The sequence below is a fragment of the Cavia porcellus genome, unplaced genomic scaffold, assembly GCF_034190915.1.
Source record: "Cavia porcellus strain 051 isolate PalLab524CR breed Dunkin Hartley unplaced genomic scaffold, mCavPor4.1 scaffold_1, whole genome shotgun sequence".
Classification (NCBI taxonomy): Eukaryota; Metazoa; Chordata; class Mammalia; order Rodentia; family Caviidae; genus Cavia; species Cavia porcellus.
The window spans coordinates 28,588,921-28,733,099 of record NW_026947484.1 but is presented as its reverse complement, the minus strand read 5'-3'; the positions used below and the strand labels follow the sequence as shown (position 1 = coordinate 28,733,099).

Genomic DNA, 144,179 nt, shown 5'->3' with positions numbered 1-144,179 from the left:
TTTTCTTCAGAATAACTGTTCATACCATCATACATACTAAAATCAAACAAAACAGAGTAAAACTATTCCAACTAATGAATGAAAACATTATAAGGCTTCCAAGCAATGTAAATGGGGTATCATGATTACCATAAAATCTTACGTACTCTTACCATTTCTTACAGTAGGGAGACTATATGGTATTTACACATGTGAGTTTGATTTATTTTGCTTATGAGTATGGTCACAAGTTGCATCCATTTATTTATAAATATCTCAATGTGATCATACTTTATAGCTGAGTAGTACTCCATTGTATAAAAATACTACAACTTTGTTATCCATTCCTCAGTTGATGGACACTTAGGTTGTTTCCAAGATCTAGCTAGTACAAATTGTGTTGCTATAAACATGGGTGCACATATATCACTATGGTATGATGTTGTCAGTACTTCTGGGAATACGCCTAGAAATGGAATAGCTGGGTCAAATGGGACTTCCAATCCCAGCTTTTTGAGGAATCTTCAGACTTACCTCCACAATGGTTGCACCAGTCTACACTCCCACCAACAGTGCAGGAGAGTTCCTTTTACCCAACAGCCTCTCCAGCATTTGTTGTTGGTAGTTTTCTTGATCCTGGCCATTCTTTCTGGAGTGAGAAGGAATCTCAGTGTGGTTGTAATTTGCATTTCTCTAATGACTAATGATGGTGAACATTTTTTCATGTATTTATTTGCCATTTGTATTTCTTCATCTGAGAACTGTGTATTCATCTCATTTTTGGGTTGGGTCTTTGAATTTCAGGGGTCTGATTTTTTTTAATTCTTTGTATGTTTTAGACAAAAGTCCTTTGTCTGAGGGGCAGTTCACTAAGATTTTTTCCCAGTTTGTGGATTTTCTTTTCACTATGTTGGAGATTTCTTTTGACATGCAGAAACTTTTTAATAAAACATGATCCCAGTTATTGATTCTAGGAAGTATTTCCTGTGCGGTTTGATTCCTGTTCATGAATTCTCTACCTACCCCTCTGTCTTCAAGAGTTTTACCTAATTTGTCTTCCCACAGATTTAGTGTTTCTGTTTTAATATTCAGATCTGTGATCTATTTAGATTTTAGTTTAGTACATGGTGATAGGCATGGGTCTAGTTTAGTTTTCGGCATATGGAGAGCCAGTTTTCCAGCACTATTTATTAAAGAGGTTATCATTCTTCCAGTGAAAATATTTGGCCCTTTTATCAAAAGACAAGGTGGTTGAGTGTGATTGTAGTTACGGTTGTATCTTCTAATCTATTCCATTGATCTTCAGATCTATTTTAATTTCAGTACCATGTTGATTTTATTACAGTAGCTTTGTAGTATAACTTCAAGTCAGGGATTGTGATGCCTTCTGCTTTGCCATTGCTGCTTAGAATTGCCTTTGTTATTTTAGGTTTCTTCTGGTTTCAGATGAATTTTAGGAGTGATTTCTCTATGTCTATGAGGTATGTTGATAGTATTTTCATTGGGATTGCATTGAATCTGTGTAACAGTTTTGGGAGAATGGCCATTTTCACAATATTTATTCTTCCTATCCATGAACAAGGAATGTCTTTCCATTTTCTAGATCCTCTTCAATTTCTTTTTTCAGTGTATTATAATTTTCCCTGTATAGATCTTTTACTTCTGTCATGAGATTAATTCCTAAGTATTTAATTTTTTTGGATGCTAGTGTAAAGAATGTGGCTTCTCTTATTTCTCTCTCAGTGATTTTGTTGTTAGTATAGGAATGCTATTGATTTTTGAGTATTGACTTTATATCCAGCTACAATGCTGAATTTATTTATTATATCCAGGAGTCTTTTGATGCAGTTTTGGAGGTCTTCTATGTAGAGTATCATGTCATCTGCAAATAATGATAATTTAACTTCCTCTTTTCCTATTTTTACTCCTTTTATTTCTGTTTCTTGTGTAATTGCACTGGCTAGTATTTCCAGTACTATGTTGAATAGGAGCAGTGATAAGGGACATCCTTGTCTTGTGCCTGATTTTTTGGTAAAGGCTTTCAGTTTTTAGCCATTTAATATGATGTGGCTGTTTGTTTGTCATAGTGGCCTTTATCATATTGAGGTAAAGACTATCTATTCCAATTTTCTGTAAGGTTCTTATCATGAATGAATGTTGGATCTTATCAAAAGCTTTTTCTGCATCTATAGAAATGTTCATGTGATTCTACTTTTGGCTCGATTGAAATGGTGGATTAAATTTATTGATTTACATATGTTGAATCATCCCTGCATGCCTGGGATGAAACCCACTTGGTCATGGTGTATAATCTTCTTAATGATTTGCTGCATCCTGTTTGCCAATATGTTATTGAGGAGTTTTGCATCTGTGTTCATTAGGGAGATTGGCCTATAGTTCTCTTTTTTAGTTGGGTCTTTCTCAGGTTTTGGTACTAGAGTAATATTTGCTTCCAGGAGTGACTTAGAAAAAATTGCTTCCCTTTCAATTTCATTGAAGAGTTTGAGGAGTGCGGGCATTAAGTCTTCTTTGTATTTCTTGTAGAATCCACAGTGAATCTGTCTGGGCCTACGCTCTTCTTTGTAGGTAAGGACTTAATTACGTTTTCAATTTCATTAATAGAAATTGGGTTTTTCAGCAGTTTTACACCTTCTTGCCCAGCTTTGGTATTTCATATGTTTCTAGGAATCTGTCCATTTCTTCTGTGTTATTGAACCTATGAGAGTAGGTTTTTGAAGTAGGTGTTAATGATCTGTATTTCCACAGTGTCTGCAGTGATTTTACCTTTTTCATTCCTTATTGCATGAATTTGAGCTTTTTCTTTCCTTTTTAATTAAGGTTGGCTAAGGGCTTATCAATTTTATTTATTCTTTCAAAGAACCAACTCTTCAATTCATTGGATTGTTTTCTTAGTCTCTATTGCATTAATTTCTGCTCTGAATTTTATAATTTCCTCCGTTCTTTGGCTTTGGGCTTGACTTGCTCTTCTTTTTCTAGATGTTTGAGGTGTAGTATCAGGTTGTTTATTTGTGTTCATTTTGTTTTCCTGATGTGGGAACTCAGTGCAATAACCTTTCCTCTAAGGACCACTTTCATTGCATCCCACAGATTCTGGTAAGTTGTATTTGTATTTTTGTTTGCTTGTAGGTTTGTTTAATGTCTTCTTTAACTTCCCCTGTGACCCACTGATTACTCAAGTGTATTATTCAATTTCCATGTTTTTGTGGGGTTTTTGCAATTTCTTTTATCATTAATTTCTAGTTTCGTGGTGCTATGCTCTGATAACATGCATGGGATAATTTCAACTCTTTTGCATTTATTTAAATATGTTCTGTGAGCTAATATATGGTCTGTTTTAAAGAATGACCCATGTACTGCTAAGAAGAATGTATATTCTGATGTTGGATGGAACACTCTGTACATGTCTATCAAGTCCATTTGTTCCCAGGTGTGATTCAGCTCAGTTATTTCTTTGCTGATTTTCTGTCTGGTTGATCTGTCCCTTAGTGTCAATGGTGTTTTAAGGTCTCCTATTATAATTGTGTTATTGCTCATTTGATTTTTCATTTGTTTGATTTTTCATTTCTGTTAATACTTGCTTTGTATAGCCGAGTCCTCTGAAATTTGGTGCATATATGTTTAAGATTGTTATCTCTTCCCCTTGAAATTTTCTCCTAACTGGTATGTAGTGACCTCCTTATCTCTTCAGATCATTCTTGGTTGAAGTTCACACTGTCTGCAATCAGAATAGCTACCCCCACTTTTGTGGGGGGGAGGGTCCTGTTGCATGAAGTACTGTTTTCCATCCTTTAACTTTCAATCTATGAGTTTTTCCCTTTGGGTTAGATGGGTTTCTTGTAGACAGCATATGGTTGGATGTTGTTTCTTTGATCCATTCTTCCAGTCTGTTTCTTTTAATTGGTGAATTGAGACCATTTACATTAATGGTTATAACTGTTGTACACTAGTTTATTGTTGACATGTTATCTTGCTGCTGTTGCATCTTTACCTTTCCATTCTGTTTAATTGTCTGCCTTGCTTAGTGGTTTTTTCCTATGTGTATCTAGAATATCTTTCAGTATTCTTTGCAGAGTTGGCTTGGTGACCATGAAGTTCTTCAGCTGTTCTTTGTCATGGAAGTATCTTACTTCTCCATCCATTTTGAAGGACAGTTTTTCAGGGTACATCAGTCAAGGTTGGAAGTCATTTTCCTTTAGGATCTGAAATACTTCACTCTGTGCTCATTTTGACTTCATTTTTTTGTGTTGAGAAGTCTGTTGTGATCCTGATAGGTATTCCTTTATAGGTGATCTGTCTTTTGTCTCTAACAGCTTTTAATATTCTATTCTTATGTTGGATTTCTGGGATGGTGATTATTATATGTCTGGATGTAGTTTTATTTTGGTTATGGCTATTTGGAGTTCTATATGCTTCACTAATCCTAATGTCAGTTTCTATTCTCACGTTTGGGAAATTTTTAGCTATTACTTCTGTAAGTAGCCTCTTGATATCATTTGTGTTGTCTCTTTTTCATTTATCCCTATCAATCTTATGTTGTTTTTCTTTGCATCATCTTGCAGCTGCTGAATTGTTATTTCCTGATTCCTTGTTATTTTTAAGAGATCTTTCCTTTCTTGTTCACTAGCTGCAATTTTGTCTTCAAGGTCTGAAATTCTATCTTCACTTTCATTGAGGTCATTTTGACAACTTTCAATGGAATTTTTGATTTCCTGTGTATCTCTTTGAATCTGCTTCATGTATTCTGTTTGTTTCTTATATTGTTCATCAAGGGATTCTATCTTTTTGCACTGTTCCTCTAATTTTTTAACTGTGTCTTCTTTAGATGTGTTCAGCATTTCTTTCATTTCTTTTATCATTTCTTCTTTTACCTAGGAGATTATTTCTAATTTGAATTCCTTTAAAGCTTCCCAGAGTTGCTTCTTTATTTCAGTTGCTATTATTTCAGGTGTATGGCATATATTTTCTTCTATGTATATGGCTCCTAAGCTTTCTTGAGATGGAGGTTTGAGATTGTATTTTGGTCTTTTGTCCTGTCATTTTCCTATATTTCTGTATTTCAAGTGATGTTCCAAAACTTCCCCTGGGCATGTTGGAAATAGCCTCCTATGCCCTCGACTCCTGGGACTGAATGGAGGTTGCTGAGCGTGGTCCAGTCTGGTCTGCAGGACCTCCCTTGCCACCTCTGGTGTTCCAGGAAGCTGGGTTGGCTCCTAACCACTGTGTGTGATGGTCCAAAGCTCTCCCCAGGCTAGCACAAATGCACTGGAACTCACCTCATGTTCCCTCAGCTCCCCTGATTGAAGAAGGTCACTGGGCATGATCTAGTCAGGCCCGTGAAACCTGCAGAGCCCAGTCTAGTGTGGCTGTAAGCTGGGCAGATCCTTAAATTCTGAGAATGATGATCTTAAACTGTCCCTGGGCCTGCACCAGTATGCTGGAACTCACCTCACACACCCCCAGTTCCCCGAATTCTACATGTTATCTTTAAAGTAGTTGCTCAGGGTAAATAGATATGGGCATAAAAATTTCTCCTATTGTTATTAGCACAAATTTTCCTTTTTAATGAACTATGAGACACTAATAGTAAAACTGACTTGCATTTTTCCCTTTTCCCTACTGTCCTTTCTCCTTTCACTGATAAAATAAAATATATTTTAAAAAAGAAAGTATAGCTAAAGTAGCAAGTTGGAAGTAACTATCTTTGAGAAAAGGGTACCATTCTCCATAATATAGTGTAAGTAAGTATTGAATCTATCTGGTGCTGTGTTCCAACAGTAAGAATTCACAAGTTTAGTTTGAGAACCAAGAGGTTAAAAACAGGACTGGAGTCTCTTACCATGACTCTTAATGAGCCATTTGGGGTCTTTGTCTTTTCAATTCTTGTTACCATGAGTTCTGTATGTTTAGAGGCATCTGTTAACACATTTTTATTTTTTATATTAAGGTTAAAAGTAAATTATGGCCAGGTGTGGTGGTTTACACCTATAATCCCAGCACTTGGGAGGCAGAGGCAGGAGGATTATTGCAAGTTTTAGATCAGCCTGGGCTACAAAATGAGCTCAAGGCCAGTCTGAACAGCATAGTGAGACTCTGTCTCACACACACACACACACAGGAAATTATTTACACCATTATAGTGTTACATAAATCTTGTATTCTACATATTTATATTCACAGTGAGATTTACAATTTCATGTTTTTGCTTTGTATGTTTTCATTTCAATCTGAAAAACTTCTAGTAGCATGTCTTGTAAGGCAGTCTAGTGGAAACAAACTTAGTTTTTACTGTTTAAGGAGGATTGAATCTCTTTCCATAGACTTGAACTCACTGTGTAGCTCAGGCTGGCCTTGAACTCACAGTGAGTTGCCTCAGCCTTCTGAGTTCTGGGCTTACACATATGCACTACCATACCTAGCAGTGTCTTCTTTCTTAAAAGAATAATCTTGCCAAATATAGTGTTCAGGATGGCAGGGATTTTTCTCTTAGCACTTTGAATATAACATCCCACTTTCTCCTGTAAGGTTTCTGTTGAGAATTCTGCTGTTATAAACATTGTAGAAATTCTTTAATATGTGGCAAGTTGCTTATTTCTTGCTGCTTTTAAAATTCTTGGTCTTTGATCTTAATTTGATTATAATGTGTCTTGGTAAAGATCTCATGATGTTTAGCCTATTTATGTTGTGGGTATCATGGACCTGAATCTTCATTTCCTTCCCCCTTTTGGATAGATTTCTCCATTATTTCTTTAATTAAGCTTTCTATTTTCCTTCTGGAACTTTCAGAAGATTTGATGTTATTCAGGCTACTTGGATTTTTCTTCATTTTTTTGTATCTTTGGCTATATAATTTTAAGTCATCTGTCTTCAAGTTCACTGACTTTTTCTTCTGTTTTACAGTCTGTGCTGTTTACACTCTATTGAGTTTTGCAGTTCAGTCATTATGTTCTACAACTCGAGTTCTACCTCTTTCCTGAACTTCTCATTTTTTTTATACATTGTTTTCCTGGTTTTGTTCAGTTTTCTGCATTCTCTTATAAGTCAGTAAGCTTCTATAAAATAACTGTTTCAATTTTTTTAGGTGACTTATAGATCTCCATTTCTTTAAAGTCAATACATTATTGTATTCCTTTTGTGGCATAATAGTCCTTTATTTTTCATGTTTCTTGTTGCTTTGCACAGATGTTTGCAAAATGAGGAAGTGATCTCTTGTAAATGTCATGGACTGTTTAGGTGGAAAAAAACTTTTACCTGTGAGAGGGTACAAGGGCATCAGTTTAGTGGGATGTGGTAATTGCAGCTCTAGGGAAGGCACAGTATTATAGTCTCCTACAGCTTCATTTAGTAATGTCAGCATTAGCTAAGTCTACAAATGTCCTTAACAATACCAAGAATTCTTGGCATACTCCTGTTCTTCTTATCCTTCATGGTTGAAGGAGGAGTTATGGCCAAAAAGATCCCTGTTAACATTAGATCTAGCATCTGGCACTCAGACATGCCTATAGTAACTGTGGCCCTGGAATCAAGGGCATGGGTGTGTCCACTGGAATTGTAGCAACCACGTGTGGCACAGTCACTTGTACAACAGGCCTGGAACCAGAGTATAGAGCACAGGCTTACTCACAGAAGTACTGTGCTGGTTTGGAGGACATGGGTATTCATGGAGCAGCTATAGAAGTATGAAGGGTAGGCACATGCAAAGCAATATAGCTCCAGGATCCAGAAGTGTACATGATTGCTAGTGAAAAGGTTGCAGCTCAATCCTGAGTGGTAAAATTATGTCTCTTTCTCTAGGGATCAGAAAAAACTGTGATGCATACTAGGATTCTCAGTGGTGAGAGATACTGGTATCCTCTGTAAAGCAAGCCATGGTAGCACCTACCTTGTAGCTAATACTGGTATATCCCATCCTTTTTTTGTTCCTAAACATCTTCAGATTTCTCAACTATGCAAATCTTTTTAGTAAGGTGGGTTAAGTAAAACCAAAGGAGTTTCTTTGAGCACACCTCAAAAGGCTAAGGAAGCTAGTCGCTTACCCTGCTTCCTTTTCTCTAAAAACGGAACTTACAAGTCAGAGAGTTCTGTCTTGGCTACTGTCACTTCTTAATTGGACTCCTAGGCTATCTTAGAGATATTTTCATTGACAATATGGTGCTTCTGTTGAGTGACAAAAGTTAGGATCTAGTTCACCATTCCATCATCTTTCTGGCATCATCCTTCTACTCCTTATCAGTAAATCTCTGGCAGTTCTAATTTTATTTTGGCATCTGTCCCTGGATGATCTGACACCAGAGATTAGGAACCCAACTTTAGATATAACTTTGAAGTCTTTTAGACATCTAAGTGGAGCTATCAAATTAGATGTATAACTATATACACTTAAGAAGTGAAGTATAAGCCAGGTAGAGTCATGTACTCCTTTAGTCTCAACTACTCAGAAAACCAAGGTGAAGGGCCTGTTAGCTCAAGCTGACCTAGGAGTTTGAGGTCAGCTTGAGCAACACAGTGAGAACCCTTTTTATAAAAAAAATGAACTTTGGGCTTGACATATAAATTAATTAATATAAATTTAGGACCTATTAACATTTAGGTAGTATTAGAAGCCATAAGACCAGATGAGATCACACAGGATGTAGATTTTTAAAACTTTCTTGGATTGAGTACCAACTACAACAACTTAAGAGTCCAAGGAAAACAAGAAGAATCAGCAATGGTTACCCAAAAGAGTGACCAATGAGCAAAAAGAATAATGTGGCATCCTGGAAACCAAATGAAGAAAGTATATCAAGGAAAAGGGAGGAAGCCACCACATAAAATGTAGCTGATGGGTCAAAGTAGGTAGCAAATAAGAACTGTCATTATGTTTAACAAATTAGAGGTGACCTGTGATCTTGGCAAGAGCAATCTTCATGATACGTGTAGTGGAAAAGATAAAAAACTGAAGGTAGATTATTAAAGAACATAGGAAGAGGAATTACAGGCCACTGAGTCTAGATAGCTTTTCCAAAGAATTTTGGTGTAAACAGGGTAAAAGGTTATTTGACTGAAAAAACAATCTTTCAAGATGAGAGACAATTTTGGATTCTGATGGAAATGCCCTAGTAGAGGAGAAAACTGATAATGTAGGGAGGAGAGAAGAATTTCTGCAGTCATGTGCTTGACTAAGAGAGGTATTATAATCCAGCAATGAAATTGAGAAAATGACTTTTAATAGGAAAATGGACAGCTTCTCTGTAATAATATGAAGGAATACAGAATTCATCGGTACAGATGGTGATCAATGCATGATGGAGAGTATATTTCTGTGACCAACCTTACTGACTGCTTCAATGCTTTCAATGAAATAAGAAACCATGTCAAGAACTGAAAATAAGAATGAAAAGGACAAAGCCAGCAGTCTGACAAATGATATGAATGATCATATTATCAAGAATATATGACATATACTAATCTCAGCACTGGGGAGGCCAAGACCGGAAGATCACTATACGTTCAAGGCCAGCATTGTTACATAGTGAGCTAAAGGCCTGCCTGAACTATGTAGCAAGCCCTTGTTTAAAAAAAAATAATTGGAGGAAATGGTGGAACAGTAAGCAGCAGAGTAAACAGTCTCTCTGGGAGAAACAGTCCAGATGCTGGAATATAGCACTGTGGGAAAGACAAGAAGGAAGAAAGTGGGTCCCCTTGACCCAGGAAGAACTTAAAGTGAGAACTGAAGCCCACAGAGAGAATTTAAAAACAGAAAAATCTTAAACACAAGAAGGTGGTACCTAGTGGTGCTTTCACCCAGAGCTGGAACCATCATGCAAGAAAAGCTGCTGAAATCTGAGGATGCACAGTCACAGTGAAGGTGGTGTGGTGGCTGGCAAGCCCAAAGACCTCTGTGGGAAGACATGGTGGTTGAGGGGTGCTGCAGACTGGAAAACTGCACTGGCTGGCAGTGAGTGTGGGGGACTCAGTCTTCCCATGGGAGTGGACAATTGGCCAGGAACCATTTTGGAGTTAGGCAAGATAAGCCTGGTGCCAGAACTGCAGCTGGCTTCATTTAGCCACTCTAGCACGGAGCAGACTGGTGGAAATGATATTCAGATATATGAGGCATACAGAACTCCAGCCAGCTGTAACCAAAATAAATCAATACCCAGACATATAATAATCAATATCCCAGAAATTCAACACAAGAACAGAAAAAGTAAAAGCTGCCAGAGAAAGGAACAGATCACCAAAGAAGGAAACTCCATCAGAATCATGACAGACTTGTCAACACAAACCATCAAATCAAGAAGAGCTTGGAGTGAAGTATTCAAAGTCCTGAAAGAAAATAAACTCTAACCCAGATTGATGTACCCTGAAAAACTATCTTTCAAAATTGATGGAGAAACAAGATACTTCTATGACAAAGAATAAGTGAAGGAATTCATGACCACCAAACCAACCCTAGAAAAAATACTGAAGGACATTCTAGAGAGAAAAAAAAAGTCCAAGGGTTCAGGAACAGCAGCAGAGGGGGCTCACTGAATGGGGCAGACAGTGGAATGAAGGGGAAAAGTAGGCAACCAACTTAGAAAAATAGCATGGCAGAGAAGGTTGGCCATAATCACTAAAATGGGTGGCCTCGATACACCAATAAAAAAGAAACACAGGCAGAGTGAATCAGGAGATAAGATCCATCAGTATGCTTTGTATAAGAAATACATTTAACCCAAAAGGGGGTTTATAGACTAAAAGTCAAAGATCAGAAAATAATGCTCTATGTGACAGGAAACCAGAAAAAAGTGGAGGTAGCTTGACCATCAACTGAAGATTGGTTGGAAAGCCATGACACTTTTATACAATGGAAAACTACTCACCTATAAAGAAAGATAATCTTGAGACTCTTGTAGGTAAATGGATACAACTTGAGATCATGTTCAGGGGAAAAAAGATTCAGAGTCACTTAGGTAAATAGTAGGTTGTATCCCTAATATAAAAACTAAAGGAGTTAGTGAAATCCAAAATGTACAATACATCCTGTGAAAGTGAAATGGGAGGAATTGTCTAAAAAGGGAAGGAAGTGGCCATTGTTAATTGATTATCATGATTTGAAACCCAACATGTTTTCATTGTTCTGTTTAGTTTGATTTTATTCTGTTTCAGTTTGTCTACTTGTATTAGATTTGACAGCATGGACAGCTATTCCAAAGACAGCAGGATATATTATGGTAACCATTTTTGATATCCTATTAGCTTGATTTGAAGCCTTGTATTGCTTTCATTGTTTTATTTTGACTGATTTTATTCTATTCTGTTTTGTTTGATAGTATCAAGTCTGATGGTACAGGCAACTATTTTGAAGACATTAAGATGTACTACAATACCCACTGCAGTTTGACTATTATCTTCTTTTGAAGTCCTTTAGTATCTCCATTGTTTTCCTTTTATTGGTTTTGTTCTGTACTGTTTTATTCAATTTTATTATCCCTGATGATATGGGCAATTCTTTTGAAGATTACAAGAGGCATTATGTTAGCCATTATTGATCTCCTTGTATTTTGTTTTTAAGTCATGTAACATGTTCATCCTTTTCATTGATTCTATTTGGGGTTTTTTTGTTCTCTTCAAAGTAGAAAAAGAAAAATGAGATAAATAATAGATAATATCCAAAGTTCTCTTAGTTTCCTCTGCATATAAAGCTCTCTTGCCTATGAGAAACTATTTCATTTGAATATTCAGGGAGACTAGATTATTCATGTAATAACTTCTGAGGCCCCATCCCATGGAATTTAATAAAGGCAACCCTAGAAACTACTTGATTTAGCCCAATTAAATGCTTCTGGAAGAAGACTTTAGTAAGAGACTTAAACATGGCTGCTGCCAGAAGGCTTCTCTTTCCTGCCCTTCTCCTGCATTATTAAATCTTCTTACAACATCATGTTAGTAACAATGATACTGTTTGATATATGATCTTCAGAAGCCCTGAAAGTAGAAATATGTGTGGATGAATGTATGTAAACATCCATACATGTACACGTGTGTGTCTGTGTCTGCATGTGTTTGTATCAATGCCAATTATAATAAAGCCTGTCATATCCCACTCTTACATTTGACCTAGTTCACTAGTATGTTATCTAATACATGTCTGTGAAGGTACTTAAGGTTACAATGCTTTCTTTCAAGGAATAGAAAAGGGAGTTAAGGAGAAATAAAACATTCATAATCTTTAACATAAATCTCCATATATTTGATTTTTGGTTGTGACTCTAGTATAGCTCCAGTGTTAACTATCTATGGCACCACACAGAAATAATTGAATAAGCCCCAGCCAAACACTATCAGTTTTATCTTTTTCATCCTCCAAATGATGTGTCCATTTTCTTGCTCTACTTCAACTCTTCGATCCCAGGCTAGCAATATGTGCTAATTAGAGTTCCTCATTCCTGTCTTACCTTCTTGGATTCAAGACAAAGGCAAATATTACCAAAGATATTATCAACTATGCTTCCATAATTCATGATTGGACAATGTGTACAATGTAGAAATTACATATTTTGTTTCCTTGTACATCTGGTTCCACCACTACTTTATGTTTAGAACATGAAAAAGGTTATCCCCTGACTCACATGTACACTGCTTATAAAACTGTCAAACTCCTTAAACTGCCTTCTTCAAGGGATGTTACTTGTAAAAGTCTCAGTTTAGTGAGACATTTAAAAAAAAGAAATAAAAACACTTGCTGCTAGAGGCCCACTTCTCTCTTTTCCATTTGCTAGATATGAGTGACACTTCCTCTTCTTAGGAAACAAAGGAAGAAACACAGCATTTATAAATATCTGAGAGCAGACATTTAAAATAATAGATACTTTTGTAATGAATGGAATGTTAGAAGTCATGTTCTTAATCCTCAGAAGCTAAAGTGAAAGGTTAGTTTTTCTGCAGTGAATTAGAAAGTAAGCAGACACTTCTTGCTTGTCATAAGACAAAGACAGCATTCTGTACACAAATTCCTCCACCTGTAACACAGTACTTGTAATATTTTGTCTTGGTAAGGAGCTGAGATAACTGACTTTTTGAGACATGGAAGAAATCAAAGAGTTTAATTTCACTGTCTCACAAAACCAAGAAGGAATAAAAATGTAGGTCTTGGGTATCTTTTCACCTTTTTTAAAAGTGAATTTTGCACAGATAAGGTCCAGAATATGCATATTCCATAAAATCAATCCTTATAGAAAATTCATAGTCAATAAAATTGTAATAGTCACTAGGATTTGAAAATATATCCAATCCAAAAGCATTCCTGTATTAGAATAAGTTTAATATCCAAATAGAGTTTGATTTGTACCAACCTACAGTTCAAAAGAGAAGGGATGGGATTTTTAAAAAGATACATCAGTTAAAACCTGAGAAGTCTAATTAGCACTTAAAATGCCAGTTACTCGGCATCAGGTACATTCAATTGTTTAGTCAAAATCACGACAGTCTGAAACAGATAGTTGTTGACTTTTAAGACTTTGTTTTTCTTTTGATAGTACTGGGATTGAACCCAGGCCCCTAACCCTAAGCTACATCCCTTGCCCTTTGTTATATTTAATTTTGAGACAGAGTCTCACTAAGTTGCTAAATTGCCCAGGCTGGGCTTGAACACTTGATCCTCTTTAATCAGCCTCCAAAAATACTAGGATGACAGGCATGCTTCAGCAATCAGCTTACCATTTTTGATTTTAAGGTCCTTCGTGAGGTTTCAATTTCCTGAGATGAGAAGGGAGAAGAGTTTAGGACAACCCTCCCATCTCTCCTAACCAACAACCAAATCCCAGTGACAATTTTATTTGGGCAGCCAAGAAAGTTTTTAATTTTGATCTTTTGTTTAAAAAAAAAAGTTATAAAAAACAGTTGAGACTATGTTCAAGACAACAAAAAGGAAGGGTGGGAATAAAGTCTACGAGATGATGACTGCCTCTGTACTGGCAGGCAGGTCTATTTTGCTGCCTCCTGCTTGCCTACATTGGCCTTGGGTAAATTACTGAGCTACTGTTTTCTGAGAATATATTCATTTATCGTGTCTCTGTCATGTTACTTACTACTTCTTCAAGGGTCTTTACCAGTGACAGATGACCCTGAGCTAAAGAGTAGGACACTGTTACCTTTCTAGAACCCTTTCTTTACAGGTCTAAATTAACTCCTTCCTTCTCTCAGTGGTAGACATGAAGGATCATAGTGAGCCTGAACTGTCAGAAACAGGTAGCTGAGTTTGGGTGTTCTGAGAAAAGCTGCTTTCGCTGGAGCAAATTATTAGACCAGTCAGATGGTATAATAATTTCAAATATAGGTCAGGAAGCTAGAGCTAGGTCAGTTCTCAGCTCTACTACGTTCTACCTGTGTAATTCAGCAAGTTTTAAATCTCTATAACCTATTCTTTCCTTATCTGAAAAATATGCCTATCTCATAAGGAAAATACAATAAAACATATGAAGTATTTGGCACATAGTAAGTGACTAATATCTATGTTACCCTTACCAAAAGAACAATAGATTGAGAAAAATAGAGACAGGAAAATTATTCCTGCTGAGCAACTGTTTCTCAGATTTTAACATAAAGATATGATTTATCCATTTTTCTTAACAGATATTTGAAATGCAAGTGAGATGACAGAATTGAACCCCATTGGGAAAGAAATACAATATGCTATCATAACAGAAGGCTAGGACATGAGAAAATTGGGACCTGACCTTGGTTGAAATCTGTCCACTTTCTAATTCTTCTATTGCATAGGAAAATTCACATTTTCAGTTGCTTTTGAGTTACATACTAAGATTTTAAGATGTAGGTGATATTGAATTTTATAGCTCTTTAAGGCGAGAAAACTTTTAAGAAAAGGAAAAATCCTAATAACGAAAAAATGAAGCCTCCATATGACAAGACTCCTGAGTTAACAGGCAAAGTGTGGCAAACTTCTGTCTGGTTACCATCAATAAAAGACACTTTAAATTGACTTAGTCTTATCGGATTTAAGACCACTTTCTCCTCCAGAAAAGAAAAAATAATTTTTCTTACCAAAGCACTGATTCAAAGCTAACAACTTTACAGTATTACTTTTGTTGAAAAAAGTCTATAGTTTATGGCCTTTCCTTGAAAATAATACACGCAAAATCTGAATATTTACCAGATGATACAGATTTGTCAGGGTTTTCATTCAAGTTCCAAAAGTTTAATGAAATCATTTCTTGGACATATTTCTAACAATCTGGCCCAGGAAATTAACTGGAGAGGATTTTTCCCTACCTTTTTCACATGGCCTTTAGGTCAGAATCTCTGTGTGTGTCCATAAGAAACCCACGTCTTCAATCATGCATATCTTGCATAGTTAGAATCTGTTGTTACTGATAGTAATGTAAAAAGTTTACTTTGGGGGAACATGAAGACACCATGTGCTCTGGCCTCAGTACAAACTTATTTTCCCAGCCTCCATCTACTCAGAACAGAACTATTTGTCCTCTTAACTAGATAGCTTTTAAAAGTAAATTTCAACTGAGGTCTTATACATTGACATTTTCAATTCAAGTTTCATGAAAGCAACCACTAAATTTACCTGAATCAGAGCAGCTTTACTTTTTTTTCTTTATAATTTTACTTGAATTAAGGTTTTAAAATATGTGAAAATATCACACTCTTCTGTAATTATACTCCTTAATTAAAAAGTCAGTCTCATGACTTCAGTTCCTAGAATTTTATTAAGTAATCATAGGTTTGAAAAGTGCTGTATTCCCATTTTAATATCTTTCAAAAGTATTGCATATCTCTGAGAAATTTCAAGAAACACACAGAGGCTGGGCCACCACTTCCTGTCCCAGTTGCCTTAAGGATCTTTTGGCTGCCAAAAATCTTAAGTCTTCCTCTTGGGAGTTCCACATACACATCCAGCCAGGAAGGTCATATTCTTTCCAGAACTCGAGATGAAGAAAATTATCCAAATGGGGCATGAAACCAGGCCAAGCATTTACTACAGACAAAAATTCATCTATAAAGCAGTGACCCAGTTAGTGAAGAAACATTATCCTCATTCTACCACACTATTATTTTTGTGTTTCTATGTGGGTCACAGCATAGAAAAATCCATGGAGAACTTCCAGGGAAAATATGGAAGTTACAAATGAGAATTGTTGAACCCACTTTTCTGCTCAATTTGTCACATGAAAGGAAAGGTGACACTGCAAGGAGAAACCAGCTGCCCAAACTGTAGGATTTCATAGGTGGAAATATATTTTTTAATTGGGAAACTAGTTTACAGTCACTTTTTCTTTTGCCAACCAAATATATGTTTTACTGATAAATTTTAACTGTCAGTACCATCTTGTAAAAGGACAATTTAAGGGGCTGGAGGTTTAGCTCAGCGGCATAAGCACCTGCATTGGAAGCAGGCAGTCATGAGTTTGATCCCCCGTAGCGATAAAAAAGAAAAAGACAAAAAAAAGAAAAGGACAATTTAACACTATAAAATAGTGAAGCCATAATCTCAGGGGAAATAAATGGATATTCCTTTTCTCACTGGGTCAGTTGGCCCTCTTATACTAACATCATACTTGAAGGTAGCCACTGTGTCCTCTATTTTGAATTCAATGTTTCATTTTCATTTTTGTTTTGTTTTTACTTTAAATCAGTGAAAAGTAATTAAGGACAATCGCAGTCAACATATTGGATATCATGAGGCAGAGGATGATATGAAGCAGGATGGGCCATGGGCCTGACGTGGGGAAGCATGCTCAGCAGGTTAGTGAGGAATCCCTGTGGGATAACTGCAGATCCAATAGAAAATCATGGCATTTCCTGAATATCGTTATACTCTGTCTAGCGTGGGAAAGGGACTGAGGGACCAAGACTACATAGCCTCCTCTGCTTTGCTTATCTGCTTTCTAAGCTTAGTGATTGTCTTCCAGCAGGTGGCAGAACACACACATAGAAAACTCCAAAATCACCCAAGGTTTTTGGCTGAGTTGGTATTATTTTGAAAGTTGGCCACAACTTGAAGGGTCTGAGTTAGTAGTAGAGTATGTGATTAACATGCACAAGACAAGGCCCTAGGTTCAATGTCCAGCACAAAAAAAAAAAAAAAAAAAAAAAAAACCAACCATGTGTAGAAAAAAATTATTTGCAAATTTAAGACCCCACCCACATTCTATCTTGGAATACTCTTTGTGTAATATTTTGCTCTTTGACAGAGAGGCAGAAATTCTACAAGAAGAAGAGCCACAAAGTAAAAAAAAATAAAAATAAAAAATAAAAAAGCCAATAAACTGAAAAGACCAGAATTGACATCTTCTTACTGTTAGAGAACCTCAATGCCTTCACCAATCTTCATCATGTGCAACCGTAAGGGTATGGCTCTCAATTAAGTTTTCTAAAAAAGCCCACAGACTTTACATTACCACTTCCCAAGGAAAGAAGTCACTCAGTATCCAAGATTACACAGTGGGTCAAGAGAACAACCGAAAATATCACTTGGCTGTCTCCCTGTTAGAGTATGTATTCACAAAAGCAAACTTATATGTTTCAAGCTGAAAATATATTTCCTAAAATATACTCTAATTGAATATTTCAAGTACAATACTAAGTAGGTCACTTGCTTTCTAGGATTCAAAGAATATCAGCCTACTGTGCTCTGTTTCTGGCTGAACAGAAAAGTTAAAGGTCAAACACTCCAAATAACCAGGAAGTCAGTCTTCATCCCCCACCCCAGTTCTTCAAACAATAGCTATAGGTTTGGGGTCAGATCTACAACTGTAAGCTTTGTAGATAATTTTGAAAACTAAATTGACCTACAAAAGTAAAACTAATTGTTTCCCCCAAAATTTTGCAACAACCACATTCATGCTACCACCCTCCCTCCTAGGCAATTTCTTGTCAGAAATTGAATCCAGGAATAAATGCCCTAGAAACATTTTTAAACAGCCTAAACTGGATTGTAAAATCATCCTCTTCCTTCATGTTCCCCTTCTTTTTTTTCCAGTGTCCAATCCAGTTCTACCTCTACCCAAATAATTATCTAGGTATTATGCTCTGCACTTTCTTGAATTGTACCTGCCATATGATAGAAACTTGACAGAAATTGGCATCAATGTTTTACAGATGAGGAAAACTTGGTGCTAAGAAACAAGCTCTCCAAAATCAGAGCTTGCTACTCCTGATGCTGTAATTCCATCCCTTTCTGTTCCTATCACTGTAGGTCAGATTATTCATTTTCACTAGACATAAGTGTATGGCCATAATAATTGGATCCATCAGTACTGCCCTCACCAAAAACTTTTTTCTTTAATAAACAAAGTACTTTAATTTAGCAATTTCAGGGAAGACTGGATGAGGGGAAAACACAATTTTGAAAATGGGATACTTTCTATATCCTCAAATCACATTCTACCTATGAATAACGCAGACTTTTAAATATGCAAACATCAAGGTCTGAACTATGGTGATCTATTCCTTGGAAACTGTAAGAAATGTAAGCTCTATGAAGGTAGGGACAGTTAATCTTTATTTGCATCCTTCCTCTTTTCTCTGTAGTCCATGTACACCAACTTTTAGTTCCTCTTTATTTTTCAGGCCTAATTCCTTTCATTGAAACCCTATTATCAAGTAAGTATCAGGGGTTTGTGTGTGTGTGTGTGTGTGTGTGTGTGTGTGTGCGTGCATGTGTGGTTGTTAAGACAATATAGACAAGGGGCTGGGGATTTAGCTCAGCGGCATAAGCACCTGCCTTGCAAGCAGGCAGTCGTGAGTTCGATTCCCGGTACCAATAAAAAGGAAAAAGACAAAAAAAAAAAAAAAAGACAATATAGACAATATTTTTGAGACAAATATAGACAATATTTTGAGACACTATATAGTCCAGGCCACTATTGGCCTCAAACTCACAGACATCCGCCTGCCTCAGCCTTTAGAGCGATGGGATTATAGGTGGATGCTACCACATCCATTTCTATGAATCATTTAACTTCAGTAGTCTTTAAGTCACTATGTGGAGGATGTAAAATTTCAGTTTTATTTCTTAAAAAAAAGACTTTGGTCTCCATTGCAAGATTCCAGTCTCAGTCAGCAATGGAAGACTTTTGCAACCAGGCTCTATCCTTCTTACTTTCTTTAAAACTATCCATGCTTTCAGTTGTTTGAAAGAATGGCAAATCGCCCATAGGAACAACTAACTGACTTCCTCAGTGATCTCCTGATTTTATTCCACAGCTGTTCTTAGCTTTCACACCTTTGTAAAGTAATCTAAATCCCTATTTTACTACTGTCTTTCTTTATTTCCCAGCTACCAAATTCAAAAAGACATTCCTGCTGTTATGTACTTAGACTCAGCGATACAGTTTAATAAATGCCAAAGCACCTGTTTACCACACCCAACACTTTGAAAAAAGAACTTCACCTTAATGAATTAACCAGGATCCCCTTCTTGCTCTGTAACACGCTAGGGGGTGCTATTGTCATATCCAGATCTGATGAGCTTGGAAATAGACAAAAGAGAAGCAAGGGTGTCTTTGGGGTTCTGAGAGACATTTCCAGCTGGCGCCTGTCTTTTTATATAAGCCCTCTACACAATCCTCAGCATCAAAGGACATTACACTTCACCATGCCACACAATTACAGGATGAAGTCCACAAGCAGTGCAATATAAAAAGAGGGCTAAAACTCTCCAGGCTAAAAGTTTACTTGTGAAACTCATTTAGGTATGTGGGCAAACTCAATCATCATTATGATGACTGCTGGATGTGAATAATTAATCTTCACTTGCCACCAGAGAAGAAAGTTATTTCTAGCTAACTAGGCAGAGTTACACATAGTATATGCAACAAGAACAGCCAGGAAATACTTGAGCTTGTCTCTGCTTTTCACAATCATCTTTCTTGTTACATGATGTGTATAACTTTGAGAATGAAAGCTATGTACACAAACGAATGAATATCAGTCTCTATCAGCACCCAACTTGGCTACTACACAAAGCTCACAGGCTGCCAGAGAAGCCTTTCCCGGCTTCAGTTAACTCTTTGCTTGAAACGTGGATGAACCAGCAACACCAGGAAAGCTCCATCACATCAAAAGACTTTTTCAAATATCTAAGTCATCATAACAAAGAAAATATTTTGTTGGGTTTATGAATTTTTAAGCTTTTTAAATTTTCTTCTAAAAAATTCAGTGAATGAGACATTTACCTATGTGAACACTTACACAAGGGGACTTCATCTGTAGCAACAGAAATAATTCTGGTATTAATCCAAGGAACAATCACACACACACACACACACACACACACACACCACAGATAAAGTAGGGTTTTATTTTCTTTTTTGATATGATTTGGATACTCTTCATCAGTACTAATGAGCAACAACTCACTAATACTAATGATTACACTTTCCATGGCTCCAAAAAGATTTCAGTCATGCCAAAAATTTAAATCCCCAAGGGGCTCAAGAGGGCCTTGGTTGTAGGTGCCATGGTAGGGATAAGCTTACACAGAATAGTTTTCCTTTTGTCCTGAACTCTACCTGTGAGGACAGTCCCAACTGTAGCTGCATCATAATTTCAGATGGAACATAAAAAATTACCAGTTTCCAATTTTTGCAACTCTTTGCTGGCATTTCCACAAAAAGAACGAATATACTATACTTAATGAGTATACTACACTTAATAAGATATTAAGAGAACTTTTAAGAAAGTGGCTTTCAGTATAATTTCTGTACTCACATTCCCAGATATAAATTGGATCTAGGGAATAGATCAGAATGAGTCTAATAGCCTTATGTTCACTAGTGTGAATAAGGACCTGTCTTGACTTGGACATGGCCCCAAAATTACAGATCCCAGAAAAAAAACACACGTTTGAAATCACAGAGCTTTCTTTTGTTTTGTGTTGTTTTGTTTTGTTTTGCTTTGCTTTGCTTTTTTGGTTTTGGTTTTGGGATTTTGGGATTGTGTGTGTGTGTGTGTGTGTGTGTGTGTGTGTGTGTGTGTGTTGTTTTTAATTTTTTGTTTTGGCTTTTTTTCTCTTTTTTCTTTCTTCCTTTCTCCTTTCTTCTGCACTGGTTTATTGGATTTAGAAATCCAATTTTATTGGATTTCTAAACCAATAAAATTGGAGCATAGAAAATTTTTTGGTTTATTGGCGCATAGAAAATTTTCCTTTGTCCTTTTTCTTTACTTTTTATCTTTTTTTCTGACTCCTTATTTTCTTTATTTTTTCCTCTTCACTCTTTAAATTTTTACTTTTTCTAAAAATATAGATGTATTGAGGTACAGTTTGTGCCTTCATCTAAGTGCACAAATATTTTCAATAAATTTATACAATTATACGATGACCCTTTAATTTTTTTGCCCTTTCATTTTTTCTCTTATTTTTACTACTTATATAATTTCTTTTTTTCTCCTCTTTTTCTATCTCCTGTCATCATTTTTTTTCTTTCATCTTTACCTAACTCTATAAACATCCTTCTACTATCCAGTGGGATCCTCTGTACCACTTCTGTCTCCTCCTCATATCACATAGTTTAAATTCTCACATTTTCCTTTGCATTCCCAAATCCTTTATTTTTAATAATATAACCATTTTGATGGTTAACTCTGTAAAATTAATGTTGAATTCTTTTCTACCATTAGTGGAGATATAGCTGTTGCATTTAGTACATATTATCTGTAAGTCAAAACATGAACAATATGTTTACACTAAAACTGTGCATTTTTTCCCTAGAGTTAAGGGTGAAATGTAATGGATTTCTATGGTATGTTTATCCAATTTATCTTACTTAATGCTACTGTAGCTAATTTGCTTGATGTTGCCAGGGTCACAAGATTATCACTATTTCTCTACAAACTGTCAGATTACCTTTGTGACATTAGAAATACTAAAATAAAATCTCAGAGAACTCAGTTGTTGGGCTACTTACACTGAATTCTCCCTCCCAAATTAATCAAGGTGGTTGGATCCTGAGGCTGAGATAAAGGACTATAATTACCCATAATCAAAGTACATCACTGAAAAGCAACAAAAGAGATCTTTATATTAGCAACAAAGTGTTTATACTGTAAGTGTCCACAAACCTCAGCACAAAACAAAACAAAAAGCAACAGAACCATGAGAAGAAAGTCAACAAGATGCCTCCCAAAACTCTCAACTCAGCCAGATGTAGTGGAGTAAGCCTGTAATCCCAGAACTCAGGAGACTGAGGCAGAAGGATCACTTCAAGTTTGAGGCTAGCCTGGGCTATAAAGTGAGTTCAAGCCCAGCCTGAACTGCATAGTAAAACTCTGTCTCAAAAAGACCAAAAATAATGGCACTGAATCAAGGCGGGCAGTTTTCTGAAGCTGTTGCTTTAAAGCGGGCACCTAATGTTGGCATCTTTCTATAGTTTGTTGGCCATTTCAGAACTTTAGAAATAAAACAGTCAATTCATTAGAAAGAAACAACTCTCTCCATGGCAAGACGGCTACCCTGGGCTCAAAGGAGAAGAGGCCACACATCATCCTCCCTCATTAGCCAGCCACCACTGGCCAGGAGGAAAGGAAGCCACCTCCTTCAGTGAGCCCACTGCCTAACCTGGAGAAAGGGAGGCCACACCCACCAGTGAGCCCATCATCACAGCCTGGAGGAGAGGAAGCCATCTGGGGTTCCACCATCATCAGGGGAATATCAATGAGCAGTAACCCCACATCTCTTCACTGCCCCAGGAACCTCAGATCTGAGGCACCCAGGTACCCAGCCCAATTCCCTACACCGCAAGACAGGCACCCAATGCAGAAAACACCCAGGACTCAGCAACCAACTATTCGGAGGCACACAGCCATGCCACGCAGTGAGCCCACCAACGTGGGCCTGAAGAAGAAGAAGCCATGCCCCTGGGGTTCTGCAAACATCAGGGAAACATGGATGAGCAGCTGCCCTGCACCTCTCAGCCACCACGGGACCTCAGATTGGAGGAACCCAGGTGCCTAGCCCAGTCCTCTGCAGCCAATGCAGGAAACTCCCAGGACTCAACAACTGGCTGATTCAGAGGAACACGGGATAATGTAAAGACAAAGGAGAAGGATGCACTCTCAGATTGTAGCCCATCCAAAATAAATCCGGAAGATATGGACAAAAAAGAAATTAAAAGCCACATACCTGAAATTTCTGAAATGACAGCAACTGAAATAGATAACTTAGTATGTATATTGTTTGATTAATTCTACATGCTTATATCTCAGCCAGAACAAGTCCAGGAGACATAGACATAGAAGAAATTAGAAAGTACTCACCTGAAATTTCTGAGATGACGACAATTGAGTAAGGAAACAACTTAGAGCTTGTGCTGTTTGTTTAACTTTGCATGCCTGTATCTGGTAGTCTGTGAATCTATTTAGAGGGTAACAAATGCATTACAATAACTATGATTATTTCCTATTGTCTTGTTTTTGAAATCCAGTATTGTTCCCACTGTTTTGCTTTATTTCATTTTATTGTTTTATTTTATTCTTTTTAAAATAAATATTAAAAAAATAAATTCCCAACTCCTTTTAAGCCTATCCTGGAAATACCAAGGGGCAGAAAAGCATAAGCCACGCACCTGAATTACTGAAAAGAATACAGAACAGAAGAGTCTAGAAAACAGATCAAAGAGATACTCTGTGGGTCACAGAAAATACAAATTTTAAAAAATGGAAACAATAACCAATATGATGCAAGGGCTTTCAGAAGATACTAATAAAAAACTGGGTGAGCTAAACAAAACTATGCAAAATATGAATAATCAAAAAATTAAAGTCCATGAAAGGTTTCAGTCATTCAGGAGATTAAAAGTTATACTGAAAATATGGGCCATGGAAGCAACCAAGGTGAGGACAGAATTTCAAAACTAGAAGAAAATGCATTTCAAGGTCCTTGGAAAACAAGAAGAATGCAAACCCAAAGTTAGTACAAAGAGGAAAGTTAAAACGATCAGAGCAGAAATTAATGAAGTTGAGACCAAATAATAAAACAATAAAAATCAATGGGTTAAAGAATTGGTTCTTTAGAAGAACAAACAAAATAAACCCTTAGAGATTCTTACCAAAATAAGGAAAGACTCAAATTCATGCAATCAGAAATGAAAAATATTAAATCACAACGGACTCTGCCAAAATCCAAAGATTACTCGTACCTACTTTAAAAACTTATACTCTAGAGAACCGTATCTTCCTGTTGGGCACCACCACTGGAAGGTGCACAGTGCAGGCAGACAGAGCCAGACAGATCCACCTTTGCCTGCTAGGTGCCACCACTGGAAGACCCTTTCCTGAGGCACCAAGCGTAGGCAGAGAGAACCAGCAGATCTGCTGCCACTTGCAGGGAGCTGCCACCAGAAGGCACTTTCCCGCAGATAGCCACCAGGAGCAGGGACACACAGCCAGGTAAGTCCTATGCACCTGTAGGCCACCATTAGAGGCCCTTGGTTCCTTCAGGCAGCCATCACTCAACAGTGAAATCAGACAAATATACTACTGTGTGTCTGTCACCATCGTGGGAGTCCCAGTGTAGACACACAGGCTGAGAGAAGCAGCCCCAGTCTTCATGCACCAGTGGTCATCAGGGAAGCCCCAGTGTAGCTGCATAGGTCTAGAGAAGCCTGCTCCACACCCTGCTACCATCCTGTAAATCTGGGGTTAGAGGAACCCAGGTGCCTGTTCCATCCCCTTATGTCATGGAGAAGCAGCCAACGTGGGAAATTGTGAGCCTCACAATCAGCTTGTTGGGAGGAACCCAAGAGAATGTCAAGATGAAGGAGAAAAAGGCAATCTCAGACCTCTAGCCCACATAGAACAAGTCTGGGAGACACAGTCATGGAAGAAAATGGAAGTCACACACCTGAAATCTCTGAGAGGATAGCAGCTGAAGGAAAGAAACAACCTCTTGAGATTGTAAAAGTAGTCCAACCAGAAATAACATCTCAGGTAAAAGATAAAATCACAAACATACTGAAAGAATTGTTCAGCGGGTCTAAAGAAGACATAGACAAAAAAGACAAGCATAGGAAAATGACAGAAACCTTGAATGAATATAGAAAAGAATTACAATGCATGAAACAGATTCAAAGAGAGATCCAGGAAATTAAAAATTCAATGGAAAGCTGGCAAAATCACCTGAAAGAGTCTGAAGATAGACTTTCAAACATTGAAGATAGGATTACAGCTAGTGATCATGAAAGGAAAAATCTTTTAAAAACAGTACAGAATCAGCAAATAACAACTCAATGGCTGCAAGATGATGCAAAGAACCATAATTTAAGAGTGATAGGTATTACTGAAGAAGCAGGAGTCAACACAAATGAAATTAAAAGCCTATTTACAGAAGTAATAGAAAAAAACTTCCCAAACATAGGAAGTGGATCTGGCATGCAGATAAGTGAGGCTTTATAGGACTCCAACTAGCCATTACCAAAGTAAATCTACACCCAGACATATAATAACCAAGATTCCATAAATTCAGCACAAGAATAGAATATTAAAAAGCTATTGGAGAAAAGAAACAGATCACCTATAAAGGAAAATTAATCAGAATTACAGCAGACTTATCAACACAAATCATCAAGTCAAGAAGAGTTTGAAGTGTTGCAAGCTCTGAAAGAAAACAACTTCCAACCCAGATTGATCTACCCAGAAAAACTACCTTTCAAAATTGATGGAAAAATCAGATACTTCCATGATAAAGAACAACTGAAGGAATTCATGACTTTCAAACCCACCCTACAGAGAGTGCTAACGGATAGTCTAAAGAGAGATAAAGATGAGCATGGCCCCAGGAACAGCAGCACAGGAAGATCAACAAACAAGACGGGCAACTGAATGAAGAGAAAAAGTGAAGAGCCAACAACAGGAGGATAGCACAGCAAAGACAAACCAATGTATGCTGGTTATAACCATTAATGTAGATGTCTTCAGGTCAGCAATAAAAGGAAACACAGGAGAGTGGATAAGAAACATGATTCATTGATATGCTGTTTACAAGAAACACATTTAAATGGAAAGGAAAAATCAAAGAAGAGAAAAAAAAACAATTGTTCCAAATGACAGGAGACCAGAATTTTAAAAAGCAAGAGTAATTTGCCCATCAACCACAGAATAGATAAAAAAAGATATGGTATTTTCATGGAGTGGAAAACTACCCAGCTATAAAGTAGAATAATAATAATAATAATAATAATAATCTTGAGGCTTCTGTAGGTAAATAGACCCACCTGGAGATCATGTTTATGGGTGAAACAGTTTGAACTCATAACATGTGAATCCTAGCATAAGAAACAGAAGGAGTTAATGGGATCCAAAATCAAAACAGTTATTGTAAGAGTGCTAGGGGAGGAAACACCTGGGACGAGAAGGTGGGAACCACTGTTAATTTCTTATTGTCTTATCTTGAACTCTTGTATTATTTTCACAATTTTGTTGGTTTGGCTTTGTTCTGTCTTGTTTTATTAGATTTTACTCTGATGATAGGGACAGCTATTTTGAATATAATAGGATATATTATGGTAATCTTGGTTTTCTATTATATTGCTTTGAAGTCTTACAATGCTTTCATTTATTTGTTTAGTTGGTTTAATTCTATTTTGTTTGATTTTATTATGTGTGATGGTATGAACAACTATTTGGAAGAAAATGAGATATTATAGTAGCCACTGCTGATTTCCTATAATCTTTCTTTGAAGTTCTGTCATGCTTTTGTTCTTCTGTTCTATCCTGCTATGTTCTATCCTACTATGTTTTATTTGACTTTATTATGTGTGATGATATGGACAACTTTTTTGAGGAAAAAGAGATATTATAGTAGCCATCATTCATTTCTTGTTATCTGGTTTTGAAGTCCTATAATGCTTTCATTCTTTTGAATGATTTTCTACTATTTGGTTATGTTTGCTATTATTGTGTGTGAAGGTATGGTCAATTATTTCAAAGAAAATAAGAGACATTATGGTAGCCACTGTTGATGTCCTGTTGTCTTGCTGTGAAGTACTGTGTTGCTTGCATTGTTCTTTCTGATTTGCTTTGTTCTGTTTGTTGTTGTGGTGGTTTGCTTTTGTTTTATTCTCATTAAAATAAAAAAATTTAAATCTATACTCTAATAAAATGGAAAATTCATAAGAAATGGACAGATTTCCACATGCAAATAAACCTCCAAAACTAAACCAACAAGACTGGTCAATGAAATTGAAGAAGTAATAATAAAAAAATTAAAAATCCTACCAACTAAGAAAAGCTCAGTTCCAAAGGATTCATTGCCAAAGTCTACAAGAACGTTAGAGAAGATCTAACACAAATACTTACCAAATTCTTCAATAAAATCAAAATGGAAGCAGTACTTCCAAAATCATTCCGTTTCCAAAAGCAGACTCAACCAAAAAAGAGAACTACAAGTTAATTTCTTTAATGGACTTAAATGCAAAATTTCTCAGTAAGATACTGGAAAATAGAATGCAGCAAATCATCAAAAAGATAATATATCTTGACCAAGTGGGATTCATTACAGGGATCCAAGAATGGATCAACATAAGCAAATCAATAAATGTAATTCATCACATAAATTGAAGCAAGGACCAAAATCATATCATCTTCATAGATATAATAAAAGTATTTGACAAAATCCAATATCCATTCAGATAAAAAAAAACCTTGATAAAAATAAGTACAGCAGATCTTTTTCTCAAAAGGGAAAAGCTGTCTGACAAACCAACAGTCAACATCATATTAAATGAAGAGAAGCTGAAAACTTTCCCTCTAACTTTAGGAGTGAGACAGAGATGTCTACTACCATCAGTCCTATTTAATACAGTTCTTAAAACATTAGCCAGAGCAATTAAACAAGAGAAAAAAATAAGTTATGGGTAGAAAAGAAAGAAGTTAAATTATCATCATGTGGAGATACATGATATTATATATAGAAAACTCCCAAAACTCCCCAAAAAATTCATAGAATTAACAACCAAACTCAGTAACTTAATAGTATACAAAGTCAACACTCAAAAATCAATAATGTTCCTGTACACCAATAATAAACTCATTGAGAGAGAAATTAGAGAAATGAAACTTTTGCAATAGCATTCAAGAACAATGAAACACATAGGAAATAACCTAACTAAGGAAATGAAAAACCTCTAGAATTAAAACTATGGTATTCCAAAAACAAGGAGTTTGAAGAGGACATTAGAAAATGGAAAGACAGGCTGAATCAATATAGTAAAAACAGCTATACATCTAAACTGCTATACAAATTTAATGAATTTCCAATCAAAATACCAATCATATTCCTCACCAAAAAAAGTAGTCCTAAAATTCATATGGAACCAGAAGAGACCTAGAATAGTAGCAAAGTAATTCTGGGCAATAGGGCAACGCAGGAAGCATTACAATCCCAGACTTCAAGTTATACTACAAGGCTACTGTGATTTAAAAAAAATAATAAAAAGCATGATGTTAGGGGAAAAAGTCTTGGGGAATCAGTGGAAAAGAATATGAAATGCAAGAACAATCCCAGGTACAGTTAACTTATCTTTAACTTATAAAGATAACTAACTTATCTTTGACAAAGGGGCCAAATCCTTTCACTGGAAGAAAGATAGCCTCTTTAACAAATGGTGCTGGTAAAATTGGCTATATACATATTTAAGATTGAAACTATACCTATATCTTTCACTAGGCACTAAACTAAAATCAAAATGGATTAGATGTCTGAATATTAAAACAGAAACATTTAATCTGCTGAAGACAAAATAAAACTCTGGAAGATATAGGCATAAGCAAAGACTTTCTGAACAGAAGCCTGCTTGCACAGGAAATAATAATCAACAAACTGAATCATACTAAATTAAAAAGCTACTCCGCAGCAAAAGCAACCAAGAAAAGAGTGAAGAGGCAATCTACAGAAGGGGAAAAATTGTTTTCAAACTAATTTCTCAAATTACTAATATTTATACATTCTAAAAGAACTCAAAAAATAGACCCTCACCAATGTTCCTTAAAGGGCTTCTGAAAATTAATAGATAATTCTCAGATGAATAAGTACAAATGGGCAATAACTTTATGGAAAAAATGTTTAGCATCACTGATCATTAGAGAAAAGCAAATTAAAATCACATGAGATTCCATCTTACTCTAGAAAAAATGGCTGTCACTAAGAAATTAACCAATAGCAAATGCTAGAAAGACTGCATCAGTGTGGGAGAGGGAGAAGCCCTTCTTCATTGCATGAGTGTTAACTAATACAACCGCTATGCAAATCAATATGGAGAGTCCTCAAAAACCTAAAACTAGAAATTCCATTTGGTCCAGCTACTCCTCTCCTATGTATCTTCCTGAAAGAGTTAAAGACATCACAGTGATGTATGTATTTCCATGTTTACCACAGCACAATTTATAATAGTTAAATTTTTGGAAGCAGACTAAATGTTCACCAACAGATGAATGCATAAAGAAAATGTGATATTAACACTCAATGGAGTAGTACTCCACCATAAAGAAGGATAAACAAGTCATTTTTAGGAAAATGAATGCACCTTGATACCATATGTTAAGTGAAGTGAATCAGACACCCAGGCTTGATTATTGCAAGGTTTCCCTTATATAAGAACCTCAATATATAAAGTGCAAAATAAAAGACAAGCAATAGGAAAAATGACAGAGATAAAGTGTTACTGTAATCCAATATGGAGAATGTACCTGAAAGTGTACCTTGATTTAGTAATAAATAAAAGGTTAATTCAGTAAATATTCTCAACCATGTAAACATTAAAATACTCTTGTCTTACATCACCTTAATGGATTGCCACTTAGCTAGCTTGGCAGTAGGTATTAGTATTTTTTTTAAACCCTCTTCAGACATATACACAGGTTGTATAAAACTGAATTGGTGTATCCAGGGTAACCATTTGAACATTACCAAATTCTTTAATGTATGTATGAATTTTATTCCACAAAATGAAGTTAACCTTGGTCCTTTCTACTTACTAAGTAAAGATAAGGCTTTGAGTTAACAAGAAAAGGAAGATATCTTGGCACCTAAAACTAATTTTTGACACTACTAAAAAGAGTCATACAATTTTGATTATATTGTAAGATTATATAGCAAATATTCAGGAAATCTATAATTTTGAGATAGAAATACATTGGAGATCACAAATTCACAATGGCTAATTTTGTATACTTTCCTAAAGGATAAAATGGAGGCTTGGGGTTATCGGTGCCACCCATTTGAAATTTCCATTAACTCTAGCAATGGGCCATCCTCTCCCACCCACTAAGACTAAAATTAAAACCACTAAATCTAAAAAACACTGCAGGGCAAGATTTTTCTTAGTATAAAATCATCTCCGCCCTCTTGAGTCATCCCAAGATTATACTTGCCCACTGAGTCATAGGCCTCTGAATCTTCTGCCAATTTTGAATCTTTCACTAGTCTCGCTTATCAATGTATACACCCATGAAATAGTGGCTGTCTTGGAGTGTTGCTCTCTTGGCCCATCTGGAGACACTGACTTCCCAGTCAATCATCATGTATTACTAAATTTGTCTCTGTTTCTTATTTTATCCTCTTGCCATACCCTTAACACAAGTAATCAGGGCTCTTGGCAGGTCCCCGAAAGAAATATATTAACTCTCTTTACTGAAAAATTAACTGCATTTCAGAATTTAACATCAAACTAGCAAAAAGGATCAGAGAGAAGAAAGGAGAAGAAAAAGCTTGGACTATGAAAAGTCTAAATGATCCAGATGATGATGGAGAAACATTTAAGCCTCCAACCCTACCAGGCACAGTGACACATATGTGTAATCCCAGCAACTCAGAAGGCCGAAATCAGGAGGACCACATGTTGGAGGCTATCCTAGACAATTTAGTGAGGTCTGTCTCAAAAAACAAAAAGAGCTTGGCATATGGCTCAGTGGTTGCCTTGTACAGGTTTAATCCCTACTACCACAAAACAAAACAAAAACCCATTTCCACTGTGCAAACAGAGCGAAGTCACTGGGAAAGATGGGAAGAAACCATAGTTCCAAGACATTTCTATCTCATAGGGTTCTGACTGAGACCATCCCCTCAAATATTCCTGTCCTAAAAAGTGGATAGCAGTTGGCATTTTCAACTTTGAAGCCTCTTCCTTTAGTGCTCCTACTGCAAACAAGATTCCTCTCAGCAGAAAGGCATATTGTGGTTTGCCTTGTCCAAATACAGAGCAGTAGTCTTGAGCCAGTGATCTTACCAGGAAAGGACCTGGCTGAGAGCAAGCTCTCTGATGATGGAACAAGCTCACGGGGATACAGAGAGATAACACTGAAGGATTCCCTAGTCCAGGCTCCTTTGTTAAGAGGATAAAACAAGCCTAAAAACAGTAGTAAGAGGATAAAACTAGCCTAAAGATTCAGTCAAGGCCATAAACTCCTCCACTCTACTTCACATCCTAAAAAATTATGAGCTCCATAAAAGTGCTTTGGCAAGCAGAGATCTGAAATTCCTGTAACAGCTTGGGGAAGAGGTAACCAAGGATCTGCCTTCCCACAGAGTCTGTCTTTAGACTTTAATGCTGCTAAGATTAAAAAGAGCAAATCTGTTTTCTTAGCAAGGTTCACACTTGACTCAAATTTGTGTCCTTAGGAAAAAGGATGCGGATGTCTAAATGTGAATCCGCAACCTGGGGAGTGAAATGTTTTGGGAAAGTGCACCTTTTTAAGACCTTAGGTTCGCTCCCTTCCCACTCAGAGAAAGCAGGTCCTGATGTTATGGCACCCACTTGCATCCTCTTATAGCATGACTTTTACAGCACCCACTGCCTATAACAGGGATGAATATAGTCATCATAATGTTTCTCTGTCACTGCATCCTCAGGTGACCCTATAAACAGTCTTGAAATAGTAGGTTTAATTTCCCAAACAAGAATCTGCTGGTCAAGGAATAAAAGCACTTGGGCACGATGGTACATGCTTATAATCCCAGCTACTTGGGAAGCTGAAGCAGGAGAAATTTCAAGTTCAATTCTAGCATGGGCAACTTAGTGAGATTCCATCTCAAAAGAAAGTTGAGCACAGTGGCACCTACCTGTAATACCAGCAGTCTAAGAGGTTGTGGCAAGAGGATCACAAGTTCAAAATAAAATAGAATTAAAAGGACTAGAGATGTTTCTCAGTGATATAGCAATTGCCTCAGTTCAAGCAACCCATAGTACTGCGAGGAGTAAAACATTACTTCATTATCAAAATGTTTAAAATGCATATCAAGATCATTACTCATCAAACTTACCCTCTGCAAACAGACACTGGTCTTTCTAAGGCTAAAAGAGTATGTGCTGCCTTCCATTAATAGTCACCATAATTCTTCAGTTCCATTTTCACCAATCATTACATTAGAAAACAGCCAAAAGACATAACTTTTTAAAATGTATGTACCTTAATGTGCTCACAGTATTTATAGGTCAATTCCCCTCCTGGCTACTATGCATATAGTTGTACAATGTAGAAAGAGAATTTATTCTCCTTCTCTTTAACATTAAGTAAAATTCCAAGAGGAAACAATTCATATATGTTTACATAAAATAGACCAATGACCTTGAGCTGTTATTCACCCAGTAGTTGTTGGAGATAGTTTTTTTCTTTTTTTCCTTTTTTCCTAACTTAGCACTCATTGATCACAGTAATTTGATTTGGGAACCTAGGAACTGAATATCTTAAATGTAAGGAAGCTAGACAATTTTCCCTTTTTTAAATTCTTTTAGGGACTGGAATGTAGCTCAGCAGCACAGTGCCTGCCTGGCAAGTGCAAGGTCCTGAATGATTCCCGAAAACAAATTAATTAATTAATTAATTAAATTCTCTTCCCCAAGCACACTTCTGTTTTTATTCTATCTCTCCAACTACTCATGATAAGGTTTCTTTACATGTCACTCTTTTGTCATGTCTTTAAATGTTTGCATTTCCCACAACAAACTCATATATTCATTAACATCATAAACTTGCAAATTCACACTTCATTTTATAGCTCTCTTCTGAATTTCAGACCACTGCATCCCACTACCAACTATGTATTCTCTAGGATGCCCCACAAGTTTCTCAAACTCATGATGTGGAAAACTGAACTAATCATTTCTCTCTCCCATTTCTCATACTGTTTTCTCTTTCTATGTGTACTCTCTTTTGTAGCACTAACTTCTATCAAAGCTCAAATAAAAGACCTGAAAATGTAACAATCTGAAAGACTTCAGTGTCATACTCAATCTTTCATTTTTTGCTCCTCCTCATCCAAATTCCCTTACATACAACTGATGTCAAGGACTATTAATTCCTTTTCAAATTCTCCACTCTCATTACCACTACTCTAGTTCAGGCCAAAATCATTTCCCAAAATTGCCATAGCAGCCTCCAATAAGTTCCTCTGTCCCTATTTGAGCTTGAAATTAATTGTTTACAATGGATTTTCTTCTTTGTTTTTGTTAGAAGACCAGAAGTATTAACATTATTAGAATTGCAGAAAGGCATTCCCTCTGAGCAGACAAGTGACAAAAAGTCTCCTATTCCCCCTGACTGAGAGCAAGGGTATACACTTGGCAACTGGGCATAGGCTTTGTACAGAGACACTGCATACCATCTACAAGTGCCCTTATATGACACCTCTTTGCCTATCAAATCCATGGATTCTATTACATACATACACTATCTCAAACTTCTTACTGCCCAGCTCTGAACAAAAGGAGAGTCTACTTTTCAAACAGAGACAGCAGATATAATATATTTTCCCATACTCCAACATGGAAACACATTTGAAGTTCCTTAATGCCTTTTATTTATAATGACTAATCCTCACACCACCATACCTCTAAAAGTGAAACAGAAATGTGTATTACCCTTAAACACAACACAAATGGAAGCCCTGGCAAACACAATTTTATACAGAGGTAGTACTGAAAAATAATCCCTTCCTGACCTGAAGCCCGACAACTAGAACACAGAAAAGCAACATGAAAGTTATTAAATAGGATAAACATCATTCTATACCTGGGTCAAAACACTCAAATCATTAGGAAGAAGATATAGAAAATCAAGTGGTTGTTTTCCTTATGTCTTACTCCTTTTGGTTTTTTAGTCTTTATTGATTATTGTCTAGTCCAACATGAGGCACACACTAACCTAATTTGATTAGGTTAAAATTACAGTTATTCCTTCTAAGGCAGACCAAAGACTGTAGCTTAGCAAGGTGTTAAAATATCTTTCTAGCCACTGCAAACAGGTAGCAAAAAACCATGAACAGAAGAGTAAAAAGACTGGATATGGCACCAAGCACCAAGTTTTAACCGCTTCTGTGAAATACAGATTTCGCATCTAAGGTAGAAACCTTCCCTTTCCATAGGACTACAGATAAGACCACCTTCATATTTTCCACATCTTTCACTCTATCTTATCACTCAAAGGACATTTCAGTGGTAATACTTAAATCATTATTACAGAACATTCCATCAAAGAACCTTTCAATGAGTCTTTCAGTATAGAAGAAGCATCAAATTAGGGAGACTATTGACTTACAGGCCAAAGATACTAAGTTTGGAAACATATATCAATTATCTTCTCTAGAGTGAGGGAGGACTTGAAAGATAATAAAAGACACAAAAACACTCTCCACAAAGAACATTAAAAGAAAGTAAGTAAACATTAGTACAAATAAGTAATAAAAATAAAAGAACAGAGTCTAGGTGTCTGGAATTGTAATTGCTGAAAAAGAACCAAATCTGGAATCTGCTACACCATCAATACCTTTTAAACAGTTATCATTCTTCCAGTATAAAAATTTTCCATACCTATCAGGAAGACAAATTACAGCAAACAGAATTGAGTACCTCAAGAAAGATTGCCTATACTCTTCTGCTATTCCTTGGGTAGAGCACCTGTGGACTATTTTCAAATTGAGTTTGCTCTGATGTGTATGAATGATTTGATTAGAAAAACAGTGAACTAGACAAAAAAATCCCACTGAGGCAAAATCATGATCCATCCACCAGCAGGTATATGGGACACAGACCTACTGACTCTAAGAGACACCATTACAACTGTGTGCCTCGATGTTCTATGAGTATTTTATACCCTGCAGAGACAGTAATTGTGACTCTAGCTATAAGTCTGTGAAACCAACTGTAGATCTCCCAACTCCACTATATTTAAAAAAATAGGAAACTGTTGACAAAAAAAGTGGAGCACTAGAGAATGTTAACTTACAATACCAAAAATACTCAGCCAGATCCGTATCAGCTTGATTGCAATGCTTGATTCCTGACCTGCGTTTGAAAAACATCTAACACAGAAATTTTTTTAAAGTTTGAGAAAAATACAGTTTATGTCATTTGAAGACTAGAAAATGAGAGATATAACCAATGGAATGAGGTGGGACCAAATGTTCAATAAAATTGACTACAGGACCAGATGTTTATTTGATTGAAAGCCAATATATGCAGGGAAAAGACTGAATAAAATCACACTACTCTAACTCATCAAGTTTCAGGGCATACAGTCACCATCATGCAGGCAAGACCACATGAAGCCATATAGATACAAACCCTAATAAAAAGCAACACAACCAGTGACCTGGATTGTGAAAGATGTAAATTGGTCTTTAGTATTATGCAATTCTTAGACAAAGAAGTAACAGTTTATCTGGTACAAAAAAGAAAGTCACCTTTGTGTCCTCAAGGACCAAATACAAGAATGCTTAATAACTGTGTTTTAAATGAGTAAATATATAACCACTTAATTATGTCTATGTAGTCTGTCCATAACGTACAGGTTTAGTTTGTGATCATATATCCAGATTAGCCTGACAGTTCCATAATTGTATCAGTGTAATCAGTAATGATCCCACTTACTTGCAAAGTCTATTTTACTGCAGGTATAGGCTATCACTGAAATGAATGGTTTTCTAATTATTATATTAACACAAATGCACATGAGGCCCTGCGCTTTTCCCACCAAGTTTATTCATCAGTCCTCTCTTGGGCAAGCTTTGAAAAATCATTTTTTCTCTCTGGTCTCCTTTCTATTGTGTCTTTTCCATGTCTCCACTATTGTCTCTGTCTCTCTGTCTGTCTCTATTCCTCCCCACCCCCACCAAATGTGTTGACTCTGGCTTGTCAGAGGAAGAAGATAACAAATCAACTTTTAAGTCCTTCAAAGTATTGGAGGGACACCACTGACAATGTCACCTTTCCTAACGTCACTAAAATTTTCCATATTTCATAGTATGACTTCAATACACTATTGCACTGACCAAGACTTTTTTTCCTGCAATTTACCAAAGTGAATAATGAATAATAATGAAAGGAAAGAAGCAAGTGAAAAAGAAAATGCTATCTTTCTACAAATGAGTAAGTGAACAAACACCTTGGTAAGGTCAGACATTAGGCAAACTGAGAGACTTTTGGCCTTTTAGATTTTTCTTGTTTATCAGAAAGAAAGAACTGAATTATGTGCTTATTTTTATGTGAATACTTGGACCTATTCCTTGGGACTTACACAAATTTCGATTTATTTAGTTTTGAGTTTACATCAGCAGGATTGAAGAACAAATTGTATTTTGTTCAAGACAAATCATCACTCACTGCAGGAAGCCCAAAGCTATCACAAAAATGAAGAGAAGTATGAAAAAAAGGAATGTTAGTAAAAACTGAATCCACTAGTGAGTTGGGATTTTGAATTTTTTTTTTACATTTATATAAATTTTTTCAACTTTTCTCTCAGGTTACAAGTAAAAGTTTATTATGTGGTTGTAAACTTATTGTGACTTTCTGGCATCTTTCATAATAAGGAAATTAATAGTAGATTTATGGTCTCATCCTTCATATCAGGAAGAGATTCATGTGGTCGTATGAGATGCAGGAATAAATTAGGAAACTTAATAAGCAATAAGTTCAGGCCAAGGATATAGTTTAACAGCACAGTATCTGCTTGGCAAGCATGAGGTCCTAAGTTCAATTCCTGGTACCAAAGAAGCCAACCAACCAAACAACAACTACTAACCAATACATTCAACTCCACACAGTAGGCTGTAAAGTTTGACTCTAAAGACATGACCTAGAATTCTACTTTGCTCCTTCCTATGTGACATTGACTTGAAATTTCAATTTCTCATCTGCACAATTAGGGGTTTGATTATTATAGCTCCACACATCAGTGAAGCTCTATAAATCCATGACTTGATCATTTGATCAGGGAGAATGAATTTTTCCCACTAGCCATCAGGAAATATGGTTCTCTTCTATTGCCTATGCTTATATCTCTAGCAGACCTCTCTGGGATCTTAATGCCATCTCATAGCTTTCATCTCTTCCTGAATCTGACGCTTTGGATCATTTAATATCATCATGGTGATTTCTGATAAATGAAAATACCTCTGCTCACAGTACTTGGCTATACTTCAGCTATGAGTTGCCAGCCCAATAAAATAGCTCATATCTAAAGGTCCATTTTAAGCCAGAAAACAATTTGAATATTCAAGTTAACTAAAAAATGTCCCATTTGGGCTCAGCACTAAGAAATGAATTTCTCAGCATTTGATGACTCTTCTGAATCAGTATATGTCCAATGGATTCAATAATTTCAACCTTTGCTCCTTCTTGGTAAGGAATGTTATTTTACAATGCTTGTCTATAAAGATATCAGTATTGACATTCATTGATTCAAATCTGACTCTGAGACATGTTTGTTTATTGAAGCGTCTTAGCAAAGCATGTGTTATTTCCTATAGTGAGAGATCTTACAGGACTTCTAAAGTGACCCTTGTTGACCTGATTTAAAATTATTACAATTTGTTAATATCCTCTTCTTTTAAGATGGAAACACCTGCATATACTTAGGCCCAGGGACTTTAAACACCATATAGTGATTTCTTGAAAAATTCCTTATAATACCACCTCATGGGGCTGCTGAAACTATGAAATCAGGCCATGAGTGTATCCTATGTGAAGCACAGCACATTATATGAACTCTATTTTTTCAAATGGATGGAAAAGATGCTTTAAAGCAGCAGTCTCCAAACTTTTTGACACAAGGGATTGGTTTTGTGTAAGAAAATGGGGGAAGGAGGGTAATGTCAAGATGATTCAAGTGCATCATTTTTATTGTGCACTATATTTCTATTATTACTACACTGTAATATATAATGAAACAATTACATAGCTCACCATCATGCAGAAACAGTGAAAACCCTGAAACTGCAGTTTCCACGTGGGAGTGATGGGAGACAGTGACACTAAATTTGTGTTGTTTATGTCTAGACTACTCCATTATTTCATGTTGGTTGCTATCACTACGAAAACATTGTTTCACAAAGACAATGCTGAAAAAAAAAAAGCAAACTTTTCAGTGCATTTCTGGCGATCTCAGGATATACTACCTTGACTTAAATGTGTGGAGATTCAAGGTTATCTCAAATATATTTTTTAAGGCCACTAAGATTTGCAATTTCTAACAGTTTATCTTCTAGGAGGGATACAATTAATTTAACTGGTTTTTTCACAAGTGATGCATGGTTCCATTCCTTCTCACTTTGAGGGTCTTTTGTGACTGGGGAGTAACGCTGAAACTCTTTTGAAAGCTGAGAGAAGGATCATGCACCAGCTGGGGAAAAAAAGGCCCTGGCTCAGTCCCTCTTGAATTCTCTGCCAATGTTTTAAACACATCAAAAATCCCGCCATCAGTGGAGCTGAACTAAGTATAAATCTTCATTCACAAATCAATGCTGTCAAAGAAATGAATAAAGTACAAAAATCTTCAACTAGTCACATTCTATTCTGAATTATTTAGTGTAATCAAACATGGTCATCTAGAATTTTTAGATTTTTCTTTTTATAGAGGTTATATATTTGGGATGTTTTTAAAAAATAAATATTTAGATCCGCCTCCCCATTCCGGCTGCGCTTGCAGAACTGTGGAGTTTCCAGCAAGCAGGCGGGCACACACTATCCCCGGAGCCCAGGCTATTTGGGACTCTTGCACCTCTGGGTGCAGAGTAAGGGCTGGGTGGATCTGGGGCGCCTGCATCTGCCTCCCCGTGTGTCTGGAGGACTGTGGATTTCTCAGCAAGCAGGCGAGCATCACCAGTTCCAGAGGCCCCGCGGCCTGCGGTAAATGCCCAGTGCACTCTGCCCCAAGCCCAGACCGTTCGGGACCCTCCAGACTTCTGGGTGCAGTAAAATGGCTAAGTGGGTCTGAGGCGCCTACATCCACCTCCCCATTCCAGCTGCACTCAGAGAACTGTGGAGTTTCGAGCAAGCAGGCGGGCGCACAGTGTCCTTGAAGCCCAACTTATCTGGAACTGCAGAGTTCTAAACAGGCAGAAGACGGCCACTGGTTCCAGAGGCCCAGCGGCCTGGGGGAACTGGGTGCCAGAGTCCCCGGAGCTGCGGACATAGAAAGGGATTTCCAACAGACCCTCAGGAAGCTTTCGAATAACACTTGAAACACAGAAATATAGGAAAAGGACAAAACGAAAGACCAAAGTACAACCTCAAACATCCAGCCCATCTCAAGAAACCCTAGGAGCGATGTATATAGAAGAAAATATATACCATACACCTCAAATATCGGACATAATAGCTACTAAAATAAACAAGCAACTCCAGGAAGCTTTAAAGGAATTCAAACTCGAAATAATCTCCCATATAAAAGAAGAAATGATAAAAGAAATGAAAGAGATTCTGAATATATGTAAAGAAAGCACAGTTAAAAAATTGGAAGAACTAAACAAAAAGATAGAATCCCTAGATGAGCAATATAAGAAACAAACAGAATATATAATGCAGATGCACAGAGATATACAAGAAATCAAAAACTCCACTGAAAGCTGTAAAAACCACCTCAATGAAAGTGAAGATAGAATTTCAGACCTTGAAGACAGGATCACAGCTAGTGAACAGGAAAGGAAAGATCTTTTAAAAATAACAAGGAATCAGGAAATAACAATTCAACAACTGCAAGATGATGCAAAGAAAAACAACATAAGATTGATAGGGATTAATGAAAAAGAAGGGGACACCATAAAGGATGTCAAGAGGATATTTAGAGAAGTAATAGCTGAAAATTTCCCAAGCATGAGATCAGAAACGGACATCAGGATCAGTGAAAGCATATAGAACTCCAAATAGTCATAACCAAAACAAAACTACACCCAGACATATAATAATCACCATCCCAGAAATCCAACACAAGAATAGATTATTAAAACCTGTCAGAGAGAAAAGACAGATCACTTATAAAGGAAAACCTATCAGAATTACAGCAGACTTCTCAGCACAAACAATAAAGTCAAGAAGAGCATGGAGTGAAGTATTCCAGATCCTAAAGCAAAATGATTTCCAGACTGATGTACCCTGCAAAACTATCATTCAAAATCAATGGTGAAATATGATACTTCCATGACAAAGAACAGCTGAAGAACTTCATGAACACCAAGCCAACCCTGCAAAAAATATTGAAAGACAGTTTAGATACACAAAGGAAAAAACCACTAAGCAAAGCAGATAATTAAACAGAACAGAAAGATAAAGATGCAACACCAGAGAGATAACATGTCAACAATAAACCAGCATATAACACTTATAACCATTAATGTAAATGGTCTCAATGCACCAATCAAAAGAAACAGACTAGCAGAATGGATCAAGAAACAAAATCCAACCATATGCTGTTTACAGGAAACACATCTAACCCAGAAGGATACTCACAGACTAAAGTCAAAGGATGGAAAACAATACTTCACGCAACAGGAATCCAAAAAAAAGCAGGCATAGCCATTCTGTTTGCAGACAACGTGAACTTCAAACCAACAGTGATCATAAAGGACAAAGAAGGTCACTACATACTCGTTAGGGGAAAACTCCAAGAGGAAGAGATAACTATCTTAAATATATATGCACCAAACTCCAGAGCACCCAGTTATATAAACAACTATTAACAGAAATGAAAACTCATATTATCAGTAACACAATTGTAACAGGAGACTTTAACACACCATTGACACCAAGGAACAGATCAACCAGACAGAAAATGAGCAAAGAAATAACAGAACTGAATCACACCTGTAAACAAATGGACTTGATAAACATATACAGAATGTTCCACCCAACAACATCAGAATACATATTCTTCTCAGCAGTACATGGGTCATTCTCTAAAATAGACCATATATTAGTTCACAGAACATATTTAAACAAATGCAAAAGAGTTGAAGTCATCCCTTGCATGTTATCAGATCATAGTACTTTGAAATTAGAAATTAATGATAAAAGATACTGCAAAAATCCCACAAACACATGGAAACTGAATAACACACAATTGAGTAATCAGTGGGTCACAGAGGAAATTAAAGAAGAAATTAAACAATACCTACAAGAAAATGAAAATACAGATACAACTTAGCAGAATCTGTGAGATGCAATGAAAGCCATCCTTAGAGGAAAATTTATTGCATGAGTTCCCACATCAGGAAAACAGAACGAATACAAATAAATAACCTGATGCTACACCTCAAACAGCTAGAAAAAGAAGAGCAAGTCAAGCCCAAAGCCAAAAGAAGGGAGGAAATTATAAAAAATCAGAGCAGAAATCAATGCAATAGAGACTAAGAAAACAATCCAAAGAATCAATGAATCAAAGAGTTGGTTCTTTGAAAGAATAAATAAAATCGATAAGCCCCTAGCCAACCTTATGAAAAAAAGGGAAGAAAAAGCTCTAATTCATGCAATAAGAAATGAAAAAGGTGAAATCACTACAGACTCTACAGAAATACAGAAGATCATCAACACCTATTTCGAAAACCTCTACTCTCAAAGGTTTGATAACACAGAAGAAATAGACAGATTCCTAGAAACATATGAAGTACCAAAGCGAGATCAAGAGGATGTAAAACTGCTGTTAATGAAATTGAAAACGTAATTAAGTCCTTACCTACAAAGAAGAGTCCAGGCCCAGATGGATTCACTGCAGAATTCTACAAGAAATACAAAGAAGACCTAATGCCGACACTCCTCAAACTATTCAATGAAATTGAAGGGAAGCAATCCTTCCTAAGTCATTCTTGGAAGCAAATATTACTCTAGTACCAAAACCTGAGAAAGACCCAACTGAAAAAGAGAACTATAGACCAATCTCCCTAATGAACACAGATGCAAAAATCCTCAATAAAATATTGGCAAATAGGATGCAGCAAATCATCAAGAAGATTATACACCATGACCAAGTGGGATTCATCCCAGGAATGCAGGGATGGTTCAACATACATAAATCAATAAATGTAATCCACCATATCAATAAAGCGAAAAGTAAGAATCACATGATCATTTCTATAGATGCAGAAAAAGCCTTCGATAAGGTCCAACATTCATTCATGATAAGAACTTTACAGAAAATTGGAATAGATGGTCTTTACTTCAATATAATAAAGACCATTTATGACAAACCAACAGCCTGCATCACACTAAATGGCCAAAAATTGAAAGCCTTTACTTTAAAATCAGGCACAAGACAAGGATGTCCTCTATCACCACTCCTATTTAATATAGTACTGGAAGCACTAGCCAGTGCAATTAGACAAGAGAGAGAAATAAAAGGGGTAAAGACAGGAAAAGAAGAAGTTAAATTATCATTGTTTGCAGATGACATGATACTCTACATACAAGATCCCCTAAAATCCATTGAAAGACTCTTAGATATAATAAATAAATTCAGTAATGTAGCTGGATACAAAATCAATACTTAGAAATCAATAGCATTCCTATACACTAACAATAAAATCACAGAGAGGGAAATAAGAGAAACCACACTCTTCACACTAGTAAGCAAAAAATGAAATATTTAGGAATTACTCTTATGAAAGAAGTGAAAGACCTATACAAGGAAAACTATAATACACTGAAAAAAGAATTTGAAGATGATCTCAGAAAATGGAAAGACATCCCTTGCTCATGGATAGGAAGAATAAACATTGTGAAAATGGCCATTCTCCCAAAACTTTTATACAGATTCAATGCAATCCCAATAAAAATACCATCAACATACCTTATAGATCTAGAGAAATCACTCCTAAAATTCATCTGGAACCAGAAGAGACCTAGAATAGCAAAGGCAGTTCTAAGCAGCAAAGGAAAGGCAGGAGGCATCACAATCCCTGGCTTGAAGTTATACTACAAAGCAACAGTAGTAAAATCAACATGGTACTGGAATCAAAACAGAGCAGAAGATCTCCTTCTGCTGCTCAGACCATTTGTTCCCAGAGTGCCGGTGGCCAGTTTTTGATATCTGATGCTTAGCCATGAGTGTTTGCTCAAGGTGGGCCTTAGTGCACCCCTGCTCTCACATGCTCTTCCTCTAATGAAATAGATTAGAAGATACAGCCACAACTACAAACACACTCAACCACCTTATCTTTGATAAAGGAGCCAAGCAGGCTCACTGGAAGAACGACAGACTCTTTAATAAATGATGTTGGAAAAACTGGCTCTCCATTTGCCGAAAACTAAAGCTAGACCCATGTCTATCACCATGTACTAAATTAAAATCTAAATGGATCAAAGATCTGAATATTAAAACAGAAACACTAAATCTATTGGAAGACAAATTGGGTAGAAACCTTGAAAACATAGGGGTAGGTAGAGGATTCATGAACAGGACTCAAACCGCACAGGAAATACTTCCCAGAATTAATAACTGGGACCACCTCTTATTAAAAAGTTTCTGCATGTCAAAAGAAATCTCCAGCATAGTGAAAAGAAAACCCACAAACTGGGAAAAGATTTTAGTGAACTCCCCCTCAGACAAGGAACTTTTGTCTAAAACATATAAAGAATTAAAAAACTCAGACCCCCAAAATTCAAAGCTCCAATCCAAAAATGGGCATCTAAGATGAATACGCACTTCTCAGATGAAGAAATACAAATGGCAAATAAATACATGAAAAAATGTTCATCATCATTGGTCATTAGAGAAATGCAAATTAAAACACACTGAGATTCCTGCTCACTCCTGAAAGAATGGCCAGGATCAAGAAAACCAACAACAACAAATGCTGGAGAGGCTGTGGGGAAAAAGGAACTCTCCTACACTGTTGGTGGGAGTGTAGACTGGTACAACCTTTGTGGAGGTTAGTCTGGAGATTTCTCAAAAAGCTGGGACTGGAAGTCTGTATTCCCAGAAGAACTGAAAGCATCATACCACAGTGATATATGTGCACCTGTGTTTATGGCAGCACAATTTGTAATCACCCGATCTTGGAAACAACCCAAGTGTCCATCAACTGAGGACTGGATAAAAAAGTTGTGGTATTTCTATATAATGGAGTATTACTCAGCTATAAAGAAGGATCACATTGAGATATTTATCAATAAATGGGCGCAGCTTGAGACCATACTCATAAGTGAAATAAATCAATCTCGCATGTGTGAATACTGAATAGTTTCCCTAATGTAAGTAATGATTCAAATATATAAAAGTATGTGGTAATCATGATTCCCCATTATGTGGCCTTGAAGCCTTATAAAGTTTTCACTTATTAATTGGAATGGTTTTATTCTGGGCTGCTTGATATTATTGCCTGTGATGAAATGAACAGCTATTTGGAAGAAAATAAGTCATCATAATAGCTAGTGCTGATTTACTATCATCTTGTTTTCAAGCCCCACCAAACTATGGCTTTTCTGTCTCCATTGGTTTTATCATGATGTATCTTGCTGGATTTTATTATATGTGATAGTATAAACAAAAATTGTTATAGGCAAAGAGATAATATAGAAACCATTGTTCGCTTTCTGTTAGCTGGTTCTAAATACCCTACAATGCTTTCATCCACTTGAATGATTTTACACTGACTTGATATGTTTGAAACTATAGTATATGAAGTTATATTCAAATATTTCAAGGAATAAGACACTATGGTAACTACTATTAAGTCGGGTTATTTGGTGGTGAAGCACTAAGTTGCTGAAACTGTCATGCTTTGACCTGTATTGTTATGTCGTTATGTCCTCTTTTATCTCAATCTCTTTCTTATTCATTAAAAAAATTATTTAGTTATTTTTTATGATTTTTTTAATTAGGGGGAAAACCAAAAAAATTAGCAGGATATATTATAGTAACTTTTTTGATTTCCTATTAACTTGATTTGAAGTCCTGTAATACTCCCACTATTGTTTTGACTGATTAGACTCTGTTCCATTCTGTATGATATATCAAGTTTGAGGGTATAGGCAACTACTTTGAAGGCAATAAGATTCACTATGATGCCCATCCTGGTTTGACTATTATCTTCTTTGGAAGTCCTGTAATATTTACAAGGTTTAGGTTTTATTGGTCTTGTTTTCTACTGTTTTGTTCAACTTTATAATGCTTAATGAGATAGACAATTCTTTTTAAGGAAGCAAGAGGCATTTTGGTAACCATTGTTGATAACCTTGTACTCTATTTTTACATCATGTGCTATGTCTGTCCTTGGTTTTGACTGACAGCTTTGTTTTGCCATATTTGACTTTATTCTCTTCCAAAAAAAAAAAGTAATAAGAACTAAGGAGTAATAAAACCCCAAATGTGTAAATTTTGTTGTAAAAAAGAAAGGGAAAAAAAGTGCTCTAAAGGATACAACTGCAAGTGTGTTTAGGGGTGTTAAATATATGACCATATTAATGTTTTTGGTTGGATCATTGAACACAACTGTTTGCAGTCTCACTGTTTGAATGTCCATTTTGTATGCTTTGATACTGTGACTTGAGCAACTATCTCTAAGATGATAATGTGTAATCTATTAACTGGTGATTTCTTACTGTTTCTTTTTATATAGTTCTGTATTACTTGTACCCTTACACCACTTTGTTTTGTTCTGTTTTTTCTCTTTTTCCTTTTAAATAAATAAATAAATAAATAAATAAGTAATAAATATTTAAAATTCCACCAATCAACATTTTCTAAATATCATCAATGGAATAAAATGTTTTCAATATCTCTGGAATTACCTTAAATTATATACTTGATGGCCAAGAAACTGTATGTAAGGCTGTTTCCACCTGAAATGCTGTCACAAATACTTAGGGAGATATGTCTTGTACCTGATACTCTTAGAATAATGAATGAAACTTATTTTTATAAACTCTTAGAGTATGTATTTGACATGTAAAAATGTACAGTTTAATATCAGCCATATCTTATCTTACACTATAATATTGTTGTATAATTTCTTTGGTCAGAACATTTGGAGTAAGTAGTACTACTTGATCAGGATTTTCTTTAGTGCCATTTACTTAGCAAAGCAACTATCTTTAATTTATGCAACTAGCAACAGTCTGTACAATACAACAGAATACAGTTTTAACACTGAAATTTCACATGCGGGCCTCTTCTGTTCTAGAACCCAGTCTAATAAAATTAAAGGGAAACTCCCAAGGAGATATAAGAGAAAAAAGCCAACGTTTTCAGGTTAAAAAATTGAATCTACTAAAGATGACAAATAATGTCTGCTAACTCAAGTCTCCAGAGTTTGCTACACTGCGACTATTCTTTGGGCATAATTGTAGTGTAGCTTAATAAAATTGGGCAACTAAGTTTCAGTTCCATGTGCCTCTTAAACAAAAAAAAGAAGTTATTGTAAACTGACTTGCAGACAAAGTAAGAACTGCCCTGCACGTTGTTTTGTAAAGAGATGACATTTTCCAACCAAGCACATGCCATCCAGTGTTCTGTAAGTCACACCACTGTATAAAGCAGAAAAACTAAAAGGGAGAAATGAGGGTTGTAATCACTGAATAGCTTTGCATATACCCGATTGAGATAATTAGTATAAAAATCTTTACTTTTTATATTTGAAAATAAAAATGAGAACATAAAAATGTCAACGTTCATTCCTCAACCTCATAATTCCACTTTGACTTTGAGTGCAACCACTTCATTTGTTGACTTGAACACAGCCATCATTCTTCTCTGAAGTGACAGGCTGAGTGTGTTGTGCAGGTTGCAAGTTTTGCAGCCCACTCTTTGTCACTGATATGTGTGGCCAGTGATGACTGTTTTTCAAAAAGAAATATCTACAGCAGCTTTCATAATGAAAAAATCTCTGCCCAGTCATCTACCTTTAGAAAATCATTTACCTTTAGAAAGTCATCTCACTTATGTGCATTAAGTCGTGTGTGCTTTGTTAGAGTCCATCTTCTCACAAAGTTGCACAAACTGGCATGAGTTAAAGCCATATGCTTTACTGTGGTAGATAATTTTAATCATATCCAGCAAAACATCGTTAAGTTCTGGTGACATTTCTCAAATAGCATTTCTCTATGTATGACACAGTGCATAGACACATTCAGAAACAACTTCTTTGACCAGAATTTTGAAACCAAAAAGCCATTCATTTATGGGAGGCCCTCCATCTATTCATATGCCAACAAAAAATAACCATCAGTTTTCCAGATACATAATCATTCAAAGACTTGAATAATTCTATAGTTGTGATGTTATTTGGCAACAAAGTGCCCACGACAACATATTCTCCTGAAAATGTATGTGTACATCCTCCTGAGAAATATATCACACAAACAGAAGCACGTTTGCCTTTTTGTCAACACTGGTAGATTTGCCAACCTGGGTTGTGTACCACAGTGATGCATTAATCCTCTCTAACAATTGTGCTTCAATACCCTCTACTGTTTCATCAATTTGTCTAGTTACAATGCTAGCCAAAAGAGGAACGTATGCCCCTTTTTGAGCTGTAGTCTCTTCTAAAAGTTCACAAGAAATGTCCATAGCATTCAGGATCAATTTTTCACCAATAATAAAGGGCTTCATAGCCCTTTGGTGATGCACTTAGCTACTAAAAACTATGCCCTACTTGCAGATACATTTCATGAAGTGGTGACCTCCAAATGTTTGGGGTTTTCCTTTTAAAAAGTTTGAAAAGGATGTCTTTTAATGTGAGGTACTTGATCTTAACATGGCAAAGTAGTTTTAAAAGTCTCACAGTTTTGTTGGATAGCTAGTCGTTATACAAAGCAAACTTGAAAAACATGAGTCACATATTATTGTGATCCTGTAATTTAAGACTCTTGTTTTTTTTAATGCACCATTCTTTTTAGCATTCTTAGAATCTTACACTGTTTCATTGTTGAGTCTTTTCCTCTTCTTAAAGAAATTCTCCAATGATGTATATTTTTTATTCATTTTGGCTAGTGTTAGCTTGTGGGCTTGTCAAAATTCTAAGGCAAATGAGTTGTGTGTGGGAAAGAGACAAGGACAAAAGTGGTAAACAAAATAATAGGTAGGCCATGCATGGACTAAAACAAATGTCCAATTCTTACTTAAAGCCTGCCATTAGATACCATTGTATCTGGCAGCTGTACTATTGAAGTAATCTGGTAAATTCCATGATATCAGGGCCCATGCCTATCTTGTTCTCTAGGAATTTCACTTAACATTGCTATTTCTTTATGCCAATTATGGAAGATTTCCAAATACTCTGTTATTACCTGAAAATAGCTTCCCACACAAGAACTCACCTGCTCCAAATATCAATGCTACCTCTCATCCTCACCACTAAACATTCTGTTTTCTCTACTAAATTCTTTCCTAAAAAAAAGCTCATCAAAGCCTCCATAATTCTAAACCCAGGTTTGCTAGACTTACTTCCCCAACCCCACCCCACTTATAAGACAAATTTTTCAAAGTGCCTGAGTCTCATTCTCTGATCCTGGCAAGCTGGCTTCAGGGATGTGGCTGACACACGACATTCATGATTTTAGAATTCCAATTCAAACCACAGCATGAAATTCTTGGAGTGACTGGATTTGTTCCCAGACTCTTTTCCTTAATTTTCTTTTTCTAGTTTTCTCTGTGTTTGTAATTGCTACTTTTTATACTAATTGCAAGTGAATTTTTCCTTTCCTTCTGTCTTCTTCTAAACCTCCCTGAAGAAGTTTTCTGGCAAGTTCTGATAATTATACAAAATAGTAAGGATGCTGAAGATCAATGTAAAACAAGAAAAAAAAATTAAAAGCATGCATTTGGTTCTGGAAATTACATACTTTTATTCAATCTTAGGCACTAGTATAAAGAAGTCCCTTGAGACGGAATCATGTTATAATGTTATTTAATATTTAAAATGCATCCAACTAGGCAAGGTGAATCAATAAAAATAAGTCCCCAACCACAGTGTGTTGTGATATGAAAGTATACTGTAAAAACTGTTAGAAAGAAGACAAATTCCTACAGAGGAATTACAATTAGCTAACAATTAATTTATCACTAGCAATAACGAATGCCAAAAGAATCTGGAGTAGTATCTTCCACATACTAAGAGGGGGGAAATCCTAAATAATTTAAATACACTTTAACAGGAAAAAAATCAAAGACAATGAACATAGAAATTTATAATAGTAGTATATTTAACCCTTAAACATAAAACAACTATTCTGTGGATTTTCTTTAAAAAGTTAAAGTAAAAACCTTAGACTACAATAAGAAAAATGAATAGAGTGTTGGTTTGATGGGAAGGAAAAATCCAAAAATTCTTAAACAAAAGAGAAAAATGTGCTGAATAAACATAGGCTTCACAGAAATTTCAAAAATTAGGCTGGTCCAAGTGCAGCGGTGTTTACAGCTAATTGATCACAATCAGTTACAGATTTCTTTGTTCCTTCTCTATTCCCACTGCTTCACTTGACTAGCTTAAAAAATAAAATAAAATAAATTTTTTAAATTTCAAAAATTAAGTATATATATTAGAATTATAAAGACAACCACTAACACTAGAAAATATATCATGACTATTCCAACCCAAAGGAGAGAATAAGAAAAAAGATCAATCACAAAGGTTTATCTTCTACCACAGTGAGGGACTATTGACAGAAAGTGATTGTCACACCAGCAATTATATCTCCCATCTCCCTGCATGTAGCTGGGACACAGTGACTAGCTCTCATCAATGAAATGTAAACAAAAGTAATATAAATGACTTGTAGGCAGATGTGGCTAAAAAGCAGGTGTGCCTTCTTACTCCTCTTGCCCTTTCAGTGATGATCTTGAAGTGTAATGTTGAGTAGCTAAGCCACTAGGTGGAAGCAGCCTGGGTTGTTGAATGATCTGCAGGAGGTAAACCATCCCCTCTGTGCCACTGGCTGGATTTTATATACTAAAATATACAAGCGTGCACTGCATGACATTAGTTCAAAAACAAACCTCACATCCAATGATGATCCCATAAGAGTATCCCCAGTAACACTGGAGCTATCTTAAGTACATACTATTATGTTTGCACAGACTAAACCACCTAACTACATATCCCTCTTGTTAAGCAACATATAAATACATACTTCTGTTGTGCTGAGCCACTAGAATGTCTGGGTTCATCTGTAACCTGAGCAATACTGCCCTAATTCATATGATAAATAGAAAAGATAAAATAAAATAATAGGAAAAAGTCTAAATACATTATCAATCACAACAATGTGGATTATTGGTGAGTTGGCAAACCAGGACTGGAAGGCCAAATCCAACCATGTTATTTATTTACATATGTTCTGTGGTTATTTCTAAGTAGTTACAACAGAGACTACATGGCTCATAGAATCAAAAATATTTACTACATTGCCCTTTACAGAAAAAAATTCCAACCTCTCAAATCCACACATTTAAAAATTAGGCTAAAATATTGGATTGATTTTTAAGTTCCAAATAGAACTATTTATGAGAAACACACCTTTGAAAAATTACATCAAAGTCTTGGAAATAACGAGACAAAAATATGTCAATCAAATACTACCATAAGAAAACATATTCAGTAATATCAATATTAGATAACACATAATTAAGTACAACAGCATAAATAGGAGAAAGAACTATAAAAGGAAACACCCAAGAAGGTATTACAATCTTAAACTTGTAAGTACCTCATAATATAAAACAAAAGTGATAGAATCTGTTAGGGTTTACACACTGTCTTAACTTGAGAAGTTTAGAAGCTTAATTAAGTGACTCAGCAGCTCTACATCCTGGAGTGTAGAGGACAAGCTGTTTGCTTTCTAACATGAACTTTTCTATGGCTTCTAGAGATACTGAAGGGCAAGAATAAGACAACCAAACACTTGTTTTAATAGTGATCAACAATGCCTCTCAAATTTCTGGATAATCTTTCTATATTTAAGATATATCCACACTTTAGGTTTTTCAAAACAATCTGTATTAAAATTTTGAACATCTAAGTTTTAAGGAAATTTTTCTAGAGAACATATTAAAAGGTGGTCTGTTCCCTTTACAAGTTCAAGGTCAAAGTTTATTGAAAAAGAGAAATCAAACTTAATTTAAGGAAATAACCAAAAAGAAGTTTAACTTTGTAATTAAGTAGAAGAAAAATCTTCCTTTGATTAGTCTATTTGGTTTCTTTTCTAGCCCTTGTCTGTGAGAAGAAATATATAATAATGTAGTCAACACAGAAAACTCCTCCTTGTTAAAGTACATTCTATGTCATTAAAAGACAGATTCCAAAGCACCTCTCAGGCCTACTAAATCAGTTTCCAGTGCAGAGGGCCAGGAACCTGGATCAAATGAACACAGCATTTAGGAATTTAAAAATTATTTTAAAAATATGTTTAAACATGTGACTAATATTTTAATCTTTGGTGAAAAAATATTGTCTCTAGGATGTTTTTCTCAGTTACATTGTTTCTTTTCTGGTAGTATTACTTTTAAATGATCACAGTTTCCAAGATAACAGTTAGGGCCATTGGCTTGTATTCTTAAGAATTGTAAGTACACGCTATTAGGAGATAGTAGAGGTATTTGAAGCAAACATGCAAATGCTCTCCTTAATCGAGCTTTTTAAAAATCCTATTAATACAAACTTTATAGATAAAAAAGTTTCTCAGTACAATAGCAGTTTACACACTTGCTATGTTTTGCAATGCACAAGGCACTTTCCCAAACATTTCTCAGAGATGTTCTCATGGATGATTACTCAACTTTACAAGAGATTGTGAAGCACCAAAACTGAGATTTGAACTCTATTAGACTGAGATATCTTTCTGTGGTTCTCAAAAATACACGATTAGTTCAAAAGAGATATTTTTCCCTTTTAGAAATAAATTCCAGATAAAGATTTAATTAGTAAATGTTTCATTTGTTCTTAACATTACCAAATACTGGAATAGTCTCAGTTTTTCTGATAAAATTGAAACTTCCACATTTCCTGGGAACAAAACTAGCTATGAGACTGAACAGTTGGTGGGGATGTGAAACCACAGGTTAAGGAAATGTGAAATGTACATGCTTTATATACTTGGGGTAGTGGTATTAGAAACTAACTCCTTACGGTCTAGGAATATGTAGAGCCACTCCTAGAAGCAGTAAGACTGGCACACAGAGGTCAACTGATACAAAAAATCCCAAATGGCCTCCTGAGAAAAGAGAAAGATTTATAATGTGGGCTCAAGATGTGAGACCACAAGCCAGATGTTTGTCATTCAGATCCCACTGTTCCGGAATGATTCAGGAACAAATCCTACCTAGCACAGAAGTGGCTAAGATTTTTAAAAAAGAGTTAAAACAATGAATTATCGGACATCTTCCTGAGAACCTTGGATCCCAAAGCAACACTGTTTTATAGTACTGATTGTGCTGAAGAGCAAGAGAAAAGCACATTGAGATGCAGACTTCATTTCTGAAATGGTCCCCACTTGAGCAGAGGCCATGTTTTCATGGGAGAAATGGGGTAGAATTATGGGTAGAGTTACAGATTTACCACTGAGTGGCTACTGCACATTAATTCAGCCAGAAAGAGGCAAGGTCAGACTTCTTTACAGACTTGTAAGTTCTGAGATACAGCCATGTACAAGAAATCTTGCTCTTTGGAAATTTTATTCTAGTGATAAAAACAAAAAGCAAGCAAATAAATGTATATGTTGTAGACACAATTGCCATAGAAAAACTGAAACGGGATAAGGGAATGTGACTTCACATAGCTAAAATTGTGTTTCTACTTTAAATCTGTGTTTTTAAGGATGGGGATTTAGCTCAGCAGCATAAGCACCTGCCTTGCAAGTACACAATTGTGAGTTTGATCCCCAGTACTAAAGAAAGGAAAAAAAAACTGTTTTTAAACCATCAAAATCCATTTTACTAATATTGGTAGTTGTGATTGCTGAGGAACATTTCATTACGATAATGGCTTGGTTCATCAAGAAGATTTAGCAACCTTAAATGTGTATTCATCCAAAAGCTGAGCTTCAAAATACACAAAGCAAGAATGGTCAGAACAAAAGATTAGATCAAGAACCATACAATCATATTTGGACATTTCAACAATCATCTCTCAACAACTAATAGAAATACAGAAAAATTAGTAAGTATATGGATAATTTTAACATTATCAGCTAATCTGAACTATTAATGTTTATACAACTATTCAGCCAACTAAATGTATTTTTTCCTGTGTCCATAGAACATTTACTAAAGTATACCATATCCTGGGCACAAAATGTCTCAATAAATTCAATATAACTGAAATAATACCAAAAGATAATTCAATTAGAAAAAAAACACAAACATGGAAAAATCCCCAAATATTTGAAACTATAAACAAACATCTAAATAACTGATGTGATGAAGAAAACAAAAAGAAGTATTTAAATGACTATAAACATAGAACATCAAAATTTGTGAGAAACAACTAAAATAGTGCTTATAAGCAAAGGTATGGCTTTGCATGTATTTAGAAAAGGTCTAAAATTAACAATCTAAATTTCTATTATAAAAAACTAAAGACAAAACAAATCTAAAGTAGCAGAAAATGCATAGGAATGAACGAGCATTAAAAAAGAAAAAACTAAAAGTTGGGTTTTTAAATATGCAATAAAATTGATAAAATCCAACCAGATAGAGAAACAAAAGAGAAAACAAAACAAAATGAAAAGTGAAATATAAACTACCAGCACTATAAGTGAAAAAAAGAAAATTCTCACTAAAAATACTAGAGAAATTAAAAGAAAATAAAGTAAAAGAAATGTTTCATGCTGCTGCTTTAAGACAAAATTATTTTTACCCTAAAAAATAGAAGTATACAAGCAGCAATATCTCTCTGAAATTATTTTTTCTAAGCCTAATTGTAACCATTTATAATGATCATAACTTTTAAACAAATTTCTATTTTACAGAGAAAATTTGGTGGGTAGAAAAAAGCTGTTATGTCCCAGCATTTTATCAGACTAATAAGAGGTCATAAACACAAGTCAAAAAAAAAAAACTTTCTGCAGTCACTAATATCCCTTATACAACTTTATAAAGCAGCAAAAATGAGCATATTAAAAACATGATCCAAAGATAGTCTATCTACCGCATACAAAAATTAAAAAGCAAAAGTAAATATGCTTAATAATTAATATTCTGTATTATATCAAATGATCTAGATATGCTGTGATTTTCTATAAGTTGGTTCAGTTTAACACTAATGCAAGAAATGATGTCATTTATATGCCCTTGCTATGTGTCTTGCCGCCCTGTTGGATTAATATTAGCTAAAAAGCTCTATTTGTAATCTTGTTAGTTGATTATGGTTTTACCCATCTCTTAATTTTGTACCCAACTCATGATTTTTCCCTATACAAGATTATTGGAGAAGTGATTTCAGTGGCAACTCACTCAGGATGTCTCCTATCTCTCCGGATCTATTGTTATTATCCAATAAACCTTTCCTACTCTTGAAAAAATACTAATCTAAGATTTCAAATTATCTTGGTGCTGAACATTTATCTTCAGTCTGACATACTACTGAACACATTACTAAAATGAAAAATGTCCACCAGAATAAGAATTCAAACTGATCACACACAAATTTAATTTTTTATAAGCAAGTATCAAATAGAAGTAATATTAGTATTTGATTAACAAACCTCTACACGTTTTGGACAAAACATACCCAAGTACAATAAAAACGTACAAACTTGATATTTATACAACACTGATAAACCAGACATAGTATTGTCCTTTGTATTTTATTTAAAAACCCAAAATTTTAAAATCAAATAATAAAAGAATAATAATACATATTACACTGTGTCATTATTTTCAAATTAGAGTGCAAGATATAAACCAAAAGGACTTTTACGAAAATAAACAAACATATAACAACATAAACTTGTCTTTTCAATGAACTAAGATAAACTAGTAGTATAAATGAAATCAATTAGCATATACATTGAAAGATTTGTAAAACAATGGAATTTGTAATTTGGAGAAGTAGTTGAACTTATCCCTACTTTCTATTTATCAGAAGAATGGATAAGTAAAATGTAGAATTTATACATAATGAAATACTTTGCTGCCATAAACATAAACTTGAGGCATTCATAGATAAATGACTACAACTTGAAAACATAGTGGTAAATGCAATGTCATATACACGAGTTCAAATACCTCATGATTTCTTTTATATGGAAACAACATTATAAAGAACAAAATAGAAGAGAGAAAAACAGCTATTTTTACTAAACTAAATTATTCCAATAATCTATTTAGCCAAAACTTTATCTAAATTATGTAAATATGGATTCTTTTTTTTGTAAATATGGATTCTTAAAATGTTCCTGAGTTAGTTGCTTTAAGAATATTTTTTGAATCTAGCCATCCAAATTCCTTGTCTGACAGGAATTATAGGAGTATTATATTTAAATAAGCATATATTTCATAAATGAATCAGAATAGATTCTTAATTTAAAAGATTTTATAATTTAAATTATTTATATTATCTGGACCATTAAACATTCACATGAGAGATAAAGACTTTTCTGAATTTCATTCATATAGAAACAAAGATTATAGCTTTAAGTCTAAAATTTCAGAATAAATACATAAGCCCCAAAATTTACTAATTCAGATGTCAGAGAGCTAGCTCCCTTCTTGATGAGGATAACATTTTGAACTGATTTGAGCACAGACTAGATAAAAGTGATACAAACAAGCTTCTCTGTTATGTCCCACTCAGCACACTAGATCTATATAAGTCAGTCAGTCCATTCATATAATTTACTAAACCCTCAGATAACACCAAATTCCAAATTATTGCTACTAACAGCGGGCACTGACTTAACTGATGACAAATAAAATAAAGATAAATGAAAAAATTGATAAGGAAGAATATTTACATATGAAAAACCAGAGTCAGCAAAGTTGATTGTCATTCAGAAGCCACGAAAAATATTTCTGGGCTCTAAGCCCCCATAAGCTGCACTTCTCTGGTGAAAAATATACCTATTTTTGTTAGGTAAGTCCCAGACAACTCAGTGGAAGACCTCCAAATTTTTATGACACAATTTTTTAAAAAAGGAATTAAAATCCTATCTCTTCATAGGGATTTAAAAAGTAACATGTACTAAAGACTTTAATATATTTCTCAGTGAAAAAACATGGTAGATGTTATAATCAGTTCAAAGGAAAAAATCATAAAAGCATAAATTTATCGAGAATAAAAGTATAAAGAAGCCCGTATGCAAACGGAAGCAAAACTAGCTTCTCTATAAGGATGGAGAGAATCAACTGAACCTGTACTGGTCAGGACACGATTTGCATGTCTGTAAGCAAAAACTATTATGTATTGCTACTAGTTACCTATAATTTATAGAGTAGTAAAACAGCTTCTATAGAACTGGAATCAGACACTAGATTCCAGATGAAGTTTTCCTGGCCACAACTTTTCTCCATAGAAGGGATATCTCTCCTCTGAGACAAGAAGAGAGGGAACAGGGATACATAGGTACATTCAAAGTAATTACAAGAAATTAAGGAAGTACATTCTTGCCAGTCTTTTTTTTTCCCCCTTCAGTGAAACAAAACACCAGATTATCTGCTAAAAATTAAAGGAAGTGGTTAGAGTGAAAGCGTTCCTCACACATAAATATCTTGCACCAGCCTATTGAGAATGACTTTGTTTCATGTAAAGTATCTGTTAAAACACAAATAGGAAAATATTCCACATTATCTTTTGATGACTGGAAAAGGTCAATGCTCTGGAAGCTGTAAGAAGTAAGGTCTGGGAAATATCAGTAGGCAAGTTTGAGAAACACGGTTCTAGCACATTTTAACTTAAAGGGTTGGCTACCAGAGCACAGGCGAAATGAAACCTAGACTGATGAGCTTTTAAAGCTCTTTGTAGTTCTTTCTAGACATTAAAGAGGAGTCCAATCTAGACATTCAGTGCATTCCTGAAGGTGGAACTATGGCCATAAATGGGCAGAGTAGCAAAGGAAAGCACCTGCTGAAGAATTCAAGACAAGTTTCACTCAGTATACAGTGTATCTGAGGGAAAAGAAAAAAAAAAGGAGGAGGGGGGATGGTACAGGGCTGTTGATAAGCCTGAAGCAAATCTTTAAAAGGCTGAACACTCGAAGAGACAAAGATAGAGAAAGAAAAAGGGAGAAAGGAAGAGAAAAAACAGACACCCAAGCTCCATTCAGAATAATTAAATCAGAATCTCCACTGGAGGGTTCGTGCACTAATACTGTATTTTGAAAAGCTCTTGAGGTGATTACAACTTGAAGCCTTGGTCAATCACCTCCATTCCCCAGCTTCAGTTCACCATTCCACTCCAGTTTAAGCTGATGACTGGCGCTATGGTACAGGTGATTCAGATGTTCCCTGCTAAAGATAATGTGAGGCTTTGAACTGTATTTCCTCTCAACAAGAAGAGGAAATGACTTGTGGTTTTTGACTTTCAATTGTTAAACCACAGAATGTTTCTTTTCTGTGAATAAAAAGAGCAAAGTGGATATTCTATTACTGATGTGTGTTGTCCTGTTGTTGACAATCATATCTGAATGCAGAAATGATTGTAAAATGCCAGGCTTATTTTTTCTTTGTACACTCTGAGCGGTGCAGTAGAACAGGCAAAGACTTGGCCTCAGAAGACAGTAATACCAGTGCCAGAAGTGCCCAGCAAAGTCAGTAGATGTAACTCAGCCTCAGTTTTCTTCTCTGAAAAATGAGATACATTTCTTTGGATATAAAATGCTATTGATATTATGATGTACTATCATTTTATAATACACCAAGAAAAGATAATTGGTTTTTTAGAAGTAGTATTACAATGTTAATTGGTATCAGAGTCCAAATGTTCCAGAATAAAAAACTTTTTCTTATTAAAAATTTGATAATGTTGGGCAGGGTACAACATTCCCGTAATCCTAGCTCTTGGGAAGCAAAAACAGGAAGATCACCATGGGTTCAAGGCCAATTTGGGCTATAGTGAATTCAAAGCCAAGGCCAGCCTGATCTACACAGTGAGACCCAGTCTAAAAAAAAAAGCCTGATAGATTGAGAAAAATTCTTTTAATAAATATCTCCTAAAGCAATTTAATAATGCCTATTAAGACTCATCTTTCTTCTCAAATGAGTCAAATCTTAACTAAGCATACAAAAGATTATTTAACCCCACAAATTTTCTATTTGACTTAAGATGTGATAAGGAATACTGTTTCCTCTAAGACAGTAACTGGAAATTTATACATATTTAAAGATTGCTGACAAGAACAATAATTGTTTTCATCAAAACACAAATATAAGATGGGTCTTTTTTTAGTATAGCAAAGGCCATACTTGCAACATAGTTTCATGTTGCAAGTGTGTGAAGACATAAGTATAATAACAAACTGGGTAAATAAGTAATGCATGGAATATAGATGGAGAGAGATGCAGGATGGGGAAGAAAGAGAAAAGAGAAAAAACTATTAGGGAGAGTAAGAGTTTGAAAAAAAGACAACTGTGTAGCAAAAATGAGAGAACACCATAAGGAAATATAAGACATTAAATTTGAAATCCCATCAAGCATTGTCCTACTGACTGAGGCTTCTTACACAAGTACAGCTGACAGAATACAACATACGAAAATATCCAGAAAAGAAACACCAGCTTGTTTTCAAGCCAAGAAGAGTACGGATGGGAAGAGAAACTATTTTTGCCTATCTACTACAGAAAAAAAGCATAACTAAAAAATAGCAGTGTGGGAGAGGTGAGTCCTAGATATCCAGCCTTGAGAGACAGTATTAAGGAGCTCCAGGAGAGCTTCTGAGCAGAGAAGGGACAAATATGTAATTTCAAACTAGCCTAAGTAAAGAAATGGTTAGGTCAAGTAACCATATTATGCAAAGCACTTGGGTACAGTGGCAAATGATACAGAGACTTAATATCAACACTCTATTTTTAATTTCTTCTCCTGGTCTCCTTTTCTGTTTTCTTCCACAGAGCACAGAACTTGGCTATTAGAAGCCTTGAGGCCACACATTCTTATAACTCACAAACCAAAGGTTAAAAATCAACAAACCAACCAATCAACAACTAGATCCTTTACCTGGACAAAGTTCATCACTGTCTTCTAAAATGGTAAAGTGAAAAATTCATGGAAACTTAAATGGAAGGAATAGGTTGCTGACTTCACAGGTTCTCCTAGGCCAGGACTGGGTATTACTCACACCAGGACATTGGTCATCTGTGTTTTCTGCTGAGGAGCAATAGGAGGGACACACCTTTTGAACCTGTGCATGCATACAAATTAATTGAACCAGAATCTAACTAAGCCTTCATATTTAACTATTCATTTCCCAGAAATCTGTGGTTAAACAAATTAAACCACATCATAAGAAATGGGTCAAAAGCCGGGGATATAGCTCAGAAGCATAAGTGCCTGCCCGGCAAGCGTAAATTCCTGTGTTCGATTTCCTGTACCAAAAAATAAAAGGGTCTAATCCGAGAGATTCTACAGCATCCTATCTCCTCCACTAATCAATGGCATGAAGAGAAAAGGAAATGGGGATTGTCAGAGGTCAACAGACACAATGTGAGCCCTGGTCTGGGTCTTATGTCAACTCAACTATAAAATGTCATCTTTGATAAGGAAATTTGAACGTGAATAGATATTAAGAAATTACTTTATTTAGGGCCCGGGATTTAGTTCACCTGGCAAGTACAAGGTCGTCAGTTCGGTCCCTGGTAACACCCCCCCCCCCACACACACACACACATACACAAAGAAATTACTTTATTTTCTCGAAGTGTGAAAATGGTCAGGTAATTCTCTCCTTGGTACCACCACCCCCATTTTTAACATACTTAACATACTTATGAGAAGTTTAAGTGGTGAAACGACAAGCTGAAAAGTTTCCTCTTCCACCTGGACACCTCCGGGGTACCCCAGCCTTAGGGCCAGGCGCCACCTCCTGGCGCGGCCCTGGACCGCCCCGCGCGCAGTCCCGACATGCTCTGCGGAGGCCTGAGAGCCCAACTGCCCAGAGCCTGCATTCAGACAAGGCCCCTTACCCAAAGTGCCCGAGGCGCTTATTTGCTTGTCCCACCCGATAGTAATTCTGGCAGGTCTACCTGCGGAAGATGCCGCCTAGTAGTTAGGGTACCAAATTTGCGAATATCTTGGTTTGGTTCTGCTGCATCAAACTTTCCTAAACGTTCTGAAGTAGTTGGGACAGCACGCGGATCTGTCACCCTAAGCACGAATGAGAGGCTGCTATATCTTATGAACACTACGTGGAAGGCCTGAGAGTGTACCTACACCAAAACTGTTTAAGCTTGACACGCAAATTTGTGAAGCCTTTAATATTTCGTGCACGTTTTAAACGGTCCATTTAACAATCGTGTTGAGGAAAGAGACACAGGAGATTGTAGTCTGTTCAGGGTTTGCATTCTTTGGTGTTGTGGAAATATGCAATGCTATATGTGCCGTCCACCCCCGGCCTACGTCCTTGCTTCTACAAACTGGCATTGCCAACGCTGTTATTACATTTAGATACCTTAGTAATTCTTGTGTCACCCAGCACAGAATCTACCCAATTTACAGAAACATGCATTTCTGAGTACTCCTCAGAGGATACATGAAAAGAGACTTTCGAAAACAGATTTTAGTCTTCTTGATGATTTTAGTTAGAATCCAGTTGGACCTGTAGCTCTAGAAGCAATCCATAGACACCAGCACCGGTCAACAATCTCTGCTTTTGTGCAGCTCTCAGTTTGAATGAAAGAAGTTACACGCACACAGATCTAAAATGACGGCAGATATCACCAACTAGCCACAAGAAGTGAGTGCTAATGTTGCTTCCTTTAGTAATGACTTACCTAATGGTGATTTAGTAAACATCAATAGAGCAATTCATATAGCAGTGAGTTTTTCAACTGGGAAAACAAAGTGCCAAACTCCTTGTGCCCATTGAGTTCACGTTATTGGGAAACACAAGATGTTAACTGTTTTGGATTTTAAGTTCAACGAAGGAGATGTTCATGGATATTTTGTCATTCCCGGGGTAAGTACTAACAACATATCTGTACACAACATTCCACGTGTAACCTGGATCCATTCTCATTCCATAGGTCACCTTCCATAAATATCTTCGCAGTGAAAGGAAAGTTTCACATTCTACTTTAATGGAAGCTTGTCAGCAAATCCTCAAAATTACAAAATATGGAACGCTTCACGAATTTGCGTGTCATCCTTGCGCAGGGGCCATGCTAATCTTCTCTGTATCGTTCCAATTTTAGTATATGTGCTGCCGAAGCGAGCACGACTACACCTCTGCACACAGCCTATATAAGGTACGGAAACTTCTCATCTTTTACAGCTAGGGTAACTGAATTGCCACTTGTCTCAACTATCCTAAAATATTTAGAAAAGTTTGAAGCAACGGGAGCAAACCTCGAAGCTCACTTGTTTGGCACTCTGACTGCCAGGTCATACCTGGTCGCAATAATGTATAGGTTACAACATGCAAATGAGCTCCCGGAGCATGTTGGGTAAAAGGCCTCCCAGGCAGGCTGCATTTGAGAGGTCTCCGGCCGTCGCGGGGCATGCTGGGAGCCTCCCTAAAGTGTCTGGGAACTAAGGGAACTGTTGACCTGCTAGGTCACTAAGACCCTGAATCGAGTACGCGGTGTCACAGAAAAATATGGAACTTATGCCCGATATTTCATCATGACCTAGGGTCCTTGTGCTAGAAAGCTCTGAAGTTAACTGCCTAGAGCTCAGTTATCGACTCCAGTTTTGGAACAGTCTCCGCCATATGCGGATGTCACGGATTCCGCGGGCAGCAACAGGAATGTCACCGATAAGTTTCCATTCCACGCAGGAGCTGGTTGGTGAGGCGCAATCTGATGGACTCTGACAGGGCTGCCTCAGCCTCCTCTCCCACTCCACGGCTGGTTACCCAAGGCCTCGTCCATTCTGCGCAGGCGCCGCAAAGGAACCTGGCCAAGGCGCCACGCCTCTTTTTAGGTATCTCAGCCATCTCTACTTGGTACCTGGCAAAGAAACACAGAAATACTCCCACCTATTTGGCCTAAGAGGAAGATTTGAGGAATCAAAGAGTTCGTTTAGGATTGAACTTTAGAATTATTCTTGTACTCTCTTACACCTCACTGCACCCTATCCCTACCCCTGTTAATGATGAACAAATGAACAGGTTAGCATCTTGGAAGAAAGATCCCATTAGTGTTAAATACCTGAATTTAACTACGGCAAAAATAATACTGTTCCAGTCCTAGCCTTGTTCGTTGTGAAATGAGAACCAATGACCAAAGCCTCTGGTATTGATGTGGTAACAGTATTCCACATACTGAAATAAATGAAGGGCAATGTTTTGCCTGCATTGTGTAAAAAGAGCACCATTAATAAGGTACAGTATATGCCATTTACAAAATAACTGGTTTTTCATTCTGTCCCTAATTTTTCCCCAACTGTTGACAGTGTTTTGAAGTAAAAACCTGCTAAATACCAAGACTTTGGGGAAATTCTTAAATTACTACTTAATTCTCTGAAGTACAAAAAAAGAAACTATAGTCATATAAGGATTTCTGATACTGCTGAAAAACAGAAACAGAGAGGGAAATAGAAAACTCACAGGAACTGTTGCTAAACCTATCTTTCTGTGTGTTTATGGTTGTAATGATTTTCCTTTACAGCTTTTAAAAAATAACAGAATATATTCTTTCCATCCACCCCAAATTAGGCAAAAATGACATTCTTACTGAGTTAATTGGCCCAATTACAAATAAAATGAGCTTAGATACATTTCTTCTAATGGCCTGCCTTTCCAATAAGCTAATCCTGACTTCAAAGCTGTTAAGAAACAGTAAAATGATGTTCAGTTGTATAATTTGAAGACATATATAAAAACTTTTATGCTCTCATTCTCTTAAAAACTTTACAACTAAACAGTTTATTAAAGGATACATGGTAGGAAAAATCTAGAGTTGGAAGGATCATTAGAATTACAGTCATGAACTTGATAGTCCTACAAATTGTAAATTCCTTCAGAGTCAGAATACAATCCCAGATGATTACTTAAACACATTTTAAATTCTGAAAAAAAGGTTAGCGGAAGATCAAATTTATTGGAAAGGAGCTTTATAAATAGTTTCAAAATAACAGCTCTGTACAGAAACTGCAAGAAAACTTTAGAATCATGACCATTAGGAACAATGTAATATTAAAAGAAATAATACAAATTTTGTCTCAGTTGTTTATATGACCTTTTAAAGCAAGAAATTCTTTCTAGATTTCTAGTATTACTCAAATGACTTTACTGTTATATGAGTGTATTTGAATAGAAAAATAGGTATATTCTTGTAGCTGTTATACAATTTTAAAACCAAAACAGATTTACAAATTAAACACAGAACCACAAATTAAATTAAAATTAACTTTTTGTAGGAGATGATGTGTTTGACTGAAATTAAATCACCACTATTGGATTTGCTAGTGGAGAGATGCAGCCTCAGGACACAGTATGTGGTAATAGCATCTGAGAGGCTGTGAAATAAAATTTTAAAAATCAAGACTTCTATTTACCTTTGCTGGTATGGAATCACTGAATGTCAGTATATTACTTGATAACTCCTTAAACCTATATTATTTAATTCAACATGGATTAATACAACAATCGAATTGAAATCAGCACTAAGTATATGTCCACTGGAATGTTGCTGAAAGTCAGAATAGAAAAGGTCACCTAAATTAGTTTTAAACAATTTAGTATTTTGTTTGGTTTTGTTTTTGGCTAGGGACTGAACCCAGGTCCTTTGCTGGAGCTACATCTCCAGTGTCCCCTCCCCTTTTTGAGACCTTTCCTCACTAAGTTGCTAAATTGCTCAGGATGGACTTGAACTTTTTATCCTTCAGTCTCAGCCTTCCAAGTACCTGGAATTACAGGCATGCCCCACCTCACCCAGCCGAATTCTTAGAAATTTGTTTTAAAGTATGGAGTCCACCAAAAAATATACACATACTTCAACAGTTTACCATACTAATAAACATCTGAAAGCTAATGGCTACCACTTTCAGCACCTTATGTAATTGTAGACACCATGTGTAACTTGTATTAATCTCGTGATTTCTCATTAAATGTATTACTATGATATTTATACAAGGATTTTTTCCCCAATGTATACATTTTTTGACTTTTTTAGTTTTAGAGTTCATAGGCTGTTGAAGGCAAGGAAAAAGTAAGACTTTATTTATCCATTATTCGACAATTGTTGGGAAGAGAAAAAAAAAAAGAAAAGTTCCTATGTACTCAAAAATTCCCCTTTTACCCCCAAAACAAGGCAGGTAGTTTTCTGTATTTAAACTACTCAGTAGCTTTATAGGCAGTACCTTACGGTTTCTTAAATAGGTTTAGCACTATATGTACCACTAATGAGGTTTGAAGATGCAAAATGTCACAAAGGCCATTACTAGATACTGAAAGCCACTCATTTACAACATTTTGAAATTAATTATACACTTTATTACTACTATTGCTCTCATTCTGTTTCTAATTTATATATTCAAATTAATGTTAAATCTTTATTTGTACACTATCTCTGGAAATCATTTCACTTTTGTTTGGTGAAACTACATTATTTACATTACTCAGTTTGCCTCTGCTCATTTCTTATTAACTCCTACAAAATCCTACTTTACTCAGTTACATGATGTAAAATTATTGATTTAGTAAAAATAGCAGAAACTAAAAGTGCTTTTTTTTTTGAGATGAGCTTTCACTTTGTAGTTCAGGCTGGCCTCAAACTCAGTGATCTTTCTGTTTCAGCCTCCTATGTGTTGGGATTACATGCATGTGCCACCCATCTGGCTAGAGAAACTAAAATTTGTCGTTGAAAATGTCGTTTGTATACATTTCACCACTAGAAAAAAGCTATTTTGCTTCCATAGACATAAATTTCCACATAAACAGAGAGGCAGACACTGGTCATTCCTGTCATTTAGGACATGCCAATCTAACAGCAGCCAGTTAAAAACATTGTCACATTGACTGTCCTTACGCTCAATAAATATTACTGCCCTTCCGCAACATATGTACCTTTTCTAATTTCTAAGTTATTCCTTTCAGGAAAGAAAACATATAGTTGTCCAAACATCAGAAATTAGATAAACAACAATGGCAAATGTAAACGTACGTTCATATTGAAATCTCATAGTAATAGTAATAAGGTAAATATCCAGATATTTTAGATTCTACTTATTTTAGTATTTTAAGATAATTATCCCAATGAAAAACATGTCTTAAAAAGTATCCCAGAAAAAGCTAGAGTGTAGTTTAGTGATAAAACACTTCCCTAACATCTGCCAGGCTCTTGTTTCAAGTTCTTAGTCCTGGACAAAAGTATCCTGTGGAAAACTCTTTGACTTCTGAAAATTTCAAATGATTTCAGAAAATAATTGAAGAAAATTATATGAGCTAATATAGAAAAAATATAATTTATGTTTTTTAGACAATTATATGTATTCTTTCCTGAAGGGAATAACTTCAGAATTTGAAAAGGTGCATGTATTGGGGAAGGGCAGTAATACTTAAGGAGCACTAAATACTTAAAAGGTGTTTTACACGTGACATTGCATTTAATACTTGCAACAAGTCTAAGCATTGCCCAATCTACAGCTAAGGAAAGTGATGTTCAAAATAACTATTTGCCTTGCATAAATTCATACTGGTAACAAAAGGAGGTTGAGGAAAGAACATTCAAACTCCTTATCTTCAAAATACAGTTCCCACGCTGCTATTGATTGGTGAAGTAATTAACATTAGAGATATCCAAATATATTTTTAACCAGGAAAGTCTTTATGAACTATTTTAAATTCTTGGACATCCAATATATATAGCATGAGAAGATGAAAAATTCTAGCCAACTCTAGTGTTCTACTTGTGGATTATGGAGGATAAAATGTCAATTATAAATCAGCTCCCTTCTATCAACAAAAATGTCTTTGGGCTACCTTCTTTATACTATTGATCATGGCACATGAAGTGAAAAGTAATATAATCAACATGATCAGAAGAAAGAAAAAAACCCGCAACTATACAAAATAACAAAATGATTCAAACCATATCATCAGTGTCCATATTATTCTTTATACAAGTGATTCATTATACAAGTGATTGATTTAGTGTTCAATTCTTGAGTAAAATAATTAATAATTCTATTATTGAAATGCATGTTTTATCAAGAAACATGATGTTTCTGTTTTAGGCAGTAACCTTTTTTTGGTACCAGGGATCAAACTCATGACCTCATGCTTGCCACGCAGGTGCTTATGCTGCTGAGCTACATCCCTGGCTCTAATAACCTTTTGTTTTAACCAAATGTTTTTCATTACAGCAGCCCAATAATTACATAAAAGTTCTAGTTATTTCTGAAAAAGTAAAAAGACAGGTTAAACACACTTGTTTTTTTTGTTTTTTTTTTTTTTGTTAGGTACACAGAATTGATTTCACATAGAGAATCTAAAAGAAAGGACAGAAAAACATTTTCAAAACCTTGGATTGGCAAAGATTTTTAAAACAGGACACAAAAATATGATAAATTGCACTTCAACAAAATTACAAACCAGCTCAAACACATCCTTTAAAACACAACAAGCAGGCTATCTACAGGGAGAAAATAATCATAATCAAATACCAGAAATGTGTATCAAGAATAAATCAAGGACTCTTCACAACTGAACAATAAAAGAATAACTCAAGTAAGATATGGACAAAAGGCTTTAACAAACACTTTACAGAAAAATATACACAAGTGGTTAATATGTAAATGAAAAGACTTCCAACAATATTAATCATGAAAAATATCATTATACACCTACTAAAATGGCAAAAAAAAATGGTAATGTACTCCTGTAATCCCAGCACTCAAAGGCTGAGGCAGGAGTATTACAGTGAGTTCAAAGGCCATCCTGAATTACACAGTCTCAAAAAATAAAAACTAAGCTAAAATGCCAGAACATTTTAAAGCAATAATATAAAAATTTGACAATTACATGCAACAATTAGAACTCTTATACATTGTTGATTGGAGTGTAAAGTATATTTTCTTTTTTTTTTCTTTTCTTTCTTTTTTTTTTTTTTTTTACCGGTACCAGGTATCGAACTCACGACCATACGCTTGCAAGGCACATATGCCGCTGAAGGCCTTTTGTTGAAGGCACATATGCCGCTGAACTAAATCCCCAGCCCCAAAATACAAGTTTTGAAGAACTATTTTGCATTTCTTGTAAAGATAAACATATGCTGACTCAGCATTCTACTCTTGCACATTTGTTCGGTATAAATTAAGACACATGCCCCTAAGGATCCATATAAGAATTACAATTGCTTTAGTTTTAATTATCCAAATGATAGCAGTCTAAATGTCAGTCAACAGGAAAATGAATAAATTGTGCAATAGCAACAAAACTGAATATTACTCAATAATAAATGAAATCCACTTACAATATACACAATGACATGGATAAATTTCAGACATATTTCAAAAGAAACCAAATATGAAAAATTACATGGAGAATGATTCTACTCACATACATTCATGAACAGTCAAAGATAAAAGTAAAATAATAGAAATTAGTATGACAATATTTAGGAGAGGAGAAATGAAAATTTGATGAGATAGTAAATTTTCTTGAATGATGTAAAGCTCTATAACTTGATCAGTGTGTAGACTGCATGTGTGCATTCATTTGTCAAAACATCAACTACACACATTAGATCTATGCATCACCATTAGAAGTTACACTGCAAGTAAAAAGCACTCAGGTAAAAAGAGAAGCATCAGGAACAGAAAGAATTGTTGCTAAAATCTAATGCCAAAGAGTGGCCAGCCAGTGTACCATGTGTAGCTTCTGGAATTTTCTAATCTATTTGTATCCCTTCACTAAACATATATTGATCTCATCTGATAACAAAGTACTTAGGAAAGCTGGTAGACATTGAGCTTGAGGCTTACACTGAGTTGAGAAATACATATGCATTATGATCCTAATATATGGTGAAGGACAATAACTACTGGATGGGTCCTTAAACAAACAAACTCACTAAATATACATGTGGTTAAAATATCTTGCTGTTTTTGTTATAGGTTGAGAGAAAGAGGGACTCAGATTGTACCTTTATACAACATACCAGGAACAATGGATTCGAACATGGTTCCAAACTATATGACGGGCCTCACTGCAAGCTCAGGTTCTCAGTAGAAGTTGTCTTTCTTACTTTTCTCATTGCTGAGACAAAACACCCAACACCCACAGGTTAGGGGAGGAAAGGTTTATTTAGCTCACAATTTTTAGAGGCTTCAGTCCATAAACAGCTGGCTCCAAGGCAGGGTGACACAGCAGACAGGTATCACAGATGAGAAACAGCTCATGGCAGGGAAAATCTAACAAAGCAACAAGGGAGGACCACAGCTCTTTCTTTCCTTTATATCTTATCCAGGCTGTTTAGGGAAGATAGCATCCGTACCCTTAATCCTGGTGCCCTTAATGCTAGCATTGCACCGTGAATCAATTCAGTGTCACACACGCTAGATCCAGCCACTTCTGAAAAAGCCCCACCTGTGATTCCATGAGTCTTTGGGGGACACTTGTGTTTACAAACCATACAGTCTGGTAATCCCTATGCACATTAAGCATGACATTTAAAAAGAATATATCTTATATAGTCAGGATACAGAGTACTTTTCATATGTATAGAAATACTATTGTAATTCAGGAAACAAAAAACTTTTAAAAATATGAATGCTTAAATTTTTAAAAATTTATTATACTGAAAGACACACTGCCATTAATCCCCATCAAAATATTCCCCTTTGCTTTGAACATACTTATCCCATGATTCTTGCCACTTTCTGATGCAGTTCAGGAAATCTCCTTTTGTGTCATTAGCTGTGCTGTCATAGTGGCCTGAATATCCTGAATCAATTCAAAACATTGACCTGTCATTTGGCTTTGGGGAAGAGCCAGAAATCTCACAGTGCCAGATCTGGTGAATAAGGTGGCTAAAGACACATAGTAATGTTTTTATTGTCAGAAATTGTCTTAAGTAGTTGATCAGTAGTTGTTGATCAAAAGATAAAGTGAATGCTTAAGTTAAAATTGCACTACAGTAAAAGACACATTCCTTTAATCCCCCTCAAAATACTTTGTCTTACTTGAACATATCCCATTGTTTTTGGCAGTAATGTCTTTTGCTGTAATACTTTTAAAAATTTAAAAATTCAACATTTTTTCCTGTCACTCCATTATCTTCTGAAGTGGTTCACTCAATGTTTTTCATTTTATATTAATTGCTGTATTTAATATATATTTACTGAGTATTCTTCATATGCCAGACAATGTTCTAAGCACCAAGGTTACTACAATGACCAAAACACTACATACATCCCTTTCTCTACGGAGTTTACCTTGAATACAGATAACACAGATAGTGAAAAGGTAATGCAAATAAATGAGGTAATTTCAGATGCTGATGAACATAATGAAAAAATAAAATCTTTCAAAAATGAAATATTTGACATTTTATTCATTTCTCAGAAAGGATACGTTAGTCATATATTTGTATGTCAGATGACATTTATCTCCATTATATTATTGTTTGATCCTTAATGACCACTAAAATCCATGTGTTGAAGGGCTGGTCCCTAGCTGATGGCCCTCTTGGGAGGTGGTAGAAGCTTTGGGAAGTAGGGCACAGTTAGTTAACTAGGAGCACATCCTTGCAAGGTATACTGGAACTCTGGTGTCTCTGTGCTCTCCTCTTCCCTTTCTCTATCCTCTTCCCTCTGAAATCCTAAGCCAAATTAAACCTTTCCTCCTTTAAATTGTTTGTCAAATATGTTTTCACAGCAATGAAAAGCTGACTACCATAAAGATCAATTCTCCATATACTTCTGTTCTCACTGTATGATGAAAAGTTTTAAAACATGAGAACATGAAATCATACTTTACCAGTGCACTTTACACATTTTATTTTCTTGCACACTTTTAAAAAAGAAAGATTAACAGTTCACAGACCATTGCATGTAAATTAAGGGCAGGTGGATTGTGCATTTGAGTAGAGTATACTACACTGGTAAGATTGTTATGGTTTATATCAAAATGTCCCCCTAGAGCCTCATGTGCTCATAGGTGGTGCTTTAGTGAAATGATTGAGTCATGGGGGCATGACACTTCTCAAAGGATTAGTACACTGATGAGTTTACAGTTAAATGTGATTTAGGAGGTGAAGCCTAGTTGAAGTAGGTCATGGGATGGGGTATGTGCATGTGTGGACTGAGAGTCCCCTTCCCCTTCTCCCTTGATCTATCTATGTCTCTGTGTCTTGCCTCTGTCTGTCTCTGTCTCTGTCCCTGTCTCTCTCATTCTGTCGTTGCATCCTACTTGGAACCAGCTGACTATGGACTGAAATCTCCATAAACCGTGAGCCAAAATAAATCTTTTTTCTTTCAATTATGGGTTTCAGGTATTGTGTCTCAGCAAAGGAAAGTAATGAAAACAGAGATCTACCATTATCCCTCACTGGGATATATTGCTTTCACTGGGAATTATCACTTTGTCCCCAAGGCTTACATACTTAAGAAGCTATACTAGTAAAAAAAAAAAAAAAGAAAAGAAAAGAAAAGAAGAAGAAAAAGAAGAAGAAGAAGAAGAAGAAGAAGAAGAAGAAGAAGAAGAAGAAGAAGAGGAAGAAGAAGAAGAAAAGAAGAAGAAGCAGCTATACTAGTCAGTGACTAGAGATTTTTTAAAAACCAAGTGGCTGGAAACATCCCATGAAAATCAGACTACATACCAACCCTTATTCATCACATCATGCATTGGATGGCAAACAAAACTTTCAGGGTTTTAGAAGTCTTAGAGGGCTTCATATACTGTAGATGAATTATGCTATTAGCCCACAGTTTCCCAGTTTTCAAGCATTTGTTACCATATTATAATATTGTTACTTTTGATCTCTTAATGGTTATATTGATTTTAATCAGTAGAAAAAAACATTTTTGCCATTAGAATTTTAGCTGTTTGACATTAGTGAAAAGCTGTAATTGTAGTAATCTCAACTGAGATCTCAAATCTTGTCATACAACTAGCTTTCTCAAAACCAGGAAGAAAAGTACAAGGCAAAAATGTGGGTGAGATTGTTCCCTATAATTTTAATTTCTACTGTGAGAAAATTTTGAGAAATAGTATTGGCTTGTATTAGTAAGTACTTTTAGAACTTCAGGGAAAACAACAGGTGACAAGCATTAGTAGTTTTTGCCTACTTGGAAACATAGACCCTGTCTAGACACAACATGGTCTGCCCAGTAGCTTATTTGCAAAACTGAAACAAACTAGATATGGAGTTCTCTTAGTTATTTCTCATTGCTGGGTAAAGCTATGCCAACACTCGTGTTAAGGAAAAAAGGTTTATTTAGCTCAGAGTTTGTGGCTTCAGTCTATTGTTGACTGACTCCAACACAAGATGGCATGGCAGAAGGGCATGATAGGAGTAAAACAATCCATGGCAGGGCAGGCAATAAGACAGCAAAGCAGCAAGTCTACCTGCTTTCTGTCCTTTTGTATTCCATCCTGACTACAAGCCTATTGATTGATGCCACTCACACCCAAGGTGGGGCTTCCATTATCCATACCTAGAATTGTGCTAAACCAATTTATTTATCACATGGTCTTAATTCATATCAACACATTCTAGATCCTGCCACCTCTGTAAAGGCCTCCTAAAAGCACATAAAGCTTTTGGGGACATCAAGATACAAGCCATAACAATAGGGCTAAGTTACCCTGTGTGGGATAATACTGTAGTATCACCTCTATACAACACAACTCATATGGAAAAGAAACTTACACTGATTGTCAACTGAGTTTATATAGAATTAAAATCTATATTTATATTCACTAATGAATGTGGTTGATCTTGAGAAACCATGGAGCAAGTGAAGCCAAGCAGTTAAATTGGGAAGAACAAATGGTACTGCAGCCACCTGAACAAAAAGGACTTAAGAATCAAAATGACCATTTATATAAAAAGAGATATTAATAACAATAAAGGTGGACCCTTATGATTTGAGGCTGGTTTGGAATTTTCTCTACTTTCCAAAAATATGTGAAGAGGTTTGGTACTAATACAAATAATAAAACTCAATTATTTGTATCTTTTAAGGACAGAGGTTGAGACTATTCCAGAAGCAGGAGAATCCTGTTGACTACCGTGCCCCATGTCTTCCAACTGAAAAAGTGTCGCTCTAGACTAGAAAAATGATTCCAGATCACCATTGGATGGGATGTATAATGATGATTTAAATCATCATAAAAATCTTTTATCCTCCTTAATCCTTAATCATAAATTTGAGATACAGAATCAGGAAAGAAATTTTTTCTCTGTAGATCACATGGCTAACCTGTGAGATTGTTAGAAGCACATGATTAGGGGCAGGACATAGATTTGAATTTCTGCTGTACCATTTACCAGTTTGATTCTAAATTACTTCTTCCCACCATTCCCTAGGCTAGGGAAACCTACTTTACAACATATTGTAAGATTAAAATAAGATGATGTAGCAGTATCCCCGGCTCATATAAGATACTCAAGTAACTACTGCTTCATTTCCTCCTCTTCTGTTTTCTCTTAGTTCTTATCATGCACTGCCACATGCAATTGAGTATCTGTGTATGTATTTTTTTTTTTTTTGTACCAGAGATCAAACTCATGATCTCATACTTTCCAGGCAGGGGCTTGTGCCACGTATGTTTATCTTTACCCCTCATTGGACTACTACTTCTTTAATGACAAAGATGGAAGTTCCCCCACTGTCTTCATAGTACCTTAAAACAGGCAATTGGAGCCTCTATATTCAATGTCAATTCTTGTAATGCAGCATAAACTCAGTAATTCAGTGAAGCTTGAAAGACATAGTCATAGTGCCCAGTTTCTTTTCTCCAGGAGACTTACTACTTTTATTTTTAAAAGTGTCTTCCTGGAGCATTTACTTCAACTGATTGCCTGCTACTTGAGACAGGCAGTCTTTCTAGGTTTGACTGTAGAGTTTTTATGATATAGTCTATGTTTTAGGTTTGGCATTATTTTGTGACAAAATTAAAGCAGACAAACTTTTCTACCTTTTTTCTTTTTTTGGTAACAGAAAATCAAACTCAAGACCTTGTGCTTGTCAGGCAGGTGCTTATGCTGCTGAGCTATATCCCCAGCCTTTTCTACATTTTTCAACCAAATAGTCACCAGCTCCAATGGCAGATTTCATATATATATATATATATATATATATATATATATATATATATTCATTCATGTTTCACTCATATATGTGTATATATATGCTGGCAAAAGATTTTATATATATATATATATATGTATATATATATATATATATATGCTGCATAACATTTCAGTCAATAACAGACTGCATATATGATGGCAATCTCATAAGATTATAATAAAACTGGAAGCTTACCAAGAGAAAAAGAGACTTCAGTAGAAGTAATCTTCAAGCAAATTCACAAGGAAGTTAGTAGATACTCAATGTGCAAGTTAAACCATTAGAAAATACATACCCCAACACTGAAAAGCTTTCATTAGTAGAGAGGAATGTCTGTAGCACACTATCTGCTTACTAGCAATGTTATGACTAAAATAAAACAAAACCGAGAAAACCACCATGGACATATCTCTAAAGAGCAACACTTGATCAAGAATGACCTGGGGCAGCTTCTTAGAATGGATTTCAGAAAGAGGCCTTACTGTCATAGGAGATGCTTTTCCATGCACATTACTGCTCTTGAAGTCCCTTCATTAGACAAGATGTAGAAGCAGAAGACACTGATAGCGATGAATCTCTGACTGTGGGTAGGCCTATGTTAATATATGTTTATGTCTTAATTTTTTAACAAAAGTATTTAAAAATTAAAAACATAATAAAAATTTTGGTAATACTAGAGACTGATTCTAGACTTGAGTCATATTTCCAACCCCTTTTAAAACTATTTTTTAAATTTAGAGACAGGGTCTAGGTCACTGAGCTATCATACCTTAAAACTTCAATAGTAACAAGCTTCTCCTATTGGAAAGACACAGCCTCTAAATCTGGAGCTGTTTTGAGGATAGTAAATGCATTTGTTTTCATATCAATTTAATTTGCCCACAAATTATTTATTTTTGAAAAATTTATTTTTTTCAATTCTTTTTACATATCAGTATTCAATCTGGAGATAATTTTCTTCTGCTTATATAAACAATCCAGTATCTTCTCTCTCAACTTCAAGCCAGCCTCATAGTTATTTTTAGGAATGTCTTTTTCTGAAAATGACTTACCTTTATTTTTAAGAGTTATGTCTTTGACTTCTGGGTTTTGACTGAGAAAGCTTTTAAGTGGTATTCAAAGATAATTCTTTAATCACTTTTAAAATGTTTTCACTTTTATTATGATATTCTTAAAGTATAGATTTTTCTTTTGTAGGATTAACAAGCCTGATCTATTTGCATATTGCTTTCCTCTTTTTCTAGGGTTCAACTTATGATATACTTTCCTGTATTTTTTATTTTTTTGGTGGTGCTGGGGGCTTTGTGTATGTAAACACAACTCTTCTATCAAGCCACACATGAAACTATCTCATTGACAAACTGATTTTTCTTTGAATAGCTATCCAGGTATATGATGGCTGGACCATATGGCAATTCTGTTAATTTTCTGAGGAACCTATTTTCTACAATGGCTATACTAATTTACATTCTCATCAAAAGTGTGCAAATGTTCTCTCCACATCCTTGCCAGTACTTTCATTTTGTCATTCTTGCTGTAGTAAAACGTCAATGATTTTGATTTGCATTTCTGATTAGTGATATCAAACATTTTTCACCTATGTTATTTGTAAACTACCCCCTTTCTTTGTGAAATACCTACTTCAGGTCTATTAAGCATTTAACGTTTTTTTCTATTTTTCACTTTTCCATATAGTCTGGATAATTCCTTGTCAAATACACCCTTTGCAAATACTTCTTTCCGTTCTGGTTTGTGATTTCACTGTATATTGAGATTTTAGTATCAGTACATTATTGCCTTTATTTAGTACTTTTCTGTATTTTCCAGTTACTGTACCTCCTACACTTTTTTCTCCTTGTATTCTATGCTTATTTCAAATTTCAATCTGTAGTTTAATTCTAGTTATTTTGTGTTCACATATGCCTTTGTAGTAATTTACAAAACTGTTGTACATGGACTTCGACTCCCAATTCCTGTCTACCCACAGCATACAATTAGAAGTACCCATCCTTTTGAATGACTCCTACAGAACTCTTAACAAAAACAAACAAAAATCCAAGAAGAAAATATTTCAAAAACTAGCTCATCAATTTGGGTCTCCCCCCCCCCAACGGTAATTATGTACTATCTTGATAGCTTTCTGAAAGCCTTCAAATTGATTTTTCCTTTTTAGTTGGCACAAGAGATTGAACCATGAGCCTTACACATGCTCTGGCAACTACTCTACTACTAAGACTGTAACTTGCCCAGGCTGGTTTTCAACTTCCAAATCTATTTCTCAAACAGCTGAGATTATATGCATGCACCTCCTTGTCCTGTTTGGGAGGGAGGAGGGTGAATGGGACTGAGCCCAGAATCTTTTATCTGAGCTACATTCTCAACCCATTTTTTAAGAGTTTTACTAATTTGCTCATGCCGACCTGAACTTGCTATCAATTTGGTGGCCTCAGCCTCCACATTAGCTGAGATTGTGTCAACACACATAGCCCCAAGACAATTTTTATGTTTGTCCATTTTTAAAAGATGTTTTCACAGAGTTCTTGGGTCAGACCATCTAATAGATGGAAATACTTTTCTGCCACTTTATTTTATAACTACGTGAGAATCTAGTTTTCTGGAGAAAGATAGTATTTGAAAAGGGCTTAGATGTCTGCTTAAAAAATACTTGTATTAAAAAATTAGCTTTAAAAAATCTGCTGTGTTCACATGAAATGCTTGCAGTGTCACAGACAAATCTTGGTACAAATGAAGCAGAAGACATGCAAGCATGTATGTAAGCAGGCAGTAAGTCTGACTCATGATTAATAGCCTTTTCACATTCAGTTTCTTCAGCATGAAGTTCTAACGTACAAGTTGACTTCTGGCGAAGACTTTCCCACAGTGACCGAGTTTTCTGTGATCAGACACATTCAAGACATATTCACATGTCTCACCAATACGAGAATTAAGGTTGAGATATATAATCCTTTGGTAATCTGCCCCCACTCCATATTTAATACAAATAAGAGATTTCTCTGATTGCATATACTGAACTGTGGCTTTAGAATGTTACATTTATGTTTTTCTCTATTATGCATTCTATGTACAATAAAATTTTTTAAGTAAAAGCCTAGTCAACAATTAGTATGTACCTTTCCCTCCTATATAATTTCTCTGAGTACTTTCTGGTGATTGAGATCTATACACTGGAGAGAACCATGTATTAAATTACTGTAACATTCGACCCATTATAGATATTTTTTGATGTTTTTAGGGTTAAGTATCTACTCCATAATTTATTGAAATATTTACTCTATAGTCAGTTATGTATAATGAGATGGAATTTAAGTCATGCTTTAAAATAGAAATAAGGCTGTGAAAACAATTATTAATGTACGCAATTTGCTGCTTTTATGGATCGTTTTAGTTATTTAGTAAGATACTATTCCATACACCTCTCATTTACTTCTTCCAACTAAAAAGATGATTTCCTTTAGAAAAAAGAGAAATAGTGGATTTTACTACTGTACAAATTTTAACTTCAATATTATTTTGAATTATCATACATTATTCCAGATTAAAATTGATGTGGATAAAGCTCAGTGCAAGAGACCTACAAAGGTTCAATCCTCAGCACTGAAAAAAATATTACTAGTAAGTTTTTCTCATTTTAAGCACTCTAATCCCTAAACATTCACCTCTGACAACAATGAAAAACCTAGAAATGAAATTTCCAGGAGGAGGGGGAACTTGAGGGGCTATCCCAAGATGATGTTCTCTCAGATGAGTGTTTTTAAACCCTTTCTATACTTAAAAAAAAAAAATCTTGTGTCCTACAGATAAGAGCAGCAGAGTGCACAAGGTTTCTGATTCTACTTATTATTTTAGGGAATTAAATATTGTAAATCTCTTTTACTTTTGGGGAATTAAAACACTAATTTACATATTATTTCAGAGGATTAAATACTACAATTCTGCTTCTTTGAACACCTCAAGAGAAATTTATTTGGATAAAATGAAATGCAAAGAATCTGGAGATAAAGGAAATTAAGATCTACATGTAAAGCTGGTAAAATATACTAAATTTGGACAAAACATCCACAGTTCAAAGACACAAAAAAATGATCTGGTGAAGAAATACAGTCATGTAATTAAAAGTATTCTGGGTGAATTAGTAAAGCAATAAATAAAAGGTAAATTTTTTTTTTTTGTCTTTTTCATTTTTACCGGTACCAGCAATTGAACTCACGACTGCCTGCTTGCAAGGCAGGCGCTTATGCCGCTAAGCTAAATCCCCAGCCCCAGAAGGTCAATTGTTAAACCCATATCACTCACACTAAAATAATACAGAAGTTAATTTGAAAAAAAATGGGTTAAAACACTAGAAATTTTCAACTAAATATTAGGCAACCTACTAGAAGGATCATTATTAAATTGTCACAATAACTTTTACCCTTTGAAAAAAAATTGAATAGAAAGTCTGCACTGTGGGAATTAATAAGTATTAAACTGTTCCTCAACTACAAATTCTTTGACAACTACTTAACACAGTACATGTTGCAGTTCTTAACACTCCTAACTACTGGTAAATATAAACCAGAATTGCTAGCACTGTTAATTTCAAGGATTATAATTTTATGTTTACTAACATTGACTACTTTTCAAAATCATTTCTACTGCAGACTTAATGTTACACAATTTAGTTAGTAAACGATGAAGTTCTATAGCTTTCCCAAATATAGGATGATCATGAGGTTCAACTAAGTAATGAAGATTCCCAAAGTTTTTTAACCAGTAGATTTCAACTTTATAAACACTATGCCACTTGGATTGTATCAAATGGCTAGACGTTGGAATGATACGGTATTAATGCTTAGTCTTTTCAAGTACACATGGATGCTACCATAAGAAAACGATCTTCAAGAGTAGTCCCTTTCCTTATTAAATCTTAGAAAATTTTATTTTCAGATATTTGATAACCTGAAAAGGTTAAGAATTTCAAGAATTTAAATACAATAAAAAATCGAACAAATAAAAAGTATTGTGTCTCATACATATTGAAATAAAACAGAAATCAACCAGCCTAAGAACTACTTAAACAATTGAATTTAAGATGAATATTTAAGTTAAACAAACTTCATTAGATCCAAAGAACCTGAAAGGATACACCCAGAAAGTCTGGTTTAGTATTTCTAAACCATGAAAACAAAAATATATTCTTTGAGGCGAATAGCTCTGCTATAACTAGAATAGGCTTCAAAGCATTTCCTGGTGGCCCAAGAATGTCTAGCCATAGCTCAAAATTCAGATTCACATAGCACCTGAATTTTAGAAATGTGTATTACCTCATTTTTCTGCTATTTTAAAAATGTAATTTTCATTTATATACACTGAGTGAATTTTGGATCTCTTTTCATGGTACAGGGAAAGCTCAATACATCTCCCTCATAGAATTTTCATAATATAATTTTTTGTATTTTACTTGAAAAAAAGTTAGCTTTTACCAACAAAATGGTAAAAATAGAGGCAACTATAACTTAAAATTACACAGCTTCTTCATGTTTTATTCATAGCACTCTTTGTACATCGGAAGCTTCACTGGTACTTAATTTTCTGCAGCATCCTTTGGGTGAAGCACAAAATTACATTAATTATAAACAGAAACAAACCACTTTTGACTTTTTAAAATTATATATATATATTTATATCCAGTTGACAAATAGCATCACAATTATTACTGTATAAAAAACTAAAAATCACCATGGAAGCTGAGGCCTAAGTTTTATTCCAATTATTCCCTTTTAAGATATTAAAATTAGATTCCAGTACCTCAAAAACAAACAAACAAAAGAAAAAACCAAAACAAGACAAGGAAAAAAAAGGGGCCTACATTATTTACATACAGTATGGAAAATAAAAGCTGCTTTTCTAGCTAAGTTAGATTGCTGTTACCTACAGTATTTACACAGTAAATGTTAAGGGGAAAAATAATAGTCAAAATACCACTTCAAAGAGATATGTTGTGTCTGGAATTTTGTTCTGAAATTATTTTTGTATCTCCTAATAAGTAGTTGAATATAATCTGACTTCTAAAGAATCTATTGAAAGTCTGAAATAGAATACCACTATTTTTTATACTGCTAATCTAGACACTGTTAAGTCCAATACTGTAGTAACTGTAAGCACTGAACTTTAAGTGAAATATGACAATGTATACAGATGAAATTTTATTTAATATTGTAAAATATAATGCCTTAATTATACCCACAATTATGAGTCAATCTACTATATAAATCTTTTATTAAGTCTCATGTGAGTCTCTAAGCAGTGAAACCTTTCAGTAACTTACCAGAAAAAATTTTAATTGTTATCATGTTCTTCTTAGGATTGTTTTTCTAATACTTAAAAACATCTAAACTCTTGGTAAAAACACAATCAATTCAATGTAACAGACTGAGCTTTAAACTACTTTAATTTTCGAAAACTGTAATCTATTAGTTGATTGAATCCAATGTAGAATAAATGACTCACTATGAAGTGTGTCAAATCAATGATAGAATGCATAGAAAAGTGGAGGTAAGTTTTGGGAAAGGTTAATGTAGAAAATGGCAAATGCTAATTTCAGTAACAAAAATGGCACTAAATGCAGATGGAAGTTAAATTAACAGAGTATAAAAATGAACAGCTTAAATAAACCGGAATTCACATATTACAACAGCAAAGTTATGACAGAATGAACCAAAAGACACGAACAGTTCTGAAAATTCTCTTTTCAGCCTACTTCCAATAGAAATAGTCGGGCTTTTTCCTGTACATAGTTTTGATGCTTTGTCTATACCATATATAGTAGAAAAATAAATTCTTTAGCAACCTAGAAACAGTTTATAAAACTCTTAAAGTTTAATTTTCTTTGCCAGACATGCCAATGTTAAACTGACAGCTATAAATTAAAGCTATATAGACAATAGGTATAAGTAATATAGAACAAGTTAAGAATACTACATTTACCGGATAATTTTTTTAAAAATTACTGTACTTTCTTAATTCCTGTGTGCTTTGCAATAGGAATAATAGGGGTTTTGTTTTCTTAGAAAAGATAATAACATGAAAGAGTATAACACAAATAAGATAATTTATAATATACATATATTTCAACAGCAGCCTGGTTCATGTTGACATCTTGGTTCTGAAGTCAAAATTGGAAGTACAATACCTAGGACATAATAGTTGGGAAAGAGTATTTATTTTAGGGGAAAAATGGGCAAATCAAACTCTTAGGAGCCTTGAATCTCAAAATCATCTGTTTACTATAATATACATACGATAATTTTAAACTTGCAGTATGATAGAAGATTACAACATCAACCAAAGAAGTTTTTCTTTACTACACAAAATATGACCCAGCAATGGGAAACGAACCATTTTTCTTCCTGGAAAAAAAATGGCATGAGAAAATTTGGAATAAAGCCTAACAAAATTTACCTGTAACACTTAGTCTGAAAATTTTAGCCATAATGTAGTGTTTCTAGTTGTATCTTCAGTAACAAAATATTTAACCCCAAAAGCAGCAGTCATTCATAGCAACTCTGGTACCAACGTCAAAGGAAAAAATGGTTTTAAAAATGGTGCAAAAGCCATTTTGGATTTTAGTACAACACATTACAGAAAAGAATATGAATACAAGTTTATAATTTTATATATACATACTCCAAGGAGTCTGTCAGTACCCAAAGTATTTTTATTGCTATCTTAGCAATGGATTTTTTGGATATGTTTTTAAGGGCCACATAAAAATAGATTCAAGGAACAGATTAAATTGAAGTCCTAGATTAAAATGTTTGGTTTAAAGAATTTTCTACAACAAATTTCATGTTTATGTATGAAAAGTTATATAACCTTATATGAAAATGTCATGAAGTATTCTTCTATACTATACTAAATGTATTCCCCAAGAGGGAAAAAAATTAAAATATCTAAAATATATTAGATTAAGATTACAAGACCATCATAGATCTTTTGAACATGCAACTGTTTACAGAATTAACCGTATACAAAATGTTTAATATGGACCATAAGGAAATGAGTTGTTGACAGCTGTCCTTTGCACATTATCAACCCATTTTTAGCCACAAGCATGTCCTTGGGTATGTGTATAAAAGGAATAGATTTATCTATTCATCAAATCATTCACAGATTTTTTTAGAAGTGAAGATGAAGGTGCAGAGTATGAAATACGTTAAGTATATTTTTTTCTATCACACAATATCCCAAGCATGGCATAAGTAGTCTGAAATTGTAAACTATGAAGTGTGATCAAAATGTACAGTGAATGCTTAAATTAAAAAAATTTTCATTACAGTGGAAGATGCACTGCCATTAATGCCCTGCAAAATATTTCCTTTTGCTTTGATCATACTTATCCTATTGCTCTTGCCACATTCTCAAACAGTTCTGGAAGTCCTCTTTCTTAAGAGGTATGACCAGATATATGTGAATGCTGCTGTGGAATGCCATCCACTGAAAGGCAAGCTCATTTACAGTGGGCTGAGTCTGGTGGTGCATGCCTGTAATCCTACCACTCATAAGGCTGAGGCAGGATAACTACTGGAAGGTTCAAGGCCAGTCTAGGCTAAATCGTGAATCCACGCCAGCCTTAATGACCCAGCAAAGCCCTGTCTCAACAATGCCTTACAATGTGTCTTTATCTACCTTATTACCAGATGGTGTGACTTTTGACTATTTCTTAAAGCTAAAATGACCATGGAAGGTGTTTTGAATCAATTTAGAACATTAAGGCAATCACAGCAGTCAAAATGAATACACTCATGAAAAAGCACTTTCAGAAATGCTTCAGAAAATGATAAGAATGATGGGATAAGTGCGTTTCAAGTTAAGAGGAATATTGTGAGGAGAATTAATGGCAATGTGTCTCTTACTGTAATAAATTTTCTAAAAATTTTAAACATTGACCATATTATTAACCATGGTTTTCAATTACATCATGTATTTAAGTGGGCTTTTAGTTATCAACAGACTGCTAGAATGTAAATTAAGTTGACCCAATAGGTACATCAAATAACAAAATCAGCCATAAAGCAGGCTGAAAAGCATTAAATGTTTCATATATGTGAGTTTTTAAATCATTTAATTTCTATAGAAAAATTTTATTCACAATATAATGTGACATAAATTGCCACAGGAATGATATACTGATTGCAATACGGTTGCATGCAGCAGCAGCTTTGTATTTTATAGCTATTTTTGTTTATAAAAATTAAACCTCTCCAGTCATGCTTACCACATGTCCTTAGATTTGTAATGTAGGTGAATAAGGAATACTATATAGTTCAAAGAGAAAGTATCTCATTTGAATGTGAATTATCTGTATGAAACATGAAATATACTATGGAACCCTGAAACATGCACATCTAGGTTTACTTTTTGTCCAATTCTAGGCTGTCTGCAATCACTTATATGATACCAAGAGGATCCGTCTGTAATTGTGGTTGTATCAGCTGAGGTTGCAATGGTGGTGGTAACTGAAGCGGTACCACTGATTCCACCAGCTGTCCTGGGTTTGAAGGTGGAGGAGGAGCCACAGTGTTTGCAGTTTCTACAATTTCTCCATTGTAAAAGAAAAACTGACACTGTTGAATGAATGTTTCAACAACAGATTGATGGATCTTAGTGGTAGACAGAAACTCTCGGTTTTCAAAATCAGGTCTCATCAAAGTTGGCCAAAAACAGATGGATAAGTTATCTGCTGTCATTAGGTTGATTTTATTTTGCTGACTAACCCTGAAATTACAAAAGGAAAAAACAAAAATCAGAATTATTACAACTACAAAATACCAAAGCTAGAAATGTTCTGTCACCTATTATCCTTGTCAAATTTATAACAATTTTCTTCTTGTACATTTATTTGTATCTAATCTTTTAAATACCTAAGCAATCACTTCTATCATTTTTAATAAGCAATAGATAAAAGACAAGAAGCAAATCTTGGAACATCATTCAAAATTGTCATATTGGAAGAGATCTTGGGAGTTTATCCAACCCCCTTATTTCACACATACTGATAGTGACAGTATGGAGTTCACAGCCAGGAACTACACAGGAAAGCAAGGAAATCCTAAATTTAGAGATAAAAAATTTCAAAACATAGAAATTGCTCATCTGAGATAAAATATGTGGCCTATAGCATATCTAAGAACTTCTTGAGGGCTCCTGATGTTTTTAACTCTTGTCAGGTGGGGTCTGGCTACTTTATTCCACTTACAGGTTCACAGGTGATACAAAAGATGTTTTTTGGGGACTATGGCTGGCATGAAAACAGTTTTATCCAATTACACTAGTTAAGTATTCCTCTTAAAATTTAAACTTGATTATGTTATTCCTCTGTTCTACTCAATGGTGGATCTTCCACATGATAAAGTAACAGAGAGAATGTAAACCACGCAATGCCTTTTTCCTAAAGAAGTGTGGCCCCAACTCTTAAAAAGCAAAGCAAACCAAACCAAACCAAACCAAAACAAGTGAGTTTAAGACTTTGAAAAGTGCTGTCCTATAATAATCTGGCACTATCCCTTTCCTTTTCTCACTGTACCTCTTTTACTTTGATCTTATTACATAGGCCTCTGTGACCTTTAATGCATCAACTATGCTGTTGGTCATGTTATTTATTAGCTGTTGTTTCAACACAACCAAAAACACAGTTTCAGTACACAGTAAATCTTTAAGATAACTGTGATAGTGGGCCACACTATGACTCTTTAAATATGCTCTGGCTTTTGGTTCTTTTTTCTTTGATTTCTTTTTAATGCAGTCCAATTCTTATTTTAGGCAGACAATAATATTTTCACAAAGTATCCTTACACTTTATATTAGTTCTCATGCAGTACCCATGCATATTGCCATCACATCATCAAACCACTTGTTATTTATTGTGCTTTTCAGAAGAGAAAATTCCACTAAATATACTATCTTAACACTATATATGCTATCGTTTTCGTAAAGATTTGGGAGAGTCATAAGGAATGTTAATACAATTTTACACTATACAATGACATCAAACATAACTCTTTAAACAATAAATCCACTTTGTTTGGGCTTTGATATTAAGTTAAAAAAACCAACTGCAGCTCATTATATATTTTTTGCAGTGCTAGGGATTGAACCAGGGCCTCATATATGCCACTGAGCTACATTTCCATCCCTTAAGTTCATTCAAATACCAGTGGAAAATATTCTGAAGATAGTAAGACTTTTGAAAAAAAATCACTACAAATACTAATAATCTCATTCAGCGCTCAAAACAACTTTCTCTGTGTTGTTTTTCTCATTTTTACAGGTGAGAAAATGAAGACTTAGCAAGAACAATCCTTCCAAGGTCACAAAACTAGAAATATTTCCAATTGATACTTTTTTAAACTCCACTGTCTAAACTTTTGTTCATTGTATCTTTCATTTAATAAATGCCACCAGGAGGAGCATTTTTTCAGAAAAAAAGCATAAACTTGAACCTATGTTAAATATATTAATACTAAAGACTATTAATACAAGGATTAATGCCTTCCTTTCAGTCAGGACAGTTTCTGATAAAATTTCACTGTGTGGAATACATAGGTAAAATAAACAAGATACAAACCAGCACCACAAGTTGGGAAAAGCAAATAGAACCACTTAAGACTTGGACTCTAGCCATAAAATGTATTACCTATTAATTACGTGATTTGGGATACTTTCTTTTTAAGTCTTGTTTTTTTCAATTCCAAGTAGGCTGATCTGATACATAAATACTTTTCATTTATGTTCTTAATAAATATTATAAATTTATCAAATACATTTTATAAATATTTTATAAATAATATCTAAAGAGTCTACATAAGAAAAATGGTAAAAAGTGGGACAAAAAAAACTACATACTGACCATACTTACTATTTATGTAATTATCACATGTACAAAAATAATAATCATATACATTTAGGAATATATTAGAAAATATAAGCTAGATAATTATAAGAGAACCAAAACTAAACCATGTTTAGTTTCTATGCCTTTAAGAAAAATCTTCTAATTACCCAATTTATAGTTTATAAATTTGAAATGTGCAGATTTCATTTACAAAAACAAAACAAACATACCTGTTTAGATGTGTTATCACATATCTGAGTACATCATAGTTTACAGGATGAAATTTCTTGACAATTTCTTTCAAGGCATGAAGACGTTCTGTTTTATCTAAGATTTCTGTAGCAGTAGAAAAATTTGCATGAAACTCACATTTAAAAATATTTGATAAAAGCTTAACATTTTCTATTAAAAAAAATTATGCCTGAAAAACAATGAGTAGGTAAACAACAAAAAAGTGCTAAAAGAATTTGCTAAATTATCTAAAATAAAAATCCCTTACATTTATTTACTACTAACTTTTCACAAATAAAGTTGTTCTCTACAAATCAAATGACTCAGCACTGATAAAATGGAAAATGGTATATTAGCAACTTACCCATGCAAATAACTAGACATTAGTCTAGAATTAACTGATTACTTACACAGTGAACCTACTGGCTCTTAATTTTGAGTCTACAGATAGTAAACATTTTATGCTTTGTGGGTACAATTACCCAACTCTGCAGTAGCCGGAGTACAGAAACAGTAACAGACAATATATAACAAATGAGCATTGATTATCTTCCACAAACTTTTGAAACTTGAATTTATCATTTTAATGTGCCATGAAATTTCCTTTTTTAAAAATTTAAACTAATTTTCAACTATTATCTTTCAAAAAGATAAGTCAGCCACAGCTGACTACACTATACTTAATGATTATCCACTTTGGCGATCAAAAATTTTCTTTGCTCTCTAAATTTATATAAACTGTAAGATAAGATACCTGACATGTGATCCTGTAACAGAGATGAGAAATTGCTTCCCTGATCTTCCTCACTCATTTTGGAGGCCAATGTGCATACCAAATGATTATAGTAGTGCAACCAATTACTAACAAATTCTCATGTGTCATATTTCTTTTTTTTCTTTCTCTCTCTCTCTCTCTCTTTTTTTGTCTTTTTTGAGACAGGCTTTTGCTATGCAATTCAGGCTGGCCTTAAACTCACTGGTCCCGAACTCGCAGCAATTCTCCTGCCTTAGCCTCCCAAGTGCTGGGATTATAGGTATGTACTACCACACTCTGCTTCATGCGTCATGTTTCTAAATCAGCTCTCAAAAATGTCCTAAGTAGAAAAGTTCTCTACAGTTTATGATCAAGAAATAAGAAAACCTAAACTATCAATTCAACTTCTATATGAGATTTATTTGAAATATGCCTAAGTATGTATCTTGAGATAATATAGTGAAGGTTTTTAATTAAAATTTTTAAAAATTGATAACTGATATACTTAAAATTATAATGAAGTATTCTCAGTTAAGAACTAGGTTATTTTACCCTTAAGTAGACTTGCAGTCCTATTTTTTAAACAAATCAAAAGTTATTTATTGGAAACATAAATGATTGGATCAAACTTGGAATTAAGTACCCCTTGTTAATGCTTTACTGTTTCCAAAATTACTTAAGAGATAAAACCCAACTAATATTAATTTAACAAATTTAAATAGATATGTGCAACCAACATACAGGTTAATATTTTGCTTAAGTATATTATAAATATATTCATTTGAAGATACAATTTTTTACAATGTCTTTGAACTTGAATTAAAAATATAAACCATTAATCTATAGTTTACAGAATGAACTTTGTAGAGCAACTATCTTACATGGTAACTTAAAACTGAATATTGCTGGAAGCTAGCCCCAGGAATTCTGAGTTTACTTCAATTCAAAGAAAAATACTATGGAGAAACACAGTTCTAGTAAGCTTAATTTTTACTATCACATATTTTAACACATGATTCATTAACACATGACAATCAATATCCAAAAATTGGAATCATTATCTTTCTCCAAGAAAAAGAAGCTAATACTTACTTGCTGCTTCTAATAGCTCTGGATGAAGAGAGTATGGGATTAAAGGATCTGGCAGATCTGTAAAGAAAGCTTTAAGAGCTCCAGCTACAGCATTTACTGTTACTTCCATTGATACTAGATTGATATTATGATCTAAAAGACAAAAAGCAAAATTTTTATAATAAAATTTGAATTTATTAAAAACAAGTGAGCAAATCTGTACTTTAAATCAAAAGATATTTAAAACCTCTCATTAGCTATTTTTATTTAGCAGCCAACAAACTACAGATATCACACACACACACACACACACACACACACACACACACACACCAAGCAAGAAGTATTTTCTATTAAAATAAAAAAGGCTGTTAGTTTTACTTTACCAAAGAACATTGCCAATCCCTACCCTTTTGCTTTCTTTCATTTACACACTATTTAAAAGAGGACACAGGGGCCAGGCATGGCAGTATATGTCTGTAATCCCAGCACTTCAGAGGCTGTCGCAGGAGGATCACTGCGAACTTGAGGCTAGCCTGAAAAGCATAGTGAGACCCTATCTCAAAAAGACAAAAATAACATAACATAAAAATAATAAAAGAGGCCACAAGGAGCTAAACAGACAAAAGATAGGAATTATGACCTAATTTGAATTTTAACTTTATATTTAACAATTTAAATGTGAATTGTCACAACACTGAAATTCTTATTTAAAAACAATGATGGAACAAACTAATGGTGCACAGGTCAGAAAATAATAAATTCCCATCACCTACAAAACATTATAGCTTATACTTTGCTTCCTTTCATCCCTTTTCTGCTCATAAAAAAAAAAAAGCCAGTCATTATTCATGTTATACTGGAGTTCATCTTTAAAATGTTATCCAAGATTATTAAAATTCCATAAATAAGTTTTCAAAAATACTTTGTTTTTGGTGGGTATGGTGGCACACGCCTATAATCCCAGCACTTGTGAAGCTGAGGCAGGAGTGCTGTGAATTTGAAGCCAGCCTGGACTATATAGCGAGTTCAAGGCCAGTCTGAACTACATAGTGAGACCTTGTCTCAAAAAAGAAAAGAAAAAAATAATTTTTTTATGGGCAAGATTTAATTATAATTTCAAACCTGTAGAAAAGTTGCAAGATCAATTCTAAGGAATTACATATATCACTAGAATTGCAAATTTTTATAGTGCTTTGCTCTATAAAACATTTTAAAAGGCTATAAAATATCTCCCCAGATTGACCAACTTATACAATATTTTATAACTAAGCATCTATATTTCATTTAAAAACATTATGAAAATGCTCTGATAAACACTTTTATCTATTACAGCTTAGGGTATATACCTTGACCACGTACTTTAATATGGTGCCTAAGACAAACAAAATTCTCAATATGCATTATCTTGTTATCTTCATACTTTATCTTACTCTCTCTACAATACAGAGGTGAAGAAACTGAGATTTAGAAGGACTAACCTGCCTAGAGTATACACAAAGTCAAAACCAAGAGCCTTGATATTGACTGTTACCCTACCTTTATTACCAACTTAATTATACATTCTCAACTTTCCATTAGTATTTTTTGAAATGGGATATTAGACTATTACAGGAATCTTTGGCAACATGGCATATTTTATTACACATATTCAGTACGTATTTTGCCATTTTAAAAAACCTAACTCATTATTTTACATGGTTACCAAGTATTCTATATAATTTGGAATAAAACATATGGGTGGTTCTTTCATCTTTTTAAAAAAGAATTACAAACAGGGCAAAAAATGCCCGTGGGATGCTTATACAAGGTCTTCTATAACAAATCCCTTTAAGCAGAAGTATTTAGCAAAGAAAGGTTCATGAACTTTAATACTACATACTCACAAAAGGCACTCAAAGCCAACACTATATAAGATACCTGTTTGCCTACAACCTCAACAGTTATTTAAATTCTAATAATACATAGAAGCTTCGAAAGAAATTTTTTCTTTATCACTGACGGAGGCTGAGCATATTTTTAAATGTTTACCAGTTTTTTTCCTGATGTATACTGCTTAATCTAGTATGGTTATTCTACACCATCCCCAAGATTATGGTTTGTGTCTTGATCTTATGCTTTATCTATATTCTCATATAGAATTTTTGCAATTATAGTTAGTCCAATCTATTATTTTGGCTCATGATTTCTAATCAAGTTTGGGCCCTCCACTCTAAAACTAAAATATTCACTCATTTTCCCCAATACTTTTGGTTTTTACTTTTTACAGTTGAATCTTTGGTCATACATAAAATTTACTTACAAGTAGGAAATCTGATTTTCTTTTTACTTCTAATGGTTATTTAACATCATGCCCAAACCCCCAAACTCTCATGCAGTGTTATTTTTGATATACAAAGATGCTGATATATCATGTCAATTTATTATTTTTCTAATTCTGGTGATGGATTTGTAATGATTCAATCACAGGCTTTCATTCCTTCTGGGCCTTTGATAGACTTTGTTTCAATACTGACTGCCTTCTTTTTCAGGACTTTCTTTATTAGGGCTCTTTTTCTGCCTTCACATTTACATTTAAAAATACTAATTCTCTAGTGTCTGGCCTTTTAGTAATAAAAAGTTTTGAAGTCATCAATAGTCTTCCTACAAGGATAAAAACAACTTATTTTTCCCAGCTCTCCTCCCTCTTTACTGTGCTTTCTACTGTTTAATACTTCTAGTCTCACTTTTGAAACTTTTTCTCAATATTCGTATCTGTAGGATATTTTCAAATAAAAACCAATATTTTCAACACAAAATTAAATAAGGGAAATAATAAAAAACATTATTTCATATGATTATCTTCTTACCTTGATCAAACTGTTTTTGAATGTTGTCTTGGTCAGTTTTATTTCCACTAACACGGTAGAGCCCTTCTGTACACAATCCTAAGAGAATGAAGTATACTTTTTAAAATATAAAAAACAAAGAATATCATTAACCATACATATTCAGTAACTTAAAAATATAATATTTTAAAGAATAAATAAAATATTTATTTTTAGGGCTGGGGATGTGGCTCAGTGTCAGACTACTTGTCCAGCACGCACATGGCCCTGGCTCCAATCCCCAGTACCAACAAAAACAAAACAAGACAGAACAGAAAGAATAAAATAGTTTTGAGCATTTTATTTTTAAGAAATGGACTTTCTATCTGAAACTCCTTAGGACATACAGTTCCAAACAAAGTGAGTAAATTTTTTTTTTTTTAATCGGTACTGGGGATTGAACTCAAGACCGCCTGCTTGCAAGGCAGGTGCTTATGCCGCTGAGCTAAATCCCCAGCCCCATGAGTAAATGTTTTTTCCTATTCTTCCCAATAAGCGCAGCTCAAAACCTCAAAAAATATACATTACATACCAACTTACACATATTTATTGTATATATTTACATACATATAAGATGACTAAATGGTGCACAGAAGGTAGACTGGCTAACAACTGGAACTTAAAAGTTGAAAAAAATCAAGAGCTTTTATATTATAAAAAATAATATTATAGAAATACCCTACATGCTCCCAACCTTTTATGTACAAGACTGGGTAATAGAGAGGCCTTGCAGCCCCAAAACACAACAAGCACACACAAAAACAAACTAAACAACAATAATGAAACAAACCAAAAAACTACCAACAAGAAAAGCCAGCTCTCTCTAATGAAAAGATTGGGGAAGGTATAACCTAGGTGAGACACAGACCTTTTTGACTTCAATGGTACTACTCGGGCCAAATTGGTATGGAATCTCTCTCTTCACCTTGTCAGAAAGTGGAAAGCAACCAGCAAACCTAGACTTCCACTCTTGCCAACCTTGGAGATGAATGGAAAACTTGTATTTCCACCACCAACCTCAAGTAAGAGGTGCACTAACCTCCTCATCATGGTATTATCAGTGAATGCCAAAGTGGAAAGTATGAACTTTCAATCCTCCCTCTTCCCCTGCTGGTATGGTGTCAAAAGAAGCTTGCTAAAACAGAAGATTTAAGTAAGATCCAAAGTCTTTTAATGACCAGGCTACAATAACCACCAAAATCACCCATCATACTAAACAGAAACAGAAAACAACAACAAAAAACTTACTGAATAGGATCAACAGTAGTGAAGAGATGAAAAAGGAAAGAATAACTTAACTTGAAGGTAACAGAAAGAAATCAGACTAAAAAAAAAAAAAAAATGAAGAGCTTTCGAAGGCTTGTGGGACAATAGAAGATCTAACGTGTCACTGGCCAAAAGTATATGGTACTATTTGACCACAGTAAAGAAAAAAAAAAGACAAAAAAAGGCAATTCCATCAACTTTATTATTCCTGGTCTATGCATAGAACAACATCAATCCTCTCAAGTTCTTTCTGGTTAAAAGTATTTCCTTCTTTACAAAATTCTATGAAAGAGAAACAAAGTATAACAAACTTCCTTTTTCAGAAATCCATAAAGATGATAAAAATGATAGGAACAAAATTTTACTGACCAAAATTTAGGTCAAAGTTGTATCTATTAAAGTTAAGTGTTACTGGTACTTCCAACATGAATTAAACTCATTTGTATTCAGATATGTGAAAGAAAACAGACTTAAAAGAATATATTTATTATGATTCTATTTATCTGACTTCTTAAAGCAGGCATTACTTATTTACATTAAGGGGAAAGAATAACAAAGTTGTTTCTGGTGACTGGAAGATTAGTTAGGAAGTGATATAAAGTATGACAAAAGTGTTCTTATACTTGGAAGTATACCAAATTGTAAGTTTCTAAGACAACTGCAAGCAAATACTTAACTTTAGTTAGTAGCTTCCATTCTAATATGAGAGATATAGATACAGATACAGATATATAGATATATAGATGCGTTCTTGTTTGGAGAAAGTTTCACTAAGTTTCACTAAGTCTCAGAATGGGCTGAATTTGTGATATTGTACATTGTTTCTACCATGTAAGATTAGCTGATACAGAACTTGCTCTCCCAAAACTTGTATAAACAGTTTTTCAAGCTCTCAATAGCAGCTCAAATATAAATATTAATCCCATTTACTCAGGAAACTAAGGCAGGAAGATCTTCAAGACTGCTTTAGGCTTCTTTGGCTGACTGAGGTAAACAAACAGGGCTGGGGATATAGCTCAGTGCACCCTGGGGTCAATCTATAGTACCACAAACAACAGTAACTAAACCAACTATGCTCCATAAATAAAAGTTAATGAAACTGGAAAGATTTTAGGAGGTAGTAAAGCGAGTTTAGAAATGCAACAAACCACAATGGTCTATCATAGTTGAAGAAATAGGCAGTGGAAGAGCTACACAGAGTAAAAGCTCAGATACTTGGAAAAGTCTCTGGCATCTCTGGCTGAATACTGCAAATGTATGCAAGAAAAGTTTCAGGGGCCTGGAGTTCAAAATTACTCTCAAAAAAACCTTTTAAAATAGGCCACTGGGTAAAATATTGTTTTCCTGTAGGTCTAAATAAGTACCAGAATAAGGCTGTTCTGGATCTTTCACATTTTAGCAAAATTAAAGCTAGCAATATAGAAAAAATGTGACAAAATCAACATCCATTTGGGAGGAAAACTTTTAGTCAGCTAGAGTACATTTTTGATTTGATAAAAACAGCATCTAAGGCCAGGTGTGATGACACATCTGTAAACCTAGCACTGGAGGCTGAAGCAGGAGGACTGCTCCAAGTTCGAGGCTAGCCTAGGCTACAAAGTGAGTTTAAGGCCGACTGGAACTGCATAGTGAAACTGTCTCAAAAAGATTAAAAAAAAAAAGAAGAAGAAAGAAAGAAAGAAAAGAAATGGGACTGGGAGTGTAGCTCAGTTGTAGAACATTTATTTAGCATGTGTGATACCCTGGGTTCCAACCATATCCCTCCTAAGAAAGAAAAGAAAAAACCCAACAACAGTCCCTCCAAAATACACATACACACACACACACACATGAATTTAAAGACCCAAAAAATCCCAAAGAGCCAGTTGATCATGAAAGATTAGGTGCTTTCAGGGTGATGAAATAGTCTGCATTTTCACCAGGCGTGGTGGTGCACACCTGTAATCTTAGTACTTAGGAGCTGACACAGGAGAGGGTCATTGTAAGTTTGAGGCCAGCCTGGACTACATAGTAAGTTCAAGGTCAATCTGAACTATATAGTGAGACCCTGTCATCCCCCCACAAAAAAAGAAAAAAAAAATAGTCTGTATCTTGAATGTGGGTGGTTACATGACCATAAAGTTATCAAAACTTACATGGTATAATTAAAACTGTTGAAATATAATCTATGTAAATTTTATGAATAAAGTTCATTTTGAAGACTATTAAATTTTCTTCCAGGTTGTTAAAAGGAAAAGCTCATTATAACAATGGTACTGGTAATTTACTATATCTATAAACAGCAAAATATCATTTTAAAATAGGTATCTGCAATATATTTCTGTTACTGCAAGCTGAACCTTAACTCTAAAGCAACTGGAAATTTCTGTTAAAACTTTACCAGTTTTAAAATCTGTTAAAAAAAATAAAAAGCACCATCCTACAAGAAAACTAGCTTTATAAATCTTTTAGTCTACTTTTGTGGTCTTACAGTTTCTTACTCTCTTTTGTTTTTGTTTATTTGTTTCGTTTTTGGTACCAGGAATTGAACTCACGGCCTCATGCTCACCAGGCAGGTGCTTGTACCACTGAGCTAAATCCCCAGCACCTTCTTAGTCTATTTCTACCAAAGTACTTTAAACATATAAATTATCTTAATTAGTTGACCTGACTTAATTTGCGTTGTACTACAAATTAGAAATGCATTTAATCTCATACTTGAAATTCGTTCATTTCTTCAAACCACACTCAACAACTATAAAAACACTAAAGAAATAATTTTTAATTATAATAACAATGATGGGAATTTAAAATTGTAATAATAAATGCCAATGCATCATTATTTTCAATCACAAATCAAAATATTTTCCAATTGCTTAGTTGTATCTACAAGGCTTAACTATATTATTAGAGAAAGAAAGAATCCTTTAAATCCCAAGCAGAAAGCTAATATTAAGGACCTTTGTATTTCTTCTATATTAAAAATGAGCAGAAATACAGACAAGAAATTTGCCTAAAACATACTTTCAAGTACTTGAAGGGGAGTAAAAAAGGGTAAATGGCATACTCTATATATGTTATATGAATTAATACTTATTAACTGAAGGAAAAAGACATGCTACAACTACAGTACTAGTGAATAACAGTATTTCTTCACATTCTATCTCTTTATTAAACCATCATTTTTTTTTTTTTTTGGTACTGGGGATCAAATTCTTGACCTCACACTTGCCAAGCAGCTGCTTACGCTGCTGAGCTAAACCTCTGGCCCTAAATCATCATTCGTTACCAAAGAGATGATCCAGTGTAAAGACAACCTAGCTGATAATCAAACTTAAGGATAATATGTACATATGCAAAAATGTGCACAATTAAGACACAGGAATGCCAGTATTTAAGGAATACTTGTATTTAAAAAGAGAACATTAAGAACAAAGCTAAAACTGACATAGCTCTTGTTTTCAAACCATTAAAATTTTATAGTCCATTCAACATATCTTCATTAACCTATCTTCATTTAAAATACATTCAAGGCATTTAAAATATATTCAGCAGAGTAAGTGCCTGCCTGGCAAAGTGCAAGGTTGTGAGTTCAATTCTTGGTACAAAAAAAACCCCATATATATATATATATAAAATATATGTATTTTTTTCTTTCAAACACAATAATCTGCCTCTACTGGACCTCTGATAGGTCTAATTCTTTTTTTAGCTTCAGTAGTTCACATTAGGCAAAATAAACCTAACAGTAATCTTTTAAAAATGTATCTTTAACTATGGCTGTGAAGTTTAAAAGAAAAAAAAATCCATGGGTCAAATGATAACACAAATAGTAATGAATTTAAAAATACCAAAAATTTCCAAATTATTGGTTCAAATAATAATAATAATCTCTTGATCATATAATTTAATAATTGAATTATTCTCAATTTTACAATAAGGTCAATTTAACATTTTTAGCATTCAACTTGGCCATTCATTAGGCTCAAGAAGTCAGGGTAAGGTATTACTGTCAATAGTAAAACTCCTTTCAAATATCAGATGATTGCCTTAATATGCAAGAAAATCAACAATAAATCTCTTCCAAATTTACCTTCAACAAGTCACAAACATTTCATAAATTGTTGGTGTCACAAAAATGAAATTTTAAATCAAAATTCTTACATGAATACATCTATCCTACCTGTATCTTCAATAAATTCCACACATTTTTCAACGAAAAGTGGTATGGGCTTCTCAGCTGTGACCAGATCCTGGAGGGGCATCCCAAAGTAATTACTTTCCCAATTCCTACGTGTTGGTGGGTTGAAGTTTTTAGTTTTCTTTTTTTGCTGTAAGAAAATAAATTCAAATTAAAGCTATTAAAATGTATGTTCTTCAAAATAATAGTATCAAGCAAATACAGTCTGGAGCAAAGAAATATTTAAAAACCACATTCAATCTAAATGCCTATCAAGGGATACACAAAAGTAAACAAAAAATAAATAAAATTTTTTTAAAAAAATCTCAAAACTGGCCTGAAGAAAAAGTTTCTGGAAAATAATACAAGACTAGAGAGACAGAGATTAGAAGGATTAGAAAATACAAGAGATCATTTTTCATGCTAAAACAAGAGACAAACCAGGTATAACCCATTCAGTTTACATGTGATCTGTTAATTTTATTTGGCATTTGAGATAGATTCAAAGTGATATATTTTTTTTTTTTTGGTGATCATAAGTAACAATGAACAAATTGCTGATAATACAATAAGGCTCTACAACTCCGTAAGTTCAGTCTCACTAATTTTCCCTTGTTATTTTCCCATTTTCTATCTACTGATTGTATTTTTATAATGTTGAAACAATTTTCAGAAGAAATCTTTCAAAAGAAATTCTCAGTACAAAAATTATTCACAATAACAAAACCCAAGGAAGGGAGTAAAAACCCAAGTAAGTATTGTCTAAATCAATGATGAACAGACTCTGATTTAGTCTTTCTTGAACAAGGCATGGCAAGAATCTTCATGGGTGATTCTACTGTACACTAATAGTCAAGAATCTCTGAAATGTAGGAAGATAAAAAGTTTTCTGTAATTAAAAGATGATACAGCGCTTGGCAGCTCTGGTTCCTTTTCCAGTCTAATTTTATCTACAAATTTTTACTTTCTTTAGTATAAATCAAGAAATCATACTAGTTTTAAATATTATTACTGGTTTACAAATAGGACAAAAACAATTTCTAGTAAGAACAGAGCAGGAAAAGGGAGCATAGGCACATCTTTCTATGTGTAAAGTAAAAAGTACTCTTCCTCTTCTTAATTTGCCATTGTTTCTAAGAGACTCTTTTCTTTGGATAGCTCTCTCAATATTCTCAAGTCTTTGGATATCTTCAATACTAAAGTCTTTTTATTTTCATATTATTATTCTACCTAGCAAATGATAGAGCTCAAGAAATCTAACTTCTAAATCTTTACACACTATTATTCTCTGGTGATACAGATTATATACAAGTCTAGATATATTGAAATATACAACACAACTTAAGTGTTTGGAATGCTGTCAGCAGGGTCTGAAAGTGTTAGATTTGGCTCAACAACTAACCAATCAAATAATGTAGATCCTCATTCCTTAAATGATTCCTCTACTACTGTACTACCACCATCCAAATAAAACCACATTCAAGGAAGTAGAAAGAAGACACTAATACCCCAAGGCTGTATGTCCTTTTCTTGAGAGCATTAACATGCACTGCAATTAGCAAACTATAAAATCCATTCTCATTGCTTAGAAAAGTGAAATCTGAGGTAAAGATGACATTTTTTTTTAAAACCCAAGGAGCATCATGGTGGGTAAAATACATCCTGACTATAGTTTTCTAATGAAAACATGCACTTCACCATAACCATAGCCAGCTGTGCATCTCAGTAGCTGAATTGGAGGAATACTAGAAGCAATCTTTATGTTCACCCACTTGGGATGACAAACAGCAAGGTGTATACAAGTGTGTCGAAGTGTAAATGGGTGAGTTTTACCCACATTAAGGGCCATGTTACATATCTATATATTTATAATTTGTTTTTCTAAGTGTTTTCTTTTGATTTTTCTTGTAGAATTAGTCCAATTCAGTACAATGCTGCATGCAAATCTGCTTTTACACCTTTGGGAAGAGGTTGAAAAGAAGTCAACAAGATGATGGCAATTTTGATCATGTAAGCCAAAGAAATTAGCAGTATATGACACATGACAGTTACAGGTATGATAGAGAAGTACAAAATGGAGTACTTGATTCAGATGAGGAAGAAAACAGTAATGTAAACAAATATTTGACTAGTTAAAATGCTACAAAATGGTCAACTATACCCAAATGATTCATGTTAGAATTAGGTCAGAATGGGGCTGGGGATTTAGCTCAGCGGCATAAGCACCTGCCTTGCAAGCAGGTAGTAGTGAGTTCGATCCCTGGTACTGATAAAAGGGAAAAAGACAAAAAAAAAAAAATTAGGTCAGAAAATTTTATTAGGGTTTCTGGCCAAGGGTGAAACCTAAAGTGCCAACATTGTGATTCAATATTGGAAATTGTTTATAATGAACGATACACTACAGATGTTTTGAAACACACTAATGTAACAAAAACATTTTATATACATCAGTACTAATCTGAATTAACAGCTTTCATAGCAAGACTTTTATCATTTTAAGCTAATATGGAGAGGTAAAAGATGTGGCATTGAGATTTTTAGAATGACACTCAAGAGGTTTGGTTTCCTTCAAAATTGCCTACATTTTGATGAAAAAAAGGCCTGCCAAGAAAGAAAAAAGAATCCAACAATTTGACTATTTTTTGAAAGCTTTATTTTGAACTATGAAGTATTTTATATACTGTCTGAGGATATGACAGTTGAACAATCGGTATCATTTCATGGCAGTTGAAAATTCTGGCAATATATGCCTCCCAAACACAGTATAAAAAGGTATGTCCTGCTAGATTGCTAAGACATTTTACATCTTGAATTAAGAAATGTGTTCTGGAACTCAGCCACCAGGTCTTTATGCATGCAACGAATGATATTAGGAATAGACTTGTTAACATCTATTGCACAGGAACTATCCTCAACAACAAAGCAGATTCCTAGAAAAAAAAAAAGTCTCAAATTCACAATAGAGAAATGTATATAGTACAATCTTTGGATTCAGAAAGACATAACATTGGCCTCCTATATGGTGAAGAAAAATAGTACTGATACTATTAATGTTGCACTCTAAGATTGACAGAGAGGGTAGGCATGGTGGTGAATGTAATCCTAGCACTTGGCAGGCTGAAGCAGGAGGAGCCTATTATTTCAAGGTCAGCCTATGCTATACAGTAAGTTTAAATACAGTATGAGCTATGCAGCAAGACCCTGTCTCAAAAACAAATAAAACACGATTCTCAGATGAAAAATACATATTAGTAAATAAATATATGCAAAAATGTTCAACATCATTAGTCATTCAAGAAGTGCAAATTAAAATAACACTGAGATTCTTTCTTACTCCAGAAAGAATGGCTATCATCAAGAAACAAATGCCGGTGAAGCCATGGGGAGAAAGGAACCCTTCGCCACTGCTTGTGGGAATGCAGACTGGTACCACCACCGTGGAGATTCCTCAAGACACTAGGACCAGAGGTCCCACTGCACCCAGCTAGTCCCCTTCTGGATATTTTCCCAGAAGAATTAAAAACATCATACCACAGCGATACATGCACACCCATGTTCCCAAAGCACAATTTATAATAACCAAATCTTGGAAACAACCAAGTACCCATCAGTTGAGGAATGGATAAAACACATGTGGTATTTTTATACTGTGGAATAAAACTCAGCCATTTATTCTTTAGAACAATAAACTCAAGGTTTTTTATAGGTAATTAGAAACCATACTAAGTGAAGTAAATCAGACTTATATGTGTAAACATCATACTGTCTCCCTAGTGTAAGAAATCAAAAAAATAATTAACATCCAAAATCTACAACAGATACTATGAAAGAGAAAGAAACTGCCCAAAGGGAATTAACAACTGCGGTAAGTGAAAGAGTAAAAAAAAAGGGAGAAGACAATACACACACACACACACATACCAACTAAGATAATTATACTAGCAATTTATTTTAGTTCACTGAAGAGAACAGTTTGCACTTGTATTGCTTGATCAGTTTTGCATGCCTTTATCTTATAATCTGACCATTTACCTTGAAGATGACAATATGCAATATATTAACTTGTTAATTTCCTATTATGTTATAAAATTCTGTATTTTTCTTTTCTCTTTAAAATAAAAAAATCATAAAAAACAAACAGATAAAAAAACTTAATAGTGAATCTTCAAGCGAAGCAAGAAATGATCACATTTTACAAAAAAAGAAAGGCAGAGTAGATGTTATTGATGAGTTAAGCAGCAACTATGATATCACTTGAAGCACACAGCATTGGCCAATGGTTGTATTTTACTTGATTCTAAATGTATCAGGCATATTTTATAGTTTACAAAACAAATAATGAGCACAAAATATCACAGAGAAATTTTCTTAGAGGATCGGAACTAGAATTGATAAATGATCTATTACAACAAAGGAAGAGAAATACATATATGCCCAAAGAACTCTGCAAAAGGTTTCTGTAACAGACCAGTGAACAACAGGTAAAACATCACAAGAACCTCCTAAGAAAACAGAAAGAATAGTAAAATGTTGAGTATGTTCTATCAAAAAAGAAAACATATGCTATCAATGTAAGTGATACTTGTATATGGAACATGCTGTTATCATGTAAAAACTGCCTTAGCTGTGATAATTGAAGTAAAGATTAGTTTTGTGGTAGAGAAAATTTATTTCTATTTTTTAAATTTAGTAACCAAGCAAAAAATTGATATAGAAAATGTTCATTCTAAACATTTAGTATATTTATTTTACTGGTTTTAATTTCCTAAGTGCACACTGTATAATATAGTGTAATAGCAAGCTCCTGACAAAAGAGGAAGACAAGAAAGGTGACAAGTACAGCTTGCCAAACAGGAAAGACAAGCTAAGTTCCTGCGCTGTCAGTGTAGGAAATTTAGGTGTGATAACTGAAACAAAGATTATTTCTGTGGTAAAGTTTTGATTGTATTTTCACTGTAGTTCACATAGGAACTACAGTGAAAATACATTTTTTAGAACTTGTAAGCAGTAAGTAGTTGACACTGAAAATGCTGATATTTATTCTAAACACTAGTTATATATTAAAAATTTAATATTTTATTGATATTTTACTTTCTTTTTAAGTACATATTATTTAATATAATAAAAACTCATAAAATGATAGAAACACTCCAAAAGAAAATAAAAGGACATCATCTCCTCCAGTAATGTGTCTTTTAAAAAATTTACCAAGATGCTCCTAAAGAGGTAACAGACTTACAAAACAGATTACATTTAACAAAAATAGCAACAAAAATAATACGGAGAATAATGGCAGCTACTAGAATAAAACAAGAGATCTTATAAATGTTATCTGAGAGACAGCACAATCATCATGGCAACAGTTCAAAACTGTGCCGTGATAATGCATACTTCCTTCTTCCCAGAAGCCCCGAAAGTCTTGCCAAAGATCATGCATGTGAAGATTTACCCAGTGCCCTGCACTCTCACGAATCAGCTCACATCAGTACCTACAGCCCTTCCCCCATCAGAACCTCTATCAGGCAGCCTTCTCTGTGGTGACTCTCTCAGTGTCCCCCCATTAAACTCTTTTCTTACCTAGCATCTCCTCTCTTTTAATATTCTGCGCTACTCTAGATTGAGTACAAAGTTGTAAACTATTTTGCTAGTTGTAACTGTTCAGTTAACTCTTAAGAAATCCTCTTTTTAGTACTGGCCTTTGGAAGCCAATCTAAACTCTCAGATGACTGAAATCATTCTATTGCTATTCTTGAGGTCAGAAAGAAGAAAAAACAAAGTCTAAACTTTAACTAGGCATCTCTCAACATTTAATTAAAATTAAGGAAGCAGGAAGAAAAATAAGGGAGATTCTCCAAGGTTGATGCTCAGTAAACATTTTTCATAGTGTATAAAGGACATATTATTTAATTCTGAAGTTATACCAAGATTTAGCATTAGCTATCTCAAGTAATGAAAAACTAAGTAGCTTATAACAAGGAGTATCTGGCCAACTCTTGTAACAGTTCTACAAAGGAAAATGCTATGCAGATACAGTGCTTTTATGATAAAATTCATTTTTCTACAACCATTAGCTAGTTTCTAGCCTTTAGATTCTTTAGGGAGTTTTTTCAAAACAAAACTTAAAAAGTCCACATAATTCTGAGATTCCCTCCTTTACTAACAGTTACCAATATATACAAACTCAAAATGACTTATATAATTAAAAACCTATTTCATAAACTAAGACTACATTATGATTACTATAAAAATGACATCATTTCCCTAAAAAAAGAGAAAAACCAATAGCTTTGCTGTTCATATCTGCAATTTTTGATGACTTTTGTCAGAAATGATACCTCCGCTAATAATTAGGTCACTGGAAAATAAGCTCTGATCTATGATAATCCAATTTTTTGATTCATTACTATATTCATTCTCAAGAGTTCATATCCTGGGTTGAGGGAAATGCTCAGAAATAGACCACTTGCATAGTATGCTTGAGGCCTTGGGTTCAATCTCTACCACTTCAACAAAACTAAAGAATTCATAACTTAAATTCTGCTTAAATACAACTACCCACAACCCTTTTCTCTAGTCACTTAAGCAAATCTCACATATGCAAATACATACCCACAGTAAAACAAGCTTCCCCCCTACACATAATGTAAACAATTGTCCAGTAGATATTTAAAAGTCTTAGTTTAAGTAAACAAGATCAGGAAGTGGAATATAAATAGCTTTTTCAAGAAACTGCTCCTCAGCTTCCTCAGCTGGAAGTGGTGGTAGTGCAGCACTCATAGGCTGAGGGAGGTGGGCTGCCATGAGTTGAGGCCAGCCTGAGGTTACATAGTGGTTTAAGGCCAGTCAGAACTACTTCAGACCCTGCCTCAAAAACAAACAAAAAGAAACTGCTCCTCTTCAGAAATTAGCAGTATCTGCAAATAAATACTATAAATCAATAACATAAAAAAAAAAAATCTCAACTGCTTTACTGGTAACCAACAAACTGAACAAAATCAGCAAAAGAGTAGTTGATTAGGCTTTCAAAGAATCAATCCAGGATCTGAAGTCTATACTCCTAGATATGATTCTTGAAATGAGACACAGTGGATGGAATGCAAAGAAACTGGAAAAAATCCATTATACAAATTACAATCTCCTTAAAAGCAGCAAGTGGAAAACTAAGCAGGATAATGAAAGCCCTAATAAAATGGAAAAAAAATGAATGTTCCTGTTATACACACCAAATATACTTGAGTTTGCTGCTCTTTAAGAAAGAAATGTCAACTTTCTCTCCTTACTAGTTGCTGCTCCAAAATGTGTTTTCCTTCTGGTAGGCACATTGTGTAGAAGTCATCTTTACTACAATCTCCAATTTCTTTCCTTCAATTTACTCCTCCTATATGCCCTCAAATTAGTCTCTATCAACTCCATCATTCTTCTAATCTGCTCTTAGTAAGGCAATCAATGATTGCTTTGTAGTGGCTACTTCTCAGTTCTTGACTTTTCACCAGTCATTTTCCTCACTGCACTTTGAGGAGACCAGGCCCAACTGCCTCATTTATACTCTCCATTCTTGTTCTCCTGGGTTATGTTGTGAATATCCCTTATCATGAACGTGTGAAATAAGATTTAAAAAATAAAATGAAACAAACCTAGGAATCAAGCTAAGCAACCAAAGAGGTAAGAGAGATCTACAGTGAAAATTATGGAACACCAAAAAATTTGAAGGTACTAGAGATGGAAAGACTTCCATGTTCATGAAACAACAGAATATCATTAAAGTTGTCCCATTTCTGAAAGCAACCTACAGAGTCAATGCAGTCCCATCAAAATACTATCAAAGACATTCTTCAAAGAACTATGCAGTATAATCAAAAACCAGTGATCAATTCAATTTTTTGAAAGCTTATTACAGTAAAAGCCCACTGACATTAAGCCTCTACAAAATACTTTTGCTTCAAATACTCATCATGTTACTTGATACTGTCTTAAGTATTTCTGGACTGTAATTTCACTTGTGCTGCTGTGGCTACCTCAATGTCCTGTATCAATTCAAAACATTTACTTTTCATTGTCATTTTGACTGTGAAGGACAGTCAAAAATCACAGAGTCCAAGGTCTGGTGAATAAGATGGAGGAGGGAATTTTGTTTTTTTTTTAATGAAGTTGCCTACAGTAACTCCTGGCAGGGAGTTTACTGTATTTCTGGTACCATGAATAGAACTCATGACCTCATATCTCGTATTTTTTTAAAATCACATCTCATAAGGACACTTACAAAAGATTTCCAAGAAAGTGGCAAGAGCTATATAAGCAGGTTGAAATGAAGGGAGTATTCTAAAAGGATTTAATAGCAATGTATCATTTACTATAATAAATTTTTAAAATTTAAACATTCACCAGAGTTTCTAATCATATCCTAGATATCAGGAACTCAAAAACTTTACACCAAAAATTGAATAAGCAATCAATAAATGGGCAAATGAACTGAACAAATACTTCTCAAAAGAAATGCAAATGGAAGTACAGGAAAAATGTTCAACATCTTTAGCCAATTAGGAAAATGCAAATCAAAACTATACTGAGATTTTATCCCACCACCCCAGTCTGAAAGCCCAATATCAAGAATACAAAAACCAGTAATTACTGATATGGATATGGAAGGGAGCTCTTTTCCATTATTGGTGGAAATGTATAAATTACGTCAGCCATTATGAAAATCATGGAAATTCCTTATAAACAAAAAATAAGAGGCTACCATTTGATCCTGCTATACTACTTCTTGGTATATTCAAAGAGAATTAAAGTCAGCATAGCACTAAGATACCTGAGTAGCCAGATTTACTGCAGCACAATTTATAACAGCTAAGCTATGGAATAAGCCTAGTTGCTCATCAACTGATGAATAAATAAATATACTTGGTGGAATATTAATCAGCCATGATAAATAGCATCACATAATTTACAGAAAGAAGAATGAACAGAAGATCATAATGTTAAGAAAAATAAGCCAGACTCAAAAAGACAAATACTACAAATCATCTCTTATGTTTGGAATCAAGAGGGAGAGTACAGGAAGGAGGCAGAGAGAGACAGAAAGAACACATGAAAGTAGATGGCAGACCATTAGAGAAGAAAGGAATAACAAAGGAAGAATGAGGAGTAGAAATTTTCAAAGTACATCATATGCATGTATGACTATGCCAAGTGGAACCTTCTACTGTGAACTAATAAATAGCCTTAAAACTCATTATGTATTAATGTAATAGTTTATATGCACTTATTTCTCTGGAAGTAAGATGAATTCTCATGTGAATGGACTGCTTTTACCTTTTTTGCCATTTTGTTAAGAATTTTCTGGGCAACTTTATTGGTAATTGAAGCCACATTAACACTGACTTGGCTGCCAACATTGGGTTTCAGCTCAATTTTTCTTACCCTCGTCATTGCTGTCCTTAATTGCAGTCTTTGGCAAAAATGGCTCCTATGAACTATAGGTGTGACAATCCATACCTTGCAGTTAAAAGTCAGAAATCATAAAATTGTTATCTACTGTAAAACAATTTCTAGACTTGAATTGAATGATTTGTAATTACAATTTTATTAAACATAGATATTGCCATTCTATAAATTTACCTTATATCTTAAAATAATAATTATTCATCTATGTAATAAGAACACAATATTCTGTTATAGTAGTTCTTGACACATTAACAAAATGTATTCTTGACAAACTGCTCCACGAATAAGTAACAAGCCTCATTTAAAAAAAAAATCAGACATATACATTAAAAATATCTACTCCAATCTAAATTTATCATTGTCAACAGATATCTCAAAAATAGCAAACATTATAATATAAATAAACAGAAATACAAAAATCACATCATCATCTCAGTAGATGTAGAAAAAGCCTTTGAAAAAACCTAATATTCTTTCATGATAAAAACAAGGAAGAAAAAAATGTAGAAAGATCTTATCTCAATATGATAAAAGTCACTTACAATCAAATTACTGCCAATACCATATTACATGGGGAAAAACTGAAAGCTTTCATTCTAAAATGAGGAACAAGACAATGATATCCACTATCACCACTTCTATTCATCACAGTACTTGAAATACTAGTAAGATCAATTAGGCAAAAACAGAAATAACTAGGCAAGAGTACTTAGTCAAGAAACAAGGATTCATACGGGAAAGGAAAAAGTCAAATTCTCATTATTTGCAGATGACAACACATCTTTTGAGGTCTCTACAAAGAAGAACTAAAAAAAAAAAAATCCTTCAGACTGTACTTAAAATGTATAACTAAAATCAGTGATAGAGCAGGACACATAAATCACAGAAAATACTCCAATCATAACAAACGAAACAAACAAAAAAAAAATCACAAAACTCAACAGCATTCCTGTATACTAATAGTGAACCCAATGAAAAAGAAATGAGGAAAAAATATGCACAAAGCCCCCGCCCCTCAATTAAATAATTTAGTAACTAACTTAACTCATGAAGTAAAAAGACCTCTACAATGGGAACTATAGTACTCTGAAAAAAGGAAATCAAAAAGGACATCAGAAAATGGAAAGACATTCTCTGTTCCTGGATAGGCAGAATAAATTATAGTCAAAATGGTCGTATTTCCAAAACTGATATACAGATTTAACGTAATCTCAATCAAAATTCCAACAGTATTCTTCACAGAACTGGAGAAAACAATCCTAAAATTAATACAAGATAAAAAGACAACCAGACTAGTAAAACCAACCTTGGTAAAAAGAGCCAAGTGGAAGGCATCATGATTCTGGATCCGAAGTTGTACTATAAAACTACAGTGATAAAACAGTATGGTATGGGCTGGGGATTTAGCTCAGTGGCAATTAGTGACTGCCTGGCAAGCATGAGGTCATGTTCAATCCCCAGCATCAAAAAAAAAAAAAAAAAAACCCAAAACCAAAATGGTACAGTACAAAGCAGAAACAATACCAAGCACATTGAACTGTTTAAACTTTGACAAGACCAAAAAACATACATCGCAGAAAAGACAGCAATATACATTGCAGAAAAGACAGCTTCTTTAAAACTGGCTATCCACATGCAGAAGACTGAATTTAGACCTGTATTTTTTACTATGTACTAAGCTAAAACCAGAATTGAACGAAAACTAAATGCTAAAAGAGAAAACAATCTTCTGGACGACAAAATAGGCAAAACTCTGAGTCACAGGCACAGGCAAGGGCTCTCTGAACAGTGAACACAACCCTGGTGCACAGAAAATAGTACCAAAAATCAACAAATGGGATCATATCAAAATAGAAAAACTTCTGTACACAGAAAAAAATGACATAATGAAGAGACATACTTTCATAAGGGGAACAAATTTTTGCTAGCTGTTCCTCAGAAGATTCATATCTAGAATACATAAAACTTTTTAAAATTTTTAAAACTGCTCAAAAATAGTAAGACACTCACAGAAGTACAAATGGCCAATAAATATATACAGAAATGCTCAACACTGCTGGCCACTAGAGAAATGCAAAATAAAAAAACACTGAGATTCTAACTTATCCCACAAAGAATGACCACCATCAAGAAATAAAATAATAACAAATGCTGATGAGCTTGTGGGGCAACAAAAGCCCTTCTACACTGTTGCTGGGAATGTAAACAAGCAACACCACTTGGGAAATCATGGAGAGCCTTCAAAAAACGGAAACTAGAAATTCCATTTCATCCAGCTATTTCCCTTCTAGGAATTGTCCCAAAACAATAAAAGACGTCATATTACAGTGATGTAGATATACAGATGTTCATAGCAGCACAATTCTTAACAGCTGTATGTTGGAAGTCATCTATGTGTCAATCAACAGACGAATGGATAAGGAAACTGTAGCTCAGTAAAAAGTCCCTGGGTTCAATCCCCAGGATCCCCTCTCCCATTTAACTTTATGATCAACACTGCAATCTAGTTAATGATCACAAGCAGACCAACTTCACCAATTAGTAAAAAAGCAACAGAAATGGCTATTGAAGAAAGTGTCAGTAAATGTCTTTCAGTTTTGCTAAATAAATCTTGTTTGTTAAATTATAAAAATACACTTAAAATTTCAAATAAATCTGTTTTACTACATTGAATTCCTTTAGAACAGAGCCAATGACTATAAAGTATCCCGGTATAAACATCTAACACTGATCAGGCACAGCAGACATTCAATCAAATGCTTATTAAGTAACAATGTCTCTGACTCAAAATAAATCATAATTATTAAACAGATTCTTGAATTGTTAGTTCATTTATTATCAATGACTTCAACTGATCACAGTTTTACATAACAACAACATATAGTGCTAGGTCAGGGAGACGAACTATAAGTAGGATCTAAATTTGCTCGAGGTACACATCATGGTTTCTCATCATTTAGAAATTATCCAAAATTTAGAGGCAAGTCAACTCCACCCAGAGTTCCTGGGATTAAGGCTCATCCAAAACTCAGTAGTATAATTCTATTCCCCTTGCCAGAGTATATTGGTTGGGAGAAGATAAAGTACACAACTCAAGAACAAAAGATTAGAAAAGATGCTTGTTGAAGTGTAGTAAAAAGCTTTCTCATTCTTCTAAACAGACTTCTACATAACCGTAACTGTCAATTCTCCTCCAAGAGTGTGTCTGAAAGATAATATAGTGGATTTAATTGATATCCTTTATCAACTCTCCATAAATCTGAGCAAGATACTACCAGAAAATAGGTTTTTAAAAGATTGAATCTTTCAAACAATTCAGGAAAGACTGTTAAAGAATCCTTGCTTGCTTATAAAGTCTACCACTCAGATGTGCCAGTATTTGTGGTCTTGTTTTTTAGTTAGCCCTAACTAAAAAGCAAGAATCTGATTTTTCTCAGATATGAACACTGACAGTCTGTCCAGTATTTGTCAAGAGGTTATAAATGATATACATTAAAAATGTAAAGCATGCTTACCCTTATAACATGCACTTTGACACTGTTTAACACATATTTGTACAAGTTTCTTTACCTTTGGGTTTGAAAGGGATAATTTATAAATTAAATGAAAATGGTGATCCTCATCATTTAATTAAGAACATTTGTTTTTTAGAAGCACTTAATATAGTCCTGCTGGTTTGAACCACCAGTGGTACATGCATGAATGTCTCATTGGGTGGCTTGTACCACTGCTGTAATAAATGGATCTAATCACTTTTATCTGTCTTTTTTTATTATCAATATTAATAAAAAGCCCCCCACCATGGGACAGTCATGCATGTATGACCAGTGTTTCAAGCCATCCAGTGGTGAGACATACAAATTATGTCCCAGTCGTAAATGTGTTGAAACTATTGAGATCCAGATATCAAGTCCAATAATTCTAAGTATAAGATTTATTATATTCTAAAGGATCTACTCACATTAATCACGTGACAAGTCACTATTTTCTATTATTAAATTAACACTTTGCAACTCAACAAACCGTCCATACTCTGACTAAAACAGCAGAAACCTTGTGATGCAAAATAATGAATTTATAAAGAGAAAAGAACATAGACTGGAAAGAATACCTGAGGATAAAATAGATTTGGTAATTGCTAAGAGGATGAAAATACAAAAAAACAATTTTACAAACACAAAATCACCAGAATACTAGCTTACACCAACACAACATAAAATTTACCAAGTATTGTACTATTTACTCTTTAGCTGAATCAAAATGAAAACACTGTAAGTGGACACTAAAGGACAAAAACCAGCTTAAATAGCTGTATTTCTCCTTTTCACTGAACACATGCACTAAAAATTGGTTGTTTTATTAGAATGAAGTTTCTCATTTACTTTCATTCTCATTAAGCACTGCTTTTCAAACACGATTAGGTTATAAAATCAATTCAGAAGGTCAAAACAAACTTTTCCCCCCACTGTAATAGACCAGTGATTCAAATACAGTGTACAGAAAAGCTTGGTATAATTTTGTAACATTTCATTTTAGTTATGTGAACATATTGTGTGCAAAATGAGTCATTATTTAAAAAAGAAAGTTCTTACTACTGGTTGCAATTACATGTTTTAGAGGTTTGGTCCCACCACTAATACTAAACTCATTTTGGAGCACAAAGCAACCAACAGCCAAAGATACCTAACAGCCAAGCATAAACACTTCTGTGTCAACAATGGCAACTCAGCTCAGATATTTCTAAGCAGCCATTTTTAGATGCCACAAATGAGGGCATCTGCTAAGAAAAGATCAATGATTCACTTACTTTAGGGACAGAGGTAGGGATCAAACCCACACACTCATACATAAGAAAGTTCTCTACCACTGAATCACATCCCTAACTCCTATGGTTTGTTTATTCTTACTATCTGCTTATTAAGTATGATAATCCCAAATATCAAGTTTAGTCATCCAAGTATTGTAATCCTGTTTCTAGTTTTCCTCACACTCCAAAAAGTTGTACTTATAATCCCAGTGAGATGTTACTAGAATCCCAGCAAGTTAATCTACCACCACCAATGCAACCCACAGCAAGAGTAAAGACATCAAGATATATTCCAAGTTAAGAGCAGCCAAGGAGTCCTAAGTCCACCTTATAAGGACATGGAGACAAAGGCTTTGATCCTAGGCCTCTACCAGAATTTATTATCTTTTGAAGAAGGGAGGTGGATCAGGGATGAGTGACGGTGAGGATGGCGGGGAGGGGACTTAAGTATCTTGAGCTGGCTAGGCAGGTAGAAGGGCATCTCTGTAAATTGCAGAAATAAAGGTATGTAGAAGGATCAATTTACAGAATCTAATTAAGGCAGCAATGGAATTGTTTTGGGAGGCTGTCACTTCTTGTGCCCCAGGAGTCAGAGCCTCTTTATCTTGAGGCTTGTACCCAGTTGGCATCCCCAGAGCTATTGGCTCTAACATCTTACCTGCTCATATCCTGTACATATCCTGTAAGGAGAACACTATTCCAGAAAACAGGACTGTCTTTGGCTTTAGAGATTACATATTAGCACCTTGGGTAGGCTTATTTACAATGGTTAGGGCCAATTAAAGAAAAAAAAAATACCCTAGCCAGCTTTTTATGTATCAGTATAAAAAAATGAGTCTCCAAATAATCAAAGTCAATGTCATGGTTTATGTCTCATGAGTTTGCATTGTGCATTTGTGATGGCTTATTGTCTAGTGCTTGGATTGATGGTGTCAGTGCTCCACTCACATAGGGGTGGAGCCAGGATGTGATGTAAGGGCAGGAAAGTGTGTCTTGCTCTTTGCTGGTTCCGGCTTGCTGTTTGCATGAACTGCGGCCCAGCCATGCCCGCCTGCCTTGGAGCCAACTAAATGTGGACTGAAACCTCCAAAAACTGTAAAAAATAAATCTTTTCTTTCCCAACTTGGGCTTCGGGTAATTTTGTCTCAACAATGAGTAAAAAGTAAGTCACAGTACTTGTTTTGCATTCAAGGGGAGTTACTAGAGTTGTTTCCCACAATTAAGGATCATCTATTACTTGGTCATTCAGCATTGGTAACTGTGCAAAGCTCTGTTAGGCCAATCTTCTATATTTAATCTGTAGGGGATTTCATCTATTACTACTTATATTGTAAACAGCACCACTGCTTCAATTAGTCCAGATAAGCATCAGTCCCTCAGGTGGGTGACCAGAGTACCTGCACCCACCCCTCTCCCCAAACGGCTTTGTTCTTTCCTTGTATCCTTGCACTTGTTTTCCTATTGGATCAATTATTAGCTAAGTAGTTGTATCTGATCCACACACCCATGCTGTAATTTTGCTGTATAAATTACCCCTGACAAAGGGCCTCTGTGGTTACCCCATTTCTCCTCCAAGAAATCCAGGAACTTTTCTTCTCTCCTCATTTCTAGTAAAACTCTACTTTCCTCTTTAATTTGAAGATTTTCATCAATGTTCTGATACTACACACCTGGGACATTTGATATCTAACAGGTTGAGAGTTCCAGTCATCCTACATCATTTTGGAGGCCCCAACAAGAAACTGGAAGGATACTTGAGTCTGCTTTTGTTTCATGGCATCCTTAAGTATCTTGATTGGACTCTGGATTGTGATTTGTTCAGGTAATCAAAAATTGCCATCTATTGTTTGCTTCATCCTTTGTGTTCGTTGCTTGTAGTGTTAAAAAGTTGGAAGCATACAAGATTTGTGATGGAGGTATCTGTAGGAACAAATTTTTATTTTGCAAACAGCACTTCCGTATTCCTTACTTGACTTGTCTGGAGGTTATAAGATGGTTTGGTCCCTCTATTACAGCCAGGCTTTTGGAATGGCTCTGGCTGACTGCCTTTATGGTTATGTTTGAGAAGTCAGCCAGAAGATATGGCACATGTAATTCACCTCTGCCAGGGATGATTGTTATAAGCATTGTCAGGAAATGGTAATGTACTTCTCTTTGCAATCCTGAATATCTTCCAACTGGAAGCTCCTGAACCTGCTGAATATGAGTGCCCATCTGTAAGGGCACTGATAGGAATTTTTTTTTTATAGATTACATAACCCCATACTTAGGTTAAAAGGAAATTGGAATTCTTGCTCATCCAGGAAGGCTCACATGAGGACTTTGGCCGGCTCAGTGCTTGGGGAAGGATTCCTCACATGATCAGCAGGAGACCCTCATTCTGAGACACAGTTGGAAGAAACTATCTCTGGGTGACACCAGAGAGCTATTTCCTAAAGGGTAAATATTTATGATCCCAAAATAATGTAGTTTAAAAGAAGCAACTTTCATTTGTCCTTTTTCTTTGTCTCTCTCTCAGAAAGTTAAAAAGCAGTTGGTTCAGGTTCTTTAATAATAACGGTCCACTGTAGCTTTTGTCTTTGGATGCACATTTTGCTAAAGACTACAGACCCACCCTGGGAACAGTTTTTGGTATTGTGAGATAGTGAGGATTTGATTCTTGTACCTTGCATAGGGTCACTTTTTTATTCTGCCTTTGCCCTGAACAGCATTTTGTCCAAGGCAGTTAATTCTCATCCCCATGACTGCCAGATTCCAGGACTCTCAGTTGAACAGGTTTCCAGAAAGGTGAGTTTCTCCTTACTCACAACCTTTCAGAGTGAAAAACTACTGTTAAAAACTGGTCTAGATTTAATCCTCAAACTCCCAAAGAATAAATATAAATGTTCTAGTCCATGTTTATTAGCATTTTCTGTCCTTTGACAGAACTGGAATTAGTGAGTATCTCCATTCTTTTCACTTAACCTTTCCCTCAAAAATGCTACTCCATAACATGGACTGACTGGTTTTTATAGCACAGATGAATTCATCAAGAGAACAAAAAATATTCCAACGAATTCTTAAAATAATAAACTGTTTATTCTTACAATAATAAACAGAAATAGGTATGAATGGATGGTCAAAATTTCTCCCCAAAATATCTTGCAATCATTTTAGAGATTTGTTAACTGTGGGCTAAAAAATGCCTATAACTAAGTATGATCTAAGGATTACAAGATCATCAAGAAAGTGGCCTAGGTACACAGTAAGAGTAGATAAATCCAGTTCTGTCCACTTTTTCACACTTCCAGTTTGCTGCTGCTACCACTAAATGGGGAAATTTTAGGGGCATATAACAACAGGGACAGACTGAGATGCCTTCGTTCCCTTTTTTCTTTTCAAAACTGGAAAAAATTGTCATAAAAAGATATCCAACAGGGCAGATTTGAGCCCCAGAAGGCCTTCCTCTCCTACCTTTTGGAATACTACACAGTTAGCTCCAAAGTGTCACCTATTTTCTTTCTACACCCAAACCAGGGCCAAGCACTACCCTGAAAATAAAAGTTGAAAGGAACAGTTAGTTGCAAGTAGCTACTGAAATAGCAGTTTTGGTTCTCAGCTGTGACTATCAAACCACCATGACTATCAAAACAACTGTAAGTCTAGATCCCTATTTTAAAACATCTTTGCTTTCACGGGTATAAAGGGATTTTCCTCCCTTTGGATTCTTCTTACAAGAGATCTCTGTTAATTGATGACTTATAAAAAAGTTGTGACTATTTATAGTTACAAACCTAAAAACTGTAAGTTATTATACTTTAATTTGGCAAATACATCTCTAACATAAATTGTTTGATGTGTTTGTTCCTGTTTCAATATGTGCTAATAAACATTTAAAACACCTGCAGCTATTTTAAGAAAAATATTTTGAGTCCAACAATTTTTTTTTTTCATAGACTGCTCTTTTTTGAGATTTCCATGGGACACTATCTACTCAGGTTTTCTGGGTATCAAGGGACATCACGAGAACATTACCAGATGAGGACTAATATGCTCAAGGCTTATATAGAATTTATAAATAAAAGCCTTTTAAGTTTGATAACAATGACTACATATGATTTAGGTTACTATGTATGTCTCTGTGTGTTAACTTTTAGGTATATATTATCCTCAAAATTCTAGGTAAGTTGGCCTAAGCTTTGAAGTTTAAATAATTAAGACTACATAAATTTAATACATACAAAGTAACTTAAGCACTCTCTTTTGCATATGTTTAGACTTTAACACATAAAATGATTGAAATTTGACATCTTTAAGTTGGTCTTAATATTTAAACTTGACTTTAAACAAACATTTTCTTGTTATTGGGTAGTAAGTCTAGTCAGTTACTAAAACTGTTTCCTATAAAAAGCTGTAAAGATGTCCTTAATTCTTTTGTGATCTGGACAGCAGGACTGTTATCCTCCAAGGGTCTTGTTCTACACAAGATTTGGCTGAAAATGTTGATCTAACAAGGAATCAAATACATGGAGGAAGAGGGAGTTATGATGGTGCTTAGGAATGAACTGGCCTGAGTGAGCAGGAAAAGGCACTTTAACAGTAAGGACACAGGCAGGGATGCAGATACAAGTTATAGACGGGGACATCAAGCTCAACAGAGTATGAAAGTGGGACAATCAGTAGACAGCATGTGCAGGTGGAAGGAGTGAATCACAGCAGGGGAAATGAATGAGGGGCAATCAGGAGCAACTCGGGCATAGGCAGCTGGCACCCCACATGAAGACAGCAATGAGCCAAGATGTCCTTAATTTTTGTCAATACAGTCACACCTTACATAAAACCTGTTCAAGTAGTCTAAAATTTGCTTAAAAGTAAAAGCTAAATATATGTAAAGATTTCTGTATACCTGTGATACTAACTACTACTAACTTCATGATAATATTAAATAATATGTTCATGTTTCCCAAATGTGCAGACCTTTAAAGATGCAAAAACATTCACACTGGTGACTTCCAGCAAAGTTGTTTACAGTGGTAAGCTTTTTAAGCTCAAGCATCTGGCTTTCTCACACTTATGTTCCAACTATTTTTAATAAAAAGTGCATGTCAATCCGACATAAACAGTCAACCAGGTGATACCAATACTTCAAGATTATGCTTACGTGATTTTTGTATATGGAATGTATGTTTTGTAACACTTAGAAGTAGTTGAACACTGGGCAATCCAAATGATATCACTCCAGAAATTAAAGATTAGATATTAATAACCTATAAAGTACATCTATAGACAAGTATGTTCTATTAAAAGATGGCAAATTTAGGTAAAAGTTTCCTTATATCACTTAATATCTTGTAATTAAAGATAAATGACCAAAAATTTATTCCATACTAAAATGAAATTTAAATGCATTTCAAAACTAATAACAAAACCTAATGATTCTAATATGACAATGTCACTATGGGTATCATCTAAAATGCTATATGTTACCCTTGATCACAAATTCTCTCTGCAAAACTTTGTAAATGTTATCTGTTAACAATCTGCAGAGATTCAACTTCTAAGACAATCATGATACATAAAAATAAGTTTTTTTGCTCATACTATGTATTTCCAAGGTGCTTGATATCCAGGGAAAGTGTGATAGTTAAACCTAATGCTCCTACTACAACACTGGTGTGACTGACTATCTCTTAGATGTTCAACAACTGAGGCTTAGAGATCAAAGCTAAAAAAGACAACTGAGCTAAGACGAGAGTCAATAGTTGGTCCTGGCCTTCCAAGGTCAACAAGGATCCAGGACACAAGAGAATCTTTTCTGCAAGATTGTACAACTGTTGTGAGTCACCCAATCTCCTGAGCAGGGAGATTGTTGGACCCCAGAGGACAGGCATAAACCAGTGTACAATGTGCTAAAAGAAAAGGTCCCCAGAGAGAGAAATGTCAACCATAGTTCCATGGAAATTCACATGGTCAATCAAGACCATGACCTTTACCAGCAGCCAACATTAATGGACTGAGTTCTCTACATGGTTCCAAAAGTAATCCTTAAAGAGTCTTAACTGAACTTGATATAGTGAAAGGCTAATCTTGATTAATTCAGGACTCACTTTCACTTGGTTTTAAACACCCAACAAAAAGTATTAACCAAATGATATATAAAAAGTAACACCATAATAAAGCCTAGATATAAAAAAAGGGCTTCAATCACTACACCAATCCTTACTGATTCTCACACTATAGATATAGCTGGCCACTATTATAGCTCAAAGAGGCTATAAAACTTCAGTAAAAGCTATAAAAGCTCAGCAAGTCTTTAAATTCCTTAGCCAAAGTTATCCTTCAAAACCAAACTCTCTCCATCTTATTACAGCTAAATCTGGAGGGACTTGTAACAAAAAAAAAAAAAAAAAAAATCAGATTTACAGGTAACTTCCATCAACAGAGAGACCTAGGAGCCATGTGGTTACAATCACTATTTCAGTCCTGTAAGACCAGTGTCTGGAGATGGCTTCTTTCCCAACTGGCCTTTCATTCCGTGCACATGCTTTAATCTCTTCAAAAAATTTTATTCTTGTCTAAAGGCTGCCTAACTCCAGGTGATGATACAGATGGAACCAACACTCAATGTGTCAGACTCATTTTACCAGGATCCACTATATCAATCTTCCGAAAGGAGTTCGTAACTGGTAAACCCCAAAATCATTTCTATCCAAGGCCCCTTGAGTTAACCCTCTGGAAAAAGCCTGACTTCAGTCTCCCTTACATTGGCCCTTCTTAGCTCAAAGCAACTATATTGAAACCATTCAGTCTTCCCTAACCACAATTATGGGTAGCTCTTCAGAGAGAAGAATATTATAGGGAGCTAAATTAGGCAGAAATTAATAAATAGTCAAGAGAGGGACTGGTCAAAGAAGTCAGCACAAAAACGAAACATCAAATTTGTGGCTGGAGGTGCATCTGAAGGCCAGGCCTCAAGACAAAGATTCAACTGCCAGACCTACATGCTTCACTAAGTGATAAACAATAACTTGAGAGTATACTGTAATTAACATCACCTGGTCCCATAAGTCTAGACAGACATTAATCGCTAAAATGGGTAACCAGAGCATATGGACCCATCCTGCCACAAAATGCCTTAGATCTTTGCTTGTACCTTTGCAATGTTACTCATTTCCCTATAGGATCAATATTAGCTAAGCAGTTAAACTTATAATACTATAGGTTGATTGTGGTTTCACCGACATTGTTACTGTGCTGTACAAATTTCCCCTGACAAAAGGCCTCGGTGGCCAACCCACTCAACACTCCTCTTGGAAACCAAGAAGCTGTTCTTCTTCTTCTTTTTTTTTTTTTTTTTTTTTTTTGTCTTTTTCGTTTTTATCGGTACCAGGGATCGAACTCACGACTGCCTGCTTGCAAGGCAGGCGCTTATGCCGCTGAGCTAAATCCCCAGCCCCTGAAGTTGTTCTTTCCTATTTCTAATAAAACTCTCCTGATGGGCTGGGATTTAGCTCAGCGGCATAAGCACCAGCCTTGCAAGCAGGCTGGTCATGAGTTCAATCCCTGGTACCGATTTTAAAAAAAAAAAAAAAAACTCTCCTGACTTTTTCCTTTTGTTTACAATTTTATTCTCCCATACTGTGATGCCATAAACTTGGCACATCAAGCAGGTCAAGAGTTATATTTCTTCTATCTCAAATGTGCCCATCTCTACATACTCTAATGGTTTAAACATTCAACTTTTCTATTTTACAAAAGAATAAGCATACACCATTCTATTTTATCGTTATTCTTCGGAAGTGTCCTGATTATTCTAAATCCTTTACTCAAGTGTCAAGAATAGTGAGCTCTCTATGGTATGCCATACTCATGAACAGGAAAGCAATAACTCCATCATTTATTTAGGTTATGCTTAATGTTTTTAAATAAAGTGTTATACTGTCCTACACATCGTAATTATTCCTAAGGACCTGACAATTTAACAGGCTTCTATAAATGGTGTCTTTCCTAATTACTTTTGCAAATTATTTGCTGTTGACTTAGAGAAATAACTGACTTCTGATTACTTATCTTAAAATATCTTGGTACTTCTTTATTGATACTAACAATTTACCTGTAGACCCATTTTGGCTTGTATGTTACCTATCATAAGTCAATAATGACAATTTTGTATCTTCTACTCAATATTTTATTTTTCTGATATTATCTTGAATAGGACCTCCCTATATTAAGGAATGTTAGTAACCAGTGTCTGTTCTGTTCCTGATTAAAAAGAGAATGGATCTTCCCATTTAGAATGATATATATTTATTATAAATTTCACTTGTTTATGCATTATCTCCAGAAAATTCTCATCTGTTCCTAATTTACTTTCTCACGAATTTATTAAATTTTATCAAGTGCTATTTCTCTGCATATTACTGTATTTTTTTCTTTACTCTGCTTATGGAATAAACATATGTTTCTCCATTCTGCTTAAGGAATAAACATATATACACAAATATTTCTCCTTCCTTCTGCTTATGGAATAAACACATAAATTTTTTAAAATTTAGCCATCTCTAATATAGACCAAACTTGGCTACAATTTTTGTTATATACTGTCAAATTATTTTAGCCATTATAGGTTCAAAATCCTTTATTTATAACTCCTCACAAAAAAACTTTAGAACTCTAAAATTTTATACTCACCAACAATATGGTGTGATAAAAAAAGTACAGTGAGAGACTTCTGGGAGGACATGGCGGATAGATAACAGCAGCTACGGAGGCTCTTTGAGACAGCCAGCATAGAACCCAGCAATGGTGCAGGGTGAGTCCTAAGCAAGGAGAGATATAACCTGCCGACCCAGGAACGAATTAAGCTGAGAGAAACCAACTGGAAATGCAATCCAGGTGCTATAACCAGAACAGATAAAATCTCATCACGGAAGCTGTAACCCGCGCCTCTAGAAGCCACGATTTTTATTTCCTGCCGCCGCTGCTGTGTCTGAATCCGCACAGGAGGGAGAGAGACACCCCAAAGCTCTGAGAGCGGGAATCAGTGAATGGAGTTGAGAGCGGGACTGGCAGGGAACACTGCATCAACCTGTGGTGAGTGAGATGAATGGGGACCCTTCCATAGAGTAGGAGGCTCCAACAGAGGACATTCTGGGTCTGGGCAGACTAGCCGGAACAGGATGCTGCAGTGACTTTAGTCACATATTCCCCTCTCAAACAGGATTGGTGGGAAGTGCCTGACCTGGGCGACACCGTGGACTAAGACCCAGTAGGGTAGCCCAAACCAGGTCCCAGTGCCTGGCAGTGCACCCTAGCAGTGAAGCCTTCGGTAGGTTGACTTGGAGGGGCAGGCCCAGCAGAGGCTGCCCAGGTCTGTCTCTCCCTAGTACATTGCAGTGGGCGGGAACACCTAGTCAGCGGATTCAAACAAACTGTAACTGACAAAGAAAGAAACTGGGCCTCCTGTATATGCTTGTATGGAAGGAACAAAAAGTATGGGAAGAGGGAGCAACAAGAAGGTCCTCAGTCCCCAATCCTGAGATACTGATCCAGGAAAGGTAAATGCAAAGGAGAATGAGGACAGAAAACATGCAATATCAGACACAGCACCAATAGACATAAAGCGATATCTCTGGAGCCTCATAGACGAGTTCAGAAGTGAAGTATTTAATGAAGTAAGGCAAGATATAAGTAGAATAGTTAAGAGGAATGCTAAGCACTGCCCAAGAAAAAACAGATGGTGGAATGAAAGAACAGAAAAAAAGGGGAGAATTGTTTGATGGAGAAAATAGAGAAAACATAGAACACGTGAAGCAGGTTCAAAGAGATTACCAGGAAACTAAAAACTCTACTGAAAGCTGGAATAACAGCTTGAAAGAAACTAAAGATAGATTAGCTGAACTGGAGGACAAATATGTAAAGTGGGAACATGAAATGAAAAACTTCCTAAAAATAACAAGGAAACAAACAGCAATAATACAAAGGCTAGAAGATAAGAGGATCTATAACTTAAGAATTAAGAACATAAAAGAAGTAGGGACACAAACAAATGAGCTACAAAAGCTATTCACAGAAATAATCCAGGAGAATTTCCCTAATTTAGCAAAAGGTAAAGATACTCAGATCTATGAGGCATATAGGACCCTAGCCACCTACAACCCAAACAGAGCTACGCCCAGGCATATAATAATCAAAATTCCAGAAAGCCAATATAAGAACAGAATATTAAAAGCCATCAGAGACAAGAAAAGATCACTTACAAGGGAACACCCATCAGAATTACAGCAGACTTCTCGCGAAGAGTGTGGGGGGAAATAATTCAAGCTTTGAAAGATAATAACTTCCAGCCAAGATTGATATATCCTACACAACTGTCCCTGGAAATTGATGGAAAAACAAGGTGCTTCCAGGATAAAGAGGAACTAGGGGAATTTGCAACCACCAATTCAACTCTACAGAGAATACTGCAGGATATTCTAAAAAAGAAAAATACCAAGATTCCAGAAATAGTGGTAGAGAGGCCACAATGAATGGAGCAGAAAGTAAAATGAAGAAGACAAACTGACAACTAACGACAGAAAAAGAGCTCAACAGAAATGAGGCAGAGAAGGTTGGATGGTATAAACAGCTATTTTGGAGAAAACAAGACATCATAATAGATAGTGCTGCTTTAGTATCATCTTGTTTTGAAGTCCCATCAAGCTTTTGCTCTTCTGTCTTCATCGGTTTTAACATGTTGTATCTTACTGGATTTTATTATATGTGATAATATAAACAAAAACTTTTATAGACAAGGAGATTATACAGAAACCATTGTTCATTTTCTGTTAGTTGATTCTAAATACCCTGTAATCCTGTCATTCTCTTGAATGGTTTTACATTGTCTTGATATGTTTGATGCTACAGTACACAAAGTTACACTCAAAGATTTCAAGGAAAGAGACACTATGGTAACTACTTTTATGTCGGGATATCTTATGGTGAAATACTATTTTGCTTAAATGGTTATGTTTTGACCTGCACCGTTTTGTTTTTATGCCCTCTTTTATCTCAATCTCCTTTTTTATTATTTTTTTATTTTTATCTTTTTAATTAAGGGGAAAATAAACAAAAAATAGCAGGATATATAGTAACCCACTTTGATTTCCTATTAACTTGATTTGAAACTCTGTATTACTCTCACTATCTTGTTTTGACTGATTTTCCTCTATTCTGTTTTGCTTGATAGTACCAAGTTTGAAAGTATAGGCAACAACTATGAAGACAGTAAGATTCATTATGATGCCCATTCTGGTTGACTATTATCTTCTTTTAAAGTCCTGTAATGTCTCCAATGTTTTTGTTTTATTGGTTTTGTTCTTTACTGTTTTGTTCAATTTTATTATAACTGATGATATAGGCAATTCTTTTTAAGATAGCAAGAGGCATTATAGTAACCATTGTTGATCACCTTGTATTTTGTTTTTACATTATGTATTATGTCCATCCTTTTGATTTGACTGACTCTGTTTTGTTCTGTCACATTTGATTTTACTCTCTTCAAAAAAAGTAATAAGAACTGTGGGAGTAATATAACCCGAAATGTATAATTGTCATTATACAAAAGAGAAGAAAAGAAAGTGCTCTAAAGGATATAACTGCATGTATATTTAAGTGTATAAGATAGATAACCGTATTACTGAGTTTTGTTGGATCACTGAACAGAACTGTTTGCAGTCTCACTGTCCACTTTATATGCTTTAATTTTGTAACGTGAACTATTTCTAAGATGACAATATGTAATCTATCAACTAGTGATTTCCTACTGTTTATTTTTTCTGAAGTTCTGTATAACTCGTACCCTTTTTCTGTTTTTTCTTTTTCTCCTTAAATAAAATTAAAAAAAAAAAAGTACAGTGAATGTTTCTGCTGAGTGCCACCCAACAGAAAAACAAGCTTTAACTTATAGATGAGAGAAGATGTGTTTTAAAGCACTATGAATCATAGATTGTGAGCAATGCATTTTATTACGTTATGTCCTCATTCATCTTATTGATGAAAGAGGACTTTCAGAACTTCTTCAGAAAGTGTTAAGTTGAAATAAGTGTGTTCCAAGAAAAGAGGAGTATTCTGAGGGGATTATAGGCATTGTGTCTTTTACTATAATAGTTTTTTCTGATACCAGGAGTCGAACTCACAACCTCATGCTTACCAGGCAAGTGCTTGAGCCACTGAGCTAAATTCCTGGCCCTGTAATAAGTTTTTTAAAATGTAATCATTCATTATATTTTTCAATTGCACTTTATTTTTATCACATCTTATGTATTTTTCTAACAGTTTACTTTGCTTAAACTCTCTAATTTATGGGCTTAAATTACTGATAGTATTCTCTACTATCTTTTAATCTGATTTATCTCTAATTATGTTCTCTTCGTAGTATGTGTGCAGCAGGGGTGAACGAGGGATTGAACTCAGGGCTCTCACCCTAAGCTACATATCTCCAGCCCTTTCCACTATGAGACAGGGTTTCACTAATACCTTTGAACATTTAATATTCCTGCCCCAGCCTCTTGAGCTGCCGAGACTGCAGATATATACCACCACCACACCTGACTCTGTGTTTGTTCATGTCTTCTTTCCTCAAAACTTTTTAAAGAGTTTTCAAAGACATAGCTTTTAGTTTAGTTGATTTCTCATGTGGTCTCTAAACCTCTATCATCTTATATTTGAATGTCTACATCTGCCTCTAACTAGATTATTTGATGTTTATAAATTCCCCAACTGCAAACTGAATTTCAACATAACTTTCCTTATGGCTCAGACTCTGCTTAGCTAGTTTTAGCTTCAAACTAGCTCTTTGATTAAGGAAAGACCATTACAAATGTAATACTGTTTCAGTTACATGATTGCAAGTTTCCTTATTATACTTTACCTTGCTCAGTCAGTTTTATGCTGATGTACAACTGATTTTCCCCACCTAAAATATCTTCTCTTAAAAATCAAAAAAATACTAGAAACTGATTACTTTTCATCAAGTTTTTGTGAAACTAACACCAAACTCTTATGATTTCTTTCTAGCACCAGTTCCTTTAAAATAATATTATTTGGTCGCATCATAAAATATGCCTAATTTTTACTTAACAAATTTACATGTTCTAGGCAATGCTCTAAACAAGACAGTATTTCTCATAGCAGATCTAAAAATAATGATTATCTCCATTTTTCTATATGAAAGTACAGTCATATATTTCACTGAGCCTGGATTCAAACCCTAAAAGTCTGGTCTATAATTTGTGCTCATAAACATCACACCATGCTTCCTTTCTTAACCCTGTGCCAACCACAGACTAACATTTCACCTCTTCAAATTTCTATATCTTTCAATAGCTTTCTGAAATGTAAGACAACTTCAATTACTAAACTCTAGCTTTTACAGTACTATGAAAAGAAATTTTAGACAAACTAAACTACACTGCAGTCCAGACATTCTATTAATACATGAAAGGAAAACTACCATGAATAGATGTTACACACTAAGCCCAAGAGAGACCCAAGGAATTTTCCATTTTGTAGTATTTACACATATATCATAAGACTATCTTAAGAATGAGACCCATGCCTAAACACAAATTTGCTTGATACCTGTCATGCTGAGGATCAAAACACTGTGGATTTTGGAGCATTACAGATTAGAGATGCTCAACCGTATATGCAAATAAAGATAGAAAATTGAAGATTATTTGGTCTGTGGCAAAATATGCAGATGGGACTAGTGAAAAAAGGTTGAACATGAGAGATGTCAAATATATTTACTGTTAGTAGCATGTGCCATGAGATAAGAGTATGTGTATGTGTCAAGATGTCTTAATCAGAGATTACATATTTGGTCAAAAATAAGTTAATGATAAAATAAGAAAATTCTGCAGCTTAAAGTTAGAAAATAAAATGTAAACTATCCAACTGTAATGGGGAAGCTGTACAATAATGGGACAACTGCTGTATGTGGGGAAACTATCCATACTAAGGTTACTCAAAATATGCCTGTTTTTACTTGGATCAGCAATCAGCTGCAATATTTAAAATTCATAAAACAATGGACTTAAATGATGAAAAGGTCAATATATTACAAGAAAGCCTATTAAAAATAGACTATAAAATCCTGAAAAGTCTATGTGAAATACAGTACCAAATATTTATAGAAAATACTGAAATACTATCATGAAAAAAATAAAAGTTATAGGGCTGGGGATATAGCTCAGTGATGCAGCACCTGCCTGGCAAAAGCAAGATCCCGAGTTCGACTCTCAGTACCAAAAATATTTTTAAAATAAATAAATGTTATTATATAAAACTTTTAACCATATACTGTATTTAGGTTTCTAATACCTAACAGTATCAGATAAATTAAAATCTATTGAAGATGTAAAAAACCAAAACTTGCTATTTGGTCAGAATTCTACAATTTAAATTTCAACAACTTTTCTGTATGATTTCAAGCAGTATAAAACTGCCAAAAACTTTGAAAACTTACTTTTACAATTTGATCTTTTTTTTTTTTGTCTTTTTCATTTTTATCGGTACCGGGATCGAACTCACGACCACCTGCTTGCAAGGCAGGTGCTTATGCTGCTGATCTAAATCCCCAGCCCCAATTTGATCTATTAATATCCCTGAGTGAATTAGGTACTACCAAATTAATATTCTAGAACTGATAGGTAAGAATGGAACAAACAGGACTCCAAACAGGCAATAAAATAAAAATCACTTCTTATCTGGGATTCTATAGAAAGCAGAACATATTCAACTACAATTTTATGGCGTCAAACATTACACCCAAATACAATGTAATAAGAAGCTCTGCTCCACAAAATACTGAAAAGTTAAAAAATTAAAAATAATCTTAAATTCCAATTATCTTGAAAAGTTCATTCATTGCAAATATATGCATCTTTATCAACATCACTTACCACCAATTAAACTTACCTTTTTATCTTCTTTTACTTTGTGGGGCTTCTTCTTCGTCTTCTTATCATCTACTTCTTGATCTGAAGTGATTGCAGGATTATCAATACCACCTTTCCATGTTTCAACAGGAGAAAGAAGTGGATCTTCTTCACTACCACGATGTCTTCCTTTTCTTATTATAGAAGCAGTGAAAGCTTCATCATCACTTGCATCTGAGTGTGTTCTTCTATAGTATGACTTGGCTTTACTAAACAAGGTTTTAGATTTATATTTGTATTTTGAAGGCCTCCGTTCTCCGTGACTTTTTGAGGATCTATCAGAAAATCCATTTTCTTCATCTCCTTGCGTATTTACAAAAGAGTTTCGAATTTTAATAATTCGATTCTGACTATCATCTGGAACAACATAAATCTCATCAGAATAGCCCTTCTGTTTGAAAATTGTGTCAATGGGTTCCGCATAGTTATCTGAAGAATCCACATCTTCAGGATGTGCTAAAGGTACCCGGGAAGTCTGTTTTCTTGGATTTTTACCAATACCAGCTTCAATTGTTTTTAAAAGGTTTGGATCTAGTTTTTTCACATTTGTCTTAGGTACAACCGGTTTAGGTTTAATAGGTGGAGGCACTTTATGGTTGCGTTCATGATCATGACAGTTTGGGGTGCTATGAACAGGATATTCATTTCCTTCCAAGTCTAATCTGGTCTTGGAACGGTCACTGGATGTTGGAAGCAACTGTACATCATCACCAATTGGACTATAAGGAGGTGGTGCTTCTGTATCATCATCTGAATCAGGGTAATTATTATAAGGAAAACAATCTCTGGGAGATGGTAGGAAAACATCTTCACTTTGGTGGGTTAATTCCCTTGTATTATCAGACAAATAGGAATTTTCGATCATATTTTTTTTCTCAAGAACATCACTAAAAAACAGAGTAAAGACCTCAGTTTGCCGATGATATTGAGATAGAGAATATAGTGCTGTAAATTTAGCAGTGATTTCAGTTGCAATGTGTTCTCCTTCAGTCATTAATTCTTTGATAGCCTCATTTTCAAAAAAATCTGCTTGGCTGTCAGTAACTGCCACCAGTTGCACAGGAATGGTGTCTTGAACTTCTGACAGAAAAGCTCGAAGCATTCCCATTGACGCTTTCCGTTTGGCAGAGTAAACTAAAATATATCCATGAACCAGTTCATCCTTCCTTACTCCAATTGAAGAGTGATAGGATAATATTGTAATCTGTATTCGCCTCCTTTTTTCACCAATAATTTTGTCAAGCATTAGGGAATTATTCTGCCCAGCTTGGGCAGCACTGCAAGAATGAGAATCGAGGAAGGGTGAAAGAATAAGATCCACCCTAAATGGATCACCACACATGGCACACATGATAATTCTTAAGTCTGCTTCCAATACATCCTTATTGGTGGGAACTGGACTCACAACATCTAAATTGTGTTTAACTGATTCCAATACACCTCTCAGAGCTTGCTTTATTTGGGATTCATTAAATTTACGAGGATATGTACTGGTAGGTACATCTACAAAAGGACACTGTAACTTGTTTGCCAACTGCTGCCCTTGGTGCCTGAGAATTGGTAGATTCTTACTAATGGAATCTCTCTGGTTAGCCAAAATTAATGTAAATGGAAGATTAGCCATATACTTATCTTTTCTGATCTGAGAAGCTTCTGTTCTTACTTTTCCAATAAATTCCCCAATAAAACTCAATGACTCAATGGAATTGAATACACAGAAGCACCCATGTGGTTTAAATGCGGCAGTCCATAACTGACTCAAAATGTAAGGCGATTTGGCATCAACAGGCCGAAGATCAAGTTCATAAATTTTTCCATCTAAGGCATATTCATCATCAGTAGATTGTGTCCTTATCTCATTTGCTAGTTCTTGGGCAAGGCCATCTTTCCCTAAAATGAAGAGGTTAACTTTATCTATATTTGAACTATCATGATACAACCGTAAGCGACTATGATCCAAATGCAAAAGACTACTTGCAAGTAATTGCTCCACTTTAATGTCTGTACAATTTTGGCCACTAAGGCATGTTTCTTTAGTGGGATGATAAACAAATCCTATATGTTTAAGTAGAAGAGACTCTCTATCAGGTGCAAGTTTCTGTAAAGCTTTGTATCTAGGTTCTTCACTTAGAACTGTATGAATCTCACTCATTTTATCTGAACTTGGTGTTGCATTGAGATCTAAATCATAAAAAAGTTCAGAATGCTCAAAAAGCATTTCCTGAAACTCTTCTTTGGCTTTTTCAACTATCTCTCGCTGATGCCTACTATATACCTCTTTACTATCTGCCTCTGTGATATATTTGAAGGCTTCATCTTCCATAACAAAGCATATAACTTCCTCCCATGGTTGCCCAGGTGAAATGAACTGAATCTTTTCCAAAGTTTTTTTGAATTTTTCTTTCATTTCTACTCTTCTTTTTTCTGATATTAGATGTTGTACGTGGTTTTGATAGACTTTTTCAGCTTCTAAAGTGCTCAGGAGGTCAAATGGGATCCGTCTATCATGAATTTTGTCTATATGGTCAGTTTCATCCCAAGGTGTTTTTTCTAGCACCACAAAACATAACTGGAAATCTGTTCTCTTCTCCATTAACTTCAAAGCTTCTGACCAATTCAAATGTTCAATCTCTTCAAGATTTGGCAAAAGAGTGTTAAAAGCTCTTGGTAATGTACTTATATATTCCTCTCTCCTTTTTCTTATATGTTCCTGTTTAAGTTGTTCTATATGTTTGGAGAATGTATTTCTGGCTTTTCTTGTTCCCTCCAAATTGATGTATTCTTCATAATCAGGATGATTTTTTAATTTATTACTAACAGTTTTCCACGTTGCATGATAATCTCTCACAGTCTGTACGAGTTTTTCAAACTTATCTGTTGCTGTAACAACAAGTTGTCTCTGTGTTTTATAAGCATCCAGATAGGGAATAATTTTAGGCTTGCCACGGGTTTTATCCAACATTTGTACCAGCGCAGTGAAACATGTCTCAATGTTGACATTAAATCGTGCTGATGTTTCCACTACAAGAAGGTTCTTTTTGTTTGAAGCAAATGCCTGAACTTCTCTAAGATAATGATCCACACATTCATCACATTTAGTTGCTGCTATTATTACAGGTTTTTTTGATTTTGATAGCTGAACAAAAAGGTTATTCACAAATTTAAGTTGATCATCAAATTTCCTATTACATCCCTGACTTACATCAATGCACAATAAAAACCCATCTACATTCAGCTTTCCCTCAGGCATTTGCTTCTGCTCAAAGTCTTGCTCTAAACCTAGCTGATCAGTGCAAATGTACATTAGTTTTTCTGCTGACTGCAACTTAGAGGCAGCTGCACGTTTTATATATGGTTGCAAATTCGTACTCCGATGAGGCAAGAAAGTCTGGTCATCAATGAACTCTGTTTGTTCAATGACATGAATTTTGCATTCTACTCCATCTTCACCATTTTGTGTTATGTCACCCCAGTATAAAAAATGATCATTGTTTACTACTCGTCCTCCAAAGTCAATGGTGCTAAGCACAGAAGTATGTTCTGGATAATATTCATCTGCTTTTGAGCGTACAAATCTATTGCACAAACAAGATTTTCCAACTCCACAGTTACCTTTGTCCTTTTCAGTCCCAGAGAGTCCAACTACACTGATAGTATAGGATGGGGGACGAGGTTCTTTGTTTTTTGCCATCATAACTCTCTTGTCATGTCTCTACATTCATAAAGATAACCATATATATTTCTCATTCTGAAAATAAAACCTTAAAACACAGATCCCAAATTTCAGAAGTCTGTTTGGTTCTTTGTATATCCCTCATTTCTGCGCAGACAGATCCTCAAGATCATATGGATCATCTTCCTAGAAAGAGAAGGGAAAAAGATAAATCTTAATAATGTACTGTACATAATGAATTATAGTAAAAATATTCATAACAAAGCACACTCAGGTTAATAATCCTAATAATAATGTTGTATGTTTCAAGAAATTACCACATAAAGTCTGGTTTGCTGGAATAGATGCAAGATCTCAAATTTAATGCAAACCTAATAAATAATTAAACACAAAATCTAATGTATTTCAGAATTTTAAAATAAACCCTTCTTAGCCAAATGTGCATTATTGCTTCTAATTCCTATGGATTTAAGGAAACAACTAATTTTCTGCTCTCTTAATATTCCTGCCTTTACTGAGGTTACACTAGGATAATTAATAGACTGATTGCTTTAGCAACTCCCTCACAACTTTTAAGAAATACAAAACTACTTACTATGCTTTCTATTACAGATATCCATAGAACATATTCTCTAAAACTGAATTTTATATAAAGCTGACAAGATTTTAGAATTTAAAAATGTTTTCAGTGAGTTGTATCTTCCTGAGGAATCTATCAAACTTTACATGACCTCAATTAATAATATTCAAATACTTAAACATGGAAATACAAACAAATGGGTGGAGGCTGGGAATATAGCTTAGTAGTACAGGATATTCTTACTATCCTGCATTCAATTCTCAGCACCAGAAAAGATATATTTTATATTAATAGTGACAGCAATTAAGTGTATAAGTGCTTCTCATACTTCCTAATGTGAAAGACTGATCTGGTAAGATCAACTGGAAAATACAATAAATGAAATTTTTTAAAAACCCAAGTCTTAATTTTCTGGGTTTTGTTTTGTTTTGTTTTGTTTGGTACTGGGGTTGGTACTCATGACTGTGCTTGCAAGGCAGGCGCTTATGCTGCTGAGCTAAATCCCCAGCCCCCAAGTCATTAGCCCCCAATTTTCATTAGATTCAAGAGACATGAAATTACTGCCAAATTGTTTCTAAATGTTCTTCATTTCTAGATTTTCTCACAGAGTAGTTACAACTCAAGGACCACATTTTTTGAGTAGCAACAAGCTAAACAATTTTAAGATTATACATTTGAGGCAATCTTTTATCTACAATCCAGACAAAGTAAAAGATTATAAAGAACACAAAAAAAATTATGCGAAGATTATATTAGTCCTCTTTCCCAAATAGCTGCTTCCTGACCTCAGCTGCCAGGAAATTATATGATTATAGGAGATACATGATATAATCAAAAACATGGTGAACATTACAAACATTTTTTCATGTATTACAGTGAAAGATACATGTCCATTAGTACTCCTCAAAATGCCAACCCCTTGCTTCAAACACACTTACCCCATCATTCTAACCACTTTTAGAGGCATTTCTGGAAGTCTTCTTTCATGTGCTAATTGCATAGTCATGGTTGCCCAGATGTGCTTAATCAATTAAAAATGTTTAGCTTTCATGGTCATTTTGACTTTAGGGAAGAGCCTTAAGTCCTACAATGTCAGATTCCATTAATAAAGTGGATGAGGATACACTATAAGGTTTTTAGAAGACTGCCTTTCCACGGGATAGCAGTCAGCTACAACATTTGCTATTTTTTATCACGTCATAAAGACACTCATAAAAAGGGACATCTAAACTGTTTCAGAAAGTGGCAAGAACAATGGGGTAATACTTACCTGTACTTAGAATCAATGGCAAAGTGTCTTTCACTATAAATTTTTAAAATTCAAATATTTATTTGAATTTTGATCAAATCATGTATTTTAATCATCCCTTGAACTGTACTTGCTATACATTGTACTAAGGATGATGAGAAATCATTCTTCCAATTTAAAATTCTTGACATATTTCTGGTAAAATAAAAATAATTTTAAAAATAAAACTGCAGGTTTATATTTTATTCTAGAAATTTCTTCTATCAGGCTCAACTAAATTATAATAAGCCAAAAAATTTATACAAATTCAAAAACTAAATTTTTACAATGTGAACTGATAGTGAAGGATTGGGGCATGTACCTGTAATCCCAGAACTCTGGGAGGTTGAGGCAGGAGGGTAGGGTGAGCCCAGCTGAGGCAAAAAAGAACTTAATGAGATGATACCTCAAACTAGAAAATAAAAAAGGACCTAAAGCAAACAAAAGGGGCCTATTAACAATTAGTTCCATTTACTTTGATTCTTGGAATCATAAGAAGCTATTTATGATGTATGAGAAATGATGTGATTAGATTTATAACATATATATATAAATAAATAAATGTGGCAGAAGTATATACAAGACCGAGAAATAAAGGAACTGAGGTAATTCACCCAATTCTATTACCTTTTGTTAATTCAATAAAAAATTTTAAAAACCCAATCTCACAAAACTTGAGTATTTTTACCCAGCATCAAGTTAAACATTCTTTATCTAAAACTATGCAAAAGTTCAATAGAAATGCTTTATTTCCAGATTATTTATAGAAAACAAAGCACAGGGTATTAATGGGTAACAATGTTACACCCAATGGTAAAGACAGAAATTAGTTTATGAATACAGCGTAATGATTTCATAGTTAGCAATTAAGAAAAAAACTGAAAATACATTTATTTTTACTTGAAAAACAACAGCTATAGATATACTTTAAAATGTACATCAAAAGTAATCTAGTGATTGCAGAAATTGTACTTTAAACAATACTTGAATTAAAATAAAACTGAAGGCTTTATTAAACAGCTATTCTGAAAATTAGACATAATTCAAAGATGTTCAAGATTATCCCTTCCTTGCCTTCCATGTAAGAGACACAACCTGGTTAAGAGACATAAACTGATTAAAAGAAAAATAAAAAACTGTAGTAAGGATGAGTGTAATAGAATATTTTCAACTAACACATAGTTCTTAACCATACATTAACAGTCACATCTTTACTAAAATTTCTTAAATATGTTTATCCGAATACAATACACTTACCCATTTAAAGTTAAGACTTATAGTTGGGCTACAACTGAGTGGTGGAACACTTGCCTGGCATGTGTAAGGTTCTGGGTACAAGACACTGACTTTTCCTCTATAACATAACCCCCAAACACCGAGATATACATATACTCTACAGCTTATATAGAAAGATAAAAACAGAAATAAAGCTGGGCACAGTGGCACATGCCTGTAATCCCAGCACTCAGGAGGCTGAGACAAGAGGATCACTATGAGTTTGAGGCCAGCAATGGGCTACACATAGTGAGTTCAAGACCACACAGTGAGACCTTGTCTCAAAACAAACAAAAATGTAGAAATAAAAATAAAAATGTATTTTGAAATCTAAGAGTTTCAGAAAGGGGGTTAAGGAGGTAAGTAGAGGTAGGAAGCCATCATCCTGTCACTGGTCGCTAAAAACTGGGAAACTTTTAATCTAAGGGATAAAGCTCTCATTACATGTAGGTTAAATTTTAATAGTAAAGCTTTAATACATCATCATTAACTTGACAGTGACAATCTCTGAATCATGATTATTAAAGTTTAAATTAAAAAACAAGGCAGTTTCCTATGACTTAAGGTTTTCACAATTCACTGCCAGGTAAGACAATTATAGCCAAGTCCTTCTAACACTTCTGTCAGGCAATCTCTCCACTGGTATTCTGATATCATTAAGACTTTATGATGAATTGCCATATAGTGATTTTTAAATTATGGTGGAATAATTCTTTCATATAGAGGTGGCAAAGAGGTATGTTGGACAAATAATTGCTCTTTCTTTTCATCCCTCACCACAGCAGGGTCTTTATCTAATTTACAAGTTTAAGACATTTCTGCCGGCTTAAACCAGTGATGGCATGCATGACTGTTTCACTTGTATAATCAGTGGTACAAGCCACCACATGGGACAATCATGTATGACCACTGGTAATGTGGCAACAAGACATACAAATTATAGCCCTCTCATGAATATTTTAACTCAGAAACTTTAGGCCAAATAGTTTTTAAATTTAAAAAAGTGTGAGTAACTGTAGACCAGCAAGAAATCCACTTTCCATTCAAGAAAACTTGTTATTTAGGTGGCTAAGTAATACCATAATAATAAGAAATACCATAATAAACCTCAAAGGAGAAACTTGTAACTCATGAAGTTGGTCCTACCAGATAATAGATTTCGTATTTCATGGCAGACCCTTGGGATAATTTATACATACATGAACTACCCACTGGCCTCTAACAACCTGATCAAAATTGTCGTCTACTAACTAAACAAGGTAGCTAGTTTTATTTTTTTATTTTTGTTGCCAATAACAAAAATCTCCTTTTTTAATGTTTCCACTGATAAACTAATGGCTACTACCTTCAACTACAAATGAGCTATTTAACTTGAAAATTCCTTTAAAATTAAGTGATACATGATTATAGTGATTTATTTCTTTAAATCATGTCTTCTCTTGTTTTGGACACGATTTTACTTTCAAATACAGTAACATGCTCTGATAACATCTAGAATCATGCTTATATTTGCTAAGGAATAAACCCAAAGTAGCAATGACCTATACAAAAGTAAACGTTTAAGACCAAATTTTCTTCATGCTCAATCTTAATGTTGTTTTAAAGAGCATGCAATGTAATCTCTTTGTTTTTTAAGATATCTTAGAAAATTTTATTTCAAGGAAATTTTCAGTAACTTGTCTTTATAGAAATGACAATGCATATATTTGAGTAAAACTGTCCTTATAACTGTCAAAATGAAGCCATGTTGACAAATAAGTTTTCTAAGACAGTTTAATAAGCCTTTATAAGCATTATATGCCCCCTGTGGTGAAGTTTTACTAACATGAAGTAGCTCTGCAAATTTAAAAAAAATAGGAATCTAGAAAAATTTAAAAAAAAATAGATTGCTAATAACTCAGAATTTAAACCAAAACATTTTTAGAAAACAGAATAGTTACCAGAGCCCTGGAAAGGGCATTGCAGAGAGAGAGAGAGATGAAGATAACGTTAATGAATACATTAGGTGCAGCTAGGTAGAAAAAGAACTTCTAATGTTTTATTGCATAATAGGATAACCATGGTTGACAACAAAAATTTCAAAATAGCTCATAGAAAGAATTGTAATGTTTCCAACACAAAGAAAAGGATGTATGCCTGAAATGATACATATGCCAATTACCCCAATTTGATCATGACACACTAAAACAAGTGCTGAATGTACAATTACTGTCAATTAATATTCATATAAAAACCATAATTCCTGAACAAAATAATTAAAAACTAAAACTTTCGGTTTTGCCCCTCCTCACATAACTGCCATACTCTTTATAATAAAAAGTATCAACTTTGGGGCTGGGGATTTAGCTCAGCGGCATAAGTGCCTGCCTTGCAAGCAGGCAGTCGTGAGTTCGATCCCTGGTACCGTTTGAAAAAGACCCAAAAAAAAGTATCAACTTTAAAATTTTTATGCTGAGGAGCTGGGGATTTAGCTAGGAGCTGGGGATTTAGCTCAGCGGCATAAGCACCTGCCTTGCAAGCAGGCAGTCGTGAGTTCGATCCCTGGTACCGGTAAAAAAAAAAATAAATAAAAAATAAAAATAAAATTTTTATGCTGTTTCAGAAAATTCCTATGGGCCTGTTATAATTTGTATCTGGAAGTCCCCTCAAAGCTTCATGCACTCAAGAGGTGGGGCTTGTGGAAGGTAACTAGATTATGGGGTCTCTAGAACTGACTCAGTGTTGGAAGGTGGTGCCTGGCTTGAACAGTAATGAAGTATGGGTATGACCTGGAAGGATACATCTCCCTTTCCAACTCTCCCTTCTCCCACCGCTTTCCTTGCTGCCATGATATGAGCAGCTTTTCCTCTACTATATCCATCTGCCATGCTGTTCTGCTTTGGAGCCAGCAGACTATGGACTGAAAATGTTAGCACAAACAAATCTCTCCTTTTTTTGAGTTCAGAGTGTTGAATATTGAGTCCCAACAATGAGAAAGTAACTGAGACTGGTTTTTGGTATTAAGTATGGGGCCATTGCTATGAGCACCTGACCATGTGGCTCATAGGACTTCATGGGAACTGGTTAATAGGAGTTTGGAAAGGTTTGGAGATGGCAACTAGAGAAGCCCTAGAACAGTGATGGCAAATCTTTTACAGCTTTCAGTGATACAAACAGCCCATTGCAGTATGCCATAGGTTTGTCACTACTGCCTTGGAATAATGTAAATCAAGCCTGATGGGAAATTCTGGTCAAAATGCAGACCAGAATTCCCAAAATAACAGTAAAGGCCAGGTTTGGGAGGTTTCAGGTGGTAACAAGGTCTCACTGGCAGCTGGACTCCAGGACACACGTCCTATGCTCTGGTACAAAATTTGTCAGCATTTTGCTCAGTCCTGAGATAATGTGGGGCACAGATTAAGGGCAGCAGATTAGTATGACAGAGGATATTCAAGTCAGCCCAATACTGAAGGTGTGGCAGGAGTACTGCTGGGGGCTTTTAGCCAGCTCTGTATTGAGAATCAAGAGCAAACAGCAAAGCTGGGTGATTTTTGAAATTTTAAATTTCACCAGAAAAGCAGCTCTTGTAAAGTCAGGGCCAGTAAAATATTGCCACAAGACAGTTCAGTCACTAAAAACATTAGCATTAAAAAGAAGCCAAGTGCTTGACATCAAGACACCAGACAGATACCTTTAGGGTACGTACTCTTCAAAGCCTAATAGGTGCAAAAGTGAAAAATTTTGCTTTGCAAAGACTGCCCTAGGGCACCATACTGGGGTGGCAGGTTTATCTAGATTTGTTTTTTGGGGATTCAGTTCACAGTGTCTGGCCATCCATGCACTCAAAGGCCTCTGCTGGCAGCAGATTTAGCATCATCCACACAGGGCTAAATTTTACAACCATGCAAAATCCAAGATCAGATAGTATCATGGAGGCTTCCACTCAGATTTCAGAAGTTCTGGGAGACCAGGCAGTGTGTACTGTGAGGGAATAAATTAAGCTGAGAGTGAAGTCAAACCTGCAGTGGAGACCCCAGGAAGCTGGAGAAGCCAGAAATGTGGAACTTCTGAGAAAAGCCACAGGCAATGAACAAAGCCACCTGACTGAAACCATGAGGGATTCCACCACCAACAATACTGTAGAAGCAGGGCCACTTAAGCTCTTTGGAGTTCACACCTCACATGGATTGCCCCAGATGCTTGATATGCAACTACAGGATTCAATATTTGCTCTTTGGGTTTGGTTCCTTCAGTCTGTTCCTTTCTATCATCATAGTCTTCTCTTTTCAAACAGGAAGGTTTATCTTGTACGTCAACAGTGTTTTAACTTTTTTTTTTAATGAGTTAAAAAAAAATTTTTTTTAAATTTTTTGGTCTTTCTGAGATAGGGTCTCTCTATGCAGTTTAAGACAGCCTTGCATTCACACTGTAAACCACACTGGTGTCAAACTCACAATGATCCTCCTGCCTCAGCCTGCCTCAGCCTCCAGAGTACCGGGATTATAGACATGGGCCACGATGACCAGCAACAGTGTTTAAGTTTTTTATTCATTTTTATAGGGTTTATCGCTAAATTGCCTTAAGTACCTGAGTGTCAGGTATTTTGTCTCAACAACAAAAGAAAAATAACTATGAAAGGTCGTAAAGGCACAAATCTTTGGGGTTTTTTCCACTAGTATATTCCAAAAGTCTAGAATGCTTCCCACACAATGGTTACTCAGTAAATACATGAAGCCAAAGAAATACTAAAATTGTCAAAAATGAAGCCATTACAAAGGCAAACTAGGATCTATGTGTTGTGTTTGAATAATTATCTAACTTTTATTTACAACACTTAAATAACTAATTTTAGAAAACAAAGGTGAGTATAATTCCAAATACAGCTGATTCAAAATACTGGATTAAAGACTTGTTAATTATAGTTTTAAGACTTAATATACTGAAGAAGGAATTTTGTAATCACCCAATGGGAGCACAGGCAGTACTAAAGTGAACTTATAAACTCTGCACTTTGTTATCTCAGTTCCTTTTCACTTTTATTTTGACACAGAACCCCACACTAAGTCACTAAATTGTCCTGGCTGGGTTCAAACTTGCAATTCTCCTGCCTTAACCTCGGCTAGCATTACAGTCATGTACCACTGTCAGAATTACATGATCTTACGTCAAATAAATAAAATATTCCTTATATAAATAAATATTTTAAAAAAGACAAGTCCAAAGAGTATCATACATTCCACAATCCTATACAAACTTATCCAGAATAGTTTAAGAATTAAAAACTCAACTGCATTCTGAAAGATGAGTTGTATAATACTAATTTTTTCCTCAATATTGCTAATTCTCAATGAAAATTTATCAATGCAATGATAAGCAAGAAGGAGAAATAACATTTTAGTATGTATGGTAGCTATGTAATTCAACAATGTAATACTGGTAGGAATCAAAATTTCATTATTATTTTGTTTCTGAACAAAAGCAAAATGTAAGTACACAACATTTAGATTTAAATGAACCTTAAAAAGTTATCATAGCTATAAATTAGTCTGTAGACAAGAATATAATTTAAACTATCAAGAAAATCCATCCAAAATGTCAGCAATTTATGTAGTGACTAAGCCTGGAAACACTGGAATTTTTCTTTTTTTAATCACCTTACTAGTACCCAGAATACTGCCTGACACTAAATGAGTGCTCAACACTCATTTTTAATGAATAAAAAAAAAAAAAGAATCAATTTCCAGGCTAGTTTACTCAGCTTTAAACTACAAGATAATTCTCAAGTCACAGATAAAGGCTCAAATAACAATTACATACTGCAATGGGGCCATTAAGTCTAGTGCAGCAGAATATTCTAATATAAAAAGTTCAGTTTTTTTTTTTTTTTTTAAAGAATTATAGCTTGGTTGTTAAACACACATACTCCCCAAATTCCCAACAAGCAGGACTTGGGAACTTTGAAAGCTACTCAACAAGGCAATTGTGTTCATATCCATTTTTGACATTTCAAGTTACTGTTTGGAAAAAAAAAGTTTCACTGCTAAAAGCATTATAAAACCAATGATCAAACCCACTCTCAAATAGATTAACTGCATATTCTATTATTTCACCTACACCCTCTTCTGATGGTATATTGTTCCCAAAGCCTTTGGAATGAAATTATTCCAAATTCTTTACAGTCTATTTCCTTATTCTGTGCTAAAAACAGAAGAACAAAGTTTATCTCATCTATTATCAACCATGGAAAACAATCTGTAAGTATTTACTGTACTGAGTTTACAGGGGAGATTTTGGAAGTACAAAGGCATATACAGAGAAATCCACTAACTTAGTGTAGGTGTGAGTCTTTTCTCCTCACTTTGGAGACCTATGTAGTATGAAGGCCTAACTTGACATTCAGTATTATAAGGTCATATACATATTTTCATTATGTAAAAAAAGTAGCTAAGTTTTGACAATTTTTTTAAAAGATGGAACACCTGATGATGGGAACATTAAAAGGTCAAATGATCACAGGAAAGGGTACAGAAATAATGAATTCAGGGGAGGGGTAGAAAAATGAAGAGAACGTTCCCCATCGTATTTTTAATAATCTTTATGGTACCATAGCAGAAGAGATAAAGGCAATATGCCAGACCATGGAGTTGATAAATACAATAGGAATTTAAAGAAATGATAAGTCAAGCTCAGATAGATCAGGGTATGGAAAACTTTTTTCTGTAAAGACCTAAGCAGCAAAAATTTTAGGCTTTGCACACTATACCACAGACAGTATTTAAATGACTACAGTTATCACAGTAAAACTTTAGGGATGCAAAATTTTGAACTTCATATAACTTTTACAAATCATAAGTAGTACACTCACAATTCTCTCCCAAACTATCTTAAAATTAGGTACCACGCAAGATTTGGTCCAAAGGAGCCAAATTCCTGGGTACAAACCCCCGAAGCAGAGATTCACTGAAAAGAAAGGTTTTGAGTGAACCTTGAAAAGTAGGAGAGACTTTAGTGTGATGAGGGTGAAGTGATTAAACATAACATAAATACTAGAAAGTAAGAAGTTGGAAAACTAAATATAACTATCATTTTCATGGGCAAACAGGAGTTACACCTTGTAATAAGTAACAGACTGAATCTGGTGGGGCACAAAAACCAAGTAACAGACAAATATTGGCACTTAAAACATCTGAATGTCATAATAGAACTGAAAAGAGAAATCCAATTCTGAGCTTGATGAGTGGCTATCACCGAGAAATAAAAAACAAATCAGTTTTGTAATGAAAATGTATCACTTTTAGCAATAGAGGTTGATTATCACCTGACTTCAAGCACTATTTCTAAAGACAAATGAAATTTTAGTAATGAAAAAAGGAAAGATCAAGGTGAGTAAACTTTAAGATGCTAAACTTTAGCAATTATGTGAGAGACCAGTTAATATCCTCAGAAACGGGGCTGGGGACATAGGTTTAGCGGCACAATGCCTGCCTAGCAAAGCACCAGGTCCTGCGTTTAATTTGCAGTACCCCTCACCAAAAAATATTCTTGGAAACATCTGAGGAGTTACACACTTCTTTATTAACTGTGTGTGTGTACATACACACATATATATACATACATACAATATACTTCTCTATTTAAGTGTGTATATATATACACACACACATAACCTCTTTTTTGTATATATGTACTTAGTTAACAATTCAGAAGAACTGAAATCTGAATCATGCAACATCTCAATAATAGGAATGTTAATTTTCTACTAGCTATCTAAGCAGTCAACCAAAAAACAACTTAATAAAAATTTATAAGCAGGTGCTATCTTGGCTATGCGAACAATTCTGCAACGCTAAGAGAACATTATAAACAGGAAGGAAATGGACAAACAATACCACCTCAGAAACCAAGGCTCTTTATTAATATCAATACAGCAATTTTGATAGACTACCTAATATTTATTTCTCCATTATCCGTTACATATCCTTGCCTTGACTTAATAGGGTACAAACTGATGTTTTTAAGCTATATTTTCTTCTCACTTGCCAATCTGTCCCATACTTCTCCAGTGTTTTTCATTCATGCTTTCAGTAAATACCTAAATGTCCCCAACTACACACACATATACACTATCCCAATTCTAGACCTTCAAGTATTATCTCCTTTAAGTTCCATCATAAGGGAGTAAAACTTTATACTTTCTTGTATCATTCACAATGCTCAGTTGTTCAATAGAAAATGGTCTAGGATAACAAAATAGACTGAACTTATCTCAAGCTAGAAAAATGAAAACTTACTTTTACTATTAACTTTTCATATTGAAAAGCTTGAAAGCTGAACCAAGTGACACATAGTAAGTCATAATTTAACCATAAAATTAGAGCTATATATAACTTTGCCCCAAGTAATAGGCTAATTCTAAGACATTAAAAATAATTTGAAATAACTGTTTCATTTCACTGCCTATCTCATCTATTGTGGACAGTTAGCTTCCAAAACACATTGAAAAATAAAAGTCCATCTTTATCTCTCTTAAACTCCTACTTGTAGCTGAAACACTTGGTAGAAATAGCTGCTCTTTTTTGCACCTCTCAGTACTCTCCAAACAAAAGTTTGAGCTACTCTCATATCTAATTTATCTTTATATTCCCAGAGCCAAGCACACAGTAAGTGCCACACAAAGGTAACTTGAATGAGCAAATTAGAGGTTTTAACATTTTTTTAAAATGCAGCCATATTTTTTTTTTAAAAAGACGTTTAAAGTACAACATATTTAACAGATAAAAACAGAAGCTGTCTTGGTTTGGAAGGGTGAAAGTATCATCAAAGAATCCAATGGGGAAAAACCCACAGGGATCATGGAATACAGTTTGAAAACCAATTAAGATTTATATTTAAAACTCTTGGCATTGAACTAGTTTCTCTGAAAATCAAATTCCCCTGGTGTACTTTAAATGTCTATTACAAGTGTCTTTTAGGAATAAGTACACTGATTCTCAAGTCAATCACTATCTGCACACTTTGATGTTAAAAAACAAAGCAAAAACTTTATAGCTAGCCCAAATCAAGTTTTACCTATAGAAACGTAAGTTGTGATAAAACTTATTCTGTAGAAACCAAGAAATTTCCTATTACATCACTTAATACAGTCTGAATACTAAAGCAAGATGTATTGTATATCCCACTAATGCTAAAAAGGTTTAGTAGCAGTCTTCATGAAACAAACTTTTTCTTCAATTAAAAGACTGAGTTATAAAATTGTTATTCTAGGGGGCTGGGGATTTAGCTCAGTGGTATAAGCATCTGCCTTGCAAGCAGGCAGTCGTTATTCTAAGCTGTACCATAACTTCAAATCCAAAAAATGGAATACAAAATAGTATTTGATTCCTTAGAAAATCTTAACCTTGAAGGTCAATATAATTCATTTCTTCTAAAACAAGTACACTAATAAATCAGCCTTTCAAACAAAAAGAGGGAAGAATTAAGATGCTTTTCAAAACATCTGTGGTAAGTACCAACTGAGAGAATTAAGACACTACTTTGCATCACACTTTAAGTTGTTAAAGTAGTTTCAATGAGAGGGAGGTGAGACACTAAAAAAAACCGACAAAGATAACACAATTCTTTGCCAATTCTTACATCAAAGTGTAACTAATTTTCCCAATTCTTAATAATTAATGTACAAAGAATCGTAAAATAAGACAAGCTGATCTGGGTTTAAAAAATGTAGGCTACATACTACTACCTAATCAATAGTCATCTAATAATCTGTAGTCTAACGCTGCTTTAAATCAATCATATCAATAGTGCTCTTTAAAATTAAGAAGTACCTGCATACCTAGCCTTTCAATACAATGTTTATTCTTAGTATCCTACTGCCTTCCAAGTTTTTAGTGACCCACAATTAAACACGCCCTGCCTCTATACAGATACTAGAAATCCGGGTCAATTACAAAGAACAAATAACAGTTAAAAAAATTCAAAATGAAAGAAAATTTTACTCTGAAAAACTGTCTAGTTGTCTATGTTGTAAGTACACTGTTAGTATGCATATCTGAACATACTAAGCATTAGCATATTAAAGTACAAGTAAACGAATTGACAGGAAAACACTTCCAAACACATATTACCAGTTTTATTCTTAAACCAAAATATTCTTCCAAGCAGTTAAATCTAGATGAAATTTTGTTTAGAACTATTTTTAAAATTGATTCAGAGAACTCTTCTACGAAGTGACTAACAGCCTCAAATACCGAGAAACATCCCTAACATCCTGTTCAAATTGAAAATTTGTTTTGGATTTAAGTGGTACCCTAACCCCCTGCCCCAACACCTGTAGAAGGCAGTACTGTATATGCAAATAGAGGTATTTCAATGTTTTACATCTGAATATTTGAAACGTTGCCATTGTTTCCCACCTATTTCAAAGGAAAAAGTAAATTATGCAAATTTAAAACGCGCACACAAATCCATGTACATAATTATTTCGGTCTCGATTTAAAACATTTAGATTTCCATTAGGCATCGGCCAGAACTGAATTGGTATTGTACGGTAAAAGTCAAGTTTCTCCGCGGTAACTTTCTGGAACTAGCAGTCCAAATAGCTTGCCCTCATATCCAAGTACCTTACAGCCTCAGCTACACCCAGGGCCTCCACCTCACTTGCAATACGAACGCCAGGAGGGAGGCTGCGAGGGAGCCGTGTGTGTGTATTTATGTGTAGATAAGTGCACGCGCGCTCCCGCGCAGCTCCCCACCCCCACCCCGATACTTTTCTTCAGTGGAAACAGAGACTCCAAAGGTTACCCTCAATATCAAAACCCCAACCCGATCACAGTCAACTAACAAGACTGAAGTGTTTTAGTTGCGCAGCGCAACTTCTCACAGCCTACCCCAAGGTTTAACAGCAGATGGGAATCTGGTGAAGAGAAACCAGGGAGGAGTCAGGGAGATAAGGAAAAAGTGAAAGGGCCGATCCCCCAGAAATGCGTTTAAGTTTGGAACCAAGATCAGGTTTCGCGAATCTGCGCCCATCCCCTCTCCCCCTTCCGGGTGGAACTCGTTAGCAGCAGCAGCGGCAAGCCGGCCCACCTTCCCTCCCTAGGCACCCTACGAGACCAGGGCAAGTGAGGGCGGCGAGCGAGAGCGGACGCCCGGAGGGCCGGCGTGATCCCGGGCCGCCGCCAGGCCTCCGCAGACCCCAGCCCCGTCACCTGTGGAGAAGGCGCCCTCCGCCCGGCCTCTCTGCCCTTCACGCCGACCGTACTTGTGCCGCGGCAGCCGCTCCCGCCCGGCCTGCGAGGACCGAAGCGGCACCAGGCTCCCCTCCGCGGCCGCGGGGCCCCAGCCCTGGAACTGGTTACAACCGGCGGCGGGAGGGTCCTCGCGGGGAGGGGGCGGGCAGGCCCCGAGGTGCGGGGTCGCAGGGTCCTACCTAACAACGTCGGTCTCCTCCGTCTCCTCCTCAACGGCAGCGGCCCCGGCGGTGGCAGCGGCGGCGACATTCCTGGGGAGCGCTCCCGCCACCGCCGCCTCCTCCTCCACTCTCTGCTCGCCTCTCGTCCCCGGCGCGCTCACCGAGCGCCGCGTCCCTTCAGCCACTTCCCCCCGCCCTCCCAACACACACGCCCAGAAACCCTAAGCCCCACCGGCTCCCGCTGCCTGATAACCTGCCCGCCCCCCTCCCCGCCACCAACGGTGGCCCCGTCCCTCCCCCCTTCCCCTGCGTCCGCCGCCGCGCCGGGCTCAGTAATGGCGGCCACTCGGGCTCCCTCGCGCTGACGGATCCCTCTCCCTCTCTCCCGAACTTTACCTCAGCATCTCTCCCGGCGCGCACCGCCGGAACGCGCGCGCGCGCGCGAAGCCACACACTCGGCCCGGGGCGGAGTGGCGGCGCAGCCAGGACCCGGAGCGCGCCCGCGCGCCCGCGCTGCCAGCCCCACAATTCCCCGCCCCCGCCGTCCTCACCTCGCGACGCCTCCCGCGCTGCGCGCCCGGCTCGGCCCCGCCCCTGCCCTCGTCTCCCGGGAGCCGGGCAAGGAGCGAGCTGTGGAGCTGGAGGGAGGGGAGCGAGCGCGCGGGGCCGCGCCCTCGCTCGCGTCCCCGCTCCCGGATTGGTTTCTGCCCCTCCCCCTTCTTCCTCCGCCTCTCCCATCCATTGGTTCTCTCTGCTACTCCATTGCTTCTCACCTTTTCCCTTTTACCCATTGGTGTGAATATTTTCCCTCAGCTTTCTTCTTTTTCCGTATTCTGCTCCTCCTCCGTCCCATCCTCCACGCTTTAGAAGCTGCATTAACGTGCACTGTAGTCTCCAAACCTCCCCTGCTTTCTCCTTTTCCATCATTCACTTTTTGCCCGTA

General features: G+C 35.2%; 1 protein-coding gene and 2 non-coding genes across 5 annotated transcripts; 1 reads left to right on the top strand and 2 right to left on the bottom strand.

Moving 5' to 3' along the window:
- Positions 1–22,289: 22,289 nt before the first annotated feature.
- Positions 22,290–22,427, top strand: LOC111755434 (small nucleolar RNA SNORA2/SNORA34 family). Its single transcript, XR_002789986.1, has one exon. It is a non-coding gene; the product is annotated as a small nucleolar RNA SNORA2/SNORA34 family (small nucleolar RNA).
- A 39,020-nt stretch (positions 22,428–61,447) lies between these two features.
- LOC111755435 (U6 spliceosomal RNA) lies at positions 61,448–61,554 on the bottom strand. The gene has a single exon (XR_002789987.1). It is a non-coding gene; the product is annotated as a U6 spliceosomal RNA (small nuclear RNA).
- Positions 61,555–79,095: 17,541 nt separating this feature from the next.
- Arhgap5 (Rho GTPase activating protein 5) lies at positions 79,096–143,893 on the bottom strand. Of its 3 annotated transcripts, none has more exons than XM_063246506.1 (7): positions 143,788–143,893; positions 125,012–128,890; positions 95,824–95,971; positions 90,378–90,455; positions 87,550–87,681; positions 85,703–85,808; positions 79,096–83,356 (listed from the first exon to the last, which is right to left on the bottom strand). In XM_063246506.1, the coding sequence occupies exons 2-7, from the start codon at positions 128,723–128,725 to the stop codon at positions 83,029–83,031; spliced, it is 4,506 nt and encodes a 1,501-aa protein (XP_063102576.1). In that variant the 5' UTR covers positions 128,726–128,890; positions 143,788–143,893; the 3' UTR covers positions 79,096–83,028. The 3 variants fall into 3 exon arrangements, with proteins under 3 accessions (XP_063102576.1, XP_003464813.1, XP_063102560.1); XM_003464765.5 differs by lacking the exon at positions 143,788–143,893 and adding an exon at positions 143,633–143,769; XM_063246490.1 differs by lacking the exon at positions 143,788–143,893 and adding an exon at positions 143,255–143,410.
- Positions 143,894–144,179: the final 286 nt, after the last annotated feature.

Excerpts from the sequence above, each read along its gene's own strand:
- Arhgap5 (XM_063246506.1), bottom strand. The coding sequence starts at position 128,725 with ATGATGGCAAAAAACAAAGAACCTCGTCCCCCATCCTATACTATCAGT. Across the intron at positions 95,972-125,011 it reads AAGTAAAAGAAGATAAAAAG|CAAAAAAAGAAAACTAAAAA; the intron begins GTAAGTTTAATT and ends ATTTTCTTACAG. Across the intron at positions 83,357-85,702 it reads GTGATAACACATCTAAACAG|GGTTAGTCAGCAAAATAAAA; the intron begins GTATGTTTGTTT and ends TTGTAATTTCAG.